Source organism: Zalophus californianus, chromosome 2, assembly GCF_009762305.2.
Source record: "Zalophus californianus isolate mZalCal1 chromosome 2, mZalCal1.pri.v2, whole genome shotgun sequence".
NCBI lineage: Eukaryota > Metazoa > Chordata > Mammalia > Carnivora > Otariidae > Zalophus > Zalophus californianus.
This window is the reverse complement of record NC_045596.1, coordinates 150,158,138-150,302,316: the sequence shown is the minus strand read 5'-3', so window position 1 is coordinate 150,302,316 and position 144,179 is coordinate 150,158,138. Positions and strand designations below refer to the sequence as shown.

The window sequence follows — 144,179 nt, the reverse complement described above, 5'->3', positions numbered from 1 at the left end:
TGACTTTCATCCTTCTGCTCTTCTTTTTTTTTTTTAAAAAAAAAATATATATTTTATTTATTTATTTGCTAGAGAGAGAGTGCATAGGCGAGAGACAGTGAGTGAGAGCACAAGCAGGGGGAGTGGGAGAGGGAGAAGCAGGCTCCCCGCCGAGCAGGGAGCCCGATGTGGGACTTGAGCCCAGGACCCCGGAATCATGACCTGAGCTGAAGGCAGACGCTTAACGACTGAGCCACCCAGGCGCCCCATCCTTCTGCTCTTCTACTTTTCTTTACCGTTTTCTTTCCCTCTGCCTGTGACATATTCAGGGCTGTGCCACTATTAGAAATAAAGTCCCCACGGTCTAAAAAAGAAAGGACATTCTGGGTGCCTGGGTGGCTCAGTCAGTTAAGTGTCTGCCTTTGGCTCAGGCCATGATCTCAGGGTCCTGGGATCGAGTCCCATGTTGGGCTCCCTGCTCAGCGGGAATCTGATTCTCCCTCTGCTCCCTCCACCCCCTCCACCCACCCCCTCCCCCCGGCTCGTGTGCTCACTCACGCTCTCTCTCTCTCTCTCTCTCTCTCAGAAATAAATAAATAAAATGTTTTAAAAAAGAAAAGACATTCTAGTAGACATTACAATGTAAACAAACTTTGAAAGCATTATGCCAAGTGAAAGAAGCTAGTTTCCAAAAGGACAACTACTTACATGAGGTTCCCGGAGTGGTCAGGTTCAGAGACACAGAAGGTAGAATGGGGGTCGCCAGGAGTTAGATAGAGCGGAGAATGGGAACTTAGTTTTAATGGGGATGGAGTTTCAGTTTGGAAAGATAAAGAGTTCTGTGATGGACAATGATGACAGTCACACAACAATGTGAATGTGCTTAGTGACAGTGAACTGTACAGTTAAAAATGATTTAAATGGTAAATTTTATCTTGTGTATATTTAACCACAGTAAATAAATAAAATAAAAACAAATACAGTAAAATTCCTATGGCCTGATTTACCATTTCTCTCCTTTTCTCCAAACTCCTAAAAGGAGTACCTGAAACTTACATTTCCTATCCTCAAGTCCTTGCTACTTCACGCCTTGGCAATCAGGTTTTTACCCACCCCTCTGCCGAGACCCCTTCCCTTTCAGAAGGTGGTCCACGAACCCTCATCCTCCCGCCACTGCTGGCAGGCCAGGCCCTGGGCATCAGCACCCTGTTGCTGGCCTCTGGGACACTGTCCTCCACGTTTCTGACCAGCCCTTCACCCCCTGGCTTCTGTGGGCTTCCTCTGAGCCTGCCTCCTGGCCCTCGACCCCTGCATCCTCCCTCCCAACGTGATCTCAGGCACCCCCCTTCCCACATCTGTAGCTCCCTCCCACAAACCTCTTGGCTTCAGATCAGGCTTTAATGCCATGTGAAGGCCAACTCTGTGGAGACATCCTGCCAGGAGCTACAGCTCGCGATCCGAGCAAAAGTCATTGTCTTAGTGCCGAATATCACCTGCTTCCTGCTTCTGTGAGTGGCTCCACCACGTCCCCGCCATCGGACTTACAGCCTCGGGTCCTCCTGGACCTCCTCAGCTCCGGTACTCTCGTCCAAGCAGACATCGTCCTTGGCCAGCCTTCCCAGAGGGTGTCTCCTTCTCATTTTCTTTCCTGGACTGTGTTGGTTTCCTTCCTTCCTTCCTTCCTTCCTTCCTTCCTTCCTTCCTTCCTTCCTTTCTTTTTTCTTTCAAGATTTTATTTATTTATTTGGCAGAGAGACACACAGAGAGAGAGGGAACACAAGCAGGAGGAGTGGGAGAGGAAGAAGCAGTCTTCCCGCGGATCAGGGAGCCTGATGGGGGGGCTCGATCCCAGGACCCTAGGATCATGACTGGAGCCAAAGGCAGACGCTCAACCACTGAGCCACCCACTGTTGACTTTCTAAGTCTGCTGCAACGACGTCCCACAGACTGGGTGGCTTAAACAACAGAAATCTTTTCCCTCAGAGTTCTGGAGGCTGGAAGTCTGAGATCAAGGTGTCCATGGCTGGTTCCTTTTGACGCCAATCTCCTTGGCTTGTGGATGACCACCTTCTCCCTACGTCCTCACACGGCCTTCCATCTGTATGTGTCTGTGTCCTAATGTCCTCTCCTTACAAGACACCAGTCAGATTGGATAGAGTCCACCCACATGACCTCATTTTAACTTAATGACCCCATAAAGACCCTATCTCCAAATATAGTCACACTCTGAGGCATGGGGGTTAGGACTTCAACATAGGAATTGGTGTCACAATTCGGGCCATAACACACACTCCTCTGGTGGCCTCCTGCCTTCTTTCCCCACCACCTTCCTCAAAGGCACCGGCCATGTCATGCTGCCTCTGCTATAGTCTTCCTGAAGCACCGTGGTGAGCACACTGCCCTGCCACTCAGCACCTCACAGAAATATTTCTGACCCCTTGGCTTGGCACTCAAGGCCCTCCTCACTGTGGCTCAAACAGCCTGTCTCTGTAGCTCCACCGCCACCAGCTCTGCTCTCCGAACAAGCCAGCGGCCATCATGGCGCGCACCGCCCTCCGGCCAAGCCAGCGGCCATCATGGCGTGGGCACGCTTGTGCTTCCCCGCCACTCGCCTTCCCGCAGCTGTGTTCTCCGTCAGGAATGCTCTCCCCTCATCTCTGCCTTCTCAAAACCTACCCAGTTTTCTGGGCCTGGCACAAATGCCACTGCCTTTCCCGAAACTCCATAATCCTTTATCTGTGCCACAAATAGCCCTTCTCCTCTTCTAACTTTTCACTGGGGACACATTTTGTCCTAGGGGTCTCCTGGGGGCCCCGAGCCAGGTGGGAAAGGTCACAGTATTCTTTCCTCACTTCCCCCTTGCAGGGTCACTGCAGGCTGGCTGAGTCCTTCAACCAGAAGCCCCCAGCTCTTGTCAGGCAGCCCTCTCCACACACTCCTGTCTGCCTCCAGGTTCTGGTAACCATTTCCTGCCCTGGCCCCTTTCAACTCAACAGACGGCAAGCAGGCCAGCTGGTACCAGACCCTGGGTCCCTCCTGGGGCCATATCTTTGCAAATAGTCCCTCCTTTAAACCCTCCTCAATTAGTCGAACCTGACTGTGCCATCTGTTTCCCCCTGGGATGTGGACTGATATGCCATATTCACCCAGGCTTAACAATTGCAAATCAACCTGCTTCTTTTCAAAAATCCACATTGAAATACTGACATGTGCCGTTCTTAAGGGGCCGAACATACCAGGAAAACACAGCATGGCCTCCATGAGGGCCACAGGCTGGTAGGGGAGGCTGGCGGTCATGTCCCCGGGGCAATGAGGTCTGTGTGGGATGACAATTATAGGGCGCAGTGGTGAAGGACCAAGTGCTGGATCAGAGTGACCAAATTTGACCCCTGACACTGCCACCTACCCACGGATGGGTCTTTGGCAAGTTTCTTAAGCCTCAGTTTCCTTCTCTGCAAAGTGGAGGTAATAATAGTAGTTACTTCATGGGATATAATGAGAATTATACCATAATTTCTCAGCACATCTTGGCACATAGCAAACACAACATAACTACTAACTGTTAGGTAAGCACGGGGTGCTATGGAACCAACGGGGAAGATGAGCTATTCTAGCAGACGAGGTTAGGATCCTGAGCCTCATTTCTTACCTGTCCTTTTTGCCTTATCTGCAGGACTAGGTACCTTGAAACTGTCAGCTCTGGCTTCTCCAGAAGAGGAACCCCACTGAAGAGAAGGACTTCACTGAGCATACCAGGACAGATTTTTCTCTTGCACTTTTCCAGAGCATCAAGTCTAGAAAGGATGATGTCTTTTATATAGGTGAGTCTCTTAAAAATTATTTACTCCATTTTATTAAGGGATTGTATTTTTTTAGAGCAGTTTTAGGTTCACAGCAAAATTAGTTAAAAGGTACAGAGATTTCCCATATACCCCCTGTCCTCACACATCCTCATTATCAACATCCCCACCAGAGTGGTACATTTGTTGCAGTTGATGAACCTGCATCGACATGCCATTATCACCCAAAGTCCATAGTTTACATCAGGGTTCACTTTTGGTCTATGGGTTTAGACAAATTTGTAATGACACGTATCTATCCTGAGAGTGTCATACAGAATACTTTCACTGCCCTAAACATCCTCTGTGCTCCACCTATTCATCCTTCCTTTCCCTCTAAGCTCTGGCAATCACTGATCTTAATATCTCTTTAGTTTTGCCTTTTCCAGGATGATACAGTTGGTATCATCCAGTATGTAGCCTTTTCAGATTGGCTTCTCCTACTCAGTAATATGCATTTAAGTTCCTCCATGTCCTCTCATGGCTCGACAGCTCATTTCTTTTTAGCACTGAATAATATTCCATCATACAGACAAACCACAGTTTATCCATTAACCTACTGAAGGACAACTTGGTTGCTTCTAAGTTTTGGCAATTATGAATAAAGCTGCTGCTCGAGGTAAATCCTGGTGGAATTAGCCAAGTGAAGAAGGGGGCCAGGGTGAGCAGGCAGGGGGAAGAGGCTGAGCAAAGGAGAGTGCATAGTCAGGGGGGACTGCCGAAGTCTGGGTGGTTGAGGCATCACCCAGAGCAGATCGGAGAGGAGAGTGGGTGCGCTTGGAGCCAGTGTGATGGCTGCTGTGCTGTCCTACCACGTCTTGGCAGGGCCAGAGCTCCCAGGGCCCTGAGAGCTTCCTGCGCATCGGTCAGCTCCTCTGTGTGCCTCCTCCACACTATGCTCTAGTTGAATTCCGACGGCCTGCTCTGCCCCACACTTCCTCCAAGGTGCAAAGTGGGCCGTGGCTTTCTACAAAGGGACACCACAGCAGGAGATGATGACTTGACCAGACAAAAAATGTGGAGAAAATTGCAGGAGACCCAACTTGGAAGCCAGAGGGCTACTGGCACTTTCTAGGTCCTTCTCTCCATTTGTCTTCCTGACGAGTTATCTTTTGTTCCTCCTCCTCCCGGTAGATGGTTTAGGATGTTTTTTCATGTTTTTAAGCTGATGGTGAATGTGGCTGAACTACCTCACAAGTGTTTGGAGGCTGTTATGGACTGAATTGTGTCCTCCCCCACCCACCCCCACCAAATTCATAGGTCAAAGCCTTCACCCACAATGTAACTGTATTTGGTGTGGGACCATTAGGGAGGTAATAAAGGTTAAGCTCTCTCTCTTCAGGCAGACACAGAGGAAAGGCCATATGAGGACAGAGCCAGAAGGAGCCATATCTGTAAGCCAGGAAGAGCTCCCTCATCAGGAACAGAATCATCCAGCATCTTGATCTGGGACTTCCAGTCTCCGGAACCGAGAACATGAATGTCTGCTGTTGAAGCCACCTCATCTGTGGTACTTCGCTATGGCAGCCTAAGCAGACTAATATAGGGGCTTTCCTAAAAAGAGTTCCTTGACACCTAGCTTTGTGGTGGTGTGGCCTCCGTGGCCCAGCCATCAGTGACTCTTCTTTGGGTCAGCACTGGCAGCCTGGCTGTGACTCCCCCTGATACCTGTCCCTCCAGAGGCAGACATAGAGCAATTCCTAAGGAGACCATCCTCACTGGCCAGTGACAGAGGGAGGAGCAGAACCCTTTTCCCCTGACCCAGGAGGCTGGTGTTGGTTGGGGAGTGCCAACAACTGTGAAGGGTGTGAGACCGCACCCTACTCACAAGGCTAACAAGTTAGCCGGCACAGTTTCATGTTTGCAGGCAGAGGATGCAAGACTTCGGGGTCAGAGACAAAGGATCGGATCCTGGTACTCACATCCACAGCAGTACCCAGAGTTTAAGCGTCTGTGCTCAGCTCCCCAGGCCCAGTTCCCACAGGTCCACGTGAGGAGGGCCAGGTGCTGCCTGCCCGGGCAGAGGGTGGCTTTAGTGGGAGGAACCCAGGCTTCATGAGCCTGTCTTCTATGATAGGCAATAAGCTTGTCTGAACATTGCTCTAGGGGAAGCACTGTCTTTCTCACATTAGACAGTAAACAGACCTGCCCTTCCCTGCAGAGGACTATACCCTGCTCTCTGCCAAGGCTGTTTGCCGTGCCAGCACCCCGGTGGCATATATAGTGAGGTACGGATTCTAGCAGCTTTGTTGCTCTGAGTGACCCCTGACAGGGATGAACCCCAAACCATTTTAATAAGTTGCACCACTTATTCCCCACTGTAAATGTTCCTCCCAGGTAACCAAAATTGTCTTGAAATCTACACTCGACTATAAATAGGTCTGATATCTTGCAATTTACCATATGTCTGTTTTTAAAATGTAGGTTTTATTATTGTTCAGGTATGGTAAAGCTAACAGATCAGAGAAGATTGCCATTGAAATGATCTTTTTTTTTTTTAACAATTCACATTTTTAAAAAGTTTGTTTGTTTTCAGTAATCTCTACACCCAACACAGGGTTCGAACTCACTGCCCGAAGTCAAGAGTCGCATGCTCTTCTGACTGAGCCAGGCAGGCGCCCCTGAAAGGATCTTTTGTTACTCACAGATCTGAAGAGGCGCGGGGGGGGGGGGGGGGGGCCCTGGGGGATCACCTGGAGAAGCATCAGGGTCAGTCAGGAGGCAGAAGGAATGGAGGAAAACGTGGTCAAAAGTCTTTATTGTGGTTTCCATGGGAAGGAGTGGGTAAAACAGGGGAAGCAGGCATAGGACTGGCTCGTCTGAATAATTTCAGTGGACTCTGGGGCAGAAGGGCTGTCCCTAGTTGTCTGGTACCTGTCCATGCGATGATCAGGGCGGGTGGGTAGTGGTCTAGAGAGTGAGAGCCTCATAAAGAAGGTGGTTGCGGGTGTGGGCTCTAGATTGGCTGGTTTGCATACGGAAGGCATGATTGTAGCCGAGCAGACTCCTTTACCACGTCTAACAACTGGCTAGCCCTGGGCGGGGTAGCTGCTCCAAGGTCAGCAAGGCCCAGAGGTCAAGGCCTCAGAATTAAAAGACACACTTAATACAGAGTCAAATAAAAACAATACTTCCTTGTGAAGGCCTAACTCCTGAAGAACGTGGAAACTAGGAGGTATATCAGTGAAAGGCACCTCTGGAATTAACAAGCGTATCATTATCTATCATTATCTATCTAGTCAATTCCACATGTCAACACTTGTACATTGAGTAGCTGCCATGAGTGAGGCACTGTGTTGGATGCTGGGGAGACAGGGATGAACCCAAAAGCCCTGGCCTTGCCTTGTGGAGCCCGGGGTGGAGCTGCCGAACCCACACAGGGACCAGCTAGGTGAGGTCTTGAGCAGTTGTCTGTGGAGCCTAATGGCCCCCTGAGAACATTCACTTGTCATCTGAAAATTGAAGGTGCATTTCCTCCAGGACACATTTGAGCCTGAAGGCATAGTATACCCCTAACCACTGTGGCATGCCAGGCAGGAAAAATGACCCTGCCTTTTGGAACTCCTTGTCCCCCCAGAGGCATTTCCAGAATTTCCTTGGCAGCCCAGATGACCCGTCTGAATCTTCCCATCTGGGCCTCTGTGTTATTTCTTTGTCAGAGTTGATGAACTATGTCTGCAGTTGGCACAGTCCATCACTGTGGTTCTCTGATGTGCTCTTTTGGGGGAAAAAAAATTTTTTTAAGTGTTTCTGTAGCTCAGAAGTTCATTTGTCTTAAATGTGTTTGGGCTGCTATAACAAAATACCACAGACTGGGTGGTTTATAAACAACAGAGATTTATTTCTCGCCATTCTGGAGGCTGGAAGTCCAAGCTCAGGGGGCCGGCAGATTCGGTGTCTGGTGAGAGCCTGCTCTGTGGTTTATAGACAGCTGTCTTCTCACTGTTTCCTCACATGGTGGAAGGGGAGAGAAAGCTCTTGGGGTCTCTTCTAGAAGGGCACTAATCCCGTTCATGACCTAATCACCTCCTAGAGGCCCTACTTCCAGACACCATCACATTGGGGGTTAGGATTTCAACATATGAATGCTGAGGGGACACAAACGTTCAGCGTAGATAGCAGCATCTTAATTTGGGGTTCTCCCCTCCACTGTTCATCTCCCTCCCACCCTCTTCCCCCTTCTCTGGTGGGAGGAATAGACTGTTTAAAGCAGGCCACTCATCATCATGCAAATATAAACTTCTGGTAAAATATACACCAGTACCCTAGTTTTAAACTTTCTAATGCAGTGAAATGTTTCATTTTGGATTTCTGGCAACTACTATCTTCATCTAAAGAGATGTATAAATACATGTAAATAAGATATTAACACCACAAGATTGTTTTAGACCATTTCCCCATCTGGTTTGGTCCTGTAGTTGTGTGGGAAGGAACAGTTCTTGGAATCTGGCCTGAGCATGAAAATACAGAACAGAACGATCACTTAAGGTTTGCAGTAGCCTGCAAGATGCTTACCTCTGAAAGCCAATTGCAAATTAAGTTATAACATCCTTGTAGTACTCATAACCATTAGGTCAACATTGCACTGCTGCTGGGGAGAAGGATTTCCAAACCTGGTTAATTATCAGAGCTTTCTGGAGAGCTTCTAAAAATTCACATCCTGGGCTCTGCTTATAGAGATTATGATAGTATAGGTATGCGGTGGGGGCTGGGAAGCTGTATTTTTCAGAAATTGCTCAGATAGATATCTGTGATGATAAGCTGATTTGAGACCCACAGCTTTATTCTGAGAGTTTTGCCCTCCTAAGTATGCTCCCTGACTGGCAGCTGCAGCATCCCCTAGGGGCTTGTTAGAAACACCCACTGCATTTTCACAGGAGGCAATTTACATAAAACTAAAGAAGCAATGGTGGAGGGGATCCCCAGGCGGGGAAGTCTTTGGGATACAAGGATGATTTCACGGTTAGTAAGTCAGGAAAGACGTTATGGGGAGGTTGGGCTGATAGGAGGTTAAAGAAGGCAGGGCAAACTTGCTTCTATTTGACCAACACAGAAGCGGAGGAAGTAGCAGAAAGGCAGAAAGGATGCCGGGGATGGGCGACCTAAGTTCTGTCCCCAGTCTTACGCAAAGATGAAATACAAACTTGATTTTGTTGGCAATTTTTTGCTGTGATATATTCTATAATACGAATTATTATTTACGTAGCGTGCTATCATAGGTACTCTTTGAGGATATTTGTGGAGCACAATAATACTTTTTTTTTTTTTTTTTTGGAGTTCTTACTCAGCTGAGGCTGCTTGATGCCAAAGAAAGCCTTGCAGAGATTGGACTGGAATGAGCACAGGGTCCAACCCTTTCGCTAACCCATTGTGCATCCTAGGAGAGTCACATGGTTTCCCCAGGTCCTGGGTTCCTCATCTGTAAAACATCTATAACTCCCAATCTCATCTGAGCCTGTTTGCTCCATTTTGAAATAAACTTTTGTAACATCCTCTTTGCAATTCTAAAATGAAAATCATAGGTATATAGATATATAACTAGTTACAGACATAATTTAAAAAAATACTTTGATGCTCTAAAAGTAATTCAAATGGGAAATTCAAGTGAACGAGTTATAACAAAATAATACATAATTTAGTACACAAAGGCTTGGGCAGTGTATTAACCATGTCTTTTATGGTCTGTATTATGATGCTTTGACACCTAGGGCCTTGCTCACCCTGGAGGGACTGCCTCTCTCAGGGCTAGTGAATTTCTAGAGCTTGTAAACAACCTGCCCAAGAGCAAGCTTCTAAAATGCAAACCAACCAGTCCAGAGCTTATAACCCGATCACCTCCTTTATGAGGCTCGCACACTCTGGGCCACTATCCACTTACCCTCATTACCTCAGGGCCAAGTACCAACAACTAGGGACAGCCCTTATGCCCCAGGGCCTACTGAAATTTTTCAGACTAGCCAATCCAAAGCCTGCTTCCCCTTCCTCACCTGTTCCTTCCCATGGAGACCATAATAAAGACCCTTATGCATATTTTCTCCTTGCTCCCCCTGCCTCCTGACCCACCCAGGGTGCTTCCCTGAGTGGGCCCCCATAGCACAATGTGCCCTCTCCTCTTGGGATCTGTGAGTAACAAACGATCATTTCAATAGTAGTCATCTCCTGGTCTGTCCGCTTCCTATACCTTGAATTTTCTATGAATACAAATACGTGGAAAACAGAACTCTACTGTGAGACGTTTGAAAATGGTTTATTGCTCCTCCTCATAATGACTAACCTTAGGTTTAACAAAAGTCAGAAGATCAGGAGCCATTTCCCAGAAAGACAGAGAAAAAGAAAGCAGAAGAATGGCTAGACAGAGAGAGAAAATTTCATGTTAAGTATTAACAGAGCTGAGTGATTTGGATATGATAGGAGAAAAAGGAAAAACCTTAAGTAGGGATAAGATGCCAAGAGAAGTTATAGACTGTAAAGGAAAATAAGGAAGTAGCTTATTTTTGCAAACCATCCAGGCTTCATTCATAAGTGCAGTGTCAAAACAATTCCTTGTGATGACACAGGATCTGGGAGTGACGAACTCTCACAGAAAAGACCTCCCAGAGCTTGAAATCTCATCACAGATCGGAGCAGACATTCTATCCCAGAATGGCTGGCAGGATATTGGGAAGTCTTACGGGACCTGGATAAATTCTTCTTGGCATCACCTGTCCTGGCGTGCCAGGACATCCAGAGTCCCTGCTACTGTATACTAGTAGCACCATCCAATCATTGTAACAACCCAAAGTTCCTCCATGGAAATTTTCACACTTATTGTGAAACTGCTAACTTGGATAACCCCCAAGTTCCTTCCAGAACTAGCTCACTTCAATTGCATGGTTCTAAGGTTGCTGGGGCTTCACGGATGAAGTACGTTGCTAATGTCCTTTAAAGTTTGAGAGTTACCGTTGCTAGACACCATCAGCCATCGCCATGAACTGGCCAGGACATGTTAAGACACAAAAGGAACAAAAACATAAGGAGAAAATAACAAAAAAAAAGCCACAATGGACTACTTTTGAGAGCAAAGTCCCAACCTTTAAATGAACATCAAAAAACTACTTTTAAATCTTACCACCACAGTTGTGCAAGTAACTAGAGTTCTGGAAGCACAGTTTGGGTGGGCACTCCTCCAGCCCCCAGGCTCTAAGATGCAGAGCTGTATTGTGTCCATAGTGCTTAAGAGCTTGGCTCCAGAGTGAGACAAAACTAGGTTCAAATCTGAGCTTTACCACTTGCTAGTTGTGTGGCTGTAGTCAATTTACTGGATGTCTTTGAGTTAGTTCTATAATCAGAAAAATTGGAATCAGGTGCCTAATTTACAGACAGTTGTACACACAAAGGGCTTAGCTCAAAGCATGGCACTTAATGAACAACCTAAGCTATCATTAATTTACTATGAATGTGACTGTATTTCTATTTCAAACTTTCTGTCCACCAGAGGGCGTCAAACACCATTCTGGAATTTGGAAAAGCTGTTGCCCAATCCCCCACCCCAAATTCTGTGTTGTGAAACATGCTCTAAAAATCCTGATCATTGATGTATGACAAAAAGAATTTAGCAACTTGCCATTTGCTTGCCCCTTCACCCTTGAGAGATCCTATACCTAAAATAAAACGCTCAAATTCAAGACTTGGTTTAAACGAAGACAGATGCATAACCTTGTGGCTTTGAGGCCACTTCTTAAACTAGTGGCAAACCAAGGACAGCACTGTGCGAGAAGTGTGCCTCTTGGGCAGGCAGTAAGGAAGGCATCGTTTGTAGAGAATCTAAAAACAAAAATACAACTGACTAAAAGTCAGTTAGTTTTTAGATCACTATGTACCAGAAATTTTGAATAATGTCAGTGATAAAATTCTCCACAAAAATATCTTTTGTTATTGGAAGTTCTAAACAATTTCTTTCTTTCTTTCTTTCTTTCTTTCTTTCTTTCTTTCTTTCTTTCTTTCTTTCTTTCTTTCTTTCTTTCTTTCTTTCTTTCTTTCTTTCTTTCTTTCTTTCTTTCTCTTTCTTTCTTTCTTTCTTTCTCTTTCTTTTTCTTTCTTTCTTTCTTTCTTTCTTTCTTTCTTTCTTTCTTTCTTTTTCTTTCTTTCTTTCTTTTTTCTTTCTTTCTTCTTTCTTCCTTTCAAGATTTTATTTATTTGTTTGAGAGAGAGAGAGAGAGAACGTGAGTGCGAAGGGGAATGGGAGGAGCAGAGGGGAGGGAGTGGGAGGGGGAAAGAATCCCAAGCAGATTCTCCACTGAGCACAGAGCCCCACGTGGGGCTCAGTCTCAGCACCCTGAGATCATGACTCCAGCCGAAACCAAGAGTCAGATGCTCAACCGATTGAGCTACCCAGCACCCCACTTTCCTTAAGATTTTATCTTCAAAGTTCTAAACAATTTCTGCAGACATGATTGCATTTTAGTAATATATACATAGGTTCAATTTGGCACATTTTCCTTTTTTTTCCCCAAGGTACAGGCATCTCTCTTGAGGTGAACCTATATCACGGTGCCCTGCCCTTCACAAAGAAATGAGAAAGATCTCAGAGCACCTGAAAAATACGAGCAAAGGTGGGCTGTGAGATAGAGGAAGTCCCATGTGTGCATCCCAGATGGAGGGACAAACTCAGGGAGGGGACCATTCATTGAAAGATGGGCAGTGAGTGTGTTCTGGCTAACAACTGCTCGGTGACATACGTACAATTGTTAAATCTAGACACCTGCTACAAGGATGCTAGAATTCACCCCCTCATCACCCCACCACCACATGGAACTTGGTGAGTTTTCAGCTGCAGAGAGAAACTCATAAGGTTCCTGTCCCTTCTCTTTTGCATTGTGGCAGTGTGTCTGCCCCCCAGGTTTGCTCTGTAACAAAGTTCCCCCTACCAGTTAGAAGGTGTCTGGGAAAAGGACCCTCCTTCAGGTCTGCAAAGCAGGTTATTAACAGACTAGTCAGCTTCATTCCCCAGAGGTTTCCAAGCTAATACCAGCTATTACTGTTCATTAAGGATAGGACTACATGTCCAACAATTGAATCTGCTTTCTTTCTAATTCTTGCCATAACTTCAGTTTATGGGTAAGGGGAGTGAAGCCCAGAGGAGTCAAGCAAAGTGTCTCAATGTCACCCAGCTAATGACAAGAAGAGCAAGCCCTCATGGAAGGTTCATGGAGTGCCAGGCACAGTATAGAATGAGCTCAGTAGGGGCGCTGGGGTGGCTCAGTCTGTTAAGCATCTGCCTTTGGCTCAGGTCATGATCTTGGGGTCCTGGGATCAAGCCTCAGGTCATGATCTCAGGGTCCTGGAATGGAGCCTCAGTTCCTGATCTTGGGGTCCTGGGATCAAGCCCCAGGTAGGGCTCTCTGCTCCACAGGGAGTCTGCTTCTCCCTCTTCCTCTGCCCCTCCCTCCCACTCATGCTCTCTCTCTCAAATAAATAAATAATATCTTTAAAAAAAAGAAAGAAATGAGCTCAGTATTCCTCCCCCAGATTTTTTTTAATTTTTTATAACTTCTTTTCATTTTATTTTTCATCATGATAAGTGTACTCTTTAATCCCCTTCCCCCATTTCCCCCACTCCCCACCCACCGCCCCTCTGGCAACCCTCAGTTTGTTCTCTGTAGTTAAGAGTCTGTTTCGTGGTTTGTCTCTCTCTCTTTTTTCCCCTTTGCTCATTTGTTTTGTTTCTTAAATTACACATATAAGTGAAATCATATGGTATTTGTCTTTCTCTGACTGCGTTTGCTTAGCATTTCACTCTCTAGCTCTATCTAAGTTTTTATAAATTATTTTTAATTGTGGTAAAATACACTAACATAAAATTTATCATCTTAGCCATTTTTAAGTGTACAGTTCTGCAGCATTAAGTACATCCCCATTGTTGTGCAACCAGCAGCACCATCCGTCTCCAGAACATTTTCATCTTGCCAAACTGGAACTCTGTCCCCATTAAACTCTAACTCCCCATTCTCCCCTCCCCTCCTCCACCAAATCTTGTAAGGCAGATACAATTATTATCACCATCCCCATTTTACAGATAAGGAAATTGAAGCCTGGAGAGATTCTGTAACTTTCCCAGATCACAGCTAGTAGGTGGCAGAGCTGTGATTCAAAGTCAGACAATCTGGCTCCAGAGGCAAGAGCTTAACAACTCTGGCTTCAGAGACATCGAACCAGGACTACGCTTTTCTTTCTTTCCGATATTGACGCTATCCACAAGACCAAGAAACGGAGCCTAGAAAGTTGGAACAAGTTGCAGGTAAGTCCTTGTAAATACAGAAGGTGGATTTGTGTTCAGACCCCTTGGATCCCAGGCTGGCTGGACCTCTGGCTTCCTGCACAGCCACTCATGAGAGTAGTGAGCCTATTGCCTTTGAGTTCCACTCTCTGCTTCCATCCATGTCCCAAGGGAGTTCTGAGGGTTGTCTCCCCTCCGTCCTGTGTGCAGTCATAGGCTCCAGTTTGCCTGTGATGAGGGAAGCGGACACCGGGCTTTGGACAACAAGTGGCAAGCTGGGCCCCAAATGGGATGTCCTGTCTTGACACCTTCTGTAGCTCAGGGGGATGCTGTCTATGCTGGAACAGCCTATGCTCCCCATCACTGCCGAGGAAACCCCTCTTCACCTGTCCAGGCCAGCACTGCTAAGGCAGGAAACTTACCTCCCTCCCCACTCTGGCACCTGTTTAATGCTGAATGGAAGATGCACTGGACCCTTACCTAGCATCTGCATTCGAGATGGTGGCATGACAGAGGTGGCATAATCCTGCACACACACTTCACGGTTTCATCCCTATTTATTTTTATTAGCTTTTTCTTCCTATTTCCAGCCCTTAAAAAGACCAGCCTTGAGGAAGAGCAGCTTTTCTACAAGACAAGTTGATAGGAGATTTCTCCAGTTGGACAATGTAAGTTTTATATTCTCCCTTAGAGAGGTAGAACTTTAAAACTCTGCATCTAATTCATCAGCACACTCTGAGCTTTACCTAGAATAAATCCCACCACTGACCTCTGCTTACTCCTCTATCAACACCACCCTAATGAAAGCCTCATGTCCCTTGCCTGAGTGAGCACTGAGACCCTGACACCTCCCAGACGCAAGCCACCAGAGTCAGCCTTTTAAAAGTCAATTAGATCCCCTAAGATCAGGAATAAAACCAGGATGCCTGCTTTCACCACTTCCATTCAAAATAGTACTGGAGTCCTAACCAGAGCAATTAAGCAAAAACAAACAAACAAACAAATAAATTGGCGTCCAAATCAGAAAGGAAAGAGAAAACTGTTTACCGATGACATGATCTTATATGCAGAAAATTTTAAAGATTCCACAAAAATCTTTTAGAACTAATAAACTAATTAAGTAAAATTGCAGTATACAGAATCAACATGCAAAAATCAGTTGCATTTCTGTATACTAACAATGAACAATCTGAAAAAGAAATTAATCAAAGGATACCATTTATAGTAGCATAAAAAGAATAAGTTACTTAGGAATAAACTTAGCCAAGGAGGTGAAAGACTTGCACACTGAAAACTATAAAACATTGCTGAAGGAACTTAAGACACAAATAAATGCATGCATTCATGGATTGGAAGGCTAAATATTATTAAAATGTCCATACTACCCAAAGCCATCTGCAAACACTATGCAACCTTTATCAAAATCCCAACAGTGATTTTTGCAGAAATAGAAAAATCCATCCTAAAACTCATGTGGAATCTTAAGGGGCTCTGAATAGCCGGAAGGGAATTTTGAGAAAGAAGAACAAAGCTGGAGGACTTTTACTTCCTGATTTCAAAACTTACTACAAAGCCACAGTAATCAAAATAGTGTGGTCCTGGCATATAGACTGAAGGAATAGAATAGAGAGTCCAGAAATGCCAAATGATCTGTGACAAAGGGCCAAGACCCCTCAATGGGGAAAGGACAGTCTTTTCAACAAATGATGAAGGGAAAACTGGATATTGACATGCAAAGCATGAAGTTGAGCCCTTTACACCACATATAAAATCAAAAAACAATTTAAAATGAATCAAAGACCTAAACACAAGAACTAAAACTATACAACTCTTAGAAGAAAACAGGGTGAAAGCTTCACGACATTAGATTTGGCACTGGTTTCTTGGGTATCATACCAAAAGCACAGGCAAGAAAAGAAAAAAATAGATAAATTGGGCTGTGTCAAAATTTAGACCTTCCATGCATTGAAGTATACAATCAACAAAATAGACAACCACAAAACGGGAGAAAGTATGTGCAAATCACATAGATATATAGATAAGGGGTTAATATCCAGAATATATAAAAAACTCCTACCACTCAATAACAACAAAACAAACAACCCAATTAAAAATGAGCAGAGGACTTGAACAGACATTTCTCCAAAGAAGACATACACATGACCAATAAGCGCGTGAAAAGATACTCAACATCACTAATCATTAGGGAAATGCAAATCAAAACCATAATGAGATATCACCTTACACCCATTAGGATGCTACTGTTAAAAAACACAGAAAATAACAGATGTTGAGGAGGATGTGAAGAAATTAGAATCCTTGTGTAGTACTATTGGGAATGTAAAATGGTGCAATAGGGAAGTTCCTCAAGTAATTAAACATGGAATTACCACATGATCCCACGTTCCCACTTCTGGGTATATATCCAAAAAAATTGAAAGCAGGACTCAAAAGATATTTGTACTCCTCTGTTCACAGCGGTGTTATTTACAGTAGCCAAAAAATGAAAGCAACCCAAGTGTCCATCAGGGATGAAGGGATAAAATGTGTTCTAGCGATACAATTGAACATTACACAGCTTTAAAAAGGCAAGAAATTCTGACACAGGCTACAATATGGGTGAACCTTGACGACATTATGGTAAGTGAAATAAGCAGGTCACAAAAGGAAATATACCATAGATTGCATTTATATGGGGTACCTAGGGTAGTGAAATTCATAGAGATGGAAAGTAGAATGGTGACTGCCAGGGACCTGCAGAGGAGAGAAAGGGGGATTATTGTTGAATGGGGATGGAGTTTTCATCTTTGGGAAGATGAAAAAGTTCTGAAGATGGATGGTGCTGATGGTAGACAACAATGTGAATGTGCTGAACTGTATATTTTAAAAAGGCTAAGATGCTAAGTTTTATGTGTATTTTACACACACACACACACGCATGCGCATGCACACACACACACACACACACACACACACACACATTGATCAGACAATGCTGCATGTCTTCTCTGAGACCCCTTGGTTTTCCACCTCACTCAGAATAAAATCCAAGTCTAAGAGTCCCACACTCCAGCCTTCAGACTCCACACGGACCCCTGCCTTCCCTGCACATGACCAGCACATTCTGTCTCAGGGACCTTGTACTTGCTCTTTGTTCTATCTGCATAGAAGGCTCTTCTCTCAGATAACTGCATGGCTCATTCCTTTACTTCATTCAGGACTCTGCACAAACATCACTTCCTCTCACCACATTTAGAAGAGCACGTCCCTCAAGCTCCATGTCTTAAAAATACTTTTTTTCCTTCTTATCTTACATCAGTACCTGGCATTATCTCAGCCATTAAAAAAAAGTGTTTATTTATTTAGAGAGACAGCATGCACACACACATGAGGGGGGCGGGGCAGGGGAAGAAAGAGAGAGAGAATCCTCAAGCAGACTCCCCGTTGAGCACTGAGCCCGATGCAGGGCTGGGTCCCAGGACCCTGAGATCATGACCTGAGCCGAAATCAAGAGCTGGACGCTTAACCGACTGAGCCACCCAAGAGCCCCTATCTTAGCCATTTATTAATCTCTTTATTGTTTGTCTCCATCACTAGGATGTGAACTCTACAAGGCCAGGGCCTTTGCCTGGCTCATTTCTGTGTCCCCACTACCTAGGGTATTGCTGACCTACAATAGATACTCAGTAAATATGAGCTGAATGAATTAATGAAGGAGGAATACCACATAACAGACATGTTGGTGAAACCAGTGGATGATGTAGAGCTGGGAGAGTGCTTTTCTGTTAGGTTGTTCTGTTGGGTTGTGTGTCTTTTCTGTTAAGTTATTCATAAACAGTTCTGCTCTGGACAGTCTTGGCCCATCGATTGTGGTAGATCCTATGCGTGTATCTTGATAGGATTCATCTTGAAGAGCTTCAGTTTTAAATAACCTGTCAGTTGTGCCATTCAAAAGTCTTATATTTGGGGGACACCCGGGTGGCTTAGTTGGTTAAGCGTCTGCCTTTGACTCAGGTCATGATCCCAGGGTCCTGGGATTGAGCCCCGCATCGGGCTCCCTGCTCAGCGGGGAGCCTGCTTCTCCCCTGCCTGCCATTCCCCCGCTTGTGCTCTCTCTCTCTGACAAATAAATAATTAAAATCTTAAAAAAAAAAAAAAGGTCTTGTATTTGGGACACAGAATTCATTTGCTCTCTGGTGAGGACTCAAAGGTCTACTCCCCGTGGAGTTACTGCAGTATCTGGGAGTAGACTCAACAAGAGTCCTTCCACTGGGATGTGAATGCTGTTTTTCTTTGGTGTCACCTCGTCTCTGGTTATGAAAAACTATGTCAGGTTGGTGGGAGCGGGGTAGAAGGAGTAGGTGGGAATTCTGTAAACCTAAAACTGCTGTAAAAAAATAAAGTCTTTTCATTAAAAAAGCAAACAGAAGAGAATAGTTAATTTATTAAGATAAAAGCAAGTTTTTTTGAAATATCCATTGTTGTGGCTGTGTTATTAACTAGCCTAATATATCTCATAATAACTACAACAGAATGTGCTATTACAAACATTAGGAATTTGTGTAAAGTCAGGAAGTATCCAAAAGCTGAACCCAAGTGTGTACAAACGTGAGCAGACTTTTCCAGAAGCCAGAGCACACCTCAGGGTTAGGCCACCTCTAGAGGCTCTGCGGCCGGCACAGAAGACAAGTCACTTGTTACCTGGGAGACCAAAGTACAAACTCGCAGCTGGGAGCTCACAGCCCTCTGGAGTATCACCCAGACGCCTATCATTCCTTCATTGTGATGAAGCTCCCAAGGATGTACCAGGCTTGTCATGGGCCCCGCCCGATCCTGCAAGGCCCCATGGCTAATCCAGTACAGGTGTAGACCCAATGGCCCATCACCTCTTACTTCCCAGAGCTTCTCCTTGCCTTGCCTGGAATGGCTTTGTGCACAAATAATGTTTAAATGCCAATGCTATTTAACCCTTTGAAGCTCTAATTTTATATACATAATTCATCTTATCAAGCATGTTATTAAGCAATGTTTATAATAGATCAGTTTTTACTATCTTCATCGAGTGTCATAAAGATATATGTGTTTACATGGACAAGAATACATAGGCCAAAACTACATGAGCGTGTACCTTATTTTCTCTTTATAAAATTGAAATTATTTCTTTGAAAAATTTCCAGATGCATAAAGATTACTCCCTAATTACCTCAGGTAGTAATTTAAAGGTCTGAGGCTAATTAAGAATCTTAGGGTTAGATTTAAAGAAAATATAATCACTGTTTTTATTAAAAATTTGTAAGAGAGACTGTCCTTTTTCCATTGGACATTCTTTCCTGCTTTGACGAAAATTAGTTGACCATGGAGTTGAGGGTCCATTTCTGGGCTCTCTATTCTGTTCCATGATCTATGTGTCTGTTTTTATGCCAGTACCATACTGTCTTGATAATGACAGCTTTGTAATAGAGTTTGAAATCCGGAATTGTGATGCCTCCAGCTTTGGTTTTCTTTTTCAATGTTCCTCTGGGAAAAAAAAAAAAAACTGTAAGAGGAATACAACACTTAAAACCTTATCCAGGCAGTAAAGATGGAGTGACTCCATAGGCTCATGTAATTGGCAGTGTCGTTCATGCCGCCATTAGCTGTTGTAACTCTTGTTAAATACACAAGCTTATGTTTATAGTCCTTTTCATTTATTTATTTTTTACTTATTATTGTTTTTATGTTAGATAAAGAGAGCATGTGTGCACGCACAAGTGGAGAGTAGAACGGCAAGGGGAGAGGGAGAGAGAGAACCTCAAGCAGGCTCCATGCCCAGCTTGGAGCCCGACTCGGGGCTCGATCTCACAACCCTGAGATCCTGACCTGAGCTGAAATCAAGAGTCGGACGCTCAACCGACTGAGCCACCCAGGCAACCCCCCCTTACATTTACAGTTTAAAATATTTCATGTAAGTAATAATAACCTGTCTGACAAGCATAAGGAATTTAGAATATTCTATTTGGTTAAGCTTGTGGTAAGATACCCAAAGTCTTGCATAAACTAAAATGTTATATTTAAATTATATTGCACACTGTCATTAAATCAGAGAGAAGATACATAACTCTTAAACCAAAATTCATAATTAAGGGTATTAAGCGAACTTGAAACATGGATCTTTATATTATTTTCATGTATTTATTTTTACTAAGTAATATTAAAACTCTTAAAATTTTACTTAAAATTTTAACACAGAATGGTTTTTGTAGATTCATTATTTGACTTTCAATTGTTGACATAATACTGATTGCCATTTCTTTATTCCTTGTATTTATTGACAGAAACCTCTTTGTTATTAAACTAAAGCTGCATTTTTCCTTTTTCTGATCCAGAACTTTTTAAAGAAAGAAATGGCTTAATATTAGAAAGCAAATATACTTTTTACGTTTCTATTAATGACTTATTTATACATCGTTTTAATTTTTAAAATTGTATACTAATTAGGGTAATATATAGCATTTGAAAGCTATCTTCATCACTTTAAGTGTACAGTTAGAGATACTAAATGTATTCAAATTGTTTTGAAAATATATACTTTCGGGGCACCTGGGTGGCTCAGTTGGTTAAACAACTGCCTTCGGCTCAGGTCATGATCTCAGGGTCCTGGGATCGAGCCCCGCGTCGGGCTCCCTGCTCCGCGGGAAGCCTGCTTCTCCCTCTCCCACTCCCCCTGCTTGTGTTCCCTCTCTCGCTGTCTCTCTCTCTCTGTCAAATAAATAAATAAAATCTTTAAAGAAAAAAAAGAAAATATATACTTTCAACCGATGTTTTAATAACCAAATCAACTTTTTAAAAGTCTTTTTTGGGTGGGGGAATCTTTCCCAACAAGGAAATTACTGGATGCTTCTAGAAGAATGATTTCTTTAAAGTATTTAAAATACAAGTACAGATGGTTACAGTATATAATTTACAGCTTGACTCTCTCAGGCAAATTGTACATTTTATTTCTTTCAGCTGGAGAGTTTTTCCTAAAGGGCCAACACATTTAAAGCATCAGGTCCTTGGCATTATTTCTAAAACTGCTTTGCACTCTGGGGCATCTTTGAGATTCTTTATCTTTGTAACTTCTAGAAACCATCAAAATCAGAACTGTATTGAATTTGAAAGATTTTCCAATTGCGTTTGCTGACTCTCTGGAGAGACAGGCTATCCTGGTGATTCTGTGTGCATTTCTGTCCATTCCGGAAGCTGTATTAAAGATGTAATTAACCTACACATCTGGTACAGCATGGGTTGGCTAGTATTGTAGGTGTTACAAATTAATAGAAACTTTTTTTAAAGACTCCTAATTAGGTTTAAAAATATCTCCCAACTTTGCTCATGACCAGGGCTTATATATTATAACTTGTTCTTTCACTAAAGCTGGGCTTCAGATGGGGAAGTGCAGATTGGGTGGGGAGAATTTCCTTCAGGTGGTGTCTTAGTCCTTTCGGGCTGCTATAACAAAATAGCACCATGGGGTGTCTTATAAACAACAGATGTTTACTGTTCACAGTTCTGGAAGCTGGAAGTCCAAGATTAGGGCGCCAGCTTGGTTGGGTGAAAGCGCTCTTCCTAGTTCACAGCTGGTGACTTTTCACTGTGTCCTCACATGGTGGAAGGAACTTGGGAGCTCTCTGGGGTCTCTCTCTCTTTTTTTTTAAGATTTTATCTATTTATTCATGAGAGACAGAGAGAGATTGAGAGAGAGGCAGAGGCAGGCTCCCCGCAGACCAGGGAGCCTGACGCAGGACTCAATCCCAGGACCCCAGGATCACGACCTGAGCCAAAGGTAGACATGTAATGGACTGAGCCACCCAGGTGCCCCTGGGGTCTCTTTTATAAGAGCACTAGTCTCATTCTTAATGGCTCCACCCTCATGACCTAATCACCTTCCAAAAGGCCCCACCTTCAAACACCATTGGGCTTTAGGATGCAACATGTGAATTTTGGGGAGCACATTCAGACCATTGCAGGTGACATGAAAAAGGAGAAACGGAGTAGGAGAAATTCCTAATGTGACTTAAGGTAACCACCGGACTTTTGAGCATTTAGATTTGAAAGCCTCTTGAAAATGAATTACTTTGGTTTTAATCAAATGATTCCTATGAAAGTCATAGCAAATGTGGGTTAATTAGTATACTAGTTCCATTTTTCTAGTTAGTTGTAAGAATCTTTCCCCTAAGGCATGAACGTATAAAATCAGGAGTTTCTTTGGTGAGAGATGTGTATCAGAACAGAACACCCCATAATTCAAACACACACAAACAGATTTAAAAATTCCATGGTCCCCTAGACATACGTTAATTGCTCAGTAGTTGCATGTGGCTAGTGGTTACCCTATTGGGCAGCATAGAATATTGCCATCCTCACTGAAATTTCTACTGTACAGTGCTGATTTAGAGCATGTTCTCTGAAACATGGCTTAATACAGGGTAAGGGTTAACCCTACATTAATTTGTATGTCTGGTCTTAGAGTTTCCCCCCTCCTTTTTTTTTTAAAGATTTATTTATTTATTTGAGAGAAAGAGTTGGGGGGGTAGAGGGAGAGAATCTTCAAGCTGACTCCCCACTGAGCACAGAGCCTAATACAGGACTCAATCCCAGCACCCTGAGATCATGACCTGAGCTGAAATTAAGAGTCAGATGCTTAACTGACTGAACCACCCAGGCTCCCCTCCCCTCTCCTTATCACAGTTTTGTTGAGATACAATTCACAGGCCATACACTTGGCCTATTTAAACTGTACAATTCAATGGTTTTTAGTATATTTACAGAGCTATGCAACCATCACCACAGTAAATTTTAGAACATTTTTATCACCTCAAAAAGAAATTCCATATCCTTTAGCTATCATTCCTTTATGCCCCCCATACCCTCCATCTCTGAGCAAACACCAACTTATTTCCTGTCTCTATATGTAGATTTGCCTATTCTAGACATTTCACGTAAATGGAATCATGTATGTGGTTTTTGTGATTGGCTTCTCTCATTTAGTATAATGTGTTCAAGGTCCATCCATGCTGTAGCATGTATCAGGAGTTCACTGTTTTTGCGGCTGAATAATACCCTATTGTATGGATATACCACATTTTGTTTATCCATTAATCACTTGATGGACATTTGGGTTTCCACCTTTTGGTTATTATGAATAATGCTGCTACAAACATTCTTGTGTAAGTTTTTGTGTAGAAATATTTTCATTTCTTTAGAAGTGGATTGTTGGGTCAAATGGTAAAACTATGTTTAGCTTTTTGAGGAACTGCCAGAATGTTTTCCAAGGTGACACACCATTTTACATCCTAACCAGAAATTTATAAAGATTCTAATTTTTCTACATCTTCACATTTATTACCTGCCTTTTTTTTCAGAGAGGGAGAAAAAGAGAGAGCATGAGCACAAGCAGGCAGGGAGGGGCAGAAAGAGAGGGAGAGAGAGAGTCTTAAGCAGGCTCCACATCCAGCATGGAGCCTGTCTCAGGACTCGATCTCACAACCCTGAGATCATGACCTGAGCCAAAATCAAGAATTGGACACAACCGACTGAGCCATCCACAGGCCCTTACCTGACTTTTTGATTTTACTCATCTTAAGGGGTATCTCCTTGTGGTTTTGATTTACACTTTTCTGATTTCAGGCATCTTTCATGTGCTTATTGGCCATTTCTATATCTTTTCTGGAGGTATGTCTATTCAGACCTCGCTCATTTTTAAATTGGATTATTTGTCTTTTTATTCTTAGTCATAAGAGTTTTTAAAAAATATATTCTAGATACAAGTCCCTTATCAAATATATATTTTGCAATATTTTCATCCATTCTGCAGGTTGTTTTTTAAATTTCTTGATAGTGTCCCCCTGAACCACAAAGTTTTCAATTTTGAGGAGGTCCAATTTATCCATTTTTTTCTTTTTTGCTCATTTTTTGATGAAATATCTAAGAATCTCTTTGCAAATCCAACATCATGAGGATTTGCCCCAATATTTTCTTCTAACAATGTTAGAGTTTTAATTCTTACATTCAGGTCTGATTCATTTTGAGTTAACTTTTGGTATATGGTGTGAGGTATGTGTCCAACTTCATTCTTTAACATTTGGCTATACAATTGTTCTGGCACCATTTGCTTAAAAGAATATTCTTCCCCATTGAATGGTCTTGGAACCCTTTTTGAAAATCAACTCACTGTAGACACATGGGTTTATTTCAGGACACTCTACTCCATTGATCTATGTGTCTATTCTTATGCCAACATCACACTATCTTGATTACCACTGCATTAACCTGAATTCAGGAAGTGTGAGTCTTCTGACTTTTTCTTTTTCAAGATTGTTTTTGTTATTTGGGGTCTCTTGCATTTCCATATGAATTTTATAAGCAATTTTATCAATTTCTACAAAGAAGGTAGCTGGGATTCTAATAAAGATTTTGTTGAATGTGTAGATCACTTTGGGGGAGTATCACCTTTTTAAAAATGTTAAGGTTCTCAATCCATGAACATGGGATACCTCTCCAAAATTTCACTAAGCAGTATTATGTAGCTTTCTGAATATAAATTTTGTACTTCTTTTGTTAAATTTATTCCTAAGTATTTTATTCTTTTTGATGTTATTGTAAATGGAATTGTTTACCAGATTGGTCATTGCAAGCATATAGAAATACAATAGATTTTTGTGTTGATCTTGCATTCTGCCACCCTGCTGAACTTGTTTATTAGTTCTAATAATTTCTTTTTAAGTGAATTCTGTAGGATTTCCTACATACAAGATTATGTTGACTGTGAATAGAGATAATTTTATTTCTTCCTTTCTAATGTGGATGCCTTTTATTTCATTTTATTGCCCAACTGCTTTACTAGAACCTTCAATATAATACTGAATAGAAGTGGCAAGACAACTTTGTCTCATTCCTGATCTTAGGGAACCGTTAAGTATAATGTTAATTGTGGGTTTCTCATAGATGTCTTTTATCAGGTTGAGGAAGTCACTTCGTATAGTTTGTTGAGTGTTTTTTTTTTTTCATCACAATAAGTGCCCTCTTTAATACCTATCACCCATCTGGCACATCCCCTACCCCCTCCCTCCAACCACCCTCCATTTGTTTTCTATCATTCAGAGTCACTTATGGCTTGTTTCCTCTCTCCTTTTTTTCTTTTCCCCCTTCCCATGTGTTCATCTGTTTTCTTTCTTAAATTCCACATATGAGTGAGATCATATGGTGTTTGTCTTTCTCTGACTGACTTATTTCACTTAGCATAACACACTCTAGCTCCATCCATGTTGTTGAAAATGACAAGATTTTTTTTGTGTTTTTTTTTTTTGATGGCTGAGTAATAGTACGTTATATATATATCACATCTTCTTTATCCATTCACCAATCGATGGACATTTGGCTCTCTCCACAGTTTGGTTACTGTTGATAATGCTACTATAAACATCGGGGTGCATGTACCCCTTCAAATCTGTATTTTTGTATCCTTTGGATAAATACCTAGTAGTGCAATTGCCGGATCATAGGGTAGTTCTATTTTTAACTTTTTGAGGAAACTCCATACTGTTTTCTGGAGTGGTTACACCAGTTTGCATTCCCACCAACAGCGCAAGAGGGTTACCCTTTCTCCACATCCTCACCAACCTGTTGTTTCTTGTGTTGTTAATTTTAGCCGTTCTGACAGGTGTGAGGTGATATCTCATTGTGATTTTGATTTGTATTTCCCTGGTGATGAGTGATGCTGAGCATCTTTTCATGTGTCTGTTAGCCATCTGATTGTCTTCTTTGGAAAAGTGTCTATTTGTGTCTTCTGCCCATTTCTTAACTGGATGATTTGTTTTTTGTGTGTTGAATTTGGTAAGTTCTTTATAGATTTTTGGATACTAACCTTTTATCAGATATGTTATTTGCAAATATCTTCTCGCATTCTGTAGGCTGCCTTTTAGTTTTGTTGATTGCTTTCTTCACTGTGCAGAAGTTTTTGTCTTGATAAAGTCCCAATAATCCATTTTTGCTTTTGTATCCCTTGCCTCCAGCAATGTGTCTAGTAAAAAGATGCTATGGCCCGGGTCAAAGACATTGTTGCCTGTGCTCTCCTCTAGGATTTTGATGGTTTCCTGTCTCACATTTGGGTCTTTCATCCATTTTCAATTTATTTTTGTATATGGTATAAGAAAGTGGTCCAGTTTAATTCTTCTGCTTCTTGCTGTCCAGTTTTCCCAACAGCATATTTGTCTTTTTTCCATTGGATATTCTTTCCTGCTTTGTCAAAGATTAATTGACCATACAGTTGTGAACCCATTTCTGGGTTCTCTATTCCATTCCATTGATCCGTGTGTCTGTTTTTGTGCCAATACCATACTGTGTTGATGATTACAGCTTTGTAATATGGCTTAAAATCTGGAATCATGATGCCTCCAGTTTTGTTTTTCCTTTTCAGAATTGCTTTGGCTCTCTGGAAAACAGAATGGAGGTTCCTCAAACAGTTGAAAATAGAGCTACCATATGATCCAGCAATTGCATTACTGGGTATTTACCACAAAGATACAAATGTAGGGATCCAAAGGGGTACGTGCACCCCGATGTTTATAGCAGCAATGTCCACAATAGCCAAACTGTGGAAAGAGCCAAGATGTCCATCGACAGATGAATGGATAAAGAAGAAGTGGTATATATACACAATGGAATATTATGCAGCCATAAAAAGGAATGAGATCTTGCCTTTTGCAACAACGTGGATGGAACTGGAGGGTGTTATGCTGAGTGAAATAAGTCAATCAGAGAAAGACATGTATCATATGACCTCACTGATATGAGGAATTCTTAATCTCAGGAAACAAACTGAGGGTTGCTGGAGTGGTGGGGGGTGGGAAGGATTGGGTGGCTGGGTGATATGAAATTGGGGAGGGTGTGTGCTATGGTGAGCGCTGTGATAGAAATTGGGGTGATAGAAATTGGGGAGGGTGTGTGCTATGGTGAGCGCTGTGAATTGTACAAGACTGATGAATCACAGATCTGTACTTCTGAAACAAATAATGCAATATATGTTAAAAAAAAAAAAGAAGAAGAAGATAGCAGGAGGGGAAGAATGAAGGGGAGTAAGTCGGAGGGGGAGATGAACCATGAGAGATGATGGACTCTGAAAAACAGAGGGTTCTAGAGGGGAGGGGGTGGGGGGATGGGTTAGCCTGGTGATGGGTATTAAAGAGGGCACATACTGCATGGAGCACTGGGTGTTATGCACAAACAATGAATCATGGAACACTACATCAAAAACTAATGATGTAATGTATGGTGATTAACATAACAATTAAAAAATTATAAAAAAAATAATTGCTTTGGCTATTTGAGGTTCTTTGTGGTTCCATACAAATTTTAGGATTGTTTGCTCTAGCTCTGTGAAAAAGGCTGGTGGTATTTTGATAGGTATTACTAGTATTTTGTTTCTTTTTTAATCAAGAAAGGGTATTGGATTTTGTCAAAGGCTTTTCCTGTGTCTATTGAGATAATTATGTGCATTTTGTTTTTGATTCTATTGATACAGTGTGTTACATTAATTGATTTTCAGACATTAAACTAACCTGTATTCCTGGGATAATACCCACTTGGTCATGTGTGTAATCCTTTTTATACTAGATTTGGTTTGCTAGACTTTTGTTAAGGATTTTTGCATCCATATTCATGAGAGATATTGGTCTATAGTTGTCTTGTGATGTCTTTGTCTGGTTTGGGTATCAGGTAATACTGGCCTCACAGAATGAGTTGAGAAGTATCTTCTCTATTTTTTGAAAGTTTGTAAAGAATTGGTATTAATTCTTCCTTAAATGTTTGGTAGAATTGGCCAGTGAATCCATCTGGGCTCGAGCTTTTTTGTAAGTTGTGTTTTTTTTCTTACTACCAATTTAATGTCTTTATTTGATTTGGTCTATTTAAATTTTCTATTTCACTTTGAGTTGTTTTCAATAGTTTGTGTCTTTCTAGGAACTTGTCCATTTCATGTAAGTTATCTATATATTGGCATACAATTGTGCATAGTATTGCTTTATAATCCTTTTTGTTTGTGTAAGGTTGGTAGTAATGGCCCCTCTTTCAGTCTGGTTCTAGTAATTTGAGTCTTCTTTCCTTTATTCTTGGTCAGTTTTTGTTGATCTTTTAAAATGACCTACTTTTGGTTTCATTGGTTTTCTCTATTTTGTATTCTCTATTTCATTAATTTCTGTTCTAAATCTATTATTTCCTTCCTTCTGTTTGCCTTAGGTTTAGTTTCTCTTTCTCCAGTGTCTTAGGATGGAAGGTTCGGTTATTGATTTGAAATCTTTTCTTTTTTCATGTAGACATTTACAGCTATGTTTTCCTCCAGGCACTGCCTTAGCTGTGTAAGTTTTGGTATATTGTATCTTCATTTTCATTCATCTTGAAATATTTTTTGATTTCCATTTTTATTTATACTTTGATCTATTGGTTATTTAGGATTGTGTTGTTTAGTTTTCAAATATTTATGAGTTTTCCAAATTACTTTCTGCTATTGATTTCTAATGTAATTCCACTGTGGTCAGAGAACATACTTGTATTATTTCAATAATTTTAAATTTATTAATGTTTGTTTTATGGTCTGACATATAGTCTATCTGGAGAATACTCCATGTGCATTTGAGAAGAATGTACGTTTTGATGTTGTTGAGAGGAGTGTTCTACAGCAGATTCTATTTTTAAAGTCATTATGGAAAATTTCAAATGAATACAAAAGTAAAGACAGCTTATGATGAGCTCTTCATGTACTCACCACTCAGTTTCAACAATCTCATGGCAACTTTTAGGAGTTTTGACAGATAATACCTCAGTGGTTCCCAATCACTGCAACAACTTGGATTCTCTGGTCAGTGATGGCTTCTCAAAATGAGGTCAAGAGGTACACAGACCTTTTGGCATACTGCCAAAATGTCCCCTGCCCAAAAGTTGAGGGGCAAGTTCTGAGTAGTAGGTGATCTGTTGGACCTCCAAAAATGTTAAAGACAAAGGGAAAACAGAATTGAGCCTTGTCAAAATTTTATGGTATGTATAGTAGACAGTCAAATAACAGATTCCCTGAGGATCTTGGAGGAAATATTTTTAATGCAAAGCTAGGTTTTACATCAGGCTGTTTGCTAAAGTAATTGCTTGTAAAGTGTTAGCTTGTCTAAACATTTGTTAAAACTTTATGGCCATATATTAGCATATCTTTGTAGAGTGTTGAGCAGATACTTTGTGGTTTTTGTTTGGGTACTATCGGTTAAGTACGGATCATGGCAGGTCTCAGTTACTACTTGTTCTTATTTGTTCCAAGGTCATACTTCTAACACCTCTTTTATTTCAATAAACATATTACAATATTTATTTTGCTTTATTTTCTAACATCTTCAGTCTTTTGTGAATGTTTCTATAGCTTCTTTTTTCTCCTGACTTCTGCTCAAGTGACTTGTTTCCTCGTGTGTCTTATAATTTATCGTGAGATTGTATTCCACAGACCCTATCTGTAATAGTTCTTTGACTTGGGTTTAAGATATAATCCTCAAGTGAATATGTACATTTGCTTTTACAGGCACCTGATATATTAGCAATGCAGGATGTCCTTAAAGTAAATTATTAGTTTTGTGCTTCCAGGATTCTCAGATGGTGTACCTTCTGATTCTAAACCTGTGTGAGGGTCAAATGCAAATTCTTAAACATATTTTTCTCCTCTTCACTCAGAGGAAAGGTCAAGAGAGACAAGTTCCCTTAATAACTCAAGAGAGAAAGGATGTTTTTCCCCTGGATTACCCAATTAGCTGTGGCTTTCAGGATCTCAGCCTTCTAAACAAAGGTCTCCAGGTAGACTTCTCACCTGTGTGGTTGCTAGACTTTGCCTCCCTTTCCCCTCAACCAAACTACTTAAATGGAAACTCTGGCCCCCGGATAGGGGTTTATATTTTGTCATATTGCTAAGAATGGGAAACAATAGTCTTGGTTTTTTTACATTTAGAATTTTATTTCAGCTATGGGATGCCTGGGTGGCTCAGTTGGTTAAGCGTCTGCCTTTGGCTCAGGTCATGATCCCAGGGTCCTGGGATTGAGTCCCATATTGGGCTCCTTACTCAGTGGGGAGTCTGCTTCATCCTCTGCCTACCACACCCCCTGCTTGTGCACTCTCTCTCTCTCTCTGAAGAATAAATAAATAAATAACATCTTTAAATAAGTGAATTTTATTTCAACTAGAACTTATTTCTGTGATTAGTTTGAGGTAGGGCTAAATTGCACTTTTGTAGACTTAAACAGCATAAAAGGAAAGGTACAATAGAAAATTGGCACTGAATGAGGATTTGTTAGGAACTTTGATGAGCTCACCTTTAGGGACAAATGATACAGCAAATATCAGGTAATACACAGATTGCCTTCATTCCTTTGACTACTGTCTGCTACCCACCCTAGTCCTCGTTCCTTTTGATGCAAAAGGTTGAAATGACAGTTATTCTTTTTTTGTAGTGCTTTGCTCACTGCATTTCCTGTTCTCATACCCTAGCTTTTTCCTGATGAGCTGTCCTTTAAGAAAAGCTTCTATTTGCTCTTCATTGTTTTACACCCCTAATTCCTCCAGGAAGGTGGGACCTGAATAAAAATGGGCAATTAGGATGGTGGAGAGATCCAAAAATTTTAGACTGAGTTTGGGTCCATGTAAAACTAATATGAGGCTGCTGATAAAAGAGTAAGTATTGAATATTCAAGCCCATCTAAATACAGAAACTTAGAACCCAAGATAAATCCCATTACAATTAACTTTGAAGAACCATTCTAATTGTTTAATATATCAAATATGTAATAAATAAATAAGCCATTGACTAGAGTGTAAAGGTGGTTTTGTTCTAGAGAGATTTCAGTTACAATGCACAGCCTTTTGGAACCAAGAGAACACGAAAATGGAGACTATCTTCTGTTTAAAGATTAAAATACCCAACTTTGGTTCCCTTCCTACTCTTTGATTGGAATAGAAAAGTTTGCTCTCTTTCCTTTTTGAAGACACTGAATTTTATTACAACCTAAATATTATAATTAAATCGCATCTTTGTGATGGAAGTTCTAATATTCTATTTTTACCTTTTCCTGCAGTGAAGTCTAGATATCCCTTTTCTTATATTCTGCCTCTCTACTCAGAATGTTCCCTGTTTACTTATCTCCACCTGGCTGGTCATCAGATAGCATTTGTCATTGTGTTTTCATAGTCCTAACTTAAGACATTCCAAGAACTACATACTCCTGATAGTTCTTACAGTCACTATTACAATAATTCTTCACTCTCCCTCCATGTCCCATATATGTGCTTGGCTGAGCACTCCAGAATCATAGCAACTTCAGAGACGTTATCTAATAAGAAGTTGGCTTTCCTACCCCAGCTTTACGGAGTCATCAATGACATATAACATACGTAAGTTTAAGGTGTACAATGCAATGACCTGATACAAGTATATATTGTAAAATGAGGACTGTAGTAAGGTTAGTTAACCCCTCCCGGGTATGCCTTTTTAAGTTTGTCTTTGAGATCTAACCTAGATGTTTTTCCTACATAATCTTTTTTACATAAATTGTGCAGAACTACAGTGAAGCCTCTAAAAACAAGTGGCTGCTCTCATCTCAAGAATCGGCCTAGAGGGATGTTTGGCAATCATCTATGTCTTCTCAAGGTGTTCCAAGAATTTGGAAAGAACCCGACTTACCTCTGTCTATAGCCTGTCTTCCAATAACCCACTCAAATTCAGAAGCTGGACTTCTCACCTGCATCTGGGAAAGAAACTGAGAATGGCATCATGTTGGGACATTTTAAAGGCCATCTCAGACATCTGAAAGACTGATAGGCTGTCACTGGTAGGATTCCTTTGGCAGGCCTTATAGTTCAATCTGATGCAGAGCAAGGATCACAGGTCTTAAAACCAGATGGTCTTGGGTGCAAATCCTAATCCCTCTACCAGCTGTGTCGTTTGCTACAAGTCATTTTAACCTTTTTGAATCTCAATTCCCTCTTCTGAAAAAAATGGAGTTAATGCTACCTGCCTCATAATATTGTTTTGAGGATTAAAAAATAATGTTTGTGAATGATGACCCCCAAAGTATCCAGGTCCTAATCCCTGGAACCTGTGAATGTTACCTTATATGGCAAAATAAAGACTTGGCACATGTGATTATTGGAGGAAGTCCTTGGGAGGATGTGACCTCATCAGCTGGACCCAGACAATCAGAGGCTCCTCACTCTCCCCTGTGCTCGGAATATACATTCTGCCCCCATTTCCACAGAGGGAGCCATTTTCAAGGATGCAGCCTTGAGAGAATAATGTGTTTTTGAGGCCGTCTGGATAGTGTATGTGATCAAACCCAGTTAAGGACTCTGTATAAACCTTTTTTTTAAGATTCTGCTAGGCAAGTATGGAGATCTACTCAGCTTGCAGCTGCCTGAGACAAGTCTTGTAGGAAGTTCCCTTGTTTATTACAACTGTCATCTACCAATCTGGAGCAGTCTGCCTCTTTCTTTGGTCTCTCCTTGCCCTCCACATATGGGGACCAATTTGCAAACCAATAGTAATTAAGTCAAAGATCTTAAAATGGGGAGATTGTCCTGGATTATGTGGGTGGGCCCTAAATTCAATCATAAGTATCCTTATAAGAGAGAGGCCAAGAGAGAGTTGACTACAGAGGAAGACAATGTGCCTACTGAAGCAAGATGCTTTGCAGATGGAGGCAGGAGCCACAAGCCAGGGAATGGAGCTCTAGAAGTTTAAAAAAGGCAAGGAAACTATTCTCCTCTAGAACCTTTGGGAGAGTGTGGCTTTGCCCATAAATACCTTGATTTTAGCTTAGTGAAAAGGATTTCAGACTTCTGACTTCCAGACTCTTAGAGAATAAATGTATGTTGTTTTAAGCCACTATGTTTGTGGCAATATGTTACAGCATCTGTAGGAAACATATACAGCATATTACGTCCTGGGACATAGTAAATGTTTAATAACTATTGTTGCCTCCTCACCTTCCCTGTTACATTCATATGCTAGCCACCATTAGTTGAACACTCACTGCATCAAGGTGACAGCACCTGCAGCTTCAGAATCACCTGAGGAGCTTCTGGAACAAGCGTAAGTTCCCAGAGGTTCTGATTCTGTAGGTTTGGGGAAGAGCCTGGGAATCTGCATGTTCCCCTATGATGCCCCCCTCCTCTGAAATTCTGATGCAAATGTTTTGTACCCCAGAGTTTAAGAAACATTGCCTATGGCCAAAAATGATCTGCAGTCACTGCCAAGGTTACCCCAAGGCCATGAAGACAAGCAGGAGGAGGCTCTCACACAAAGGCAGGTTAAGAGAAAAGCTGTAGAAATCTGTCCTCATTAGGGGCATCCTCCTATATACCAGACCTGCCTTTCTAGAGGATCTGTACAGGACCCTCCTAGGAGTGAGGCAGACTATCAAAATGTCTTTTCCTGGAATCTATAAAAATGGTCACTGGCAAAGCGTTGGCAATCCTCCTAAGAACAGATGGAATTCTACATTTCTTTCAATCACAAACAGTTCAAATATACACGAACAGTCTTGGAGTCAAAGAGAAGGTGCCTAACTGAACTGCAAACAACAATGCCCTGTTTTCAACTTTATGACTTTATTCCTACTTGAGATTAGTTATACGGGGTGCTAAGGACATAGCCTGTACTGGGCACTTTATGTACTTTAAATAATTATATAATTTCATTTAATCTTCTTGACAGCTGGGAGGTTGGTTATTTTTCATTTTATAGGTAGGAAAACTGAAGCTCAGAGAGGTTCAGCAAATTGCTTGAGGTCACACAGTTGATAAGTGCTGAAGGAGGGCTCCACATTCTATGAATGGAAGAATTCTGGATCACCACAGGGTACAACCTGACCCACACAGCAGCATTGCTCTGCCAGGGTCAACTGGTGTCCCTGTAGGAGTGAGGGACACCAGAGCCATCTGTGTTTGTCAATTATTTCATAATCTTTGGTGTTATATAGTTTCTGTTTTCAAATAAAAAGATGACCATCTGTATTAGTTTGCTAGGGCTGCCATAACGAAATACCAGAGTGGGGGACTTAAGTTTATTTTCTCATAGTTCTGGAGGCTGGAAGTCCAAGATCAAGGGGTTAGCAGAGTTGGTTTCTGCTAAGACCTCTCTCCTTGGCTTGTAGATGGCCACCTTCTACCTGTGTCCTCACATGGTCTTCCTTCTGAGTGTGTCTGTGTCCTAACGGCCTTTTCCTATAAAGACATTAGTTATATGGGATTAGAGCCCACCTAATGACCTCACTTAACTTTAATTACCTCTTAAAAGACCCTATGTCCAAATACAGTCATATGCTGAGGCACTGGGCTTAGAAATTCAACATACGAATTTGGGGAGGACACAATTCAGCTTTTACCTGCCTTTGGTCCTATTCAAGCTTCCTCCCTCCCCCACCAGCCATTTCTCCTCCTTATTCCCCCATTCTCCCTTTGAAATGCCCAGTCACCTCTGAACGAACTGAACTTGAACTCCATTCACTGTGGACCCTTCCCTACTGCAATAGTGTATTGTTGATTACAATCTGTCCTGACCGTTTTAATTCACGTCTGGCTTTTTTAATCTTTGACACTGATGATGACAAAATGTCCTCTTAAGTCTTAGGGTAGGGGATGTTCTCAAATTGAAAGTCGTGAAAGATAGGTTTTCATTGCTCCTTAGAAACAAAATTCTGAGGGATACATACACAGACACACACAGACACACACAGACACAGATACACACACACACACACACACACACACACACACACACACACACACACACAGAAACCAAGGAGAAAAAGTGAAAGTGAATCAAGGGACCAGAGACTTTCCACTAGGGAGGAACTGATTAAAAATGCAGCAGAAAACCAGCAGAGGAGGGAACTACCCCATCTTTCCTGGTGTCTAGTCACATCTACCTCCATGCCCCCGGGGATGAGCAGGTGGAGGAAGTGGAGAGCAGAGGCCAGACCAAGAGACATGCCCTGGGCCATTAGCTGGTATTTGTAGACAAACTGGCTTTTTATTCTTTCCCTGTTCCCCATCCATCCTATCTCAAAAATTAAAAACTAAACTAGACTTAACAAATGATGGGGAAGGAAGCATTGGCAGTAGAAAGATCTCTGATCAGAAAGTGACAAGGAAATGGGTTTTCCTTCCCGGTCTGCCACTCACCAGCCATGTGATTTTAGGTAAGTTGTTTTGCATCTGAGCCTCAGTTTCCTCATCTGTAAAATGAGAGGGTTGGATTAGATGATTCCATTTCATTCAGATGTATTTATCAAATATTTATTATGTACCCATCACAGTGCTCAACTCTGGGGCTACAAAGATCAGTAGAACCCAGTTCTTGCCTTCATGCAGGTGAGGGAGTGAGTGCTAGAGAGTGTCATGGAAGCTACTGATCAGTGCATGGGGCCTGAGCACAGAGGAATATGAGTTAAAGAAGGCTAGAAGGGACTCAGAGTCTACCTAAGCAGGGCAGGGTTAGCGTACATGAAGGTCAGGTAAAGGATATTGGTCAGAAGGGGGAATTTGGGGATTTGCAAATTTCAGGTGTAGAGAAATTCTGGCTGGTGACAAGATTACATTGCATGGACTTTAAATTTTGAATGTATGATTTAGCTACTCATATTTGAGCTCCTACCAGTAACCCCTTATGATAAAACAAAGTTCACAGCAGTAGTCACTGGTGGCCAGTCTTTCGGTGGTCTTTGATGATCTGTCAGAATCTAGACTCTCTCAGAAGGGTCTGCAGTTTTGCTTCTCTGTGTCAGGGCTGCATTAACATTGAATTGCCCATCTAGGCCACTCTAGACTACATATGATGCTAAGCCACAGCTCCATGTCTGCTGTTGTGTTTAGCTGCCAAAACTTGCATCGATGACCATCATACTGTTGCAGGTCTTTTTTATTTTGATTCTTTCAATCCCAATTTTGAAAAAATATTCAAATATAGAAAAGCTGGATGATTGGTGCACTACATATCCTTAAACACTTCACCCAAATTAACCAATTATCAATAATTTGCCACTTTCATGATGTTTGTGTGTATTGTCTATGTATATGTGTATTCAATGTGTGTACATATATATGTGTGTGTGTATATACACACATATATAATCAGTATATATTTTTCTGAAACATTTGAAAGCTGCAGACATTGTGACACTTCATCTTTAAATCTTTCAGCATGCATCTCTTGAGAAAAAACATTTCCTCCTACACAACCACATTATTATCCCATCTGAAAAAATTAACATTAACTCAATAATGTCATCTAGTATGCAATCCATGTTCACACCTCCCCCAAAATGTCTTTCATAGCATTTTTTTTTCCTGATCAAGGATTTAATCAAGTTTCTTGACTCGCGTTTGGTTATTACATCACTTTAGTTTCTTCGAATCTGGAATGGTCCTCTTGCCTTTTGCTTCTGTTTTGGTTTTCCATGGCACTGACTTTGTAAGGGAGTCCAAGCCAATTGCCTTGTAGAGTATCCCATTCTGTGGATGTGTCTGATGGATTCCTTATGTTAAGCACGTCTGGCTAGTGCACACCCCAGGTGATGTTGCATATCTGTTATTGACTCACATCAGGAAGCACAGAATATCTGGATGTTACTCTGATGATCACTTGGTTATAGGGATGATCACCAAATCTCATCCATTGTAAAGATATGCTTTTCTTTCTGTAATTGCTCAGTCATCTGCAGGGTGACACTTGTGGATCTGTCTTTTCAGGTGGTCGTCTCTGAGAGAAACGGATGGGGAGTGAGAAGAGCAGAATAGGATGGGAAAGGAAAGGATGGTGGAGGAAAGCCAAAGGAAGAAAACCAAGGGGAGACACAGGAGGGGAAATTGGAACAGTTTTCATAGTCTTGAGCAAATTAAAGGATTGAAAACAAAACTATTATGTCACGTTTAAAATTATATGTAAAGGCTTCCTGTAAATAGTGTGGGGAAAGAAAAAAATGGAAGCTGTGAATAAAAGAGCTGAGGGCAGACTGAGGTTGCTTCCCTACTTTATTGGACACTGACCCTGACTTAGGTTCAGTGACGATAAAATAAACTGCAACAGTAATCACTGAATTAGGATTGTTGACATTCCCACCTAGTAAATTTTCCTACTTCTTAATTATGCCTTTATTTTAGATGTGACTCTTTATTTTAATTATATCCAATTATATGTAATTGCATATTCTTAGCTCATTTCATTATGGCTATGAGCAGAGAAGCACTTTGCCAAAAAGAATGTGTTGACTTTCTGAATATTCTCTTTATTCCTCTTTCCAGCTGCCAGTGTGTGCAGAGGTGGTTGAGTTCATACATATATGTTTCCCACTATCAAATGCATCACTGTGGCATATATTCTTTGACATTGCTCCTATTGAGAGGTGGGGTCTATGTCCTCTCCCCTTGAAACTGAGTAGGTTTAAAATCAAGAGAGTGCAGTGGAAGTGACATTATGTGACATCCAAGTATAGGTCATAAAAGTTGATGCAGCTTCTGCTTTGCCCTTGGGAATATTCACTCTTGACACCTCCAGCTGCTTTGTATGCAGCCTGACAACCCTGAGGCCACCATACTAGCAGGAATATCAAATCAACTCCCGAGGAGACCATGGGAGAGGCCCTGAGATTGCCGAGAGGGGTGCCTAGGTGCCTAGGTGCCTTTGATGATCACTTGGTTATAGGGATGATCACCAAATCTCATCCATTGTAAAGATATGCTTTTCTTTCTGTAATTGCTCAGTCATCTGCAGGGTGACACTTGTGCATCTGTCCTTTTCAGGTGGTCGTCTCTGAGAGAAACGGATGGGGAGTGAGAAGAGCAGAATAGGATGGGAAAGGAAAGGATGGTGGAGGAAATGCCTCAGATGCTTCAGCCTCTCCCCTCCTACTACTCCAGCTCTAGCTACCAACTGCTGGATGTTGCTTTAAGCAATTATGCTTGGGCTGATTTATTGTATGTGCAATAGCAACAGTCCCTTGTCTTTCCAGTTTGTCACCTTCTAAAGTGCTAGATTGCTGTTCTGATTGGTTTCAAAAGCTAAAGTGACCTAGTGAACCAGACCTAGGGAATGTGGCTATTAGGATGTATCCTAATACAGGTCCATTGATCAAATCATTGTCCCCAGAGCTCTCCTTTTGTTGTGGTTGTGTCTTGAAACTTTGGCCCCCCTTTGCTTACTTAGCAGTGACTGTCTTCTCCTAACACCCACAGGTCAGAATCTGAACAGACAAGAACAATGCAGAGTAAGTCTAATTTAAATTAGCGTGATGGCAAGGGCCTGAATTTTGGACTCAGAAGTGTTGCCTTTGGGGTCTCTGCCTCTCTGCTTGGTTTTGCCATTGGAAGGACATCACCATCCCTTGAGCCTCAGTTCTTCCTCTCTGAGCTGGGAACAATACCTCTCCTACCTATTTCACCAGGTCATTGAGAAAGGCATATGTGATATCGTATTTGAAAATATTTTGTGAATTGTAACATAGTGACTAAATGTAAGAGATGATCATCATTGCTGACAAGTTATTCATCAGCTTTAATTTCTTCAGCTGCAAGGTGGGAAAAACAGCACCACATTCCTCCTACTCTCATCAGAACGCTGCTACAAACAAACATCTGCAATAAAGAAGATGTAGTTCGGGGCTCCTGGGTGGCTCAGTTGGTTAGTTATCTGCCCTCGGCTCGGGTCATGATCTCAGGGTCCTGGGATCAAGACCCCCATCGGAGTACCTGCTCAGCGGGGAGTCTGCTTCTCCCTCTCCTCCCTGCTTGTGCTCTCTCTCCCTATCTCTGTCTTTCTCCCAAATAAACAAATAAAAAATCTTTAAAAAAAAAAAGATGTGGTTCATATATACAATGGAATATTACTCAGCCATCAGAAAGGATGAATACCCACTATTTGCATTGACATGGTTGGAACTGGAGGGGATTATGCTAAGTGAAATAGGTCAATCAGAGAAAGACAATTATATGGTTTCATTCATATGTGGATGGAGGACATTAGGGGAAGGAAGGGAAAACCAGAGGGGGAGACGAACCATGAGAGACTATGGACTCTGGGAAACAATCTGAGGGTTTCAGAGGGGAGGGGGTGGGAGGATAGGGTAAGCCTGGTGATGGGTACTAAGGAGGGCATGTGTTGTAATGAGCACTGGGTGTTATATGCAAATAAGGAACCATAGAACACTACATCAAAAATTAATGATGTACTGTATGCTGGCTAACTGAACATAATAAAAAAATACCTAAAGTCAGTTGTGATTGGGGTGGTGGGAGGAGAGGCCAGGGTGAAATGTGTTCAGTAAAATACAGGGTGTCTTTCAACAAATGTACATTGAGTAGCTACTATGTCTAGGCACTAAGCTGGATTCTGAGCATACAATCAAGAAATGGTCCTTACTCTCAAGGAGGTTATTGTCTAGTGGAATGTTATGACACATAAGGAGTCTATTTCAATATAGTTTATTAAGAGGTAAGATTAGAGAGAGCAACCAAGGTGGGCTCAGTTCTCATGGGTGGCAATGTAGCATGGTGGTGAAGAGCTCAGAGTCTGCACCCAACTGTTTGGGTCTGAATCCTGCTTCTACCACTTATTGCTCTCTGACCTTGGAAAAGCTATTAAGATCCCTGTGCCTCAGTTTTCTCATTGGTAAAAGGAGAATACTAACTAATCTCAGAGAATTGCGCAAGAGCTACATGGGCCAATGCATGAAAAGCATTTAGCACAATGTCCGGAACACAGAATAAACACTCAAAAGTGTGATGTATTATTATTTTTTAAAGATTTTATTTACTTGAGAGAGAGAGCAGGAGGAGGAGCAGAGGCAGAGGGACAAGCAGACTCTGTGCTGAGCTCGGAGCATGACATGGGGCCCCATCCTAGGACCCTGAGATCATGACCTGAGCTGAAATCAAGAGTTGGTCGCTTAACTGACAGAGCACCCAGGCATCCCAAAACTATTATTATTATTACATAGTGCTGTGGAGCCTATACAATGTGGAGCCCATGAGGTGTGGAATCAGGAGAGGCTTCCTAGAGGCAGTGACATCTCAGAGGAGATCTGAAGGATGATAGGAATTAGCAGGTCAAGGGGCAAGGTATTGGGAGTGAGGGAGAGGCAGAAAGAACAACCAGATTCTTTAAAACACTGCTTTCTCAAACTTTCATGTGCAGAAAAGTCTTCTAGGAATCTTGTTTAAGTGCAGACTCTGATTCAGTTGCTCTGGAGTGAAACATTTCTAACAAAGTTCCCAGGGAATGCTAATGATGCTGGTCCCTGTTCTATGCTTCCACTCAGTAGCAAGGTTCTAACTGGGTGAAAAATCTTAAAAGGAAACTGTAAGCTATTTAGGGAGAGCTGGTGTGCAAACTGCTGGAAATGGGGGTTGGGAGCTGTGGTGCCAGGTAGAGAGAGAGAGATCAGGAGAGATATCTGTATTACTGATCACCGCCTAAGGGGCTAGATCACAAAGGGACTTACAAGAAAAGAAAAACGAAATTTAGAACAGTATAAAGGGCTTTAGCTGCCAAATGGAAAAAAGAGTCTGGAGGGAAACTCCACTGGAAGAAATGAGACCAACTGAGGCTTTCCCCCTTAAGTACAGTGAGAGATGGTGGTGGCCTGAACTATGGCAATGGCCTTGGGGATGGGGAAGAGTGGGGGATTCAAGAACTATCAGAAGATCAGATCAACAACTTGGTGATTGATTTGATTGGAGGGTAAAGGGATGGAGAACACAAGGAAGACAGGCATGAGGTTATTAAGTTCGATGCAGCCACTAACAGTCAAGCCCATGGAGAACAACTGCTCACCAGTGGCACATATGGGCAATGTGTTCTCCATCTTAGATGCTCTTGCTACTTTTGGCAATTGTTGACCTGCTGTCTTCAAACTACCTTAAACTCTCAATTTCTACTAACTACTAGTAGAGAAACACAGAGCCAGGGAAGTAAATCTGTACTTCAAAATTTAGCACTTACTCTCTTATTTTTTGTTCATTAGTTGTGTAGGGTGTGTTGGCCTTCCCAAAGTAGCTATTACTTTTTGAGGGCAAGGGCTGTGTCAGATCTATTGTTTCTCTTCTCCAGAGTGCTGATGACCAAGTAGGCACTTAATACATGCTAGGTGACTATTTGATAGAATAAGATGATTACACATTAATACCATTTATTATCTCATAAAATGATTAAAATAATAATGCCTGTAAGGTGTTGAGTGTTTTACTTGCATTATAAATGCCATCATTGGGACACCTGGGTAGCTCAGTCGGTTGGGTGGGCAGCTCGTGATTTTGGCTCAGGTCATGATCTCAGGGGTCCTGGGATCGAGCCTTGGGCCTCACAATGGGCCCCACGCTCAGTGGGGAGTCTACTTGAGGATTCTCTCTCTTCCCCTCCCTCCTGTTTGCGCTCTCTAAAATAAATAAATACATCTTTATAAAGAAATAAATGCCATCATCTTCTTTTATTTATCTGAATCATCTGAGACCCTTGCATCCAGGCAGTTTGGATAATAAACTTGTTTGACTTGGGCTGCCTGGGTGGCTCAGTTGGTTAAACGACTGCCTTCGGCTCAGATCATGATCCTGGAGTCTCCGGATCCAGTCCCACATCGGGCTCCCTGCTCGGCCGGGCGTCTGCTTCTCCCTCTGACCCTCCACGCTCTCATGCTCTCTCTCTCTCTAATAAATAAATAAAAATCTTAAAAAAAAAACAAAACTTGTTTGACTACAGCCTCATTGAATTAATGTTAATAGAATGGAAGCCTACCCTATTACTGTCGATCTCTACTGCCATCTATTGTTCATGTACTTACTAAGTTCACATAATCGGCATCCCCTCTATTCTTTGCTATTGTATATTTGTTTTCTGCGGATCTCAGGGGCTTTCTTTGCTTTGAGCTTAAACCCAGAGTAGATGCAATTTTCTAAGAGTTTCCAGTGTTTCCTTATAGCAATCCAGCATGATACTGACAACTTTCTCTTGTGGGCAAAAAGTTTACGCCTTTATGGAATATTAAACACTTTTAAATGTAATGACACAATGGTTTTTTCATAGGCTTTTTTGTTTTTTGTTTTCAGTTAAACTAAAAGAAAAGGTCATGGAATTTTTGGAGAATTTTTCCCTACCTCTAGTAGACATCATTAAATTAAGAGAAGACATATTGGCTACATTCCATTCAGGGTGTAAATCTTACTCATCCTTCAAGGTCATTGTTTCAAATGATACCTTCTCCATAAAACTTTCCCTGATTGTTTATTCTGGAAGTAAATTCTTAATTGGTAATTGTTATAATGAGCCACAAAGTGGAAGGACAACAAAAATCCCAATTAAAAAAATAGCTTTATAAACCAATTCCCTCATTCTCCCTTTTCTGTTGGTTCCTTTTTTCTTTTGCAGACAAATAAAGCTGGCCTCTCAGCTGTAACAATTTTATAAAGTGTTTTTGTTTTAATAAGATTTTAGGAAGGGCAAGGGCACATGCAAGGACACTGTTGGTGGTTGATCTGGTGAGATTTTAGGCAATTAACTTTGTCTTTGATTGCTGTGCGACTTTAGCCTACTAGCTGTCCTTAGGTACTAGATGGTGGGGATTTCAAAGGTTAATGGACTGACAGCAGACCAGGACTCAAACCCTTGCATATTTCCCCTCTAATTCTCTATTTTATAATGAAAATAGTTTGGGGGAGGGCCTAAACAAAGAGAACTTATTTAAGTAAATTTCCGGCATAATTTAGGTATCTGGGAGTAGTTCGGTGGCACTGTATCTAACGGGGAGGCTGTGTGGTGGTGTCAAAGCCCCAGTACCTTGATTTCATAGATCTAGACCGAAGTCCAGTCTCTGCTACAGATTAACTGTTTTAGCAAGTCACTTGAGTTTCCTCACTGGATAGGATTAATCTTTTCCTCTTCTGTGCATTGTATGTTATTTCTACCAAGGTCGCTCTCATAGGTGTTTGCATGCTTTTCCTTTTCCTTGCTCAAGGTCACAGAACCTTGGCGCGGCGCTCTCTGGGAGTCTGCCGCGCCCGGCGCTGGGTTTCTCCCTTACACCTGGAGGATTCTCTACCGTCACAATCACTCATTCGATCCCACACTTGTCATCTCACGGCGAATGGACGAAAATCATCACAATTAACGACAGCCCAACGCTATGAAGAGCGCTTGGAGGAGGGATTACTACTCAAGTGCAGGGAGGCAGACAAGGACCTCTTCTCGTCGTTCCATCTTCCCCGGCCTTTTCTGATATGTAATATCTAGAGGGATGCGAGGTACCGCGGTAGACATGAACGTAAAGAGCTTTTTCCTGGTAGGAACACAAATCTTGGAGGTCTGTGTTCCCGGAAGCACCCTGTTGGGGAGGGGACTGACTTCCGGCTCTGACTTCCCTGTCTTCCGAGTTTCGAGCTCCACCGCTTCCGCCCGGAGTTACCCTAGGCTCCGGCTCCCAGCAGCTACTTCCGCCAGGAGTCCCTAGCAGCTCGGTGTTGAAAACTCGCTCCAAAGCGGCCTCCTCTTTCTCCCTTCAGCCTGCCCCGCAGAGGCCGGGTCCCCAGGTGGCGGCGGCGGCTGCTGGGCCTGTCGCGGAGCGTTCTCTTCGCCCGAGACCTGGGCCGGCGGGCACCAGGAGTGCGAGAGGGACGCCCGGGCCTGGCCCAGCCCCAGCCCTCGTCTTCCCGCGGCCAGTGACGGTGACCGCAGGCCTCGCCGCGCCCACCCGAGCCTGGGGCGGGGCCCGGCCTCCCCGCCCCGTCCCCGCCCCTCGGGCCTGCCCCGAGCCGGGTCATTCTCCTCCCCAGCCCTGCGGCGGTGTCTGCACCTCGGACCTCCGGGCCTCGGCAGTCCCGTGGCCCCGGCCGCGGGGGAACATGGAGTTTGCGGAGCTGATTAAGACCCCACGGGTGGACAATGTGGTGCTGCACCGGCCTTTCTATCCCGCCGTCGAAGGGACCTTGTGTCTGACTGGTCACCACCTGATCCTGTCCTCCCGGCAGGACAACACGGAGGAGCTGTGGCTCCTCCATTCAAACATCGACGCCATCGACAAGCGGTGAGTGCCTCTTCCACCCCCTTTACGTAGGGAGCCTGGTGGATGTCTGCGGCCACGCGTCCCAGTGTTTTCCTTGCGCCCCATCGCCTAACCCGCCAGCAAAATGAGCCTTCTCCGGCCTAGATTGAGGATATGAATTTTAGAAAGCAGAAAACCATCCCAGTGAGATGCCTGATTTCCATTACATCTGAATGGAATTCCCAGGGTTATCATATGGTTGTTATCAGCTTGATGATCACTTTTGGTACATAACATCATTTGGGTGGATTTTTAACCTTTTTTAAAAAACATTTCTTCTTGCAGCATCATATTCCTTGGATTATTAACTGTCCGCCACAGTTCCATGAAGTGGTTGAATGTGATTTAGGTAAAGTCTTTACTTGCCTCTTTTGAGGACAACTCAAAGAACTTAGTATGTAGTGTCTAAATTCCACAAAACTTTTTTTTCTTTCCTTCAAAAATGGTTAGTTTATCATATTTCTCACCTTCCTTGTCATCAATTGAATACTTCCTGCTATGGGAGATTATAATATCTTTTATTTATCCTTACTAAGTTCTGCTTTTGGGAAAAAAACAAAACAAAACAGAATTGGCTCTTAAGTAAAGGTATTAATTAGTTAACCTCTTTTTTTTTTGCACCCCAGACTCTGTCTTTCCAATGGGGTAGTGTCTCAGAGTCGTAAAGTTATACTTCTGTCTGTAGTCAAAATTCTTATTTTCCCAATGGCTCTGTGTACTTAACTCTAGCTAGGAGAAGGTGAATTGATTATCCAGTTTACACTAAAGTATAAATGAATGACAACAGCTTTTTTAATTATCTTTCAGGAGAATTTGGATATTAAGTAGATTCCTAGAGAGGTTATGCCTTAAAAGATGGTAATTTCCAGTGATAGAATTGAAAACGGTAGGGGTGAATTGTTGACAGATATATTTATTTTTTCACGCAGAGGACTCCTACTAGACTCCTCAGATCACCTTCTCCCGTGTAAAAGTTTTCAATGGTCTCTCCTGGCCTGCAGAATATAAACCTTCTACTCTGTCATTTGTGGTAGTCCATGTCTGGCCCTAACTTACTTTTCCCACCTCATGAACCCTTTTTTTTTTTTAAGATTTTATTTTATTTATTTTAAAGAGAGCACAAGCGGGGTGGGGGGGCAAAGGGAGAGGCAGTCTCCCTGCTGAGCAAGGACCCTGATGCTGGGCTCCTTCCCAGGACCCTGGGATCATGACCTGAGCCCAAGGCAGCTGCTTAACTGACTGAGCCCCCCAGGCGCCCCTCATGAACCCTTTCTATTAGCCAGTCCTCACTCTTTTATTTTTGCTCACTGTGTCCTGCATTCTCATGTCTGTATCTTACTGCTGCTCCTCCTTCTGCCTGGAATGCCTTGTTCCTCCCAAGTTTGTTAAAGATTTATTTAATGTCTTTATGTTCTCGGCATTTTGTGAGGCATGAAGAACACCAAGATGAATAAAGTATAGTTCTTATCTTTCAGGAGTTCATAGTCTATCATCCAATCAGTACTCATTTAATCAATGTGTAGTATAACCCTTTTAACTGCCCCCTCTTTTTTAGTTTCTTCTGTTAATTTCCGCAACTAGAAGTAATTCTCCTCACCTTGAAATCTTTTAACTCTTTAATTATGCCTCTTTAATAAGTATGTATTAAAATTTGTATTTTGGTATTTACACATATGTTAGATCCTTGAAGCCAGGACTTATATTTGGTTAATTTTTCTCTCTTTCAAAACTCCTAACTTGGGCAGATAGGCACACAGGGAGTATGATCGGTGATGCCACAGAATACAAATTAGAATTTCTCCTTACCACCAGCTCCCTTTTCTTTTTTTCTTATTTTATGGTTGCTTTTCAGGCTTTCATTTCATGTTTACCCAGCATCTACTACATGCTAGGCCTGGTAGAGCTTAAAAAATATATGTAAGACATGACCTTTTAATCTGTTAGGGGAGAAATGACAAACTGTATATACATTTATCTTTTTCCCAGAAGCAGCCTTTTGTGATGGAAAGAGCATGAGCTAGGCGGTCAGATTAGAGTTTAATTATTGCTCTCAAGAAATACTTCCATGTGTCTTCTGTGTGCTGGGCACCATCTGGGCTCTGCAGGTACAGTGGTGACTAAGAGGGTTGAAGAGCTTGTGTAGTAGTAGAGGAGATAGACATTCAAATAAATCAGAAAATAAGTAAATAACAGTGTCAGGTAATAAGTGCCAGGAGGGAAAATAGAGGAAGATGGGAGGATAGAGAATGCCAGGAGGCAGTGTTCTTTGAAGGAATTTCAGAAAAGACAACTGACATTTAAATGAATGACATCGCCTGGGTGGCTGAGTCGGTTAAGTGTCTGCCTTCTGCTCAGGTCATGATCCCAGAGTCCTGGGATAGGGCCCCTGCTTGGCGGGGAGCCTGCTTCGCCCTCTGCCTGCCTCTCCCCCTGCTTGTGCTCTCTCTTGTTCACTGTCTGTCAAATAAATAAACACTTTAAAAATAAATGAATGAATGACATCTGATGGAAGAGAGGAAGCTAGCAATGTGACTATCAGAAGAAAGGGCATTCCAGCCAGAGGGAACAGCCAATGCAAAGACAGGAACTGGCCTGGCATGTAGTGGGAAGAACAAAGAGGCCAGTGTGGCTGGAGGGCAGTGAGCAAGGGTAGAGGCTAGGGGTGTAGCAGAAACTGGTCTGAGAGATAAGCAGGGGGCAGGTGGTGTAGGGCTTTATTTACCATTGTGATGGTTTTCAAAGGAAGCCCTTTGGAGAGTTGAAAGCAAGGAAGTAAGAGCCGATAGACTTTAAGAAGCTGGTTCTGGCCACTGGCAGAAGACAGATTGCCGAGGGGCACCAGTGGAAACAGCAGGCCCTGTTAAGAGACTGTTGAGCAGTTCAGGGAGAGGGCGACGGTGACTTAAGAGTGGAAACGGTAGAAGTCAGCTCAGAAGCGGTCAGGTTTGGGATGTATTTTGAAGGCTGAGCTGCCATGCTTTGTTAATGAATCGTAAGTGAGATGTGAGAGGAAGCACAGTATTGAGGATGACTCCTTTAGTGCTACCTCTTCCTGCACAGGTGTCCTTGGGCAAGCCACTTAACCTCTCTAAACGTCTCAGTTCTATCATGTAGAGGACAACAGCCCTTCTCATATCTAGTCATAACTTATATTTGAGTGATGCTTTAGAAGCTCATCAAATGCTGTTACGTGCACTGCATATACAATTTTATTAGATCTTTCCGCACACAAGGTTTTACATAAGTTTTACAATTATATATTTTTCTTTTCATGGACCCCAGATGTAGAAAGTTGAGTTGATCCTACTCAATTGAGAACTGGTCATTTTCATGATTGATTCATTGCAAGGTTTTCTTGGTTTTTTACATTTTATTCTTCTTCAGGCCCTAATTTTCACCCCTATTTACCACCTCATCCTCAATCCCTGCAGGCAAGTATGTTAAGTGTTGCTATTTGTCCTTTGATATATGTATATCCCTATAAAATATACAGTACCATCATGTGTGAGTTTAATTTCCCCTGGTAGGATTATGTTGCAGATCTTATTCTGTTTCTCAACATAGTAACTCAGTACTCTTCATACTGCTGTGTGTACATCCATTTCACTGCTTCTGACTGCAGCATAGAATTCCAAATTGTCTACAACATTTTTCTTACCTGACCCTCTAGATAGCTTCCAACTCCCTGCTATCACAACCTACTGAAAAACACACTTGTTTGGGTCCACTTACCTTATACAAGAATTTCTCTGAGATTGTGTCCAGGGTGGGATGGAGGCAGAAAGCAGATAGATAAAATTAATTCACTTCACCAAGTAATGCTAAGAACTCTCCAAAATGATTAGTCCCTTTGCCCTTCCCACCATGGTCCCTATTTCCACCACGTTATTACCAACGTTTGTTATTTTTTTTAAGTTTTGCTAGTCTGATGACTATGAATAGTATCTCTTTATTTTAATTTGTATTTCTCTGATTACTGAGGAGTCTGAGTATCTCTGTATAGACTTATTAGCAATTCAATTAATTTTTTTTCCTTTCTATGAATTTCTTGACCCACTTTTAAAAATTGGGTTTTGTTGTCTTTCTAGCATTGATTTGCACCAGTTTCTTGTATACTCTCTAGGTTTTAATTCTTTACTTAGACATTGCAGATGTCTTCTCTTAGTCTCTCACCCATTTGTTGACTTTTCTGTGGTGGTCTTTGTTGAACAGAAGGCCTTAATTTTAATTCAGAATTCATCAGTTTTTTACTTTATTGTTTGTGCCTTTTTTACTTTATTGTTTGTCCTTCCTTATCCCAAGATCATTAGGATGAATTCTACATTTTCTTCCATATTAGCTTTATAGTTTTACCCTTCACTTTTAGGTCTTTAATTCATTTGGATTCTACCTTTGTTTCAGGTGTTTTTCTCCAGGTAGCAAGCCAGTTTTCCCAATACCATTATTTAGTAACCCATTCTTGACTGATCCATCATATATCAATTGGTTTCGTATATGTATAGCTTTCTCTCTGTCCCATAGGTTTTGTAATGTGTTTGTTTCCATTTGTCTCAGTTTTCTAATTTACCATGTGATTTCTTCTTTGATCACTTGGTTGTTTAAAAGTGCATTGTTAATTTCCATAATTTTGTGAATTTTTCAGTTTTCCTTTTGTTGTAGATTTCTAACTTCATCCCATTGGGTTCAGAGAAGATACTTTGTAAGATAGCTGTCTTTTTAAATCTACTGAGACTTTGATTGTGGCCTAACATACAGTCTGTCCTGGAGCACTTGAGAAGAATGTATATTCTGTTGTTGGGTTGCTAGTGTGTATGTCTGGTATATCTAGTTAGTTTATTGTGTTAAGTGTTTCCTTAATTATCTTCAGTCTGATTGTTCTAGCCATTATCATGAATGGGGTATTAAAATCTCCAACTGTTATTGTAGAACTATTTTTTCCTTCAGTTCTGTCAGTTTTTGCTTCATATATTTTGATTTCCTGTAGTTAAGTGTGTAATTATCTGTAATTGTTATATCTGCTTGCTGTGTTGAATCTATATAATGTCCTTCCTTGTCTCTTGTAACCATTTTTGTTGTAAAGTCTATTTTGTCTGATATTAGTATAACCTCACCTGCTGTCTTTTGGTTACTGTTTGCATGGAATTTTTTTTTCTGTCTTTTCACTTTTAACTCATTTGTGTCTTTGGATCTTGAGTCTCTTGTAAAACAGCATATAGTTGGATCGTATGTTTTTATTCATTCTGCCGATCTCTGTCTTTTGATTGGACGGTTTTTTTAATCCATTTGCATTTAAAGTAATTATTGTTAAGGAGGGACTTCTGTTACTGTGCTATTTGTTTTCTCTATGCCTTACAGCTTTTTTGTCCTTTAATGTTCTGTTTTGTATGTAGTTGATTTTTTTTGTAGTGAAATGTCTAAATTCCTTTCTCATTTACCTTTATGTATATCCTATACCTATTTTCTTTGTGATTTACCGTGGGGATTACATTTAACATCCTAAAGTTATAACACTCTAATTTGAATTTATACCAGTTTAACTTCAATAACATACAAAAAGTTTGCTCCTTTATAGCTCTGTCCCTACTGCTTTTCATTGTTAATGTCACAAAATTATATCTTAATACATTGTATGCCCCCAAACATAAACGAATAATTCTTGTAAATGCATTAGTCTCTTAAATTATGTAGTAAACAAAATTTGGAGTTATAAACAAAAGCTACAGTAATAATAGCTTTAATACTAATAATATTTTTTCTTTGAATATATTTGTTAAATCATGTAGAAAACAAAAAGTACAGTTACAAACCATTGTTACAATAATACTAGCTTTTATAACCACCCATGTATTTACCTTTATTGAGATCTTTATTTCTTAACATAGCTTCAAATTACTGCCTAGTGTCTTTTCATTTAACGTTGTGGGACTCCCTTGAGCATTTCTTATAGGGCAGTTTTAGTGGTCATAAGTCCCTCAACTTTTGTTTATCTAGGAATGTCTTAATTTCTCCCTTACTTTTGAAGGACACTTTTGCTGGATATAGGATTCTTAGTTGACAGCTTTTTCTTTTAGCACTTTGAATGTATCAGCGCACTGTTTTCTGGCCTCTAAAGTTTCTGATGTGAAATCTGTTCATTATTTTATTGTGGTTTCCTTGTTGTATGTGACAATTCGCTTCCCTCTTGCTGCTTTCAAGATTTTCTCTTTGTCTTTCGAAAGTTTGATTAAAATGTGTTTTGGTGTGGTTCTCTGAGTTTATCTTACCTGGAGTTTGTTGAGCTTCTTGGATGTTTATATTCATGTCTTTCATCAAATTGGGGAATTTTTCCACCATTATTTCTTCAAATATTCTCTCTGTCCCTTTTTCTTCTCTTTCTGGGACTCTTGCAATGTGTATGTTGGTTCTCTTGTTGGTATCCCATAGGTCCTTAGGTTCTATTCACTTTTTTTCAATCTTTTCTCTTTCTGTTCCTCAGACCCAATAATGTCCATTTTATCTTCAAGTTCACTGATTTTTCTTCTGCCTGCTCTCTTCTGCCTGCTCACATCTGCCTTTGAATCCCTCTAGTGAATTTTTCATTTCAGTTATTGTACTTTTCAGCCCCCGCATTTTTTTTCTTTGAGGTTTTCTCTCTTTATTGATATTTCTATTCTGTTCACACATCACATCCTTGACTTTCTCCACATCTTCCTTTAGTTCTTTGAGCATCTTTAAGACCATTGTTTTAAAATCATTGTTGAGTATATCTGCCATCAGGTCTTTTTCAGGGAAAGTTTCTGTTGATGTATTTTTTTCCTTTGAATGGCCCATACTTTCCTGTTTGTTTGTATGCCTTGTGATTTGTTGTTGTTGAACACTGGACATTTGATCTGATAATGTGGTGACTGACTCTGGAAATCAGATGCTTCCCCTTCCCCAGGGTTTGCTGTTTTAGTTTTTTTTTTTTTAATAATTGTTATTTGCTTATTATAATAATTATTATTGTTGTTATTGTTGTAAGTTTTCTGTATTCCAGAGATTAGCCTGAAGTGTAAATTTAAGGTCATATAATAGCTCTTTTCTGAACTTTTCCTGGGCATTTGCAGTCCTAATTTTCCTCATATATGTAATTGTTTTGAATGTCCTAGTCTTTAATGTCTGTCTCCTGAAAGGAGAAAAGTGAAAAATGAAATGAGGATAGGGAGGGGTAAGGGGACTGGCCTTTAAATTCCCTGGATATCACTTGTGGGAGAGGGACTTGCAACAATGGGGAGAGCTGCAACAACAGTGGCTGCTGGCCTTCACACTTCTGTGATCAGAAGCAGCAGGCAGTGATCAGAGCACAGATCCTTGATATTTGGAAGACAGGATCTTTTTTCTGATACTTGGAGGACAGTGCCTTTGCCTAACTTGGGCTGTGCATAAGCTCCAGGAACATGTGCATAGCTGCCCATCACATGGCTAGGATATGTAGCTGCTATTTTGCTAAGAGCTGAATTTATCCAACATTTATCATTCAAGTCTTCCCCCTGGAAGTTGCAAGCCTTAATAATCTCTAGAGTTACAAAATTATCACATCAAACAGATCATGCCAGTGAAATTGTTGTCTAGTTGGGGAGAAAGATTCCTGGTGCTTCCTACTCCACCATCTTCCAAGATCCTTTCCTTTATGGAGTTTTGAGCATTTTTTAAAAAAATATATTCTAGATACAAGTCTTTTATTAAATAAGATTTGCAAATAGTTTCTCTCAGTCTATGGTTTGTCCTTTCATCCTCTTTAACAGTGTCTTTCAAAGACCAAATGATTTAAATTTTGAAGAAGCCCAGTTTATCTGTTCTTTTATAGATTGAGGTTTTGGTGTCTTATCTCAGAAATCTTTGCCTAACCCAAGGTCACAAGGATTTTTACTCATGTTTTCTTCTGGGAGTTTTATAGCTCTAGGTTTTATTTTCAGGTATATGATCCATTTTGAGTTAGTTTTTATATATGGTTTATGGTGTACATATATGTGTGTATATTGCATATGGATATCTGATTGTTTTGCTCCTTCTTCAATGAATTGTCTTTGCACCTTTGTCCATATATAAGTAGAACTATTTCTAGACTCTCTTTTCTGTCCCAGTGATCTGTTTATCTTGATGCTGTTACATTACCACAGTCTTAATTACAGTAGCTTTTTAAAAAAAGATTTATTTATTTTAAAGAAAGAGAGAGAGCATGTGAATGCGGGGTGGCGGGGGGGCGGCAGGGAGAGGGAGAGGGAGAGAAGCAGACTCCCCGCTGAGCACAGAGCCTGACTTGGGGTTCGATTTCACAAACCTGAGATCATGACCTGAGCTGAAATTAAGAGTCAGGCGCTTAGGGCGCCTGGGTGGCTCAGTTGGTTAAGTGACTGCCTTCGGCTCAGGTCATGATCCTGGAGTCCCGGGATCGAGTCCCACGTCGGGCTCCCTGCTCAGCAGGGAGTCTGCTTCTCCCTCTGACCCTCTGACCCTCTGACCCTCTTCCCTCTCATGCTCTCTATCTCTCATTCTCTCTCTCAAATAAATAAATAAAATCTTTAAAAAAAAAAAAAAAAGAGTCAGGCGCTTAACTAACTGAGCCACCAGGTACCCTTACAGTAGCTTCATATTAAGTTGAAATTATGTAGTGTTAGCTATGCAGGTTTGTTCTTATTGAAAGTTGTTCTGTCTACTTAAGGTCATTTGCATTTCCATATGAATTTTAGAATCAGCTTGTTAATTTCTAAAAAAAAAAAAAGCCTATGTGATTTTGATTGGAATTGTGTTGAATCTGTTGATAAATGAATTTGGTGAGAGTTGATATCTGATATCTTAATATTAAATCTTCTGTCCCATGAACAAAGTATATCTCTCCATTCATTTTATTTAGGTCTTTAATTTCTTTAAATAATGTGTTATAGTTTTCACTTATAGATCTCAGACATCTTTTGCAGGTTTCCCCCATTTATTACACATTTTTGGATGCTCTTTTCAAATGGTATTTTTAAAATTTCAATTTCACATTGCTTTTGTCTTAGTCATGTTTTTTACTTTCTATATTTTTGATACATTGATGTCTTCAGGCCTTGCAGACCTGGAGAAGGGACTGCCCCCTCTCAGGGTTAGCTATTTACTAGAAATAGTGGGGAAACTTGCCTGCAAGCACACCTTTGATATGCACATCAACCAATCTTAAGTCCATACCCTTATCTGCTTCCTCTCCTCAGGCTTCTGCAGTCAGGACTACTCTTCTCCTCTCCTAAATTATTCCAGGGCCAGGTATAGACAAGTAGGAATCACCTGTATAACCCAGAGCCTGACAAAATTATTCAAACAATCTAATCCTAAACTTGCTCAGCTCACCTACCCTGTCTTTCCCATTCCTTTCTGTGAAACCTCACAGTAAAAATTCTGGCCCATGCTTTCCTCTTGCACTATCTGCCTCCTGACTGACCTGATCCTTCCCCATGTGGCCCTGCATGACATAGTGTGCACCCCCCCCTTTTGAGAACTGTGAGTCACAAACTGTCTTTTCAATGACAGTCATCTCCTGATCTATCAGGCTTACCATCCTGAATAAAAACGAAGTCCTGAGTATTTTAAACAATTGTTGCAATAGTATATAGACTACTATTGATTTTTGTGTATTGAATTTATATCCAGCAGTCTTACTAACCTCACTTTTTAATTCTAATAGTTTCTTTGTATTTTTCATTAGCTTTTCTAAATAGGCAATCATGTCATCTGCCACTAAAGACAGTTTTATTTCTTCTTTTCCAATCTGGATGCCATTTATCTTTTGACTCATTGCACTGGCTATTAACTGTCAGTACAGTGGTGAATAGAAGGGGTGAAAGCGGACATCTCTGTTATTCCTAATATTAGTGAAAAAGTATTTAGTCTTTCACCATTAAGTCTGTGATTAGTGGTAGGTTTGTTTTGTTGGTTTTGGTTTTGCTTTCTTTTGGTAAATGCTGTTATCAGGTTGAAGATGTTTCCTTCTGTTCCTGGTTTGTTGAGAGTGGGGTTTTCTTTGTTTTTGTTTTTTAAGATCAGGAATAGATGTTGAATTTTGCCAAATGTTTTTTCTGTATCTATTGCGATGATCATATATATGGTTTTACTTTTTCAGTTTGGCAATATGATGAATTGCTTTGATTTTCAAATGATAAACCCTAACTGTTCATGATATATTATCCTTTTTATAAATTGTTGGATTTAATTTGCTAATATTTTGTTTAGAAATTTTGCACCTGGGTTCATGAGGGATATTGGTCTATAGTTTTCTTATCATGTCTTTGGTTTTTGCATTAGGGTGATGCTGGCCCCATGGAATGAGTTGATAAATGCCTCTTCAACTTTCTGGGTTTGTCTTGAATTGATAGTATATTTTCCTTAAATGCTTAATGGAATTCATCAGTGAAGCCACCTAGGCCTGGAGGGTTTTTTGGTGGGGAAGATTTTCATGAAAATTTTGGTTTATTTAATAGCTGTAGAACTAATAATGTTCTTCTTGAGTTTGTGTCTTCTGAGGAATTGGTCTGTATCATTTACCCTGTTGAATTTATTGGCATAAAGTTATTCGTAGTATTTCCTTATCTTTTTTTTTTTTAAAGATTTTATTTATTTATTTATTTGACAGAGAGACACAATGAGAGAGGGAACACAAGCAGGTGGAGTGGGAGAGGGAGGAGCAGGCTTCCCACCGAGCAGGGAGCCTGATGCAGGGCTGGATCCCAGGACCCTGGATTCATGACCTGAGCTGAAGTCAGACACTTAACGACTGAGCCACCCAGGCGCCCCTTCTTATTTTTTTAATGCCATGTGATTCTCATTTCCCTCATTTCTGATATTGGTAAATTGAGACTGACTTTCTTTTTTCCTGATCACTTTGGCTAGTGCTTTATTGCTTTTATTATTTTCAAGCAATCATCATTGCTTTTATTATTCCTTATTATTTCCTTTTTTCTATTTCATTCATTTTGGTTCTGATCTTTATTTAATTTCTTCTGCTTTGAATTTGACTTGCTCTTCTTTTTTCAGCATAGAAGTCACTAATATGAAACTTCCTTTTTTAATATAGATGCTCTCCTCAGACTATAAGCCCCACCCAAGTTCCCTCTCCTGAAGCCTGTAAACTCTCAAAACTATAAACTGGGGTAATTGTAAGATTCACCTGTTTCCCTCTCCCAGATATCTCTGTTCTTTGTTGCTTGATGTCCAGTGTCTTGAAAACAGTTCTTTCTTATATTTTGTCCAGTTATTTTGGTTGTTTCAGGTGGGAGGGTAAATATGGTCCCTGTTATTCTACCTTTGCCAGAAGTAGAAGTGCCAAGAGTGTGAGTTTTCCAAATAAATTTTATAAGAGACATTCCAGTGTGTTGATAGGTTGTGGATGTCTGGTAGAATTATCTTTTGTAGGATTTGGCCCGTGCTGATAATGTTTGCCTGTCCACATTAACAGTGCAGTGATGTGAGGCATAGGGATGCTTAACAATTGAGATGGAGCTCAGGAAGAGTAGCTGTAGGAGTTGTCTTTCTAAACTGGGCAAAGTGTAAGTAAAATGAATAGCATTTGGTCAGTCTAAGAATTCCTAGTTTGGGGAATACTCAGAAGTCTTAATGGAAAAGAAAGGAGCCAACCAGTGGCAAAGCAAAAGAAAACTCAGAGCTGTCAGCAAGTATAGACAAAACAGTAATAAAAGGAAGACAAAGTTCCAATTAAGGTAAAATTACATTTGTACAAAATTTACCGATACAAAACTTTGTTATGAGTAGTTATGGCATTGATTTAGAATCGATATTGTAAGTTAATAGTTTTTAAAGACTGAAAAAGAGATATTTATATTTAAAATCAACCACTACAAGCTTAGAAGTAAGTAAAATCTGAAATGAAGTATTTTCCTATGCTATATAAACACTGAACACATTAATTACAGATTTTTTTTCTCTATTCTTTGAAGTAAGGCCCCAGATAATCTTCATTAAAAGAGTTGGCCTAGTACGAATTACTTTATGAATTTGAAAAATTTTAAGTATATGTATTTAATATAATTTATGGCTCACATTTTAATAACACAGTCTTGAGTCTTCCTTAATTAGACTAATTTGGGAGAAGAAAGTTGAATATAGATGGTAATTACAATTACATTCTCTTTTCATGGAAATAATCGTATGTTTAAAGATAGAAATATATATGTTCCTAAGCATAATTTATAATTTTTTACAGGTTTGTGGGACCACTGGGTACCATCATCATAAAATGTAAAGATTTTCGAATAATTCAGTTGGATATTCCTGGAATGGAAGAATGTTTGAATATAGCCAGTTCCATTGAGGTAAATATTTCAGAAGCAAAATCTGATGAAAATAAATAGTAATAAGGAAGAACCTTATATTCTGACTCAGTATAGCTCATATGTTTTTCTAGTAGATAGTTGGTCATGTTCTGTGACTCACATATTGAAAATTGACAGGAAAAGCCTCACCCTGGTTCACTGTTATAGGAATGTAATAGGATTTTGTTGACTTATAACAGTTTTTAGTGTTACTTATTCCTCCAGCCTCACTTGTTGTAGCATTTGACAGGATTTCCTTCTCTTTTAAGACTCAATAATAGTCCATTGTATGTATATATGGTAAGGCTTTTCTAAAAAGTTATTTCTTTTATAAAAGTCAGTGATTATTACCAATGATTATGGTCTTTTGTTTGCCTTTAGTAAGTCTGAATTTTCCATACATCAGGTTTGATTAAGACAGGGTGTGTTTGTTTTATATCTGTATCAACAATATTGAGTATCTGTTCAGATTCCAAATGATAGACATTTTACTTGGATAATTTAATATTTAAATGGAGGTGCTCACACCATTTTCTTCCCCATTCAAACCAACTATTTTGGTTTACACTCAAATTTTAAATTGCGTTGTTTTAAATCATTGCCACTAAATTAGAGCAATTAACTTTATGTTTATAGTATTTTCTAGATAATTACAAATACATTGATTTTTTTTTCCTTTGGTCTTGGAGTGACTAATCTGGTCTTTGTATCCAAAACAAATGCTATTGGCTTAACTATTAAAAGGAGGCAGAAAGGTTTAAAAATCTTAATTAGGATCTTGTTTGGTTTTTAAACATGAATAGAGAAATAAAACAACTGTTGTGCTGAGAAAAATGGCATGGAAGTGGTTTACTTTCTGCCTTTGCTAAATTTTACTTAGAGGAAATGAGAAGATTAGCTGAACTATTTGTTTTACGTACTTGTCATTCGGAAGTGATGTAGTAATGTTGATTTGGCCAAATTTGTTAACATGGGTAAGAAACGCACTGTGGTTTCTTGGCTGTTAAATTGAAACACTGTCCTGCTGTTTGGGCAGGGGAAGGCTACTGACCCATTTCATTTGAGCATGTTTTTGTTTTTGTTTTTTTCACTTGTGGGTTTGGATTTTCACTGACCAGTCTACATGTTTCTTCTTATTCCTTTTATAATTTACGAGATAGCTGGTTGGTGGGTGTTAGTGAAGTTGCATACGGTAAAGGATAACGGTAAAGGAAATATAGGGCAAAGCCTGTTACCCACTTTCTGGTTGCATTTACTTAGTTTCATTAACATCTGACACTAATCAGTTGTTTAATTGGCTGTATATAGTACCTAAAGTACTTTAGAAACTGAATATATAGAAACCCTTGACCTCAGGAAGTGAATGTTCTATTGATTGTTTTACAACATAGTCAGTATACATCGTGAACTTGGTCTCTTGCCTTTTCCTGGTATCCAATTCCTTCCCCACCTCCCCTGTACATCTTGACATGACTTGGGAGTAATAGTGAATTTCTTATATAAAAGAGCTATTCTTTCTAATCAAGAATCCATGTACCCTAATATAGTCTGCTGCCACAAATAGAATCCCATTGGAAGAATAACTGGCAATTGCTCAGTTTTCTAAAATGTAGCAGGAAGTCTGATGAAGCTTCTATGTAGTTTCCACTGTCTTTTGGAATTGAAATGTTTTCAGTTCTTTCAGCATTAATGTGTTTAAAGGAAAAGTCCTGTCTCTGATGACATAGTATGGGATCACAAGTCAGAATATGAATGCTTAGTGCCTGCTAAAGTGCCTGCTGACTTGCATTTAAAATTGTGGTTGTGGGTGCCTGGGTGGCTCAGTTGCCAAGCATCTGCCTTCGGCCTCAGGTCATGATCCCAGGGTCCTGGGATGGAGTCCCGCATTGGGCTCCCTGCTCTGCGGGAAGCCTGCTTTTCCCTCTCCCCCTCCCTCTGCTTGTGTTCCTTCTCTCGCTGTGTCTCTCTCTGTCAAATAAATAACTAAAATCTTTAAAAAATAAAAATAAAATCATGGTTGTACCAGCCACTATGGAAAACAGTATGGAGGTTCCTCAAGAAATTAAAAATGGATCTACCATGTGACCCGGCAGTCCCACTTCTGGATATATGTCCAAAGAAAACAAAATAATCTCAAAGAGCTGTCTTTACTTCCATGATCACTGCAGCATTATTCATAATAGCCAAAATATGGAAATAGCCTCAGTATCTGTCAACAGATGAATGGATAAAGAAAATGTGATGTTTATCTGTACATACGATGGAATATTATTCAGCCTTAAAAAAATAGTAATCCTGATATTTGTGACAACAGGGGTGAAACTGGAGGGCATTATGCTAAGTGAAATAAACCAGACAGAGAGACAGATATTGCATGTTACTACTTATATGTGGAATCCTAAAAACCAGAAACAAAACTTAGAGAAACCGAGAGTGGATAAGTGGTTGGTAGGGTCTAAGGGAGATAGGGAAGAGGTTGGTAAAAGTTACAAACTTGCAGTTATAAGATGAATAAAGTCTTAGGATCTAATGTAAAACATGGTTACTATAGTTGATAACACTGTATTACTGTATAATAGAAATTTTCTAAGAGAGTAGAACTTAAATGTTTTTAACAAAAGGTAAATATGGGAGGTGATGGATGTGTTAAGTAACTCCATGGGGGAGTCCTTTCACAGTGTATCAAATTATCACTTTAAATATCTTAGTTTTGTCGGTTTTACCTCAGTAAAGATGAGAAAAAAATGTTTAAATATTGCAAAGAATATCTTAAAAATAAACCAATTTAAAAAAGTGAACCAGTTAAGTAAAATAATGTTTGTACTGAACGATGACAGCTCAGGCCTAGGTTGGTTGTGGACATTGGCCATTCTGCTTCTGTTTAGTGTGATTGGCAGCCAAAGACTAGATAGAAGTGGATAATGGATTATACAGCCATGTTTCTCCATATTTTCTGTTTCATGGGCTCTGGGGGGAAGGTGTCATGATTTATGGACAGACAGAAGAATAACTTTGGATGAAGATGTTTTTGTTAAACTGCTGAACTGCATGTCTAATCTGTTTTTTAATAAGTCTTGGGCCCATTCTTTTGTAAGCCTGGTCCTTCTGTGACCTAGAGGGAGGTAGCTTTATTCTGAGAGTTTTGGGGAACAAGCATGATGTTGGGCTCCTGCCCTCCTCCAGGTGAGTGTCTCCATAATTACTGGAATTTGAATTATGCTAATTGATTTTGGTACCTTTTCTCCTAGTCATAGAAGTGCTTTTTATAACTCCCCTGTCAGAAGGTGATGGAGGATGTTCCATCGGTCTGTTCCTCCCATTTAGTCAGGTTTTCCTGGTGGTGTTATCCAGAATTCAAGTGTTCCAGATGATTTGGGGACCACAGAGTTATTGTCCCAGCTTGAGAATGGGTCATGGTAGCATAGAGGTAATATGATACATGGCCACCAAGCTGTAACCTTATTTATGGTTACTAATAGACACTGATTTTAAATAATGTACATATGTTGATACAGTCAATAACTGAATTTTGAGCCAAGGCCTTGCTTTCTAACCAAAACCTGTTTGTTTTCTGATTTCCAGAAATATTTGGACCTTTATATTAGGCTTTTGTTAAGTGGTGTCAAAGGAGTTAATTTTTCTTCTAGAATAGGTGTGCACACTTTTTTTGTTCTTTTGTTCATTCAGCAAGGGTTAACTGAGTGTATGCTATGTGCCAGGTACCTTGTTAGATGCTAAAAGCATGGAAATTAGCTTCAGTAAGCTATAATTGTATCTAGTGGTAAATACAATGTTAGAAAAATATATTGGGTGTGCATCATTATTAGACCATATTTGTTTAATACCAATTTGGTAATTAGAAAGTGTTTCAAATTGCCGTATGTTCCTTTTTCTTTCTTTTGTTTCCTTCTTTATGCCCTAGGCATTGTCTACCCTGGACTCTATCACTCTGATGTACCCTTTCTTTTACCGGCCCATGTTTGAAGTGATAGAAGATGGTTGGCATTCTTTCCTTCCTGAGCAAGAGTTTGAACTCTACTCTTCAGCTGTGAGTAACGTTTGAGACAACTATGTGTAATGAGAAATAATCCAATACCTTACTTGTGAAATGATCCCTTCCTTTTGATGACTAATAAAGTGTTGTTGGCTTACCCATGCCTGAAAGAAATTTTGTTAGCGGTTAGTACTGCAGCTTCTGCCATTCAGAGATTTGTACAATTTGTTTTCAGTGCTGCAGCTCAAGGGATTTTTCTTCTAGTGGATTTCAGATGTTACTTTTTTCTTCAGTGTATTCCAGATGTTACTTTTTTTAATTTTGAAAATGACATTGGTAAAACATTAAGATCTTCATAAAGATAGTCCTGACATGTTTTGAGTTCATTGTTGATTGTTTTAAAAGCGTCTCCATAGAAACAACTTTATGTGTAGTAATTAGGTTCTGAGCCATCCCAAAAAAGTCTGTTGAACCTGCTGTGTGCTTAAGATAGCATTAGAGAAACATAGACCATATTTGTTTCTGAGGGATAATTTTTGTGTTTTTATAATTTGGGTTATTAAAACCCAAGTCACTAGAACCAGATTTTCTTATTCTTCACAATTTTACTTCTTTATTCTTCCATCACACCTATGTAAATGGGCCCTGGTTGGGGGGGTTGTCAAGAAGTAGGGACCAGGGTCTGTGTAATTTAAAGAATAATGATGTCCATGTCAGCAAAGTGATATATGAACAGGAAGTTCACATTCTTATTGTATGGGGCATTTTTATATAGTTCGTGGATAACTACCTGTATTTACACTTAAATTTAGTGTTTTTATTGCATTAAAAACTGCATAGTAAACATTCTTAAATGCATGATACTTTATGCAGTTAAGTACTATTATCAGTACTGTTATAAGCTACCACCAATGGTTACCTTAGAGGAATTATTTCCTAGGTGGAAAATGGCAGTCATGTGGTGATCAGGAAGGGAGATGTCTGGGTGATTTGTTTGGGTACCCAAAACTGTCTGTATAAATGACCTGCCCATGATTTATCTTGGAGTTAGGTGCCATTAGTGAACCAGTCTAAGTCTGCATTCTACAGGTCAACATTCAAATCAGTCTCCTATTCTGTGCAGAAATCCCCTGTGCTAAAAACATCCATGATCATGATGTGGTCGTTTAGCCTCTGCTTGAAATCTTAGTGTGGGAGAATTTGCAAAAACACAATGGTGTGCCATTGGGGGCAGCTCTAATTCTGAGCTGACCTCTGTTTCCCTGTACATAGAGCCAATGTTTCTGATGTTACCTTGTGTTATTCAACTTATCTTATTCCTCTACCATGAAGTCTTCTTCAAATTAGGAACTCTTATGTCCCCATTAAGTTTTCATTTCTGCAGATTAAATATCAGTATTTACTTCAACTTTTTCTAATAACGATGACCTCAGGGCCACACACTGTCCTAGTTGCTCTTCCCAGCAGGGCCTTTAGTTTGTCATTTATTCTCTTAAAATATGGTACCCATACCACTTGGCATAGATTGGAACTTATTACTGAGATTTTAAGGCAGCTTAAAGGTGCATTAGCTTTTTTGAGAATTAAGTTACTAATGAAATAAACTAAAATTTATACATCTCATATGTGTTACCAAGGGCTCTGCCCTGTGTTTTTGTTATTGTATTTACTTACTAATTTTTATTTAGATTCAATACTTTTCCTAGTAGGCATTTTCTTTTTGGTTTAGCTAATTATTTAAGCAGTTTGTATATTTGAAGTTCTAGTATTTTCCTGCAAATTTTGTAATCCACAGATTTAATGAGAAATCTTTAATGCCTTGTTTGAGGTATTTAGGTGCTATTACTAGATGATGGAAATTTAAGATGAGCAAAGCATGGTTCCTTCCTTCCACTTGTTCTCACAGTTCTAACTAAGTCTAACAGTTATTTAAGTAATCAAGTACAGTGAAATAAGTGCTGACGAAAGTACCCACAAGGCACAGGGAAAATGACATTATTAGATTTGTGTTATAGAAAATCAATTCTGATGCAAAATGCTAAGAAACTGCTTGAAGAAACTACTGGAATAATATAAAGAAGATGGTTGGATATAGTGCAGAAAGATTCAGAAAGTAGAATTGGCATTGGTGACCCACTCACTGGATGTGAAGGGTAAAACAGGCAGTGGTATCTAGGATGATACCATTGAGATGGGAAAAATAGAAAGAGAAAGGTGTTTAAAGGGAATGAGTTAAGTTCAGTTTGGGGGATGGCAATTCAAAGGGCCTGTATGGTACATGTCATTGAATATCTACAAGAGATAGTCTAGAGCTTATTTGAGAGGTCTGTGTTAAAAATGAAAAAACTGAGGATATATACTGTGGAAACCATGAGGAGAGACCGAGATTGCCTAAAGAAAGCATCTGAAGTAAAAAGGATGCCAAGGATTGAACTGTTTAAGAGGTGAATGGAGGAAAAATCCAAGAGTGAGTTTCAAGTAGGAGGGAGTCAACAGTGTGCAAAACTTCTTATTCATTGTTGTCTCTTTCCTGGGCTAGAATGTAAGCTGCTAGATACAAACTTTACAAGGGCGGGAACCATGTCATTCTTGTTTCCTGCTGTATTTCTAACACATGATAGGCAAACGGTAAGTATTTGTTGAGTGAATGAATGTAGGCGTGTATTTACTCAGGACAGGGCAAAAGGGTGGTAAGGTCTTCTATATATGATTAGAAATCCTCTGCCAGGTTACACCTCTGTCACTTAATCAGTATTCTTTGAGTAAGGTGTGTTTTTTTTTTTTTAACCATCTGAAAAACTTTATTTATTTATTTATTTATTTATTTATTTATTTATTACCTTTAAATTTTTTATTGTTATGTTAATCACCATACATTACATCATTAGTTTTGGATGTAGTGTTCAATGATTCATTGTTTCTACATAACACCCAGTGCTCCACGCAGAATGTGCCCTCTTTAATACCCATCACCAGGCAAACCCATCCCCCCACCCCCTCTGAAAAACTTTTTAATTATAATATTAGCCAGTCCCCACTTCATTATTATGTCCAAAAGAGATGTGTGGTATTGAAAGGACAGTACTAAAACTAGCTATCAAGATATCTTGTGTTGCATCCCTGATACGTTATTGACTGCTTGACTTTTTGGGACTCAAGTTTCCATGTCTACAAAATGAAAGTGTTGAACAAAACTGATCTTTAGAGTTTCTCCTACTTTAAGCATGCTTTTATTCTAGGATATCATGAAAGATTATTTCAGGTACCTTGTTGAAATAGATATATATATATAATATATATATATCTGCACTCCCTCAATCTACCACTTTTGAAATTATATATAAAAAAGGTGATAAGGTTCTGCTTATGATTGAGTAGCTCCTATCTGAGAAGACCTCCTGCAGAGATTAGTGACAAACTATAAATAAAACACAAAAAAACTACCACTTGAAAGCCTTGGTAATTGAACAGAAAACAGCATATTTTGGAGGGTGTCAAAATGTAGAGAAAGTTAATGGCAGAATGAAATTCCTATTTGGGGGGCTTTGTCCTGAGGTCATCATAGTTGTGGCATTGATAATGTGGAAACGCTAACATTCCAACTGAAAGCTCACTTTCTGTCTGGTGGGAGGAACCAGGTGAAAGTTTTGGGACAACCAGAGAGCTAGAGAAGGGGAACCTTGATTTTGTGGTATACAACCTTGAACCTCTAGCTGATCGTGAGTGGTGCTTGCATGAAGCCGACTGAGATCAGTCAGAATCAAGAGCTGAGCTGCGTTGCACCACATGTGTTAACAGAGTTTGCAATCTAAATCTAACAAAGTTAATTGTCTACTAAAACAAAAAACATTAACTCTCTTCAAAGGAGTATAATGGAATGTAGAGCTTCCACAGCATAACATTTGCAATGTCCAGGATACAGTCTAAAATTGAGCTAAGATATTGTGACCCATTCTGAAGGAAAAAGTTGGCAAGTACTGACCCCAGGGTGACTCAGATGTTTAAATTATCACACAAGGATTTTTTTTTTAATATTTTATTTATTTGAGATAGAGAGCATGTGCAAGGGAGTGTGGGGTGGGGCTGGGCAGGGGGAGCAGAGGGAGAGGGAGAAACAGAAGCAGACTCCCCACTGAGCAGGGAGCCTGACATCAGGGCTCAATCCCAGGACCCTAGGATCATGACCTGAGCCAAAGGCAGACACCCAACCGACTGAGCCACCCAGGCACCCATCACACAAGGACTTTAACCAAAGAAAAGATAGGAAATACCAACAGAGAAATAGAAAATCAGAAAGAACCAAATAGAACTCTTAGAACTTTTTGAAAATTATATCTGAAATTAAAAATTCACTGCATGAGTTAAAAAGCAGAAGAGGTGACAGAAAACAGAACCAATAAACTTGACATTAGAGCAATAGAAATTATTTTGTAGAAAGAAGGGGGAGGGGATAAGTTTTAGTAAAATAAGCAGAGCCTCAGGGACCTGTGGAACATACCAGAATGTCTAGCATATGTGTAATTGGAGAACGAGAAGGAGAGACTAGAGAGAATAAGGTAGAAAGTATATTTTAAAAAAGAATGTTCAAAAACTTTCCAAATTTGAGGAATGATACAAATTCAAAAAGTTCAACAAGCCCCAGACAGGATAAATGTGAAGAAAACCCTGCATAGGCACATCATAGTTAAACTGTCAAAGAGCAACAGTAAAGAGATCTTGAAAGCTGCCAGGTAAAAGCCAAACATTACATACACAGAGACAACAATCAAATGAGTGCGGACTGTTCATCAGAAATCCTGGCAACCAGAAGAGAAAACTATAAAGTGCTGAAAGGAACAAAAGCTGCCAACCTTGAGTTTTTTATGTGGTGAAAATATCTTTCAAGAAGGAAGGTGAGACAGCGTTTTCAGATAAAAGGAAACTAAGAATTTATTGCCAAGAGGACTTTACTATAAGAAATGTTAAAGGAAGCTTTTCAGACTGAAGGGAAATAATAGCAGAGGGAAACTTGAATATTTAGAATTATTGAAGAATATTGGCAATGCTAAATACCTAGGTAAATATAACAGGCTATTTTTTTTCCTTTTTAATATCTTTAAAATATACATGGCAATTTAAAGACTACAGCATTGCCTTTGTGGTGTTTATAGTGTATGTGTACATATTAAATATGGAAACTATAATGTTAAAGGTGACTGGGTGTGGGGGGGGCTGACTGGATAAATATACTTGTACAGTTATATTCTTTGTTGAGAAAATCTGCCCTGTGCATTGTGGGACATTTGAAAGCAGCATCTTTCGCACCACTAGATGCCAGTAGAATTCTCCTCCCCCCCACCTATGGTTGTCTCCACACGTTGACAGATGTTACCGCTATGCAAAATCATCCCTGGTTGAGAACCACTGTCCTAGAGCAATCCCTTTTTTAAAAATGGGAAGAGGTATAATTTAAAAAGTTAATATGTACATTAAAATGCAATTCTAAAAAGTATTTAAATAATCTAACAGAAGGTGGGAAAGAAAAAATAGCAATAAAAACTGAAGGGATAAACAGAAAATAAATGTTAAACTCTATTTCAGCAATATCAACAACTATTTTAGTATCAATGAGCTAAACACTCCTGTTGAAAGACAAAGATTGTCAGACTGATATAAAGAAAAAAAAAAGGCAAGATCCAAATACAAGCTGTGTACAAGAGATGCATTTTGAATATGAAGACATAGGTTGAAAATAAATAAATAAATAAATGGGAAAATACGCCGTGGATAAAAAAACAGAAGTAACTGCATTAATTCAAGATTTAAAAAAAAAAGATTTCAAGACACAAAATATCAAATAAAAAGGGTCATTTCATAATAACAAAATTTTAGGAAGATATAACTGTGTATATATATATATATGCCTAATAACAAAAATTGATAGAAAGTAGGAAGAAATAAGTAATTCTTGATCGTGGTATGAGGTTGTTAACACAGCAATTAATAGAACAACCAGACTAAAAACAACAACTAGACAACAACAAAACAAGACATGGAAGATTTGAACAACACTGGTATTTATAGAAGCTAGTCACAACTTCTGTATAATATATAGTATTCAAGAGCACATGGTGTGTTCCCCAGGAGAGACTGAATGCAAGGCTATTAAATAAATTTCAATATTAAAAAGATTGAAAGCATACAAAGTATAATCTCTAGGCACAAAGAAGTTAAATTAGAAATCAGTAAACTAAGGTAATTAGTTTTTTTAGTAGAATATTCTAAATTAAACAAAATACTTGTAAATAATCTAGGAGTCAAAAATGAAATCATAAAGGAGATGAGAAAATATTTTGAACTGAATAATAAAAACGCAACATCAAAATATGTGGGATACAGCTAAAGCAATGTTTAAAGAGAAACCTACAGCTTTAAAATGCTTAGATTAAAAAAGGAGGAAAGGTCCAAAATCACCAACTTAAGCTATGAAAAAAAAGAACAAAGTAACTGGAAAGAATGAAATAGTAAAAATAAGAGTAGAAATCAATAAAATACTTACAACTCATAAGCAAGTTTAGCAAGTTGTTCGATATAAATATACCAAAACTAATTGTATTGGCAACAAGCAGTCTGAAAATGAATAAAATACTTGGGAATAAATTTAACAAAAGAAGTGCAGATTCTGTGCACTGGAAAACACAAAACATTGCAGAGAGAAGTTAAAGATATCTAAATAAATGGAGAGATATACCATGTTTGTGGATTAGAAGACGGTATGGTTAAGATCAGTAGTGGGCTGACTTATGTAGTGGACAACAAAGTAAATATTTTAGGCTTTGTGAGTCATGCAGTCTCTGTTACAACTATACCACTCTGCTGTTGTAGCATGAAAACAGCAATAGGTAACACATCAATGAATTGGTAGTGCTATGTTATACCAGTAAAACTTTATTTATAGAAATGGGCAGTAGGCTGGATTTGGCTTGCAGATTATTGTTTGCTGACTTCTCATTAAAATGACAATTGTCTCTGGAGCGCCTGTGTGGCTCAGTCAGTTAAGCGTCTGCCTTCGGCTCAGGTCATGATCCCTGGGGTCCTGGGATCGAGTCCCATGTTGCACTCTGCTCAGCGGGGAGCCTGCTTCTCCCTCTTCCTCTGCCACTCCTCTCCCCCCCACCGCTTGTGCTCTCTCTTTCAAATAAATAAATAAAATTTTTTTAAAAAGATGACAGTTGTCTCCAAATTGATTTATAGATTCAATGCAGATCCTCTCAAAATTCCAATAGCTGTTTTTTTAAATGGACAAAGCTATCCTAAAGTGTATGTGAATATGCAAAGTTACTAGAATAGCCAAAACAACTTCAAAAAAATAAATGATTTACTTGCGTTGATTTTAAAACTTAATATAAAGCTACAATAATCAAGAGACTGTGGTATTGGTATAAGGAAGACCTATACATGGATGAAATAAGAGCTAATACCCTATTGGATGAAATAAGAGCTATACCCTATTGGTATAAGCGTAGACCTATATATGGATGAAATAAGAGCTAAAACTGTAAAACTTCTTGAAGACAACCCAGGAGAAACCTTTATGACCTTGGATTAGGCAAAGGTTTTTTAGATAAACACCAAAAGTGACTGAAAGCAGATTAATTATATCCTAGTTTGGGATGTGGAGGGGAAGATATAGATTACAAAAATACACGTGGGATTTTGTGGGAGATGACTGAAATGTTTGTTATTTTGATTGTGGTGGGGTGGTTTCATGGGTGTATACAACTGTCAAAGACTCAGGAAATCATGTACTCTAAATGGATCTAGTTTATTTTTCATACAAATAATCTCAAAGTTGATTAAAAAGAAGAGAAAAAACTTAATGTAAAGTTAAGTAGCTGATTAGAAACAAAGAGAATCAATGATCTGGAATATAGATTTGAAGTAATTGCTCAGAGTACAGAGCAGAGAAACGAGGAAGATGGGGAAAATGATAGAGAATTTAGATACATGCATGGATGGATGATAAAGGGAGGAGATCCAACAATGTTTATTAAATGGGAGTTCAGGAAGAAGATAATAGAGAAAATGGAAGAGAGGCACTATTCAATCAAATAGGTAATGGTCTAGAGTTCTCCAGAATCCATGAAAGTCACAAGCTCCTAGATTAAAGTGTCTCGGCAAACACCATGCAAGACAATAAAAAAGAAATCTTTACTTAATGTGTTGTAGTACAGCTATTAAATAGTAAGACAAAGAGAATATCACAATGTGTTGTAGTACAGCTATTAAATAGTAAGGCAAAGAGAATATCACAGAATTAGAGAGGAGAGACAAATTACATAAATGGTTTAATAAAATTAAAATAGAAAAAAACAATAGGATAGAACTAAACATCTATTCTTGATAAAAGCTCTTGGCAGAATTGGATTTGAAGTGAATTTATGTAATCTGAGAAGTGCTACCTGGTAAATCTGATAAAGCTACCCAAAACAAAAACATACAAAACATATTATTCCCTTAAGTTCAAGAGTGAGACAAGATGCCCACCAACCATTACTCCTTGCTTGTTCAGTAAGACAAGAAGGAAAAATAAGTTTAAGGGTTGGAATGAAAGAAGCAAGACTGTCATTGTTGCTTATATGTTTGTGTATGCAGGAAGCTGAAAGAATCTTGAGATTGTAAGCATCTCTCTACACCAACCACAATTTTGAAAACAACTAAAATGCAACAAAAATATAAGGTTTCTATGAATATATCAAAGAAAAGATAGGCAAGGCTTTTACTGAGAGAATTATACAACTTTATTGAAAAAATTAAGAAAGCTTTAAAAAGGTAGGAGACGCTGTGCTCAGGGACAAGGAGACTGAATATTTTAAAGATGTAATTGTCTTCAAATGAATCTGTAGAGTCAGTGCGGTCTTGTTAAAACTGCTGTGGGTTTTTACATGAAATTTGACAAAAGTTGCACAGAGGAGCAAAGGACTGAGTGGAGCCCAGGTACTCTTGAAGAGCAAAAAAAAGGCGGGGGGGGAGGAGGATTCTTAGCCTACTAAATATCAAGTCTATGCTAAAAGCTATGGGACTTACTACAAATAAACCAGTGGGGACAGAATAGAGAGCCCTCTGTGTATGGAAACTTATTATATGCCAGAAAGTGGTATTGCAGGTCAGTGGACGATCATACCATTCTCCAGAGTAGGAAATCAGTAAGTAATGCCTAATCGTGAAATTCAAGAACTAATAGTATAGTCATATTATTTAGAAATTTGGAGGTAAACGCCAGAGTTAAAGCTAAAAGAGTTGAAAATGGTTGCCGCTGGGGAAAGGGAATTATGAGATGGAGGTGAGCAGGAAACAGGTAAATTCCTTTTTTTAAATAATAAATCTTTTAGAAACTCTCTTTAAAATTGGTAAAGAGAAGAACTGAAAAGTGAAAATGGTTTAATATAAAAATATATGGTATCATGTAAAAGGGTGTTTTTAAAAAAAATCTTCTTTTTCTACAGTATGCTGAACATACTTCGATTTTATCTTCTTGGTACTGCAACCCATGACCAGCATGTTAGGCCAACTCTGATTTATTGGAATGTATCAAAATGTGCATATACATAATTTTATTTTTTTAACTGTAAAAAGCTTTTACAGTCTTCAAGTGGTTTTTATTTTTGATGTTTGAAGTAAGTTGTCATTGGATAATTTTATGTTGTATACTTTTAGTCCTTACTGAGTGAGTTAGAAATTATTTCATTGATTCCTAAATATAACTTTTTTTTTAGTATTAAGTCATTATTATTTTAAGAAAGATATTACCAGTCTTTCTACATTTCCTTTTTTTCAAATAACAGAAGAGAACAAGGGATTTAATGTATGTAGTAGCTCTATTCTCATCTGTTCCGGTTAAGCATTATCTAGAGTATTATACTCTTCCTGTTGCTATACTGAGGAGTACCAAAACAAAAAAAAAAAAAGTAAATGATACCCAAAAAGATGAATGGGATGATGTCAGCTAATAGGATGCCATGTGAAATAGGAATTTGTGCTGAAATCACAGTAAAAACAATAGAGGAAGTTACAGTAGCCACATTTTGCTTAATATCAGGAAGCACTTTCTAGGAACAGAGGATTCCTAGCATAGCAAGAAGCTGATTCTGAAGAACAGAACTCTGTCAAGTATGGGTTAGGTATCCTTATATTAAATTCCTGAGAGATGGCTTCTTCATTGTATGAAAGTTGATCTCTAAGGTCCTTTTAAAATTTTCAAATTATTTCGTGACATTGAGATACTTGCTTAGCTTTGAAGTATTTTGTGTTTTTCAGACCAGTGAATGGAGGTTAAGCTATGTCAATAAGGAATTTGCTGTCTGCCCTTCTTACCCGCCAATTGTCATAGTTCCCAAATACATTGATGATGAAGCTCTTCGAAAGGTAGCTATGTTTCGACATGGAGGACGCTTCCCAGTACTCAGTTATTATCATAAAAAAAATGGAATGGTAAGTAAGTGTATGGTACTGCTGCTTGATCCACTGAAAGTCTTAGTTTACGGATCTTTTCTTAGAAATACTCCCTTTTCTGTGTACTTGTTCATGGATGTGATTAGTCTCTCCCGCTACGACTTCCTTCTTTTAAACTTTAGGGAATCAGGAGTAGTATGTTTTGTGATTAGGATAGGATTTTGAATTCTTTACATGATGCTACTCAAAATTAGAAAGGCCAGATAGGCTTATCTTCAGGACTCAGTACAAAGGAAACTAATGTTCATTTGACACTTTAAATAATACTGTTAGGTAGAAAAATAAATTTCTCCAACCAGAATAATGGTAAGATACTTTGTTTTAATTATCTTTACTAAATTTCCCTGTAAAAGGTAAATTGAGCAGACATTTTTATTTTCAAAATGGAGAAGAGTGACACATGTTATTGTTACAACTTTAGTACAGGAGTCAGTAATTGAATAGGCAAGCACTTGCTGTGTGTTTCCAAAATATTTTCTTTCTTTTTCTTTTTCATTTTGAGAGAGAGTGCACGAGTTGAGGGTGAGGGTAGGGTAGAGCAGAGGGAGAGAGAATCCTAAGCAGGAGCATGGAGCCTGACGTGGGGCTCGATCCTGTGACCCTAAGATCATGACCTGAGCCGAAATCAAGAGTTGGAGGCCTGACTGAGCCACCCAGCCGCCCCCTAAATATTTTCTAAATCTATTTCTGTTCTCTTATTTTCTCTCAGTCAATAACTCTGTTTCTCATTTTGAAACCAGTTGTAAATTAGTGGATAAGTTATAGTCATATTCCATTTCCCTTTTTTCCCTGGATAGTAAGTATGGATATTTAGAATAAAAAGATTTCTAAAAATTTGCTATTTTGACATCAGGTCTTCTATCCTGTTTGCTCAGTAGTATTTCTGTTAATCAGTGTTCATTACAAAGCATTTTAAAAAATACTAAATATACTATGTGTCTATTTACATGGTTAGCGCAGACTGGGAGTTAACTGTTGTCATCTTCTGGATGACCTTTCTTCATCATGTTAAATTTCAAGGCAGTTAAGATAACAGCATATATATTATGGGATGAAATGGAAATAACTCTAAACTATTCACCAGGGAAGAGACCAGTATAATACTGATTTCTTGAGAAAAGTTTCAAAATCAGACTTTCAAAATATATAGTTGATAGTCTTTGGAAACAAGTTTCTAGGTCTTGAAATACTGAAAAGGATGAAAGAGGGCCATAGGATAATAGATAGTAGACAGCTTTCAGGATATTAAAAATTATTCCCACAAGAAGAATAGTACATAAGCTTTTTTATCTTGGCATTGGTGCCTTTTCTCTTTATAATTCTTTTCCTTTTTAAAAAGATTTATTTATTTGGGGGGGGCAGAGGGAGAGAATTTCAAGCAGACTCCCCACTGAGTGCAGAGCCTGACATGAGCCTCGATCTCAAGACCCTGAGATCATGACCTGAGCTGAAACCAAAAGTTGGACGCTTAACCGACTGAACCACCCAGGCGGCCCTTTACAATTCTTTTAAAGATATTTATTTATTTGTCAGAGAGAGAGAGCACAAGCAGAGGGAGAAGCAGTCTCCCCAATGAGCAAGGAGCCCAATGTGGGACTCGATTCCAGGACCATCATGACCTGAGCCGAAGGCGGACGCTTAACCAACTGAACCACCCAGGCATCCCTATAATTCTTGATAAAACCTGCCAACCCTGTTTATATAGTTGAAACAGAAGTTTACCAGCACGTAGGCCATTATTCTTGTATTACAAAGCTGTGTCCAGTAAAGAATTTACTGACTAAATGAATTATAATGTTTGATCTCTTTAGCAATTATAATGTATTATTTGGAAATATTTTGAGATATTAGGAAGAAAAACTGTTAAAAGTGCAGGGCTTATTTTTGTTTTACAGTTATTAATTATTGCAAATATATAGAACTATTTCTTTGTTTCAGGATCAAATTCATTTCAAAGTGTCACACAATTGTTTTTGAGATACTCTTAATCTAGGTAATTCATTTCTGTTTTCAGAAACTTTCAAAGCAACTAGTCTTCAATTTTAAACTGCATTGTGCTTCTAGGTAATCATGCGAAGTGGTCAGCCACTCACTGGCACAAATGGGAGAAGGTGCAAAGAAGATGAAAAGCTGATAAATGCTACCCTCAGGGCAGGAAAACGAGGCTACATCATTGACACCCGATCTTTAAATGTAGCTCAGCAAGCTAGAGCCAAAGGTGGCGGATTTGAACAAGAAGCTCATTATCCCCAGTGGAGGCGGATTCATAAGTCCATTGAGAGGTAAAAGACTCTGGAGACAGTAATGGACTTTTATTAGAAGCAAATTAGAGTGAGTGAGCCCTTAGCTGTTCAAAGGTCACAAGTTCTCAAACGAACCTACCCATTAACTTAAAGTCAGAAATTGGCTGGATATCCTGTCGTGTTTTATAAGATGAGCGGGAAACTTAATCTTGGACTTGCCCAAAAGCATGCTTTCTCTAAGTGAACTCTTCAGTTTCATCACTGCAAGGTCTGTTCCTCTATTAGTAGATCACTGGTCACCACACTTAGTGAACAGATATGCTACAGATAAGTATATTTTTCTAAGTCAGAATTCTGACTAGAGACTTCCTTTCCCCCACACCCACCTAATCTCACATGGTATTTCCTCCACCAGTATCTTTTATGTTTGCAGTTAGAGGTTTATAAGGGCTTCTGGAATGGGTGGGTGGGGGTTGGAGCTAATAAAACGATGGGGTCTGAGCTGGCCTCGGCCATCCCTGCTGAAGGAACCAGGTGTCTAGCGTTGGATTTGTGGGAACAGGATGGCAGATGTCAGTGGTGTGGCCTCGTGACTTGTCACAAAATGCAGTGTTCTGTCCTGTTCCCTAGTCAGATAATTCCGCTGTGTGAACTGGTTTAATCTGTTCATCTGAGGAATGACAGGCGTGTTAAGCTTCCTTGCAACCATGTTTAAATATTAGTTTTTCAGTGTTTAATTATCAAGTTATTGTATAGCAAGGTAAATATTTTTATACTATTTTGAGCTACTTTGCCTCTTGGGTTATAGTGGAGGTTGGGGTTTTGGTTTGGTTTCTCCTTCATCATTGTATTTTCTATTTTCTTTTTTACTTTTTCTTGTTTTTTAAAGGTATCACATTCTTCAGGAGAGCTTAATCAAACTCGTGGAAGCTTGTAATGACCAAACACATAACATGGACCGATGGCTCGGTAGATTGGAGGCTTCGAACTGGCTGACTCACATCAAAGAGATTCTTACAACTGCTTGTCTAGCAGCTCAGTGCATCGACAGGTAAAGTGTATTTCAGTGTTCCAGAATGGGACACGTACTGCTAACTAGACCTTGCTTTTATCCAGACTACGTTTATATATTGTGTTAAAGTTTGCACCTGTCTATACCTTATGTTCAGATCATTGTATAAATTACTACATAAGATAGTCATTGCCATTCAGTTATCGATGAGGTATGTGCATAGAGTCTGGTATGTAATTGATGATTAATGAACCACATACATACACACATCTTCAATGATAAAACTTTTTTTTTAAGTACTAAAGGAACTATTTTTTTTCTATAAAATCCTTGAATTGTGAATCTACCATTTTTCCTTTTCTTAAACCATGAAAAAGAATGAAAAGAAGTTTCCTTATTTGCTCTCAGAGGGCCAAACCTGCCTTCTTACTTTTGAAATATCAGTGAAAAAAAACATGTAATTCTGTTACACGGTAAAATGACTCTAATTTCTCAGGTACCTTATTAACAAACTACTTGATATGTGTAGTTATATCAGGATCTCAAGTTGAGCAAACCTGAGGGCAGTGATGTGAAGTATATGAAGTAATTTTATTCACTCAGTTGAAGGTTGCTAATCCGTGAGACTTGAGGCAGAAGACTTGAACACAGAGGCAGAAGGATTGGTATAAGTTGTTGCAGAAGCTTAGAATGCCCTTTTTAAGAAGGGGATTCCTCTGAAACAATAGGTAGGTATAAGAATCACCACCACATAGTTGGATGGCACTTTTCCTTGAGACTGTAATTTGTTTTATTGATGCTTCCAAACTAAGGAAATACACATGTAATATTTTTACGGTTAGTGAGAAATTGATCATAGAACAGGTTGCTTAAGATTATGTGGTGAGTTAATGACAAAACCAGTAATGGGTAGAGATTCTTGGTGTTGGGATTCGCAGGCTGTCATTGTTCTTTGTCTTAGGCTTTACGGGTTAAAGAAGAGGTTCTGAGGCAGAGAAATCAATATTACGGAATGATGAGACATTAATTTGAAGGGTTTCGTTTCTTTTTAACCTAAGTTAAAAAGATATCCCCTTGCATGGTGAATACAGAGGCTTCCGGTTTCTTATGAACTGTAAATGACAATGAACATTTATCACCATGTTGTCTGAGATTGCAGCCATGATAATGGGATGCTACAGGTCAAGGCAACCCGAGGTGCAGAACAGTAATTTAACTCCACCTTTGTTTAGACTCAGCTGGCCGCCAGAAACAAACGGACTTCCACGTTCTCATAAGCATTGAAGGTTTTGGTTTATTTTGCCATGTTTGGGTTCCCTGTTCTGATATATACTAGCTTATTACTTATACCTCCATAAAAATCTGCCTTTGTAATTAATTGCTCAAAATGTAAGAATAGACCTTGAATGAATTGAGTTAAATTGAGAATATACCACAGATAACTAAGATATAGCGATTCAATGTATACATCAGAAGCTTTAAAATACTTGCTCATACCCTGCTCCTAGTCACAAGATTTCATCCTAAGAATGAGGTTGTTAACCTAACCTTGGGTGAATGACAGGGAGTCTTATTTTCAAATTAAGAACTCTCAAATAATTTCACAGAAGACAAAAAGCTAAGTACAGTGTAACAAAAATTAGCAATGACCTAAATAACTCCTAAGACATTTAAGTAAATTTTAGTTGATCAACTAAGAATATTATATAACCATTGATACAGTACTTCTAAAGGTGATATGAAAACATGGGAAAATGTTTATAATAAAAGTGGAAATAATAAGCAATTACCTTTTGTTATAGCTACATAAAGGATATAAGTACAAGAATTAATAGCAGTAACCAAACTTGAAATTCTTGTGGGAAAGTGGTGAGGTTATTTTCCTTTTTCTTAATATTTTCTTCACTGTCATTTCAATATGAGAGTTGGAAGACGGGGAGGGGAGATGTACTTAATTTAGTTTTTGGTGTTTTCTCCTACTGTCCTTAGAATAATGGGGTCCCAGACTCCTTCTAAGTATTGTGGTATGGTAATATCATTGCCACTGACTTTCTAGATTGACAGTTTTATGCTTGTTTGTTTTTTTGTTAGTTCTTTGTTTGTTTGTTTTTTAACTGTTTCTTCTTGGGGTGCCTGGATGGCTCAGTCGATAGGCATCTGTCTTCAGGTCAGGTCATGATCCCAGCGTCCTGGGATCGGGCCCCGCATCAGGCTCTCCACTCTGCGGGAGGCCGGCTTCTCCCTCTCCCACTCCCCCTGCTTGTGTTCTCTCTCTCGCTGTGTCTCTCTCTGTCAAATAGGTAAATAAAATCTTAAAAAAATAAAATAAATGTTTCTTCTTGTTTTCATGTTTCTGAAAGTGTGGTTCGGGTCTTGTTTCCTAGATCCATTAGATTACAGTTTATGAAGGCGTCCTTATAGTCAGCTGATGGTGAAAAGGTAGAATCAGGGTCAGAGAGATACAGAAAAATAATTTCAAGTGTATGTTTCTAGGTTTGATGAGAAGGGCTTTAATCAACTATTAAGGCAGAAAACATAAGCACCTATTGTGGTGATAAGGACTGCTTTGGGGTTTTGTTAAAGGAGAAAAAATTCAACTAAAATGTTTTGTGAAGGTTGTTATAACTTAAAGAGGTTCTTGCCATGTGAAATTTGGAACCCATAGTTTTTCTTTCCTAAGAGAAGCTCTCTTCCTGTGCCTTAGTTCAACTCTAAACCCTACTGGACAGAGCAGAATGCATGAGTTGGAAATACTGTACTCAATAAATGTTTGTTATTAACAGAGTTGATTGACCGTGTTGGGAGTATCCCATTTGTACTCTGGATTTTCCTATCAGGGAAGGGGCATCCATATTGATTCATGGAACAGAAGGAACTGATTCCACACTTCAGGTTACCTCCCTGGCCCAGATCATCTTGGAACCAAGAAGCAGGACCATCCGTGGTTTTGAGGCCCTGATAGAAAGAGAGTGGCTGCAGGTGAGAAAAGCTGCTTGGTGTGCACAGGAACTGCTAATAATTGATGGGATCCCAGTTTGCAGGAGTGGAGAGAATGTATGACATTTTGATTGATTAAAATGCTTAAATTGTATGTTTACTTTTCTGGGAGCAGTTAATCTCTCTTCCTCTCAGTAAACGTTTATAATCTTTACTGCCTTTCAATTTTTGTGCCTCTCTCTGCTTATTTTGCTCATTTAGCGTTTCATTCCCTCAACAAACTCTCACTAATTGTACTTTGTTACCTACAGGGGAAATAACAAAGAATGTAAAATAGTCTAAAGATAAACATAAACAAGGCAGGAAGCGGGTGTGAGGACTTGTACCTATAAGGAACGGGCTCTAGCACTTTCTGCCTTTTGCTTTTGGGGCTCCACTCTGTCCTCTTGCCCCGCCAGGTGAAATCCTTCTCATGCTTTAGGATCCAGCTACATGTCGCTACTCCCATGAAGTCTTTGGGACCTTAACCTTCTTTACAGCTAAAAATCAATCCATTGTCTTCATGACTTGTTCCCTAAACTAGACCCAAATAAAGTGACTTCTCTGAGGTCAGGGAACCATGCCATTTCTCTTTTATCCCTAGGATATAACGCAGTGTTATTACATATGCTGAATGACAACTGAAATAAAGGCCTCATAAAATAGATTGAAATCCTCCCAAGTCAGAGGTTAACTTATAAATGTATATACACTGTGTAACTTAGTAAATAATCTGTGATTAAGAAAAGTGTTTAGATATATTTTGAAAGTAGAATTATCTCTGGAGAAAAATCATTTCTGGCCCTTCTAGTTAAAATTCAGATTTATTATGTGTTAATGCTGTTATGTATGCCATGTCTGTCTACCCTGCCTGACGACTAATGTGTATCTCTGTTCAAGTCAGACCATCCCAAATATTTGGTAAAAATCTCTTCAGCAACATTCCTCATGATGCATAGCAAACAAATAAATGAATGTGATTTACTTACTTAAATATTATCATATTAATGGGTATCAAAATACCATTAGCCACTGGAAAATGTTCATAACATTTTCTTTGTCAGATGAGGTAGTATAAGGACTAAAGGTAAAGCAAGTGTGTGAAATACCTAGAAGGGTGTGATTTGGGATAAGATCAGTAATCAGTTTCTGGGTGGGCCAGAGATCCAAATGATTCTTAATTTCCTTTAGTCAGTAGAGGTCAGACTCTTCCAGTTCTTTTCAAGAGAAGAGGGGAACTAGGGACAATTTTATCTCTAATACAAAAGTATTCATAAAGATTTCTTCAATATAATAACTTTTTTCCACATGTAATTAAAAATTTAATATCAGGAGTGACCTTATAAAATTTGTGTGTGAGAGCTCCATATTTATTTCCATTTAGTGGTGAGGCTTATGTAGTTTACAATAATCTGTAACGCTTTGGAGAGAGAAAAGGTGATAGCTGTCTTTTGTTTGGTACCTAAAGACCTTATATTCTTTGACTTTGCTACAAATTATAGAGACCTAGAAAATTTTACTTTATAGAGTTCACCAAGGATAATTGCAGTTCTTAGGGTTATGCCTTAACTGCACAGCCTTGTTAAATATTTGGAAGTCGTGTTTTTTTCCTCAGCTGCTGAAAATTGTTTTAAACCAAGAAATCATTAATCTAAATAGCAGCCATCCAAATTATATGGTGTTCCATTTAATAAGAGTTTCGTTGCAACTGTGTGAAATAATGTTAATGGAATGTGCTGTAAATAATAAATGTGCTCTCACTAGGCTATGACTGTCACATTTCCATCTTCTGTCTTAGGCTGGCCACCCATTCCAACAGCGCTGTGCACAGTCAGCCTATTGTAATAGTAAGCAGAAGTGGGAGTCACCTGTATTTCTCCTCTTCTTGGACTGTGTGTGGCAGATACTTCGTCAGTTTCCTTGTTCTTTTGAATTTAATGAGAATTTCCTCATCATGCTCTTTGAGCATGCATATGCCTCACAGTTTGGAACATTCCTGGGCAACAATGAAAGTGAAAGGTGGGTATACTGCTTACATGGGATGGGGGCCATTTTGTTTGTAGCTGTTTTGGTCACTTCCTAGAAGAGACCAGGATTTGGTTCTACATTACTGTTATTTATCAGATGGTAGAGGTTACAGTTAGTATAAATTAAATTACATGAAGTGTGTTCTTATGAGCCTATCACATGCTAGGTGAGAGCATGTCCTAGACTTTGTTCTTCTAGATTAAAATTAGTCCATACACTGATTTAAAACCTTTGAGTAAATTGGGCAACCATTTTAAATGTTAATTTCCTTATATAAGATCATAGTAATCTTACATCTGGAAGAAGCCTTAACATATACTCCAACTCTACCCTCCATCCAGTTTTACAGATTGGGAGGGGAATACCCAGAAAGTTAAATGACTTGACCAGGGACACACAGCCGGTTGGTCACCAGTAGTAGGGCTATAATACAGGTCTTCCTACTCCTGCTCCAGACTTTGTCTATTACCCCTGGAAACTGTCCTCAGGCCTCCTTTCACAGTCCAGACGCCATCAAGTTTATAGGTTTATTTAGAAGATTCCTATCAAAATGATCTTTAAAGGTGCTTAACTGGTAATCTCAATTGGGTACAGTCAAAAGGCTTCCTCTTCTCTTTTTTCCTTTGTCATCCTAGCTAAAGGACAGTTTTGTTGGTCTTTTCAGAGAACCAACTTTTGGTTTCACTGATGCTCTCTGTTGTCTATTTTCTATTTCATCTATCTCCTCTCTCCTCATTTTTTCCTTCTTTCTGCTAGTACTGGTTTACTTTGCCCTTCTTTTTCCAGTTCCTTAAGGTATAAAGTTACTGATTTAAAAGTTATTGATGTGAGATCTTTGTTCTTTTTTTTTTTTTTAAGATTTTATTTATTTGAGAGAGAGAGACAGTGAGAGAGAGCACAAACGGGGTGGGGCAGGGGGGTTGAGGGCCAGAGGCAGAGGGAGAAGCAGACCCACATCTGATCAGGGAGCCCGATGCAGGGCTTGATCCCAGGACCCTGGGATCATGACCTGACCCAAAGGCAAACACTTAATCGACTGAGCCACTGAGGCTCCCCGATCTTTCTTCTTTTTTTAATGTAGGTTTTTACTGCTATAAATTTCCATCTGAGCACTGTTTTCACTGAATCCCCATATGTTATATTAGCATGTTGTGTTTTTGTTTTCATTCATCTGTGTTTTTTCTTCTGTTACTGATTTCTAACTGTATGCTGTTGTAGTTGGAGAAGATATTTGTGTGACTTCAGTCTTTTAAAATGTATTGAGATTTGTTTTGTGGCCTAACCTGTGATATATCCTGAAGAATGTTTCATGTACACTTGAGAAGAATGTGTACTCTGATGTCATTGAGCAGAGTATTCTAGATTTGTCTTACATTTGTTCAAGTCATGTATTTCTTTACTGGTCTTCTGTCTAGTTCAATACATTATCAAAAGTGGGATATTGCAGTCCTCAACTATATTGGAGAATTGTCTATTTCTCTATTTCGTTATGTTGATTTTTGCTTCCTGCATTTTGTGGCTCTGCTGCAAGGTACATATATGTTTATAATTATTATATCTTCTTGATGGATTGACTCTTTTTCAGTTTAAAATATCCTTCTTTGTCTCTTGTAAGAGTTTTTGTCCTAAAGTTTATTTCATCTGATGTAATATATCCATTCCAGCTCTCTCTTGGTGTGGAATGAATATTTGTGTGGAAAATCTTTTTTCATCCTTTTATTTTCAATCTGTTTGCATCTTTGAATCAGAAGTGAATCTTTTGTAGACAGTATATAGTTGGATCATATTTTAGTCCATTCTGCCAATCTCTGCATTTTGTTTGGAGAGTTTACTTCATTTATATTTATAGTGATTACTGAAAAGGAATGGCTTATTTCTGCCAGTTTGAGATTTATGTTGTTTGTCTTATACCTCTTTTGTTCTTCATCTCCTCCATTACTTGCCTTCCTATATGTTTGATACTTTATATCATGTGTACTATCATGATTCCCTTCTTATTTTGTGTATATTAATTTTTTTTTTTTTTACTGGTTACCAGGTGGATTTCAACTAATATCCTGGATGTAGAGTTCTTGGTAGGTAGTTTTTTGGTTTTGGTTTTGTTTTTTTTCCTTTTAGCACTTGAGAAATGTCATTGCTGTCCCTTCTGGCCTCCATAGTTTCTGATAAGAAATCTGTTGTAGAAGGATCATGTAGGATCCCTCTACATGAGGAGTTGCTTCTCTCCTGCTGCTTTCAAGATTCTCTCTCTCTCTGGCTTTTGTCAATTTGATTATAATGTGTCTTAGTTTGGGTCTCTTTGCCTTTATCCTTCTTGGAGCCTGTTGAACTTTTAAATGTGTAGATTCATGTCTTTTATCAAGTTTGGGGAGTTTTCAGCCCTTAATAATTTTGTGTGTGTGGTTCTTTTTGTGTTCAGTTTTTTCTATTTGTATTGAGGTATAATTGACCAATTGGCCATTAATTCTTTATATATTCTTTTGTTCCTTTGCTTTCTCTCTTCTCTTTCTGGGATTCCTATTATGCATATGTTGGTGCCCACAAGCTGCTTAGGCTCTGTTCATTTTTCTTTATTCTTTTTTTGTTCCTCTCAGAATGGGGAAGTTAAGTTGACCCATCTTCAGATTTGCTTACTCTTGTGCCTGCTCAGATCTGTTATTAAAACCATCTAGTTAGTTGTTTTGTTTTGTTTTTTTCAGATATTGTACTTTTCAGTTCCAGAATTTCTGTTTGGTACTGTTTTATAATTTTGTCTGTTTATTGATATAGTCTAGGTTTTGAGACTTGTTCTCCTGGTTTCCTTTAGTTCTTTGTCCTTAGTTTTTGGCTTTTTTTGTTTTGTTTTGTTTTGTTTTGTTGGTTTTTTTTTTTTAGCTCTTTGAGCATATTTAAGACTGTTGATTTAAAGTCTTCATCTCATAAAAGCAAAGTCAGTGCTTTCTTAGGGACAATTTCTGTTAATTTTTTTTCTATGACTGGGCTATACTTTCTAGGGGTCTTTTTTGCATTTGTAATTTTAAATCTGGACATTTAAAATATTACAACATAGCTCTCTGGAAATTAGATTCTTCCCACTCCTTGGAGTTTGTATTTATTGCTTGCCATAAGCTGTAACTATTTATTTAGACCTTTGCTAAACTGTTTTGTGAGGTGTATTTTTTTCTCATGTGTAGTTTCTGAAGTATCTGTTCTTTAGTTTGTGTTCAGCTATTGTTTGACAGTGATTTCCTTGGTTTTTTTTTTAAGTTTTTTTTTTAAAGATTTTTTATTTATTTATTTGAGAGGGAGAGAGAATGAGAGATAGAAAGCACGAGAGGGAAGAGGGTCAGAGGGAGAAGCAGACTCCCCGCTGAGCAGGAAGCCCGATGGGGGACACATTGAATACCTGGAGCCAAAAGAGAGAGAGAGGAAAAGGGGGAGGGAAAAGTGAAAGGAAAACCCACTCCAGACAAAGGAAAAAAATCCTTTTGCAGTCTTTACAGATGGGCTTTATGCTGGAATATTCCTTCAGTGCTTTGTCAGGCCTCAGCCTTCACTTCTGGCCCTCACTGAGCCTAGAGATCAGTCAAAACCAAAATCTTGGGACCTTCTTGGGCCTTTTTGGAGCATGTTTCCTGCCTTAGGCATGCATATGGCTTTCTTAATTCCTTACTATACATGGGCAACTGTGAATACACTGCTTTTCCAAATAATCTTTTTCCTTGGGCTTTTGGTGCTCTGTTGTACCCCTCAACCATAATCTTTTCCCCCAGATGGCTGCAGGTTGTCCGTTCACCTTATGTGTTCTAGGAATGCCCACCGCTTTTCTGCCCATGGTGATTTCCAAGTTAGGTATAACAAAGACAGGTGCTTCAGGTAGCCCTTGGACAAGTTAGAACAGAGAGACACAATTCTTTGTGAATAAGGACTGCTTTATTCCCTCTGAAGCCAGGGACCAGGGTCCCATGCTAAGAGCATGGGCTGCCATCTTCAAGACCTCCATGAGCTAGGGTAAGGGTAGGACAAGAGCAAATAAAAATATCATTAAGCTTTTTTATTGTTTTTCAAGTTTCCTTTTCCTTGATTCTTCATTTGCTTGTGTGCTGTAAACTTCTCTTTCCCAGAAATCTGACAAAGTAGGTGCTAACAGTGTCTACTTGTGTCTTCAATGTTTCTCTGGAGGGATGGGCATTTGGAACTGCCTACTCTGCCATTTTTGGTGACATCAGTCTTCTTCATTTTTGAAGCATAGTTTTGCTGGTATAGACATCTTGGTCTGTAGTCTTTTTTTTTTTTTTTTTTTAAGATTATTTATCTTAGAGAGAGAGTGTGTGGAGGGTTAAGGGCAGAGGCATAGGGAAAGAGAGAATCTTAAGCAGACTCGCACTGAGCACAGAGCCCAAAGCAGGGCTCAATCTCATGACCTGGAGATCACTACCTGAGATGAACCAAGAGTTGGACCACAACCAACTGTGTCACCCAGGTGCCCTGAATATGTCATACCACTGCTTTCTGGCCTCATGGTTTCTGATAAGTGAGCCATTACTTTCATTGAGGGTCCTCTGTATGTAATGGGTCATTTTTCTCTTACTGGTTTTACAATTCTCTTTTTCTTTGGCTTTTGACACTGATGTGTCTTAGTGTGGACGCTTTGAATTTATCCTCCTTGGAGTTCCTTGATCTTCCAGGGTGTGTAGAATCACATTTGAGAAGTTTTCAGACATTATTTTTCAGACATTTGTTCTGCCCTTTTTTCTTCTCCTTCTGGAACTCCCATTGTGCATGTTGGTATTCCATAGGTTTGGAGGTATTCCATAAGTTTGGAGATTCTTTTCAATTTTCTTCAACTTTTCTTTCTTTTCTTCAGAAATTAATAATCTCAATTGACCTATCTTCAAATTCACTGATTCTTCTGCCAGCTTAAGTCTACTGTTGAGCTCCTGTGGTCATTTTTTCATTTCAGTTATACTTTCAAATCAGGATTTCTCTTTGGTTCTTTTTAAAATTTTTACCTCTTTACTGACATTGTCCATTTGGTATAGCATTGTTATCATACTTTCCTTTAATTTTTCAGGCATTTTTCTTTAGCTCTTCGAACTCATTTATGAAAGCTAATTTAAAGTCTTTGTCTAGTGGGGTGCCTGGGTGGCTTAGTCGGTTAAGCATCTGCCTTCAGCTCAGGTCATGATCCCAGGTCCTGGGTTCGACCCCTAGTGGTGCTCCCTGCTCAGCGGGGAGTCTGCTTCTCCCTCTCCTTCTGCTCCTCCCCCTACTCATGCTCACCCTCTCTCTTGCTCGCTCCCAAATAAATAAATAAAAATCTTAAATAAAATAAAGTCTTTGTCTAGTAAGTTCAATATGTCCTCCCTCTCCAAGGGACAATTTCTTTTGACTGCTTTTTTTTCCCCGAGTATGGACCACACATTCCTGTTGCTTTGTATGTGTTGTAATTTGCTTTTTTTGAAAATTGATGTTTTAGATAATATGGCAAATCTGGAAATTAGATCCTCTACCTTCTGAATGAATAACTTTTTCCTCCTTTGCTCAGGGACCTTATGTGTGTTATTAGGCATGACTTCAACACTCAGGTAGTTCACAGCTCTGTTTTAGCCTTCAGCTTATACAGGGCCTCAGGTTCAGCCAGAGGAGAAAGAATTGGGGCTATCTCAAGCATTTCCTAGGCATGTGCATACCCTTTTGAATTTGCAGGAATATGTCAGAGCTTTACAAAGCCCCCATCTCACCCCCTGCTCCCCAGGGACATCTCATTCCCCACATCTTTTATTTTTCCTAGGCTCTTATTTGCCTCAACTGGCATGACAGCCTCAGGCAACTGTGCTGTTAGATAGTTTCCTCTCATTGTTTTTGACAAATACCCTGGGGAATAGGGCTTTTCCCTCTGAGAACCTCAAACTGTGAGTCCTGTCAAATAACTACAAGACTCTACCAAGGAGGCTTTATGAGGAAGCTGCAAGAAACATCAAATCGTGACAGTGCTCTGGGGGTGGTACTTTTTGAGGAGCTCCAAAGCTGGTCTGCCCCTCCAGTGGCGACAAGGCTGCTGGTTTGCAGTGATAGTGCGGAGCCGGGGAAAGGGTGTTGGCATTGGCCAAGTTAAAATGCTCCGAATCCTGTTCTTTCAGAGGTTCATTAGTTTTTCTTGAATGAGTGTTCCTCAGATTGTCACAAGCCTTTTGTTAATTTCGAGTCGTGAAAGTATTTATTTTGACTGTTTTTGCCACTGTTTTCATTACTTTTTGGAGAAGATACACAGAGGTCCTTACCCTACCATTCCAGAAGTCCCACACCTACGTGGAACATTTTAAACTATGCTCTGAGAAACTTGGGCTACCTTCCTTTTTACTGTCATCAGCTCCTTCCTCATTCTCTCCAATGTACTTTCATGGAAAATATTCAAGACTTGAAATTAGAAGATTTGAGTTTGAATCTCTACTATTGCCACTTACTAGCCATACGACTTCTCTGAATCTAGTTCTGCTCATGTTAAAGGCAAAAATAATCTCTGCCACACTGGGTTATAGTGAGGATCAAATGACGCACATGTGAAAACTAGCATAATACCTGTCACATAATAGGCATTTTAAAAATGTAAGTTCATTCATTCATTCTTCCTTGAATCTTCTATCACCTGCTTAGCCACAAGCCTGGAACTTAACCACTGATGGCATTTTGACACAGAACCCCACGGTATTACTCTGGCTGGCACATTGATTCTACTGAATGTGACAGCAAGTCCTTGATGTTCTATGTCATCTGATGCTTTAAAAAAGGAAAGATAATTGGTAACCTTTAGCAGTTGGGAGTCAGCATGTGAAATGAAGCGTATTTACAGTTTCTTTGATAGAGACTAATACCAAGCAGTGTTAAAAGGTATTACACCAATGGTTAGATATGCTTTTAAAATGCTGAACAAAAAACAAAGTTGTATATGTCAACAAGGCTTTGCTGTTATATTTTGGTTTTGGGTTTTTTTGTTTTTTAGAAGATTAAAGATTATATATGGTGATATGAGCACTGGGGATTATATGCAACTGATGAATTATTGAACACTACATCTGAAACTAATGATACACTATATGTTGGCTAATTGAATCTAAATTTAAAAAAAGATCACATACAAATAATCATCACAAAGGCAATGCTTCGTGGCACTTAAATGTGTTAGAAATCTAGTTCTTGTCCTGCCATTTCTTTTCTTTCTTTCTTTTTTTTTTTTTAGAGAAAATTGGGGGTCGTGCATGCGCGCGCGCGCGCACACACACACACACACACACACACACACACACACACACACACACACACACACGGGAGCTGGGGGGGAGAGGCAGAGGGAGAGGAGGAGAGAGAAACTTAAGCAGGCTCTGCACCTAGCATAGAGCCTGATGTGGATTTTGATCTCATGACCCTGAGATCATACCTGAGCTGAAATCGAAAGTTGGATGCTTAACCGACTGAGCCACCCAAGCACCCCGAATCCTGCCATTTCTTAAAGCATGTTCAACTTAACCCCTAGACTATACTCTTATGGGGGAGGGGGAGAATTGGTGATTTACCTTGGTTAAATTTGGGTAATGTGGTATAATGTAGCCCTCCCTCAAAAAGTCACAAAGTAATTGTTAAGGACCTTAAGACACTCTTCAATAAAGCAACATATATAACTTTATTTCGGCATTTAAATAATACATTTGACTATGGACTTCTTACTAATATCTCCCAGAACTAGCCTTAATAAAGGGATCACAAATGCATTTTATCTCCCATTCTGATTGCCATTTGGTAGATCCTATGAGTAGGGCTGATTGAGAAGGATTCTGAAGCTGTATGGGTTGGGCTCCAGTAGAAAAAAGTTCAGTGACTGGCTAGCCATAGGTTTGGGGGGCAGGGCCAAACCACTTACTGCAGGAGCGGTGGGTACAGTGGTTTCCTATCCTCGCCATGCCTGGTTCCTGGGGACATAGTATAGGACTTGCTATCCTAGCAATTAAATTGCAGTACTACATGGGAGTTCTGTGATTATGTGGATTCTTTTTATTGCTAGCATAAAAAAGATGCTGTACATAATTGACTAATAAGTAGTTTCAGAGACAAAACCAATTTTATAGCAAAACTTCAACTTGAGTAGAAGCCTATGAAAATTGAATATATTATCTCTTTGGTTAATGTAAGGCCTACCACAAATTATCTTTAAGTTCTTGTTAAAATTTATTTTTTCCAAAATGTATCAGTTCACGTTCTATCCCTGTGAGTTTATTCTATGATAAAAGAGTGTTACAGAATTTCAGGGTTATTGTGAAGGCTGCTCATTGTATATAAATGTAGATTGAATCTGTATTTACATCAAGATATTCATTTTTAATCTTTGACAGCCCATCTGCATTTTATGTACATGTAATTTATTTGTCCTAAAAGCTAAGTCTCTAAAAAATTTTAGGCTTTGCGATTTGACTCAACCTCTATTTTTAATATGTCTGTAATCTTTGTTCTTTGCATTCTAGACTTTTCCAAAACAAAAAAGAAAGTTATTTTTATATTTAGCTATTTTAAATTAAAATACAGTGCTGGGGCACCTGGGTGGCTCAGTCAGTTAAGTGTCTGCCTTCAGCTCAGGTCGTGATCCCAGAGTCCTGGGATCCAGACCCACGTCAAGCTCCCTGCTCAGCAGGGAATCTGCTTCTCCCTCTTCCTCTGCCACTCCCCATGCTTGTGTTCACACGCTCTCTCTCTCTCTATCAAATAAATAAATAAAATCTTTAAAAAATAAGATAAAATACAATGCCAGATACAGTAAAGGATTTTGCATATAGTAATGTTCTGTTCTCTGGGTTAATGTTTAACACCATACCTAATATGACCAGATTCTGATTTTATTCTTCTGGTTGGCCTTGAAAACCTATGAAATAGTTTTGCTGTTATTGAGTTACAATGCTGGTTGAATTTTCTGACGAATATTTTTATTTTACACTATTTTATTTGTCTGTTAAAAGTTTTGTGTTCTGCCTTCTAACATACAGAGAAAAGAGACTGTCCCCTTGGGAGGAGCATTTAATAGTAGTTGTTATCATTTAATTGCTTTAATGGCAGTTTTCTTCCTTAATCAGATGTAAGTTGAAGTTGCAGCAGAAAACGATGTCTCTGTGGTCCTGGGTCAATCGGCCCAGTGAACTGAGGAAGTTCACCAATCCTCTCTTTGAAGCCAACAATCTCGTCATCTGGCCTTCAGTTGCTCCACAGAGTCTTCAGCTATGGGAAGGTAAGCTCTGCATCTTTTGCAGACTTTTTATCAGTAGTCAAGGACCCTCTCTGAACTGCCTCTTGAGTACTTGCTGTTGTTGGTATTTGAAGCTGGTGAGTGGACCTGACCCTCAGACCTGTGTGTAACTGCTGCTTTTTTCGCAGCGCGGGCATGGTTCTCTCCTTCACATCCATTATCTAGTCGCATTTCTTTTGTTCAGTCCCCATTTCAGAAATGAACAGTGATTATTCAGTGGATACTGCTGTTTATATTGGATATTTTCGCTCAGTGGGAAGATACATTACTATTTTTAATCGTGATTACAACTTTACCAACTTAACCAAATGTTTAGGTATACAGTTCATTCTTGTCGAGTATATTCCTATTGTTGCAAAACAGGTCTCCAGAACTTTTCTTCTTGCAAATCTGACTGTATACTTAACTAAACAACTTCCCATTGCCCCTGGTAACTACCATTCTGCTTTCTGTGTCTATGAGTTCGACAACTCTAGATACCTCATGTGAGTGGGATCATACAGTATTTGTCTTTTTGTGAATGACTTCTTTCACTTAACATAATGTCCTCAAGATTCATCCATATCGTAGCCTGTGTCAGAATGTCTGAGGTTGAATAGTTTTCCATCGTATGTGCTTACCACATTTTGTTTACCCTTTCATACACTGATGGCCACTTGGGTTGCTTCCACCTTTTGGCACACAGATGCACAGATATCTCTTCAAGACACTGCTTTTGATTCTTTTGGGTATATACCCAGAAGTGGAATAGCTGGATCATATGATAATTCTGTTTAATTTTTGAGGAAGTACCATACCATTTTCCGTAACAGTTGCACCATTTTACAGTTCCACCAACAGTGCACAAGGGTTCCAATTTCTCCACATCCTTGCCAACACTTGTTATTTTCGGATTTTTCCCCCCTTTGGTAGTGGCCATTCTAATGGGTATGAGGGAAAATACATTACTTTTTGTGTAAGAAAGTTGGTAGGTAGTTGGGACAGGAATAAATCGTAAGCTCCAAGGAAATGGTTTCTGTTTCCTTTATTAAGCAGCCGTTGGGAAAGGTTCCTCTGTTAAATGCTATTGAAGGGTTAATGAACTAGTCATTCTAGTAAGGTTCTATAAACATACATAATGCTATCAGTGCAGTGAGGCACATATCTCATTGTTCATGTGGAACAATAATCCATACTTAATTTTCCAATTCATTCTAAAGAAGGTATTTAACCTACATAAATTTTTCAGACTCCTGAAATTTATCTCCATAAATACCAAAGCTTGTCTTTAAAAAGCTGACCAAAACCTATCTAAACTATATTAGCCATCCCTTAAACAAAGACTACAAAATGCCATTCCTTTTTAATCATTTTGAAGGTATTAAGTACATCTTTATTCATTTTTGTATTTTTTTTAATATTTATTTATTTATTTGAGAGAGAGAGAGCATGGGGGGTGGCAGAGGGAGAGGGAGAGAGAGAATCTCAAGCCGACTTTTGCATTGAGCCCAATGAGGCTCTTGATCTCATGACCCCAAGATCATGATCTGAGCCTAAACCAAGAGTCGGACACTTAACTGACTGAGCCACCCAGGCGCCCCTCATCTTTCTATGAGGCGGCACAAAGCCTACAAGGTGCTAGCTGTTTGGTAATTGAACTGAATTACCATAAATGTCAGTTGTTACACCACATTTTAATATGTTATGCCCACAAGGGCAGTTCATGTGTGGGAAACTGTTTGCCCTTTATCTGTAAAAGGGCCTCAGATTGCTTTGCTCTCTCAGTTTGAGACTAAGTCTGTTTCTGTCACTTCTCTGGATGTCAGCTCTCACGTCTCATTCCTCTTGGCATATCTGTCATTAGCTGCTTCCTTCCTCCTCAGTTTATGCTTCTAATCTTATCTGTTTAGGTGTCCCCAGGTTAGAATTGTGGGAAAGTGGCCTCAGATAGTCTCCAGGTTCTCGGGGTCTGAGCTTTAGTGCATTGGGAATTTTTGGCTGCTCAGAACTTCTCTTTGCTTACTTTCTTCATTGTTGTAGTCACTGGTACAGGATAAGTGATCTCTTAAATGAGAGATTACAGCCAAACTTTTTGTTAAAGATTTCTGGGACAGTTTACCTAGAAGCCACTGTCATGTTGCTTGGGAGAAAAGCCAGATTTGGAGTTGGATGGCCTGAGGGACGATTTAACTAGTTTTTTACCAAACCTCATTGAGAGTTTAGAGATGAACTGATTGGAGGAGATCTTCTTGTTACATGAATGAATTCCTACCATTCCATTAAGAACAGAGTTTCCATATGTGGTTAGTGCCCCAACTTAGAAATGGAAGAAATTCTGTGTGAGGTAAAATCTTCTCATAGTGGGTATATGGGTTGTATAATGAGCTTAAAATGTCTCTCTTCTTGTTATATTTACATCATAGTTAGCCATTAGTATTAAGTAATTCCTGAATTGAAGAACAGGATTTTAAATACAAGCTCATATAATGGAAAAATCAACAAAGTCCAGTCTTTAAGCTATGTTTCTGTTTTCCCTTTCTGATAGAGAGTAGCTTTAGGGTTCTGGAAGTTTGGTTTATAGAAAGTGTTTTAAAGAATTATAAAACCTTTGTGAACTTATCAGCTACTGACAATATTGCTGCCTGGAAAGTTTTTGTAGCTCTTTATTTGAATGTCTTTAAGCCATGATGTTGGGATGATAAGGCTAATGTAGATCTATGCAGATGAGGAAATGTTTCCTGTTAGTCTATAATAAAAGGATAATTATTAGGAAAAGAAGGACATGCCTGTAGAATTGTAAGACCACCTCTTAAGAGACAGGGAGAGAGCGCACTGAAGTTTAGGCTTTCTGTTATTTTCCTTAATTGAAGTGTAGTTGACATATATTAGTTTCAGGTGTACAGCATAGTGATTCAACATTTGCATACATTACAAAGTGATCACCATAGTAAGTCTAGCTACAGCCTGTCACCGTACAAAGTTGTTACACTGTTATTAACTATGTTCCCTAAGCTATACGTTGCATCCCCATGTCTTATTTATAAGTAGAAGTTTGTGCCTTTTAATCCCCTTCCCCTCTTTTGTCCCATCACCCCATCTCCCTCCCCTGTAGCAACCGTCAGATTGTTCTCTGTATCTGTGTTTCTGTTTTCTTTTGTTTGTTTTGTTTTGCTTTTGTTTTTTAGATTCCACATCTAAGTGAAATTATGTGGTATTTATCATTCTCCACCTGACTTATTTCACTTGGCATAATACCCTCTGGGCCCATCTATATTGTTGCAAATAGGAAGATGTCATTCTTTTTTATGGCTGGGTAGTATTCCACTGTGGTGTATCTATACCACATCTTCTTTATCCATTCATCTTTTGATGGACACTTAGGTTGCTTCCATACCTTGGCTATCATAAATAATGCTGCAGTTAACATAGGGATGCATATGTCTTTTTGAATTTGTGTGTTCATTTTCTTTGGATAAATACAAGAGAGTGGAAATGCTAGATCATATAGTAGTCTATTTTTAATATTCTGAGGAACCTCCATACTGTTTTCTGTAGTGGCTACGCAATTTTGCATTCCCACCTACAATGCATGAGGGTTCCCTTTTCTCTGCATCCTTGCCAATGGCTGTTATTTCTTGTCTTTTTGATAACTAGTCATTCTGACAGGTGTGAGCTAATACCTCATTGTGGTTTTGATTTGCATTTTACCCTGATGATTTGTGATGTTGAGCATCTTTTTATGTGTCTCTTGGCCAGCTATATGTCTTCTTTGGAGAAATGTCATTTTTTAATTGGATTGGTTTTTTTTGATAGTGAGTTATGTGATTCTTTTATATTTTTTATATTAACCCTTTATCAGTTATATCATTTCAAAATATCTTCTCCCATTCAGTAGGTTGCCTTTTGTTGATGGTTTCCTTCATTGTGCAAAAGCTTTCTAGTCTGATGTGGCCCCATTTGTTCATTTTTGCTTTTGTTAGCCTTTGCCTGACAAGACATATCCAAAAAATTACTGCTAAAACTGATGTCAAAGAGCTACTGCCTATGCTTTCTTCTAGGTGTTTTATCGTTTCTGTTCTTGCATTTAAATCTTTAATCCATTTTGAGTTTACTTTTGTATATGATGTAAGAAAGTGGTCCAGTACATTGTTTTGCATGTAGCTGTCCAGTTTTCCCAGCATCCCTTATTGAAGAGACTATCTTTTCCCCACTATATATTCTTGCCTTCTTTGTTGAAGATTAATTGACTGTCTTAAGTGTGGGTTTATTTCTGGACTCTATTCTGTTTTGTTGGTCTGTGTGTCTGTTTTTGTGCTGTTAACATAGTGTTTTGGTCACTGTAGCTTTGTAGTATATCTTGAAATCAGGGAAGGTGATACCTCCAGCTTTGTTCTTTTCTCAAGATTGCTTTAGCTATTTGGGGTCTTTTGTGGTTTCATACAGATTTTAGGATTATTTGTTCTATTTCTGTGAAAAATGTCTTTTGATAGGGATTGCATTGAATCTGTAGATGCTTTGGATAGTATGGGCATTTTACAGTATTCTTCCAGTCCATGAGTGTGGTATATCTTCCCATTTATTTGTGCTGTTTCAGTTTCTTTTATCAATGTCTTATAGTTTTCAGAGTACAGGTCTTATACTTCTTTAGTGAAAGATCTTCCTCCTATCCCTGGGTATTTTTTATGCAGTTATAAATGGAATTGTTTTTCTTAATTTCTCTGATAGTTCATTATTAGTATATAAAAATGTGAATATATGTGTATTAATTTTGTATTCTTCAAACCTTACTGAATTTATTAGTTTCAAAAGTTTTTTGGTGGAGTCTTCAGGATTTCTTGTATATAGTATTATGTCATCTGCAGATAGTGGCAGTGTTGCTTCTTTTCCTATTTGGGAGCCTTTTATTTCTTTTTCTTGTCTGATTTCTGGGCTAGGATCTCTGATACTGTGTTGAGTAAAAGTAGTAGTAAGAGTAGGCCTCCTTGTCTTGTTTGTGATCTAGAGGAAAAGCTTTCAGCTTTTCACCGTTGTGTATGTTAGCTGTTGGTTTGTCATATATGGCCTCTATACTTAGTTTGTTGTGAGTTTTTAATCATAAATGAGTGTTGAATTTTATCATATGCTTTGTCTGCATCTGTTGAGACGATCACATGAGTTTATCCTTCTTTTTGTTAATGTGGCATGTTGTGTTGATTGACTTGTGGGTATTGAACCATCCTGGCATCCCTAGAATGAATCCTGCTTGATCATGGTATGTGATGCTTTTCATGTATTGAATTCACTTTGCTGATATTTTACTCAGGATTTTTGCATCTGTGTTTATCAGGGCTGTTAGCCTATAATTTTCTTGCTTTGTGTGTGTGTGTTTGGTTTTGGTATCAGGGTAATGCTGGCATCATGGAATGAGTTTGGAAACATTCCTTCCTCTTCACCTTTTTTGGAATAGTTTGAGAAGAATAAGTATTAACTCTTCTCTAAATGTTCGGTAGAATTCACCTGTGAAGCCATCTGGTCCTAAGCTTTTGTTTGTTGGGAAGTTTAGGGTTTTAAATAACAATATGTATGGTTCAGCAGTTGCTCTAACTCTCACTTTTCTAGTGAAAGTGATTTTACACATGTATGAGGTCCTACGGGTCTGAGGAAAGTTCTGTAATTGAAATTCTGTAATTCACTGTATTGTGAAACTGGAAAATTTATGGCGTTTTAAGTTACCAGCTTATTTATAATCCTGGATATATCAGAGAATAGTGTTCTAATCCATTTCATAATTTTGTGGGGGGGAGGTTGAAGAATGAATGATTATGTACATAGAAATAGTGATGTTTTTAGTGTATTTTGTTACACTTTCAGTACTTCAGGATTCCTGCTTCTTCCAGAGTATAATAAAACATAGGTGTGAATTGTAGGAAAAAGAAAAAAGAATGTATAATGATGGAATAATGTTAATCCATTGTATGTATCTTTTTGCCTTCTGTCTTCCTTTCCTGGATTCAATAGGTATTTTCCTACGTTGGAACAGATCCTCCAAGTATTTGGATGAAGCCTATGAAGAAATGGTTAACATCATTGAATATAACAAGGAATTACAAGCAAAAGTAAATGTACTCAGGAGGCAGTTGGCGGAACTGGAAACTGAGGATGGGACGCAGGAGAGTCCCTGAAAAATCTCCCACAACCGACATAAATAAGGACCTTCCTGGACCTGAGTCCCATCCCTCTCTCCTTTGGCCCTTCAGTTCACTTTTACACAGTAGCCTTGAACCTAAGGCTTTAGATGTGAGAACCCTCTAATGTAGTGGATTTCTCAGTACTTTATGAATGAAAGTTACTGTAATTACTCATGTTTCATGTGGCCTGTTAGGCCTCTTTACTTTGGGAGCAGAAAGGAGGTGCTAGTCATTTTATTTTATGTGAAACAGGTGACCTATTTAATGCCATTTGTGTTATATGCCATTTAATCTAAATTTTTTTCTGTGTCTACTTTCCAAAACAGTGCTCCAGACCAGTCAAGGATATGATTAATCTCTTTAGGGAATATGTGTTAGTTTTAAAAAAGATCAGACATAAACACTCCAAATACAGAAATATTTTTCAAAACTGAAATGGTTGTTAAACCAAGAATTTTGTGATTAACATGCTGTTTCCAATACCTTTGCCCTTCTCTTTAAAGTAGCTTTGGATTAACAGAGCTGAATTCATTCTCATTCTGGTTTGTTAAGAAAGGAAAATCTGAATATTTATTCAAGGTAAATATTTTTACAAAGGTTATAGGTATAATCCTTTGATATTTAGATTAAGAAGTAAATTTTAACAGTAGACAGTAAAAGTATGTGCAATATAGAAATAAAGTAGGAATTTGTTACTGATACGGTATTGTTACTGTTGAATTGGTTTTTAAGGTTTTTGACCATACATATTAAATGCATATCAAATGCTGGATATCCCATTAAACCATCATTTAGGATAGATGTTTGTTATAATTAAGCTACAAATATGGTTTCCTTAAACCAGAAATGCACTGCCCTTGTCTGAAGTTCTTACTGCACTGTTTCATGTATGTATGTGTGTTCAGTTTTATTATGTTTGTTTTATTTTTAAGTATTCTGAGAGTTTACTAATCCTAAGCTTAAACCTTTCACGTTGGCTTGAACCTTTTGAAAATTTATCCTGACTGCTGATTTGTTCATTATATGTTGGGCAAATCTAATTGAAGTGGAGATGAAAGTTGATGAACATGACACAGCTGTGTTTTAAACTGCAGAAACAGATTGAAATGTGTCAATGTTATGCCTGTATTTATGCTATGCTTGTTTAGTCCTGCAACTCTACAAGTTTGTGGTTCAGTGCTTTCTATATACATTTCTGTTTTGTGGCACTGTTCATTTTAATAAATACTGTCAATTCTAGTTTTCCATTAAAAGGATAGTGGAAGAGTAAATGATTAATAACCATTTCCACCCCCTCTGTATATAACCATTTCAGTGTAAAGCACACCAAAACTGAACCCTGCTTTAGAGCTATGTATTGAGCTAAAAATAAAATTTTAAAAATATCTAGTCTAGCATAATCAATGGCCACATTCAGACACCTTAGAAAACAGCAAATACTTTCTATCTCCAGTTTCCCAAACTTTATCTTTTTTCTGTTTCCTTGAACTGGTAGCAAAAGGCTTGGAGAACAGCAACACATATCAGAATTCTCCTTTGGTATATTTGCCTGCCTTCTTCTCTAAGCTCAGATTTATTCTCGACTTATTTTCTTGGCTATAGTCATGAGTCTTCAGGCATTAGAGCCATCACAAAGGGGCGCCTGGGTGGCTCAGTCATTAAGCGTCTGCCTTCGGCTCAGGTCATGATCCCAGGGTCCTGGGATCAAGCCCCACATCGGGATCCCTGCTCGTCAGGAAGCCTGCTTCTCCCTCTCCCACTGCCCCTGCTTGTGTTCCCTCTCTCGCTGTGTCTCTCTCTGTCAAATACATAAGTAAAATCTTTAAAGAAAAAAAAAAGCCATCACAAAAAGGCTACAGCAAGGAGCAAAGGAGATCTTGCTGTCGATACCTCCATGTTGTGTGAAATGTTTATATTAATCTTTTAAAAGAGGAAATACTCCAGCTTTTTTATTACCCCTTAAAATTACTTGCTGTATTTGTTCATGCAACTGATCTTTTTATTTGCTCCTATTTTTGTCTCAAGAGTAGATCTGAAGGAGCTCTTTTCTTCTCACTTAACGGACCCATAAGGAAAACCATTTGGAGTTTTGTTTTGTTTTTGTTTTTAGTGATTCTTTAGAAGTGACTCCCACTGGTGACACTGATTAGCCATAGGGCTTCTGTAGGTGGGAGCTTCTATTAGGCTCGGTCATGGAGAAAGTGTATGCCATCAATTTATACCTGTCTTCCTGATGAACGTTTTTATGTGTGAGACATAGTCCAATAATAGCATAGTGTTTCTTTTTCTTTCTTTTTTTATTGTTATGTTAATCACCATCTTTTTCTTTCTTTTATCGAGGCAGCGATCTTAAGCTATTTGGACAAGTTTGCATTTTAGTATTAATTTATAATTAGGGATTGTGCAAACCTCAGTTCTGTTTAAAGGTCATAAAAACAAACTTTGATATCAGTGTATTTTCAAAGGGAACATCAAATAATGCAAATATCAGGGTTTTTCCCAAACTCAAGAACTGTGTCAGACGTGCATTATCAATGTAACTTAAAGAGGGATTTTAGTAATATTATGAAGTTACCCATTCCTTGGATAAGAAGAATACATACAGTGGATATACTCATGAGAAGATACTTGTTAAACATTAAGTTTGGAGAATTAGCTTTGATAAATGTGGCTTTAAAAACTTGAATGAAGGGAGTGGTGGCAGAATTAGTGAGCAAGCGAATTACCCCATAGGAGCCAATAATAACCAAGTGAGAGAAAATCAAATTTATATATATTAAGCATCGTATGTATTCATTTATAGTAAAGGCTGGTTTATATTTTGGGGATGCAAAAGTAGGTCCTACAGAGAATAATCTAAAAATACAAAAGATTGCTACAGTCTTCTATCGGCAGTACAAGGATCCTTAGATTTTAAATTAACAATTTTTTTTTTTTTTTAGAAACCACAAGAACATAGTTGGTTGAGTTTATTAAGATTTTGGGGAAACTTTTTGGGTGGTTAAGACTTTTTCAGTAATTGGTCAAAATTTTTCATTCTGGTTTTATTAAATGGGAAGAAAACAGCAGAAAGTTAATAAAATCTAATAGAATTAAAACAACCTATAAATATATTTTGTTTCTGAGAAAAATTAGGCCTTTGAAACAAGATTTTAAAGTGATTTTTGGGAAACTTTGGAAGACAATAGTCATTTCAGATCCCATATGGGTAATTTAAAAGCTTTTCTTTGAACTCTGAGGCCTGACTTACAGAGGTGATATGTCATTACTTTTCATTTTAAAGGATGAAATTTAGTGATATTTTAGCTTTTGAGTATTTATATTAACTTAAAAAATCAGTATCATGGGAAAGATCTGATCAGTAGTTTGTCTCTTGAAGTGAAAAATAGAAGGAATGTTTTGCTGTACTTAAAAAAAAAAAAATCTGCAGGGTGCCTGGGTGGCTCAGGTCATGATCTCAGGCTCCTGGGATCGAGCCCCATGTCGGGCTCCCTGCTCAGCGGGGAGCCTGCTTTTCCCTCTCCCTGCTGCTCATGCTATCTCTCTCTCCCATAAATAAATAAATAAATAAATAAATAAATAAATAAATAAATAAATAAATAAATAAAAGTAAATAATTTTTAAAAATTTAAAATCTGCTTAGTAGAGATGTAACTCTTGTGGTTAATCTGGTTTCGGAATTAGCTATTTTAATTGTCAGTCTTAACCAGTTCATCAGGTTCACTTACTGTCAGACCCCAACCTGAGGCAAAATTTTGGTAACTACAAGAGGTTATCATGAGCACCTTTTATCAGACGGTTATTTCCTGGACCAAAAAAAGGGCAAATTTTAGAATTTGCCCCTGTTCTGGCAGCTTTGAAATTTCCCAGAGAATGAAATCATTCAGTACATCTGGTACAGGTTTATTATACCTCAAGACAACATAGATTACTTATTATTCTTTAATGTGGGTTAGATCTTTTCCCCCTCCAGCGCTGATATCCTGTTATTACCAGATAGTATTTTTATGTAATTCACCATCTTAACAAAAAACATTTAAAGACTGATTTCTCCATTAATATTTATTCTCAGATGATACGAAGTGCTAATTTTCTTATCGTATCAGTTTTCTGATTTTTTGTCTTAAGTAAACTATTTCTCCCATCACTCAGTCTTTATATCGTGTCCACAGCATCTTCTTCCTTTAAACCAGTAGCTCAGATGAGACCCTATGAAACTGTAGGATGAGGTTTTGGAAGGTGTGAACTTCTTATCTAAATTCCCCTTAAGAAAGTCCTATTTTTGAACTCGTTGTGGAACTGTAGTTTGTGCTTAATTCAGTGAAAGATAGTGGGGCTCACTGTAGACACTACATTGTCCTAAAAAATAATTCCTGATGAGAGCTTCCTGATGCTTAGAACCATTCTGTTTTAACTACCTGTGAGTATACAGATTAAGTGTATTGGTAATTTGTAATAAAAACAACTTGTGCAACACTGCCCGTGTCTCTGCCCAAGACATTTTCCATTTTCTTCACTTTTAAAATGCACATATCTTTGGAGACGTGGATTATTCTACACAAGTACACTGAGTTGTGTTGCTTAGAATCCTTATAGATTATTACCATCTACACTAAAAATGTACTTGCACAGTGTAGTTATATAAAAAAAAGAATATGTATTTCTTCAGTAGCCGGGTATTTGGATTGTATTCTTGATATATTTGAATGTGACTCTTGGATTTAAGTGCACTATTATTCATGTCTTACACAATAAAATTGCACTGTATGGCAAATATGTCTATAATGTATGCTTTGCTAAAACCTCAGAGTGCTGTAATGGACAGGTTTCTGTTATGTGAACCTGCCTATATAAAGTCTTAGGGAAGAATTCTAAACTTTTTTAAAGTCTTTGTAACATTTTAATATTATTTTAATGTTCCCTATGTGATCAGTTCACTTATGTACTAAAACTGGAATCATTCATCATGAGTCAGCTGCTTTGTCAAGCTTGGTTTACTTAATCATCAAACAGTCTTGTCGAACATGGTACTGTTATCTTGGTATGTAAGATTTGTGTGTGTGTGCTCTTTGCCTCAGAGGACTGTTGCACAGATGCTAGTGTTAAATGTCTACAGACAGTGGTAATAAAATTTGAATATATTCAAATGCTGGTAAATTTAAAACTATAGGCTGACTTTAATTTTTTTTCAAATATCTGTGAAAGTTTTGGCAGTGTGTCTCAAAACTGCTGTATATAGGCCTTATATTTTGAAAGAAGCCAGATCCACAAAAAAGTTGCAAAACAGTACAATGATCTTCCATATACTGTTCAGTTAGATTGAATAATTAACATTTGTCACATTTGACTTGACACTCCTGATTGTGTGTGTATTATTGCTGTTATTTTGCTGAAGCATTCGAGGATAAGCTACAGACATCATAACCTTTCTACATAAATATTTCAAAGATATCTCTCAAGATTTAGGCGTATGTAGGGTGCCTGGGTGGCTCAGATGGTTAAGCATCTGCCTTCGGCTCAGGTCATGATCCCAGAGTCCTGGGATTGAGTCCCGCATCAGGCTCCTTGCTCCTTGGGAGCCTGCTTCTCCCTCTGCCTCTCTCTCTCTCTCTCTCTCTGTCTCTCATGAATAAATAAAATCTTAAAAAAAAAGATTTAGGCGTATGTATTATACATTCTGTGTACTCAGTTTGTATCGCCATGAATAAATCCATGGAGGAAAAGGGAAGGCTCTCTGTTAGAATAATAGCGACCTATGAAACAGGAAGAATGACAAAATTAGAAAGTCACTATTTGGCAGACACTGCAGTAATAATTGATCTAGGCAGTTATCATCTGTGGGTGCTAAAACTGGCAGGTGAGTTTGTAAGGGAAAGCGTATAATCTCAAAGTATCTTTACATAAAATAAAATACTAGTTAGAAAGGAGGAAAACAGTAACTTTACAGTGAAGGAACCAGGTAGGTATCACCTTATCCATGCACAATTAGCATTACTAGTAATGGGACATACCACTATCATGGATCATAACTACTAAGAGCAAAGCATCACCTTTGTGGCATTCTTGGGTTTTTTTTTTTAAAGATGATTCATTTTTTAGAGCGAGCAGGGGTGGGGAGAGGAGGGAGGTAAGCAGACTCCACGCTGAGCACACAGCCCGACGTGGGCTTGATCCCAGAACCCTGAGACCACAACCTGAGCTGAAATCAAGAGTCAAATACTCAACCGACTGAGCCACCTTCAGTGGCCCCCCTTTTGTGCCATTTTTGTAAAAACAAACTCAAAAAGCACAACCTGGATCTAATTATAAGGAAGCATCAGGCCAATTTAAATTGAGGGACCTACAACATAACTGGTCGTATGAAGTTTATGGAAGAAAAGGAAAGACAAACCTTTTGTAAGTTTGAACTTCAAAAGTTTTAAGAATTCAAAGTGAACAGAAAACAGTTGACATTCATACAAAGCTATAAAATTAAAAAGAAAACATTTCGGCTGATGAAAATTAATACCCAAAATGAAACTGAACAAAAGAAAACTGACACTTTCCAAAAGGAATAAATACCTTTGGGAAACTTGGCAGATGTGAGAAAACACCTCAGTGATAAAATACAAAACCTAGAACAGAAGTAGACCGAAAACAAGAGTTGAATCAACTCAGAATCTGAGGAATAAAGATAAAGTCATCTTGGAGATTACAAGGTCTTTGAGGGAGAACAAGTTCAACTGAAAGTGTATGAAAAATAAAGGTATGAAAGGCCAGAGTGAAAATTTTTAAAATGAGTGAAAAGGATCACAGAGAAAGAGTTCAACGTAGAGGCCACACAAAGAAGAGCCAATGTATGAATAATTGGAAGTCCCTGAAGAAGAAAAATAATGGAACAGAACTAATATTTAAACCTATAATTCAAGAAGAGTTTCCAGAAATGAAGAATGTCTGAGTGGAAGTGGATCTAGATTTGTCAATTCCACGACATATCTTAGTAAAAGCATTAGGCTTTAAATATAAAGAGGAAAACAAAATCCCCCAGGGCATCTAGACAAAAAGAGTCAAATCAGGTTGTTGGAATTCTCAACAACATGCTAAGATAAATGAGAATATTTTCAAGATATGCAAAAGTATGAGCCAGGATTTTATATTCAGCCAGCCTGTACTTTTACTTTAGGAGTCAAAGCAAAGTTCTTAAGTATGCAGGAACCCTAGATAATGCTATAATCAAGAGTGCTTCCTGAGAAATCTGTGAATGAATTCGTCCAATTAAGCGATGACTGGGAAAACTGTAAATTAGAGTGCTAAATATACTGTAACTTGTAGATCCAAGAATAATACAAGGGGTAGAAGAATATTGGGTAGAAATGATATGTTTTGACAGAAATAATGAAATTTTTAAAATAAGAGGAAAAAAGGGACAAAGTAAAAGAAACTCCTTGACTGTCTTTTAAGTAATAGGAGTTAAAGGTATCATAAACCTGGCAAATCAAACTGTAGAATGTAAAGTTAGGACAAAGGTGTCTATGGCCAGCTCTATATATAGTATTATAAATGTACCTCTAGAAAAACTTCATTTTTTTCTATCCAAGGAAATAAAAACTACAAAGGAACAACAAAGAAATACAGTAAACATATGATATACACAGTAAAAATAAGAAAACAAATGACAATTGAACCCAAACATCAGACTTAACCGAAGAATGTGAATGGCCTTGATTCATCTATTTAAAGAAAAAGATCTCCAGATTGGCTTATAAAGTAAAATGCAACTCTGTGCCGTATAACCAGACAGAATTAAAGTGACTCAAAAGCTTAAAATCATGTACTAGTCATGGCTTAATGTATTACAGAGCTACAATAATCAAAACAGCATTGTACTTGCATAAACACAAAGATCAGTGGAATAGAATGGAGAGCCAAGAAATAAACCCTCATGTATGTGGGCAGATGATCTTCAATAAGGGTGCCATGACTATATGATAGGGAAAGGACAATCTCTTCAAAAAACATTGCCAGGAAAACAATACCCACATGCAAAAGAATTTTTTTAGTTACTTTATACCATATACAAAAATTAACTCAATGGATTAAAGATGTAAACATAATACTTAAAACTAGAAGAAAATATAGGGGAAAAGCTTCATGACATTGGATTTGGCAATGACTTCTTAGATATGACACCAAAAGCACAGGCAACAAAAGCAGAAATAGACTACATTAAACTTAAAAACTTTTGCACATCAAAGGAAACAACAGAATGAGATGTCAATGTACATAATGGGAAAAAATACTTGCCAGTCATGTCTGATGAGGGCTTAATACCCAGAATTTATAGAGAATTCCCACAACTCAACAAAATAATCAGATTTAAAAATGGACAAAGGACTTAAGTAGACATTTCACCAAAGAAGATGTACAAATGGCTAACAAGCCTATGAAAGACATTCAACATCACTAATCGTTGGAGAAATGCAAATCAAAACCGCAGTAAGATATCTCACATCCATTAGGATGACCACCATCAGAAAAACAATACATAACAAGTGTTGAGTATGTGGAGAACCTGTAATCCTTGTGTACTATTTGGTGGGAAGGTCAAATGGCGCAGCCACTATGGAAAACAGGATAGCAGTTCCTCAAAAAAAATGAAAAATAGAACTAATATGATACAACAATCCTACTTCTGTTATATATCCAAAAGAATCTAAAGAAGTATTTGGACACCCATGATCATTGTAGCAATATTCACAATAGCTAAATAACTCAAATATTCATCAATGGATAAAGAAAATGTGGTATATACAAAAGTGGAATATTATTCAGTATTTATTTTTTTAAAAGATTTATTTACTTGAGAGAGAGAGCATGAGCAGAGGGAAGGGGAAGAGGCATAGGAAGAGAGAGAAGCAGGCTCCCCACTGAGTAGGGAGCCCGATGCAGGGCTCCATCCCAGGACCCTGCGATCATGACCTGAGCCAAAGGCAGTATTAGTATTGTTAAGTATATTCTGGGAAATACTTAAAATATATTCACAATATACTTAACAATACTGAACTGTACATTAAAATGGTTAAGATGGTAAATTATGTTTTTCATTGTTATTTAAAAAATTTATAATGAAATAACATGAGCTTAATATACCTACTTTCCAATTTACAAATATTTAATTAGTGCAACTTCAGAATAAAGTAAGTCCTTTAAAACACATATACCGTGATATTAAGAAATTGATGGAGTATTCTAGAGGGGAGGGGGGTGGGAGGATGGGTTAGCCTGGTGATGGGTATTAAAGAGGGCACGTTCTGCATGGAGCACTGGGTGTTATGCACAAACAATGAATCATGGAACACTACATCAAAAACTAATGTAATGTGTGCTGATTAACATAACAATAAAAAATTTTTAAAAAAATTGATGGAGTAGGCAGATCTAACCTTGTATTCCCACACAGAAATGTCAAAAAACAAATTTCAGATCCAAGTTTGTCAGAACTCTGGAAGAGTCCAAGTTTTTCAGTAACAAAGCAAATGCTGAATGAATTCAAAGGTGACTTGAAAATTGTAGGAAAAATTTGTGGCATTTTTTTTTTTAACCTGCCATTGTCCCATCCCTGCCCAGCACAGTCTTGAAACAGTGCCAGCCTGTGTTATCATTATGGGCTCCTGTTGTCTCGTTGTGAAAAGAGAAGAGCAGACTTTGACCAAATACACTGCTTAAATCTGTCATAACCTGTCTAGAGGATACCTGAAGGACTGACAGAACATGTTCATCTCTCTTCTACCTAACTCAGGACTCAGACTGGAAGGCAGTGGGGCTTTGACCCAAAATACTGTAAGGAGAACTAACAACCTGCAAACACCTGGGCAAAATATAGTCAAGATATATAACAGTCAAGATACTTAAGGCCTGGGAGGAAAATTTGGGGAAGATTCTTTGGGAAATCAAGACATTCAAAGGAACTCGTATGTATGGAGCAATTTAGAAGTACACATACATGCCTGAATTAAGATGCATGTTGAGAAAAGTGTTAAGAAGATCCTAAGTTTTCACTCACAAGTGATCCCTAGGCTCAGTGCAAGACTAGTGTTGAAGGAAGGCCACAACACAGAACCAATCTGCAAAGATTGAAAGAAGTAATTTTTGTTTGCTTGCTTTTGAGGGTTTTTTTTTTACAATTTTATTTATTTATTTGAGAGAGAGAGAGCATGTGAGTGACGGGAAGGGGCAGAGGGAGAGGGAGAAGCAGACTTCCCGCTAAGTAGGGAGCCCAATGTGGGCTCCATCCCAGGACCCCGAGATCATGATCTGAGCTGAAGGCAGACACTTAACTGACTGAGCCCCCTAAGCGCCTTTGTTTTCAGTTATTTTTTTAAGCTCCTGGCATTCCAAGAAAACTCTGAAACATTAAGTTAATAAGAGCTAAAGGAACAGAGATCTCCGTGACCATACATGAAAAGGAATACAGTCTTTGCAAAACTAGTTCGGAAAAGCAACTAAACTAGTAGACTATTACAACCTTAAATAATAATAAAACAAAAAGTCCCCAGCAAACCCTGTGAAAGGATAAGAATTTAATGTCCAGTGTTACCACATTATAATAGTCAAATGTCTAATTTTTAAAAACAAAAAAATCACAAGCACAAAACAAAAACAAAACCCAAAAACCCAGTAAAGTATGACCCATTCAAAATAACAAATTTTACAAAATTTAACAAAATAAATAGAAAGTATCCTTGAGAAATTTTAGACATTGGAGTAACTAGAAAAAGACTTTAAAATAACTGCCTTAAATAGACGTAAAGAGCTAATGGAAAGCATAGACAAAGAACTAAAGGAAATCAGGAAAGTGTACAAACATAATGCAAATATCAATAAAAAGATAGAAATTGTAAAAAGGAACCAAATTCTTGAGCTGAAAGTACAAGTGAGATGAAAAGTCCACTAGAAGGGTTCAACGAATTATTTGATCAGGCAGAAGAAAGAATCAGCAAACTTGAAAATCAGTAAACTGAAATGATCAAGTCTGAGGAGCAGGAAGAAAACGAATGAAGAAAGGGGATAGGCCTAAGAGACCAATGGGACACCATCAAATGGAGCAACATATAGGAGCTGGAGAAAGAGAAAAGAGATAAAAGAGCAGAAAAATTATTTGAAGAATTAAGGGATGAAAACTTTCAAATTTGAAAAAAATGTGAATTTACAAATACAAGGAACTCAATGACTTCCAAGTTGTGTAAATTCAAAGAGACCCACACTAAAACACATAATCAAACTACTAAGTCACAGAGGAAATCTTGAAAGCAGTGAAAGAATCAGAACATATAAAGGATCTTCAATGATATTATCAAATGATCTTTCATCAGAATCCATGGAGGCTGGAAGACAGCTAGATGATACCTTTAAAATATTAAAAGAAAAAAAATCTTGTCAACTGAGAACTCTATACCCAGAAAAATGTTCAAAAACAATGGAGAAATTGAGATATTCCCAGATTAACAAAAGCTCAGGGAGCTTATTACCACTAGACCTGGGCTACGAGAACTAGTAACAGAGGTCATTCAAGGTGAAATGAAAGAACACTAGTCAATAACAGACACCCATATCAAGAAATAAATATCTCCAGCAAATGTAAAATGTAGGCAAATATAAAAACCAATATTATTGTAATTTTGGATGGTATCTCCACTTTAATTCTCTACAGGATTTAAAAGACAAAGACATAGAAAGTAATTATAAATCTATGTTAATTCGGCACACAATATATAATGATGTAATTTGTGATATTAATAACAAAGAATGGGAGACAGAGCTATATAAGAGCAGAGGTTTTGTCAGCTATTAATGTTAAGTTGATAGGGGCCTCTGGGTGGTTCAGTCAGCTAAATGTCCGACTCTTGATTTTGACTCAGGTCATGATCTCAAGGTCATGAGATCAAGCCCTATGTCAGGCTCTGTGTTCAGCATGGAGTCTGCTTAAGATTCTTTCTACCCCACCCTCTGCCCCAGCTCACACTCTCACTCTCTAAAAAAAAAAATGATAAAATAAAAATAAAAAGGCCTCTTTCCCTTTAAAATAAAGTTGTTATCAGTTCAAATTAGATTGTTATAACTTTAGGTTGCTATATGTGATGCTCATAGTAACCATAAAGATAATATCTATGGAGGAGGAAGTGAGGAAAAATGAGAAAATCTAAAGTCACTACAAATAATAAACACAAAAGATAGCAGTAATGGAGGAAATGAGGGACAAAAGAGCTATAAGACATACAGAAAACAAAGAGCAAAATGGCAGAAGTAAATTCTTCTTTATCAGTAATTATTTTAAATGTAAGTAGAATACAAATTATAATAAAAGGCAGAAAAGGGAAGAATAAATTTGAAAAACACCATGATCTCCTGGGTGTGCAAGTTTGGTTCAACATTCAAAAATTAATTGATGTAATCCATCACATCACAGGCAAAACAAGAAAAAAATCACATGATCCAATTAATAGATTTAGAAAAAGCATTTGACCAATAGCAACTCCAATTCATTATAAAAACTCAAAGCAGACTAAGAATAGAGAAGAACTTCCTCAGCTTGATAAAGAACATCTACAAAAAGCCTACAGCTAACATCATACTTATTGGTAAAAAAAAAAAAAAAAAACAAAACTTTCCCACTAAGATCAGGAACAAAGCAAGGGTATCGCCTCTCATCACTACTTTTTTAACATGGTACTGGAAATCCCAGCTAATGCAATAAGAAAGAAAATGAAATTAAATGTATACATATTGAAAAGAAAGATATAAAACTGTCTTTGCAGCTGAGATAATTATGCAGAAAATCGGGAAGAATAGGCCAAAAAAATTTGGAACTTATAAGTGATAATAGCCAGGTTGCGGGTTACAAGGTTAATATATAAAAGTCAATCATTTTCTTATATACCAGCAATGAACAAGTAGAATATGAAATTCAAAACACAAAACCATTTACGTTAGCAAAAATGAAATACATAGGTATAAATCTAACAAAATATGTAAAAGATCTCTAGGAATAAACTAAAAGATCTGACTAAAGAAATCAAAGAAGAGGGGCACCTGGGTGGCTCAGTCGTTAAGCATCTGCCTTCGGCTCAGGTCATGATCCCAGGGTCCTGGGATGGAGCCCTGCATCGGGCTCCCTGCTTGGCGGGGAGCCTTCTTCTCCCTCTCCCACTCCCCCTGCTTGTGTTCCCTCTCTTGTTGTATCTCTCTCTGTCAAATAAATAAAATCTTAAAAAAAAAAATCAAAGAAGAACTAGATCGAATCCATGTTAACGATAAGAAGATTCAATATTGTCAGGATGTCAGTTCTTCCCAAAATGATCTATAGATTCACTGCAATCCGAAGGAAAATCCCAGCAAGTTATCTTGTAGTTATCGACAAAATGATTCTAAAGTTTATATGGAGAGGCCAAAGAAGCAGAATACCCAACATAATATTGAAGGAGAAGACCAAAATCAGAAGACTGATGCTACCCAACTTCAATACTTACTATAAAGCTACAGTAATCAGGATGGTGTAGTACTGGTAAAAACAAAACAAAACAAAACAAAAAAAAAACAAAAAAAAAACCAGACAAGTAAATCAATGGAACAGAATACAGACCCCAGAAATAGACTTACACAAATATAGGCAAGTAATCTTTGATAAAGGAGCACATGGTTATTTACTGCTGTTTTATTCATAACTGAGAAAGCTTGGAAGCAACCAAGATGTCCTTCAGTAGGTGAATGGTTAAATAAATTGTGGTATATCCAGATAATGGAATATTATTTAGAGTTATGAAAACACATGGAGGAAATTTTAAATGCATATTACTATCTAAAAGACATCAACGTGAAAAGGCTACACACTATGATTTCAGCTATATGGCATTTTGGAAAAGGCAAAACTATGGAGACTATGATGGTTAATGTTCTATGTCAGCTTGGTGGGGCCATAGGGTGCCATGATTAAATATGATTTTGGGGTGTCTTTGAGGATGTTTCTGGATGAGATTAGCATTTGAATCAGTGGATGCAGTAGACTGCCCTACTAAGGCTAATACTAAGTTGGTATCATCCAATACATTGAGGGACTGAATAGAACAAAATGCAGAGGGGCACCTGAGTGGCTCAGTGGGTTATGCCTGCCTTCCACTTGGGTCATGATCTCAGGGTCCTGGGATCAAGCCCTGCCTGGGGCTCCCTGCTCAGCGGGGAGTCTGCTTCTCCCTCTCCCTCTGCCCCCCCACCCTACTCCTGCTCCCTCTCTCTCTCTCAAATAAAATCTTTAAAAATAAATAAACAAAAAGAACAAAATGCAGAGGAAGGGAGAATGTGTTCCCTGCAGCAATTATTGCTGTGGTGTTCTTATGGGGGATTTCTTTGTCCCTCATTTCTTCCACATTTACTACCTGGAATTCTTCTGTAAGAAAGAGTTGTCCTTTCCACCTCATTTATATTCATTTTTTATATCAATATAGACTAGAGGATATTTATATTATTTTTTACTATTTGGGTTTGTGATCTGAGAGCCAAAATCTCAACCCTGAAAATGGAGGGAAAGTCTGAATATTATCAGAATCTAAGTTAGGGTAACAGAAACCTACTTTGATGACTTAATCCAAAGGGTAGGAGGAAGACACAGACTTGGCAAAGCTGAAGGACTAGCCTGGAAAGGGGCAGGAACCCAAGGCAGTCCCAGAGTCAGGAAACCCGCAGGCAGTGGGCCCCCAAAGAGGTCCTAGGCTGGTGGGGACCAGTCCTGCTGTTTTCAGCCTCTCCCTCACTCTGACCGGGATTCAAATCCAGTGGAAGTGCCTGTCCCTTGACTGGAAGAGGAAGGGGGCTGATGATATTAATACCAAACTTCTTCCCTGAGAAAGAGAGAAAATGGATCGTAGGTAGCCAGAAACCACTCACCTTAAAATCCCTTGTAAATCAACCCTTCTTCATGCTGGGTCCCCAGAAACAAAGGTTTAGGCCACGCCTCTCTCCCCCCCAAGTCCCCTCCCCTATCCAGACCAGCAGCAATGCCAGTGGGTTGCTCCACTCAGCCACAGCCCTCCCTGCAAGCTCAGGATCTCTGACGTCATCACAAGTTCTGGGGAAAACAACAACAACAACAACAACAAAAGTAACTCTTCATGCTTTGATGTAGTGTATTAGAAAGGGCAGTGCCCCAGTGCCTGGGTCAGCATTCTGGTCCCTTGGCTTTGAGCTAATGTCTTCACTTCTCTGGAAGGGGCATCGCCTCTTCCACTGTGAAGTGGGTATAATCTCTAAGGTTTCCTGAGAGGCTAAGAAGTCTGTAAGATTTTAGAGTTCAAGTGCACTAGAGAAAGACCCATAATGAGGATCATGTCGTATGAGAAAATGTTGAAGAAATGGGCCTTCTAAGGGCCTGTAAAACAGAAAATTCGACGTATTGTATAGCATCATAGATTCTTAATGTTGGAAGAGACCTTTCTTAGAGCCGTTTTCCAAAATCCTGATGTGCTTGAGAATCGCTTGGGGATCTTTTAAAATGCGGACTGTGATTCAGTAGATGGGGTGGGGACTGCTTTGTACCAAGCTTTGACAGCACATTGGGATCACTTGGGCTTTAAGCTAATACTTAAGGCTGGGCTCCTCCCCCTCCAAACCCCGCCAAACGAGATTCTGATTCATTCGGCCCTGAAACTCCCAGGTGAGTCTAACAGGCCGCGAAGTCTGAGAACCCCGGCCTTAGACCCGCGCTTCTCCAACTTCAGCGCGCATGAGCATCACCTGGAGGGCTTGTTAAGACACAGCTCGCGGGGCCCCGCCCCCAGAGAGCCTGACTCTGCAGGTCCGGGATGCTCGGGCCCCAGATTTTCACGTCTAACAGGTTCTCAGGTGATGCTGACTCTGCTGGTCGTGGCCTTGGGGGTTATCTCATTTGATGCTAATGTTTCCCATGTGGGAAGCCAAGAAGAAATGACTCTACCAGATCTCCTGACTCGGGGTCCCGGGCGATTTCCTCAGCCAACCCTTCCAACTTCCTCTCCTGCGTCCCCAGGTCCCCCGCGGAGCCCCTCAACGCCAGCCCGAGCCGGTTCTCGGGGGGCTACAGAGGGGCCGCTTTCCGAGTAAGGGAAGGCCCTTGCGGAGCGGCGCGCACCTGGACGCGGCCCACGCGAAGACGCGGAGGCTGGCCCCGCCACTGCGGGAGACGCTGCGCTCGCGGGACTCTCACGCGCCCCTGGCCGTTCCTTAACTCTCCACTTTGTCGGTCAGAGGAGGAGGCCTAGACCTGCGGGGAAAGGGTTGCCGAGGCAACCGGGGCCCTCCCTCCCCGGACCCCTCCCGCACCCGGCCCCCTAGTGACCCGGAGCCTCCGGCGGGGCCCCGGCCGAAGGAAGGGATTGGTGCGCGGAGGGGCGGGTTCGGGTGCAGAGAGGATAAAGGCGCCGCTCACCGGGCGCTGGGGCTCAGGTTTCCACTGGCGGCGCTGGGATCCCGGGCCGCCTGCTGCTCCAGCTCTCGTTCCCGCGCCGTAGCGCAGCATGTCTGCGCGCCTCAGTCGGAAGGTCAGTGCGAAGCCGGCGGGACGTTACCCCGGCTGCTGTCCCCGGGAGCACATCCCCCTTTCGGAGCGGAGGCCGATGTCGCGGGCCCCCCTGACCCCGGCTGGCCCGATCGGTGTGGTCCCGGCGTGAGCGCCCTCTCCAGCGGTCGCCGCAGAGCTGGGGAGGCTGGGGGCGCGGGGCCGGGAGCGCTGCTGGGGTCGACAGGGCGCGACACCCGGCCCCTTCCACTTTGCTGGGACACCCTCCGCCAAGGAATAAGGAGAGGCGCGGCCGTTCTCATAAAACTGGTTTATCCAGTCATCTCCCGGGGAGGATGGGACCCCCACACCCTTTCCACCGAGAGCCGGCCTGACGCCCGGCGTCTTCTTGGGTTCCCTCTCCCGGGCGTCCTCCTCCCGCTCTGCAGAGCCAGACCTCTGCGACCCTCTGTACCTCCAGCTTAGAGCTCTGGAGTTTTTTCTAGACTGTTTCTAAGTCCGGACTTTACCAGCTCGTTGGTGGAGTCTTCACATTGAGCAGTTTGCTAAGTGCTCTTCATAGATTGCCCTATTCAATGTTCTCAACAATCTAGTGTGGCGGTCCTATCATTGTCCCCTAAGATTGAAACTTGAGGTTTGGTAAAGGAGTGTACGCAGGCTCACGCGGCGAGAGAGTGGCGGCGTCCTGAACCCCTCGGCTGGTCGGGTGCCCTCATGGGAGAGGCCGGGAGGAACCGCTCTGGAGGGGGGTGTGGGGACGGGCCCATCAGCGCGACCACCGGGATGCTTCCGGTTTGTCTTCTTGGGTACCTGATCGCATCTTTTGGGGGAGAAGTGTGGGGGTTGTGGAAGGAGGATTTGAGACTCAACGAATCGGATTTCCTATCCCCTCTTGGTGATTTATTCGCCTGACCTTGGGCAAGTCAGTTCACCCCGCAAAGTGGAGAAAAGATCTCAGCTTCAGGGATACGGTGAGGGTTAAGTAAGAGTTCAGGAAAGCAGGCGTTTCATCCGTGCTCTGATTTAGGAGGTGCCTGAGTTTTCCTTGGGTCAGTTCTGTTAAGAGTACACATTTATTATTATTTAATGGACCGGAAGATGTAAAGGAGAGACTGCCTTGCAAATGTGTTTTATAAGCCTGATTGGTCCTTAAAGCCGACTAAGAGGTGGGAGAACCCGCCGGGGCGGGGGTGGTACTGGAATGAAGGTGGGCGTGGTCGGCAGCTAAGTGCCGGAGGGTTTGACGCAAGGAAATCGTCAACTAGGCGAATGGCACCTCTTGTGAAATAAGTTTCAGAGTGCGGGGTAGGGAGTGAAGGTTGGGAGCAACCGACCACTCCTGAGACTCCTGAGACCAGGAGAAAAGATGAACAAGAATAGGTTTCAGCAGGTTTGTAAGGGTGGGGGGAGAACAGGTGGGGGAGTTAAGTGGGACAAGGGCTTGGGATTTTGAATGAGACTGGGGTTTAGTAGGCATCAACTGAACTGTTAGGTCTCTGGAGGCAGTACTGATCTCTACTGGGTGAATTTTCTAGCTCCTCAGCAATATATGGATGTGCAGACCATTCGCGGGGGCTGGAGACTTAAAAAAAAAAAAGAATTTTAAATGTTTTATTTTAAATTGTAGTTGCAATCACATAATGTAAAATTTCCATGTTCACCACTTTTAAGTGTACCCTTCAGGAGTGTTCAGTATGTTCATGTTACTGTGCAATAGATCTGTAGATCTGTGGAACCGAAGCTATATGTCAATGAATGAAACACTAATATTCCTTCCTTCCTTATCCCCCACCTCTTGGCAACTACCTTTCTACTTCCTTTTTCTATGATTTTCATTACTTTAGATACCTTGTATAATTCATAAGAGTGGAGTCATATGGTGTTTGGCCTTTGGTTACTGGCTTATTTCACTTGGCATAATGTTCTGGAGGCTTATCCATGTTGTAGCCTGTAGCAGGATCTCCTTCAAGGTTGAATAATATACTGTTGTGTGTATATACCACATTTTTTTTTAAAGATTTTATTTATTTATTCATGAGAGACAGAGAGAGAGAGAGAGAGAGGCAGAGGGAGAAGCAGGCTCCCAAGGAGCAGGGAGCCCGATGCAGGACTCGATCCCAGGACCCTGGGATCATGACCTGAGCCGAAGGCAGACGCTTAACCATCGGAGCCACCCAGGCGCCCTATACCACATTTTTTTAGCCATTTATCTGTCAATGGCTGGAAACTTTTACTTTCATGCTTTAATGCCGGAGATATTACTTATTTACTATCTTCGTGACGAAGAATAAATAGAGCTGGAATTTGGGGAGATAACAAGATAGTGAGAACATTAAGGGAAATTGATGGTGCACCTTCAAGGAAAGGCCTATTTTGTTGGTCTTAAATATTTCAAATTGGAGTTTCTTTTAATATTCCTGAAACAGAATTATCTATCTTCAGAGCAATCACAGCTGAAATAAGTTTTTCCCCTGAGAAAACAAAGTTAATTTTTTTCTGCGAACAGAGGCATTCTATTTTTTTTTGAAGATTTTATTTATTTATTTGACAGAGAGAGACAGAGCAGGAACACAAGCAGGGGGAGTGGGAGAGGGAGAAGCAGGCTTCCCCCTGAGCAGGGAGCCCGATGCGGGGCTCGATCCCAGGACCCTGGGATCGTGACCTGAGCCAAAGGCAGACGCTTAACGACTGAGCCACCCAGGCGCCCGGCATTCTATTTTTTATTTTTATTTATTTATTTTTTGTGTGTGGTGTAGACAAACCCTTGATATTTCCTGTTTTCTCCTTCTGGTCTGTCTGTTCCACACCGTGTTTGGTGAGTACTGACATGTATCACGTACTGCTAGGAATTGCTCATTAGAGCTCACAACTTCATGAGAGAGACAGCCATATTGTCTCCTGGCACCTAAGACCAAGTGTCCAAAACCAAACTCTTGTCTTCTCATCTGACCTGCTTCCCCAGGGAACCCATTCTTAACAGCAGCACACGTTAGAGACCTCAGTATTCTCCTTGATTCCTTATCTAGCCCCATCATATCCATACAATGACCAAATCCACTTGAGCTCTGAGTCTTCCTCTCCATCAGCCCCACCCTCTTCACAATGTCACTGCTGTCTCAGAGTTCTGTGGTTCACGCAGAGAGGGTAAATGCCAGGAGATGGGAGAATTGGTATAATAACCACCCTGGAGAGGCCTGGGTCGGAGGAGGCACTCCATTATTTCTGGAGTCTGTTGACCTGTTTCTTTTTCATCCCTTTGCAGTTAAAGTAAACAAGGTGCTTGGGAGAGGAAGTCTGTGGACTATAATCTTTAAAGAGGGACTGAGAATCTTTGATGATTTCCCTATATATAAATTTAATAACTAGGTTGGCAAAGCAAATTTTACTTTAGGACAGCTCTTCTCAAAGTTTGATCTGGGGAATCCTGGGCTTCCCTGAGACATTTTGTAGGGTCCATGAGGTCAAACTATTTTAAAAATAAGACTAAGGCGAGCGAGGGGGATCGGGAGCTGGGGCGCCAGAGCTAGAGACAGCGGGCGGGCGAGGAGCTGGCAGAGGCGCGGGGCAAGCGGGCCGGCCGGGGCGACGGGCGGGCGAAGCCCGGGGGCCGCGGGGCTCGGGTGAGGCCCTGCGGGGCGGGCGGAGCTTCTGGCGCGGCGCTAGGGGTCTTGGAGAGTTTCCTGCGCCCAGGCACCAGGACGGAGAATTTCTCTACCAGCCCCTACGGAGGTGCCACTGTTCCCAGCGGCGTTTTTTACGAAGGGCATTTTGAAAACCGAGCATTACCCGCAGAATCCGCGGCAAGCCTGTTGAAGGAGCCCCCAAGTGTACTTTACAGCACGCTGGGTGGAAACTGGATGTGAAAATGAAGCCAGACCGAGAGACACAGCGAGAGAGGGACACAAGCAGGGGGAGTGGGAGAGGGAGAAGCAGGCTTTCCGTGGAGCAGGGAGCCCGATGAGGGGCTTGATCCCAGGACCCCGGAATCATGACCTGAGCCGAAGGCAGACGCTTAATGACTGAGCCACCCAGGCACCCCTGGTTTTTATTTTTTAATGCAAAAAGTAAAAAATAGTATCTTTCTGGCATTTTATAATAGGTAAATTTTTTTAAATAAACTTTCTTTTTTTTTGAAAAAAAATAAAAAAAAATAAAAATAAGACTAAGATGTCATTTGCCTTTTTCATTCTTTCTCTTATAAGTGTACAGTGGCTTTTTCCAGGGTCTCCGTGACTTGGGATGAACTTTTCCTCTGATGGTTAATGAAATGTGTGCTTGTGTATTCTAGCAGCTTGTGTTTCTAGAACCTTCTAAGGGTAAGCTTGGAGTATAAATATGTGTTTTCAGAGATGAATTCAATTCTTAGTACTTCTATTGCACACTTACTAGCTGTCTTTAGTTATACCTGTTATTTCTGTGACTTCGTTTCCTTTTATAAGTCATCACTTTGAAATCCCTAAGTTTTCCTTGTGCCTATATGGAAGAAAAAACAACAAAAAGTAAGTTATACTTCGTAGTCTTGATTAGAAAACTTTTCTAAATTTTTAAATGATATAAAATTATTCTAAAATGAAAGGATATTTATATATTTTTATATTTAAGGATAGATTGTTGGCTAAACGGGGATACTAGAAAACTTGATTCATCTACTCAGAGCTATACCATCCATGTCTATAAATGCTGAAAAAAATGAAATGATCTATCGAAGTTCCCTCAATAATGGAAGGGAGGAATTTACTCCAGAGAAGTGGACAGAACTAAATAAAACCTAAAAATGTGACAGATTTCATCAGTTTTACAGTGGCTAGAAATTTACATTATGTGTCTTATGCTGTAGAACCTTTTTGAATAATATTACGGTGACAGTAGCATTCTGAGATCAACCATTCAGAGTCCTCTAAAGAAAAATGAATTGAATGACTTAAATGTAGATATAATGAGCTCTTAAAAAGCCAAAAATGATTTGTTACAGCTTTCCAAACTAGCAATGAAAAAGCTATTGAAGCATCTAGCAGGATAGGTTATCAAATTGCAGTGGCTGGAGAAACACAGTAAAACCTTGTTTGGATGAAAAAGCATTGAAAGAAATCCTAGCACTGTCACTTTCTAATAATAGAGAAAGTTGTCAAAGATTTAACTGCAAACATAAAGACTAAGTTAGTATCTTTTTTTTTTTTAAGATTTCATTTATTTGTGAGAGAGAGAGAGAGTATGCAGCAGGTAGAGGGAGAAGCAGACTCCCCGCTGAGCAAGGTGCCTGATGTAGGACTCGATTCCAGGACCCTGGGATCATGACCTGAGCTGAAGGCAGATGCTTAACCAACTGAGCCATCCAGGCGTCCCTGAGTTAGTATCTTAACAGAAGTGTATTCTGCCTTACAAATGGAAGAATTTGCATTCATGGCTGGATTTGTCATTTTGTTTGTATTCATCTGGTATCAGCACCAAACCAACCATCAGAGAGTATCTTTTTGGTGAATGCTTGGCAGCGAACGCAAATAGTGCAAAGTATTTGGTGTAGGATAGCTTTTTTGAAAATTTTGCCAGACTTACTTAAAAATGCCTTTTATATGACAGTAAAAATGTTAAGTTTTATTAAATCTTGACCCTTGAGGACCTATCTTTTTAGTATGCCATGTATTAAAGGGATGCACTTGTTCTGTGTTGAGGTGTGATGGCTCTCCTGAGGTAAAGCACTTGTATGATTGAATGGTGAGCTGAACTGGCCACTTTTTTTTTTTTCATAAAAAATCATTTTTGCTTCAAGGAATGACTGAAAAACTAGGGTTATTTATACTTGGATGATTGGAATACATTTTCTAAAAAATTGAACCAAGTGAGTTTGTCATTTCAAGGAAAGAACAAATGGCATTGTTGCCAATTAACTTGTCCCTGCCACTGTGAGTTTGATAGCTTCTTAGTATTTAGAAACTTCCCGAAGAGATCAGTATGACCTTTTGATATTCTCTAGTGAGGTGTGTTAACATCTGGAAGCCCTACATAACTTGCTGAACCAACATTTTCCAAAAGACCAGTGCATGAAGTTACAAAATCATTCAGGGGTAAAAAATCCATTCAAAGCACTAGATAGACCAGTGGCTTTTAAGGTACAGAATCCAAAAGGTTCACTGATGATGGCTTCAGATTCTACCTTGCAACTAACCTTTAAGAAACTACCATGTGGGGCGCTTGGGTGGCTCAATCAGTTAAGCATCTGCCTTTGGCTCAGGTCATGGTCCCAGGGTCCTGGGACTGAGTGCTGCATTGAGCTCCCTGCTCAGCAGGGAGTCTGCTTCTTTCTACCCCGCCCCTGAGCGTGATATCTCTCTCTCTCAAAAAAAAAAAAAAAAAAAAAAAAACCCTACCACGTGTTGAGTTTTGGATAGTGAAGATGAGTATCCAGAATTACCGGAAAAGACTTTTTTTTAATTTTTTTTTAAAGATTTTGTTTATTTATTTAACAGCAAGAGAGACAGCGGGAGAGGGAACACAAGCAGGGGGAGTGGGAGAGGGAGAAGCAAGCTTCCCATGGAGCAGGGAGCCTGATGTGGAGCTCAATCCCAGGACCCTGGGACCATGACCTGAGCCGAAGGCAGACGCTTAACCAACTGAGCCACCCAGGCGCCCCTGAAAAGACTTTTAAAATACTGCTCCCTTTCCCCACTATTTCACTGAGTCTGGATTTTTTCTACATTCTTCAATTTAAGTAACAGATTGGGTACAACACAGATGTGAGAATCCAGCTGTTTGCCTTTAAGGCAGACAACAAAGATGTACAAACAGCACTCTTCTCATTTTTTAAAAAATATAGTTATTTTCATAAAAATATGTTTATTGGCTTTAAATGAATTAATATATTAAACATTTCTCAGTTTTGCTTTCTAACACAACAAACGTTCGACGTAAACCACATACAAAGAAGCTCTTTGTAGTCCTCAATATTTAAGAATGGGAAGGAGTCCTGGGACCAGAAGACTTGAGAACTGCTGCCTTAAGACCATTCCATTGAACTTGGTGGTAGCAAGGTGATAATCTTGACTTGGAAAAGCTATTTGCTACAGATGGTTGGCAGTTCTTTTGTTGTTGTTTTTAATGTCCATGCCTTGTTAATCAGAGCAATCCTATGATGAGGACAGTAGTGCTGCTTGGTAGTGAAGAGCTGCTTCACTCACTGACCTGGGTGTATAGTGAGAGAGTGAGCATCAAATGTTAGTTATTAATAGTAGTGAAATAAGAAGAACCAACTCAATTAAGAATTGTCCACATTGTTAACCTAAAATGCTTTATATTCATTTAAGAATGTGAGTCTCGGGGTGCCTGGGTGGCTCAGGCGGTTGAGTGTGAGACTCTTGATTTTGGCTCAGGTCACGATCTCAGGTCGTGGGATCCAGCCCCTCATCCGTCTCTGCTCAGAGTATGGAGCCTGCTTGGGATTCTCTCTCTCCCTCTTCCCCCTCACCACTCTCTCTCTAAAACAAAACCAAAACAAGCAATGGGAACTGTAACGAGGTCTCTCTGGACAGAACCTCACAGAAGCAGGGTTACTGACACGATCAATGGAGTGAATGCTGATGTTCACCGCCCAGTTGACGGCCCGGAATTTCTGACAACGATGGCAAGAGAAATGAAAGGCACAGTGAGGAAGAAATTGGAGAGCAGTCCGTGTGTTTGATAAAGAGGCAACAGCTGTATGAGTGCAGGGCTTCACCGTGTGATGACAAACCTGGGAGAGAAGTGAGCAGATGCTGAGGTTGAAATGGACAGGGAAGAAGATATTTATGGGGCGCCTGGGTGGCTCAGTTGGTTAAGCGACTCCCTTCGGCTCAGGTCATGATCCTGGAGTCCCGGGATCGAGTCCCGCATCGGGCTCCCTGCTCGGCAGGGGGTCTGCTTCTCCCTCTGACCCTCTTCCCTCTCGTGCTCTCTATCTCTCATTCTCTCTCTCTCTCTCAAATAAATAAATAAAATCTTTAAAAAAAAAAAAAGATATTTATGGTAATGGGCATGTGAACTATGAAGAGTTTGTACTCACGATGACAGCGATGTGCAGACTTTGTACAGAATGTGTTCAATTTCTTGTACCAAATTATTTATCTGCCTCTTCCTTATAACTTATCTGTAAAAGGTTTCCCCCTGCTGTCCAAAAACACGCACATATGGTGATTAGGACCTCATCCCTCCCTGTTTTCTTCCCTACTGTCATTGTCCTGAAAACTTCCTTGAGAAAATCGATCCAGTCACATTGTGCACGTGGCTTCCTCTGGATAAATCTAAGACCTTCTGCACACCTCGACATAGATGGAGTTGGTCAAATGAGGGAAGATCTGGGTTGTGCCTTTTTTTTTTTTTAAGCAGTTTTTGTTAGGAAGCGTCAGCTTGTAGAAGCTGGAGCCATAACTCTTATGTGGAGTATGGACAGTCAGCAATATGTAGTTCAGAGTTGCACTATTGCAAAATGGGTGTATGATCCACATACTCACACATTATTTTTTTTGTACTGCTGGTTCTGTACTAGAAACATTTTCTTTTATTGTTACTTGCTTTTTAAACTGTGTTTAGCCATTTAAAGAAAATTTGCTTATGGCACAATTGTCCTCAGATCCATTCCAAGTTATGCATGTTTTCCAATAAAAAATTACAATTTATTCTATCCCCCCACCCCACCCCCAAAAGAGTCAGAATTCTTACCTGGTCTTGGGTGACAACAATGACTGAAAGGATGATTTCTCCAAAGGTCTTCTGAGGGACGCTTGGGCCTTTCCTATAATGTGGTCCAGAGTGGGGGCCCCTGGTCCAGTCCTGATCCCCCATAGCAAGCCAGAGACGGTCCAGCAGAAGGCTCTCTTCTGCTTGTTTGGCAAAGTTAGCTGGGATGAAGGGTCCCAAGGGCTTTGAAGGGCTGTGTATTAGTGTTCTATCCTCAAGGCATGGAGTTGAATGTGGGAGCAGGCTAAGTTCAGATCTTAAAGGGTCTCATCTGTAGTTGACAAACATAAGATGATTAGATCTGGTGAGCTCGTTGGAAGGGGGTCAATCCCCAGAGTCAGCTCTGAAGGTTCACCTGCCATCTCTGTTGGAAATTTTTTTTTTTAAGATTTTATTTATTTATTTGACAGAGACACAGCGAGAGAGGGAACACAAGCAGAGGCAGTGGGAGAGGGAGAAGCAGGCTTCTCGCATAGCAGGGAGCCCGGTGCGGGGCTCGATCCCAGGACCCTGGGATGATGACCCTAGACAAAGGCAGATACCGAGCGACTGAGCCACCCAGGCGCCCCACTCTGTTGGAAATCTTACTGTGGAAGCCACAGGGCCGTGTGCAGAGTGCAGGAGGCCTGACTTTAGAGCAGGGGAAGCCGCAGAGCTTGATGTGTGGCTCTGATTTACTCTTGGGACACGCTTGCTGGGGGGTGAGGGTGGGGTGAAAGGCCTGCATGTACCTCCAGTCACAAGCCTTGTGTGATTGGACCGTCTTGACCTCTTAAGGCCGGAACTGATTTCATGGTCAGTGAGCAATAAAACTGGTGAGGAAGAGGAGGAAGACTAAAATGTTTGTGATCTGGAGGGAAAGGAAAACCAATTGATCCTTTCGAAAGGAGAGGGCAGTAAAACAAAGTAGTCACAGCTTACCGAATATCACTGAGGGCCTTTTTATCTTAACCATCTGCTTTTCTGGTCTGCTTCATTCTAAGGATAACGACTGAGTACACAAGATTTACAGGGCACTAGGTTATTTAATCTGGGATCCGTGTGTGCCTTCCGATGGTGCGTGGACAGACGGCTAGCAGCTGTGAGGATTTGAAGGCTTCGCTAGGATGCACTGACTTGATGTTTCCAGCTCTATGCATGGTCCCCTCCACCGTGATCATTAGATGTAGTCAATGTCAGCATTGTGTGGTGTCAGTTCTAAATCTCTGCCCGGCTTTTGTCTGCCTGCCGGATTTGATCCCCTTTTCACAGAGCCCAACTCGCGGTAGGCTCTTGACGGGCTTCCTGTTGGCCCACTCAGCAGTCTCCTTAGTTCGGTTTGGGAGTCCAGTTCTCTTTTTGCCTGTGAGCTGACGATCTTAGCGAGTTTGTGTTTGGAGGTGTCGGGAGCATAAAAGGTTGTGTAATGAACTCTGCTCCTTTTTTATGGCAGGGTACTTGCGGAGAAATGCCGGTTGCTAGGCTGCTGTGGCAGGTCGCGGGCCAGATGCTGGGGAGCCCACCCTGTGGCTGCTGGATAGCTACCCCGCCACTCCGGTTTCTGGGCACCTCCCCTCGGCAGATTCCAGCAGACGCCAACTTCCACTCTGCCCTTTTCTCTGAAACAGACCAGCCACGCGTCCTAATTACAGGTTCGGTTTTTGTTTTTGTTTTTGTTTTCTTTTTCTTTTTCCACATTTGCAACTTGATTCTTCATCGTCGTCCTCTTTTTTTTTTTTTCTATGCTGTTTCTGGATGGTTTTGGAACGGCTACCATGCCACCAGCAAACATATATTCAGAAATGACCTTTTCCACGATTGGCTTCCTCCAGAATATGGCAAGCCTGAAATCCTCATTGTGTCACTGTTGCCAGTGCTTTGTTTGCATGTTGTAATTTTTTATTGTCTGAAGGTTGGATATAGGAAACAGGGCGGGGTGGGGGTTGTGAAGGAAGCTGCCGAGGAGCTGCAATTGCCTGGAGGTGAGGACTCATGGGAGCCATTGTGCAGGGACTAGGGCAGTGCATCAGTTCCATCTTTTCTTGGCCGAACTCCTCAACCCAAACTGCACATCATCCATGCCCAGCAGCTGTTGCACGTTTGTGTGTGGGAGACAGAGGAGATACGTCAGGGCCTGCCCGAGGAACCTGTCCCCACCGTCTTAGAATGTCGTTGATCTCAGTGTCCCCAGACTTGCCCCCTGTGCTCCTTACCTCCTGTCCACCCAGCCCCTGAGGCCGTACCCTCCTCGCTCTGAGCCTCTCCGGGCACTCCAAGTCCTTCCAGCCAACCCAAGCCCACCTCTGATGTGATGGACACACTTTATTTCCTTCTTCCCACCAGATTGTCTTCCCCTTGGCTTCTTATGTGCCTCGCAGTGTGTGTGTGTGTGTGTGTGTGTGTGTGTGTGTGTGTGTGTTTCTTTGACTGCCTCCTCGTCTCTGACTGGAAATGGACTTGAGGTGGAGTCATTTCCCCTCGCACCGTTCCTCCCTGGTTCACCCCACTTGTCTGGTGGTGGTTTACTCCCTCCTGCCTCCACCAACAGAGCATCTTCTAGGACCCAGTGGTAGTGTCAGTGGGCCCCGGTTCTAGTCCCATGGTAACAAGCGCTTACAGGAAATCCCACTTTCTGGATCTCCCACCTCATTTACTTCTCCCAGATGAAATTGGCAGTTGCATTCCCCCAGCTGTACTCACAGCCCCCAGCTTACCCACTTGAATCAGTGGCATTTTTTAAAAATTTACTTATTTGTCAGAGCGAGATCATGCAAGCAGGGGGAGGGACAGACAGAGAGGGAGAAGCAGACTCCCCGCTGAGCCGGAAGCCCCGGCCTTGATCCCAGGACCCCAGAATCATCACCTGAGCCAAAGGCAGACACTTAACCGACTGAGCCACCTGGACGTCCCTCTTCTCAGTGGCATTTTTAAGCCTCTAAATTAGGAATCTCTAATCCTTGTTTTTAATTTTCTTCATGGCTCCTTGTTGATTCAGTTGTCTGCCCTTTTCTCAGCTGACTTCCTGGTTTGTCCCCTCTTTCCCCTCTCGCACCCCAGCCCAGTTTTAATGGGTAATGGGCTTCTGGATAATCCTACCAGAGGCTAGTCTCAGACTGTTCTATTTGGCTTTGACTGTTCCGGCACCTGTTGCGTTCAAGCTTCAGAGCCCATCAAATAATGAGGGCAGGTCTGAGAGGGAATTCCTGGCTCAAGGAGCTAGGAGGTTCTCCAACTTTCTTGTGATTTTTCCTCCTCCTGCACCCTTGCTTCCTGTCAGCCACTGCATGCTAGAAAGAGTTTTGTCTCTGCAGCTAATGTTACCTGCATTGATCTCTGTCCTAGCTTGGAGGACGTAACTTAGTTCTTTCAGGTCAGACTGGGGCTTTCCCTCATTAGCTAAGATTGCTATTATATATGTCTTATTCTGCTACTATGTTCTGGGAATAATTGAATTGGTTAGATTTGGATTAAAGTTCTACTTTTTTCTTCATCTAGGGGGTCTTGGCCAGCTTGGAGTGGGGCTTGCTAACCTTTTGAGGTAAGAGCCCAAAAAGCTGAAATTGAAAATCTGAGTTCTTCAGTATGTGTGGTTTGTCTTTGGCAACATGTAATCATTTTATTTTGCTCTTAATATCATAGACTTATAGCAGGTCCATGGGTCATCATCTCCCACACTGGTCCTTTGCCCTGTTTTAAAAGAGCATTTTCATTGGACCAGTTATATCCTAGATGTACCAACTCACGTGTTTTGATTTTCCCTTCAGGAAACGATTTGGGAAGGACAATGTGATTTTGTCTGACATAAGGAAACCCCCTGATCACATCTTCCACAGCGGTAAGAGATCAAGATGCCTTGCTTTTGTTTTACCTTTGATTTTCAAAATGCAGTTAGAGAGGCGGCTCATGCAGTCAGTGTGTGCAACAGCTCATAACCAGGCTTATGATGAAAAGAAAGGCATTATTGAGGCCCAGCTGTGCAATTTCTTAAAAATGTCCTATTTTGGGGTGCCGGATTTCAGCTCAGGTCACGATCTCAGGGTTGTGAGATTGAGCCCCGCGTCTGGCTCCATCCTGGGTGTGGAGCCCACTTGGGATTCTCTCTCTCCCTCTCCTTCTATACCCCACACCCCCATTCACTCTCTCTTAAAAAAAAATCTCCTATTTTGTCCCTCATAATTCTGTGAAATGTCTACAGTAATGCTGCTGGTTGTTCAAGAGTTACAAGAACAGGAGAACTCTCTGAACTTGAAGTAAAGTTTGGGAATGATATCTTTGGATGTTATTTGGGATAGGATTTTTGGAATAAAAACTTTGATTCCTGCCTTTCTGAGTTTTTAGTTAACTTCTTCGCTCAGAGGGAAAAGAAAAATCAAGTCCTATAATGAGGAAAAGGAACTTTAAAAATTTGAAGAAATTAATCCTCCTATTTCAACATAGACTTGCTTTTTTAAAAAAAGAAAAGATTTATTTATTTTAGTGAGAGGGAGAGAGAGAGAATCCCAACAGAGTCAGACTGCTAAATGCAGAGCCCAACACGGGGCTCGATCTCATGACCCTGAGATCAAGACCTGAGGTGAAATCAAGAGTCAGGTGCTGAACCAACGGAGCCATCCTGGCACCCCAACATAGACTTGCTCTTAAACTGCTGTGCACACACACACACACACTTCAAACTCCCCAAGTTTTCTCCTACCTTAGAAACATGTTTATAACATCTTCTGGTCCATCCTGGTCCCATGTCAGCCTTTGGCTTACCGGTACTTTGCTGTAAGTGGGGGAAGTTGCCCCTGAAACAGACTGACTCTCCCTAGGTCATGCCTGTGGTTCTTCTATACCAAGCTGTATGTTCTTTTAAAAATCCACCTCTAGGGATGCCTGCGTAGGTTAGTCAGTTGGGCATCTGCCTTCCGGTCAGGTCATGATCCCAGAGTGCTGGGATCAAGTCCCGCATCGTGCTTCTCCCTCTCCCTCTCCCTGCCGCTTCCCCTGCTTGTGCTCACTTGCACTCTCTCTTCTCTCTCTCTCTCTGACAAATAAATAAATAAAATCTTAAAAATAAAAATCCACCTCTATATCCTTTTTAAAATACTTAACTTTTCAGCAGAGTGAAATCACCGTGTGCATGTAGGGGTGGTATTAACAGCGCCAACTCTGGAGCCAGCTGCCTGGTTGTGACCCCCGGTCTCCAACTTTCTCTCCAATCCTGGCTTCTCTGTGCCTGTTTCCTTCCTGGTAAAATATATCTCCCTCAAAGTCTGTAGGAGAGCTAAATATACAGAAAGGCCTTAGGACAATGCCTGGCAAGTGTAAGTCCTTTATAAGCGCTAGCTATTATTACCTGGGGGGTGGTTGGGGTTTGTTCATAAGCAAAATGCTACATAAGGTCCAAGTGGTTTAGTCACCAAGTTGATCCTAATGGAATTCACGAGTCAACAGAGGTGGGGGAGAAGGTCCACTTAGCTTTTTAAACCCCAAACTTGCAAAAAGAAAAAAAAAAAAAACCAAACTTGCACATTTGTGGTTTTGCTGTGTTCCTCATAGGCCCGTTTATTTATTCCGACATTCTGGATTACAAAAATCTTCGGGAGATCGTGGTAAACAACCGCATCACCTGGTTGTTTCATTATAGCGCTTTGCTCAGTGCGGTTGGGGAAGCAAACGTATCCTTGGCCAGAGCCGTAAATATCACCGGTAAGTTTCTGGGTCTTGCCCAAAACGGTTGATTTGCCAGTTTTTCCAATTCTTCGGTAGGACATTTTTCAGACAGTGGTTATGTCCGTTTGTTTCAGGATTACATAACATCCTAGATGTTGCAACAGAGCACAATTTGCGATTGTTTGTGCCTAGCACAATCGGAGCTTTTGGACCTACTTCTCCCCGGAATCCAACTCCCGATCTCTGTGTTCAGAGGCCCAGGACCATCTACGGGGTGTCCAAGGTCCACGCCGAGCTCATGGGAGAAGTAAGCCTTGCTTGGCAAGATGACTCAGCGTTGCCTTTTCTATTCTTTCTGCCTTGTACACTTGCTGATTCATCCTTGGAGGGGACATTTCCCTCCACCCCCAGCCCAGCCCCCAGAAGTGCTCCCAGGCTGATTGTGTTTGCTAAGTGGCAGATACGGATAGCTCCGGATAGCTCCGGAAGAACTCCTTAGCCCTTGGCCTTGTGATAACACGCAGCCCTTCCCAGAGGCCCCTCGATGACATTCTCTTCTTCATTTGCTGCTTGTCTTACGGGTTCTGCTCCATGCTGTCAGGCTTCCACTATTGGCAGTAATGGGAGGTGATTTTCAAACTTTGTGTTTATGGAGAACGTCAAATGACTTTTGGTTCTATTTTTTTAAATACTCTTTGTCTTTAAAATTCTATGCTAAGGGGCGCCTAGGTGGCTCAGTCAGTTAAACATCTGCTTTTGGATCAGGTCATGATCCCAGGGTCCTGGGATTGAGTCCCACATCAGGATCCCTGCTCAGCAGGGAGTCGGCTTCTCCCTCTGCCCCTCCCCCTGCTCATGCTCTCTCTCCCTCTCATTTTCTCTCTCTCTCTCTCAAATAAATAAAGTAAAAAATCTTAAAAAAAAATAAACAACTCTACAGCAAATGTGAGTTGGTGTCTGCTCCTTTACCTGACATATCAGGCATTGCCCTCCTCCTGTGCGGTCCTCCCCAGGGCTCTGTGCAATGCCACACTGCAGGAACACGCTTCTGGAGGATTGTGAGCTCCTGGAGGATTGCTTGGGGTCTTCCAAAGAAAGGTTGGAAACCAGCACAGGCTAATTTATTATTGACCGTGTTGGTATGTCACCGGAGTGATTTTTTTGAAGATAAAAACTTAAGGGCTATTTATTAAAGTGAGTGGCTCTTAGAAATTCTACAGTCTCGTTTCCTTTAGGAATATTTTAATAGAACTGCATGGAAAGATACTCCTCTCTGCCCTCCCCCCACCCCCAAAAAGAGCTGTTCTTTGCATTGCTCTGTCCGGTTTAAAGGATGTGTTTTAAAGTCATTTTTCTCTTTCACGTAGTATTATCATCACCGGTACGGGTTAGATTTCCGGTGCTTGAGATATCCTGGAATCATTTCAGCAGACTCACAGCCTGGAGGAGGAACAACTGGTAAGTGCTGTTCTCTGTCTCTGCCCTACGGAAGACGGGCTTGCTCAGTGTCCTGAAGAGTGGCAAGGGACCAGCAGTCTATTCAGCTGTGTACTGACCCAAGTTTCGGCACCCCCTCTGGCAAGTGCATCTGAGAAGCTCATGGAATCCCATTGGCTTGAACTTGTGAAGGGCAGCTCATGCTGGTGTTGCAAATCCAGGTCGGGACTGGCCATCCTCAGTGCTGGAATCAGAGAATATTCAAGAACAAGTTTGTCATCCGCAATGTAGGAAGACACCAAATGGGAAATAGCCTCTTTCTTTGAATCCAGCCTTTGTTTCTTAATGCAGAGAGCTTTGTGAAAATGGACTATATGTATGCATTGCATGTTTTTAAGGGAGCATGAGTGGTGGTGGTGGTGGTGGTATTATTATTAATTTGGACTCAAGCATGCATTATATTCAATAACTCCCATATTAGAAATCCTTCCCATATGAGGGGTCCTGAGATACAATATAAAAGCTAAGTCTTGACAATCTGAGAGATATTAAATTTTTTTTAATTTTATTTATTTACTTATTATTTATTAGAGAGAGCACAAGCAGGGGGAGCGGCAGGCAGAGGGAGAAGCAGGCTCTGCTGAGCAAGGAACCCGATGCAGGGCTCGATCCCAGGACCCTGGGATCATGACCTGAGCCAAAGGTAGACACGCTTAACTGACTGAGCCACCCAGGCACCCCCAAATCTGAGGGATTTTAAAGGAGATTTTTGTTTGGGTTACTTTTTAAAAAGCTTTTTGCCTTAATACAAGGCCTCTTCAAGTATTCACTCGGAATCCCTCAGGATCCTTCGTTTTTTTCAAGGGGTCCAAGAGGTCAAAACTCTTTCCATATCAGGATTAAGATATTACTTGCTTTCTTTTCACTCTCCTTACGAATGCACTGTGGAGTTTTCCAGAGGCCGTGTGATGTATGGCAGTGCAGTGGGCTGAACACACCAGCACACAGGAGACTCCAGCTGTCTGCTACTAAGCCAGGCAGACAAGAGATGGTCAAAACGTAAAACACGCCGTTCTTCTCACTAAATGTTCCTTGGCTTGAAAAATACGTTCTTCATATACAATATCATACACATGACTGTGTGATGGGTTTATTATGATCATTTTAAGATGTAGTAGTATTTTTTTAAATGCTCTGTTAATTTCTGGTCTAGTAGATATTGATGTAACCCACACTCCTAAGACCTCCTTGGAGGTCCTCGGTGGTGGTGAGGAGCATAAAGAGGTTTGGAGCCTAAGGCGTTTGAGAACCACTACCCTAACACAAGAGGCTCATTCATCATTTTGTTGTAAGATGACCCACAGACAGGATTCTCTTTCAGACTATGCGGTCCAGATCTTCCACAACGCCCTGAAGAATGGCAAATTTGAGTGCAACCTGAAACCCAGCACGAGGCTCCCAATGATGTATATTGATGACTGCCTCAGGGCCACCCTGGAAGTCATGGAGGCCCTACCAGAGTCCCTCTCCATGAGGACCTACAACATCAATGCCATGAGCTTCACCCCTGAGGATCTGGCCCAGGAGGTTCTCAAGCATGTACCAGAATTCCAGATCACGTACAACGTGGATTCTGTTAGACAGGCCATAGGTGGGTACATCATTGCAAACCCCCCTCAAAACCCAAGTGAAGCTCCAGTCTATACTGTGAGTTCCATGAGGACACAAAGCATGGCAGATAAGGAGGGTCTGGACACATTCTGGAGAAAGAGTTGTTGAGCCAACAGATGCTGCAGTTTAGGGCACTGATATCTAAAGGGGGTGGAGGGACGCCTGGGTGGCTCAGTCGTTAGGCATCTGCCTTGGGCTCAGGTCATGATCCCAGGGTCCTGGGATTGAGCCCCACGTCGGGCTCCCTGCTCCGCGGAGGCCTGCTTCTCCCTCTCCCACTCCCCCTGCTTGTGTTCCCTCTCTTGCTGTGTCTCTGTCAAGTAAATAAATAAAATCTTAAAAAGAAAAAGATAAACAAATGCTTTTAAAAAAAATAAAGGGGGTGGAATTGTTCTATTCCAAATAAATAACTTGTCAGCATTTTACTGTTTTATCGTTGAAACATAAAACCAGCCAACAGCATAAGAAAACGTCCCTGGGTTTTCTGATGCCACTGTGGCCTTGAGTACTGTCGGAGTAGAAGAGTCCTGCCCTACAACTCTGTGGGATATTTTAATAGTGCGTCACAATTCCCAGGGCCTGACCATGGATGTGTAATAGAATCTTCTAATCTGGGAGGGTGGCTACGTGTGCACATAATGGCCACTCCGGTCTGCTCAGAGGAGGAATTTCAGAGAGTGAATTTCTTTTGTGGTATCTTGGATGATAGACCTGTATATAAAGTGTTCTGGACCTTTTTGCAAATCTAGAGCGTGAGTAACTTAAGCTTCTATTCCGTGTCTTTTCCTAGCGGATAGTTGGCCAATGAACTTTGATGACAGCAATGCTCGGAAGGACTGGGGGTGGAAACACGACTTTGATCTTCCAGAGTTGGTGACGACGATGTTGAACTTCCATGGTTCTGATACTAGAGTTGCCCAGGCTAACTGAGGGAATCGGAAGGGAGAGCTCATGTGTCCTGGACCACTGTCAAGGGAAAAGCGTAACGACCCTGAGGAACCTCAATTATCTGGAATGGAAGGATGAATTGGATGAAATTTTGGCAGCTCATACTGAACTGCCAGGTTGGAGAATCATGTTGGCTTTTGCATTTTCAAAATGCTGTAGGTTTGGTGGTAGGACTTCTAAACCTTTGCTGTTTGCCTAAACTTGCCCAAACACACATATCACAGAATGGACTTCAGTCAGAAAAGTTGCCATTTCCTTAATTCAGATGAATTAACCATTTTGGGGAAGGTGGACGTATGTGTTGTTTGTTGTGAATTAAATTTAATTTAAATATCACTCGTAAGACTCCATGTTCTCTTGCCTAGAGACCAAAGATTACATTTTAAAGACTATCAAAGATTATCTCCTAATTTAAACACTATCCCATCAGGACATAAATGTTTGCTATATAATCCCATGTTCATAATGTTCAAGAAATCTTAACACTCCCTCAAAAATTATCACCTCTAATTTACTTTTCTGTAAAAAGATGTATCTGTAGGAAATGAAGAATATCAAAGATGATATAACTAGTAATGGGGAGCACCTCCAATTTTGATTAACTTCCTGAGTATTGATTATCAGGATTGTAATTCTCTTACCTGGCCATGTCAGTCTCCCGGTGTAAATATACAGGTGTCTGGGCTCCTCCCTTTCAGGTTGACTCAACAAATGGGGATGAGAATCTCCAAGTGCCACCTGGTTATTCTGTTCCTCCTACGGCCCACAGGACCAGGTCCACACAGTTTTCTAAAGAGAACTTTTCTTGTGACAGCCTTTTTTTATATATACTCTTAGATTGAGCTTTCAGGAGAGCTGCTCTAAACCCTTCTGGAGCAATTCCTATATAAATATATACGGATTTACTTTCTTCTAGCCACCTCCGGATACCTGTGAAATCACCAGAGAGTAGAACTGCTCACGGGCATATTGGACAAAGCTGTCATGGACTAAAGGGTATTTCTATTACGTGCTTAATGACAGGGTTCTGTATTTGGAATTTTTAACTGCAGGGTAGAAACGCTAACTTTTTTGGAGGCATAACTGGATTTAAAATCTATTTAACTTTTGGGGCACCTGGGTGGCTCAGTCGGTTAAGAGTCCAAGTCTTAATTTCAGGATTGTTATAAGTTCAAACCCCACATCGGGCTCCATGCTGGGTGTGGTGCCTAAGTTAAAAAAAATAATATTGAACTTTTAACTGGAGAACTTCTAAATTATTGAATGATTTAATTGTTTTTTTTTTCCTACTTAATGAAGCATACATTTGTGTATGTTATTTTCTAAAACCAAACAGTAATGAGGTTTTTGGGGTTTTTTTTTACAACTTCACTGAGATTTATTTCACATACTGTTCACTCAGTTTTGTTTGTTTTAGGTTTTTTTTTTCCCCAGTTTTATTGAGAAATCATTGATGTACATCACTGCAAAAGTTCAAGGTGTATTGCATGATGGTTGTGAAATGATTGGCACAGTAGGTTTAGCTAATATCCCTCATTTCCTAGAGATACAATAAAAAGAAAAGAAAGAAAAAAAGAATAAAGGAAAAAATATGTTCTCTTTGTGATGAGAGCTCTTAAGATTTACTCACCTAACAGTTGTCCTGTAGATCATCCAGCAGTGGTAACTAGTCATCATGCTGGACATCACGTCCCTAGTACTTATGTATCTTATCACTGGAAGTTTGTACCTTTTGACCACTTTCCTCCAATTCCTCCTTTCCCCATCCTCCAATACCTCCTTTCCCCATCCTCCTCCACCTCAAAGAAATTCTGACTGATCTCTTTTCTATGAGGTTGGGCTTTCTGTTTTTTTTTTCCCCCTCATGTCAGTGAAATCAGACAGTATTTGTCTCTCTTGGTCTGACTTATTTCACTTAGCATAATGCCTTCAAGGTCCATCCATGTTGTTGCAAATGGTAGGATTCTTCATCTTTTCGTGGCTTAGTAATATTCCATTGTGAATATATACCATAACTTTATTCATTTGTTCTTTAGTGGACACTTAAATTGTTTCCATGTCTTGCCTCTTATAAATAATGCTGTGAACACGGGGGTGCAAATGTCTTTTCAAGTTAGTGTTTTTGGTTTTCTTGAATACACTCCCAGAAGTGGAATTGCCGGATCATAGGGTAGTTGTATTTTTAATTTTGTGAGGATCCTCCATACTGTTTTCCACAGTGGCTGTACCAGTTTACTATCTCGCCAACAGTGTACGAGGGCTCTGTACCCTCCACACCCTTGCCAGCATTTATTCTCTCTTGTCTTTCTTTTTAAAGAGGCATCTATTTATTTTAGAGTGAGAGACAGTGCACAAACTGGTGAGGGGTGCAGAGGGGAAGTGGACTCCCCGCTGAGCATGGAGCCTGATGTGGGGCTCCATCTCACAGCCCTGAGATCATGACCTGAGCTGAAACCAAGAGTCAGTTGCTTAACTGACAGTCATCCCCTCTCTTGTCTTTTTGATGATGGCCATTCTAACAGGTATGAGGTAATACTTCATTGTGGTTTTAATTTGCATTTCCCTAATGATTAGTGATTGAGCATCTTTTCTAGTATGTATTGGCCATCTATAGGTCTTTGGAGAGTTGTCTGCTTAGGTCTTCTGCCCATTTTTGATTTGGGTTATTTAGTTTTTTGCTATTGAGTTGTATGAGTTCCTTATATATTTTTTTAGACATTAACCCCTCATCAGATGTGTGGTTTGCAAATATTTTTTCCCAGCCTGTAGGTTGTCTTTTCACTTTGTTGATGATTTCTTTTGCTGTACAGAAGCTTTTAGTTTGATGTTTTTTATCTTGTTGCTTGAGCTTGATGTGTCATATCAAAGAAAAAATCATTATCAAGATACAAGTCAAGGCTCTTCAGTTGGGAGGGGCCATGAGCAATCCTCAGACTTGGCCTTGAACTAATCCCCCTGCCTGTGTGTAGCATAGGAACTCTCCCTGACCAGCACTGACTTTGCTCTGAGGGCAATGAGCTCTGTCCACCTGCCTCTCGCTTCAGTGGCCACACAGCTTCCAGAAGTTGTGGCCAGCTCTTCTGGTCCGATAGGACTGCAAGACACTCTCCACAGTGGGTGGGGCTGTGATTCAACTCCTTGCCCAGGTCTGGGCAAGCCAGGCTCTAAGGCTGGCAAAATTTCTTGTTTGAGGATCTAGATCAGGCAGATCTATACCCTGGCAAGGTCCTTAGAGAGCATCCTCAACTTGGGTCTGCAGGTGAGTAGTGCCGCTGCTTGAGATTACTAATTGGGTACTACAGGTATGCACTCGGGCTGCCAAGATCTGTGTGGTGTACCCGTGTGTTGCCCCTTCAGCGTTCTGTCACAAACAGATTCCCAGTGGCTGAGCCCTGCAGATTCCCCTGCAATCCCCGTGGTGCAGGATCAGAGCAGAGGTTCCTGTGACGTGACCCACAGTGGTCGTCACCCTTCGGTTCTCTTCCTGCTGCAAGAATTGGAGGCTCAGGAGAGGCCTCTCCGTGTGGTGCTGCACTGGCCTGGGGGAGCGACAGCACATGCAACGTGTTGCTGTTCCTCTTACCTTCTAACGCAGCGTGTCTTGGTCTCTATGGCGTGGGGTAGAGGGGAGGTGTGCTTCAGCTTCACCCCTGTGTTCTAGGGTTCTCTCTATGACGTCTTGTTCTAGAATCGTTGTTAGTCATTGTAATGAGGGAGAGCAAAGTCAGGAAGAACCTATGTTGGCATCTTGGTGACATCATCCATTTAAGTTTCTAGTTAAGTGATTTTTTTTTTCAGTATGTTAGCAGAGTTGTGCAACCGTCACTGTAATTGTAGGCCGTTTCAACATCCCGCAAAGAGATGGTCTGTAAGCCCTCTCCACCTTGGGCAAAAACTAATTTACTCTCTTAATTTAGCATAAAATTTTTTAAAGTTCATGCCATAGCATGTATCACTACATTCCTTTCATCGCTAATATACCACATTTTGTTTCCATCAGTTGGGAGACATTTAGCTTGTTTGCACTTTTTAGTTATTTGGAGCTCATTTATTGTTCACAGTTCGAAAAACAATTCTTAAGCTCTCTTCATTTATTCCCCATTATCGTAAAGGAACAGACATTAACTCTTTCCATGAGAAGGGAAGAAGCAACTGACCTGACTGGCCCTCTGGCCCTTAGACCTTAGTCTTTCAGTGTTTCGACCAGATTCCTTGGATGACCTCATCACTAGGGCCCTTTGGAGGGATTTATTCAAGAAAATGCCTTCCTTAATAAATCTTTCTAAAGCTATACACCCACCTCCAGGAGAAACCTGAAAGAAGTGTAAAAGAACAATGAATACTTCAAAATATATGAATTCTTATTCACTGGCATTTTTGCACTTCAATTAGGACTAAAATTAAGAGTTGCCCTTTCATTTACACACTCAATATTTGGGGCACATCTTGGGGTCCCAGGAGATGACTCAATGTCGTGCTATAAAAAGCTTTCCTTTCTGTTGGGAGAAGAGGTTTTTTTTATGGTTAATTTGGAAATGATCTCAATAGCTGCTTAGAAGACAAAAGTGGGGGTTTAACAATAAAAATAGGTTTTAATTTTAAATGAGAAAAGGAGGACTATAAAGGTTGACTTTGCTCAGATGTCTTACATCTTAAAGATTTCCACAGACTACTGATGTGGCTGCCATCGGGAAAACTGTTCAAAATTGAGAAACAGGCTCTGGGCAAATGAATATTATTGCACTGTTTTGGATATTTCCTGTAAAAGGGGTTGGATGCTAATATTATTTTTTAACTCATGTAGGCCAGGTTTGCCAATTTGTTACTGTATTTCATGGCAAGGGCATGAGTCGTCAAAAAGCCTTTTAAATCTTTTCACTTAAAAATATTAAGGATTCAGGGGAGCCTGGGTGTCTCAGGTGGCTAAGGGTCTGCCTTTAGTTCAAGTCATGATCTCAGGGTCCTGGGATCGAGTCCTGAGTCCGGCTCCCTACTCAGTAGGGAGTCAGCTTCTCCCTCTCCTTCTGCCCATCCCCGCTGCTCGTGCTCTCTTTCTCTTCTCTCAAGTGAATGAATAAAATCTTTTAAAAATAAAATTAAGAATTCAGGGGCACCTGGGTGGCTCAGTTGGTTAAGCGTCTGCCTTTGGCTCAGATCATGATCCCAGGGTCCTGGGATCGAGCCCCACGTCAGGCTCCCTGCTCAGAGGGAAGCCTGCTTCTCCCTCTCCCTCTGGTGCTCCCCCCCACTCATGCTCTCTCTCACTGTCTCTCCCTCTCTCCAATAAATAAAATCTTTAAAAAAAATCAATAATTTAAACAAGATATGAAAAAAAGTTGTCTTCTCTTCTAAACCGAATCAGTAAGTGATGTTAACAGTATAATGCATGTCTATGTTTTCCCTCATGCTTATATGGTATAGTATCAGATGGTCAAACATTTTTTTCCTTTTCAACTGTAAAAGTAGTGCTAAGACAACATTGCCAAAAGTTTTGGAAAAGAATCACTGGCAGTTTTCGCCACCTAATACACTAGCTGATTTTTAACATTTCCATCCACTCTTTTCATATGCGTTACAAGTAACTTAAATATAGTTTTAATATTTACCATTTAAAAATAGCTGCATAATAATTCATTGAATAGAATATCATAATTATGTAACAATTCCACATTTTAATTGCTTTTCTTAGAAACCTGAAAGTACCAAAAAAAAAAAACCTGAAAATACAGTTACTAGGCCAAAGTATATAAACCACTTTATTTACCTCTTAATTTTATGTAGTCAAATTGCTAATTGAGAAAGAGTTGAATTAACTTATGAAATTAGTCAGAAATTCTGCTCTACCATCAACATCACTTCTCTTGGTACATATTATTTACCAAGATATGGTTTGCATTTCTTTAAACATTTTATTTTTTAAAAGGTTTGGGTAATATAAACAATTTTTTGCTGGAGAATCATCCTAATTGAAAGATTTGAACTAATATGATAAAAATACTAGGTCTTGGTAGAAGAAATATTTCCCCTATGTTGAGACACATGTAATATATTCTCTATTGAGGGGGGCGAAGCAAGATGGCAGAGGAGTAGGAGACCTGGATTTCATCTGGTCCCAGGAATTAAGCTGGATAGGGATCAAACCATTCTGAACACTTACGAACTCAACAGGAGATCGAAGAAAAGAATAGCAACAACTCTCTGAACAGAAAAGCGACCACTTTCTGGAAGGTAGGACGTGCAGGGAAGTGAATCCGAGGCGAGATTCGGGAAGATAGATGGTGGGGAAGGGGGCTTCTGGCAAGTGATAGAGCCACGGAGCACAAAATCGGAACTTTTAGAAGTCGGCTTCACTGAGGGTCCTAGCTCCAGTGGCTAAGCGGGGGGTGGAAACCTCACGGGACAGTGTGGACTCAGGACCCTCGGGGTCACAGAAAGACCAGGGGTGCCTGAGTGCGGCAGAGCTCCCAGGTACCGGAGCGGGGAAGCCGGCTGCAGAGACGGAGCTGAGGCGCGGGCTCTCAGCTCGGGGTTGCCATAGACCGCGATCCGTGGCCCAGTCGGGCCACTGCCCCTCCAGCAGGGACCCAACAAGCAACAGATCTGGGGAGACTCCCCTTCCTCCCCCGGGAGTAGCGGCACGGGAGCACACCACAGGGATCTACTGGGTTTGGAGACTCCACACGGGGTCGGGTGCCAGAGATAGAAACGCATGGTCACAGGCCGGGTGAGCACGGAGTGCGGCTGGAGACTGGGGAGATGGGAGTGATCCACTGCTTTTCTCTGGGAGCCCACCGAGGACTGGGGCCCCAAGTTCGCGGCTCCTCTGGGGCGGAGATTGGGAGGCTGCCATTTTCACTCTCCTCCTCCAAAGCTGCACGGAAAGCTTGCAGGGAACAAAAGCTCCCGAGAGCAAACCCGAGCAGATTACTTAGCAGGACCCGGCAAGGGTGGGGCAATTCCACTTCCGGCAAAGACATTTGGGAACCGCAGCAACAGGCCCCTCCCCCAGAAGATCAGCAAGAACAGCCAGCCAAGACCAAGTTCATCGATCAATGAGAATGGCAGAACTACAGAGCTAGGGGAATACTGCACATAGAATCCATGGCTTTTTTACCAAGATTCCTTAGTCTTTCAAGGTTTTATTTTTAACTGTCTTTTTTTGTGTGTGAACTTTTCTTTTTCCCTTTTTCAACCAACATCTTATCAATCCCTTTATTAAAAAACATTTTTATTTTTCATTTTTAGAGTCATATTCTATTCCTTCATAGTAGTTACCCTCATTTTTGGCATATATATATATGTTATTCTCTCTTTAAAATTTTGAGATACAGTTTCTTCTAACAGGTCAAAATATGCCCTAAATCTCTAGTGTATGGCTTTGTTCTAGTCTCCTGCCTGATCACATTCCCCCCCCCTTTTTTTTTAAATCCTCCTCTTTCTTTTTTCAAACAACTTCGTATCTTATCAATTCCTTTTATACGATTTTGTATAATTTTCATCTTCACAGTCGTATTCCATCCGTATCAACCCTTATTTTTGTACATATATAAGTTTTTCTTTCTTTAAAATTTTGGGAGGCACTTTCTTCTAACAGACCAAAATACACCCAAAATCTAGTGTGTGGCACTGATCTGTGCACCAGCCTGATCATATTTGATCATATACTGTTGTTTTGTTCTGTTTTTGCTTGTTTTTATCTTTTTCTTTTTTCTTTCTTTCCCTTTCTTTCCCCCCGGTTTCAGGTCTTTTCTGATTTGTTTAGAGTATATTTTCTGGGGACGTTCTTACCCTGTTAGCATTTTGTTCTCTCATTCATGTATTCTCCTCTGCACAAAATGACAAAATGGAAAAAATCACCTCAACAAAAAGAACAAGAGGTAGTACCGACTGCCAGGGACCTACTCAATACGGATATTAGTACGATGTCGGACCTAGAGTTCAGAATCAGGATTTTAAAGATACTAGCTGGGCTTGAAAAAAGCGTGGAAGTTATTAGAGAAACCCTTTCTGGAGAAATGAACTAAAATCTAACCAAGTCGAAATCAGAAAGGCTATTAATGAGCTGCAATAAAAAATGAGGGCGCTAACTGCCAGGATAAATGAGGCAGAAGAGAGAATCAGTGATATAGAAGACCAAATGATGGAAAATAAAGAAGCTGAGAAAAAGAGAGATAAACAACTACTGGATCACGAGGGCAGAATTCGAGAGATAAGTGATACCATAAGACAAAACAACATTAGAATAATTGGGATCCCAGAAGAAGAAGAAAGAGAGAGAGCGGCAGAAGGTATATTGGAGCAAATTATAGCAGAGAACTTCCCTAATTTGGGGAAGGAAACAGGCATCAAAATCCAGGAGGCACAGAGAACCCATCTCAAAATCAATAAAAATGGGTCAAAACCCCGACATCTAATAGTAAAACTTAGGAGTCTCAGAGACAAAGAGAAAATCCTGAAAGCTGCTCGGGAGAAAAGATATGTAACCTACAATGGTAGAAACATTAGATTGGCAACAGACCTATCCACAGAGACCTGGCAGGCCAGAAAGGACTGGCATGATATATTCAGAGCACTAAACGAGAAAAATATGCAACCAAGAATACTATATCCAACTAGGCTGTCATTGAAAATAGAAGGAGAGATAAAATCTTCTAGGACAAACAAAAACTAAAGGAATTTGCAAACACAAAACCAGCCCTACAAGAAATATTGAATGGGGTCCTCTAAGCAAAGAAAGAGCCTAAAAACAACATAGACCAGAAAGTAACACAGACAATATACACTAACAGTCACCTCACAGGCAATACAATGGCACTAAATTCATATCTTTCAATAGTTACCCTGAATGTAAATGGGCTAAATGCCCCAATCAAAAGACACAGGCTATCAGATTGGATTAAAGAACAAGACCCATCGATATGCTGTCTGCAAGAGACTCATTTTAGACCCAAAGTCACCCCCACATTGAAAGTGAGGGGGTGGAAAACCATTTACCATGCTAATGGACACCAAAAGAAAGCTGGGGTGGCAATTCTTATATCGGACAACTTAGATTTTAAACCAAAGACTGTAATAAGAGATGAGGAAGGACACTCTATCCTACTTAAAGGGTCTATCCAACAAGAAGATCTAACAATTGTAAATATCTATGCCCCTAACATGGGAGCAGCCAATTATATAAGGCAATTAATAACAAAAGCAAAGAAACACATTGACAACAAAGCAATAATAGTGGGGGACTTTAACACCCCCCTCACTGAAACGGACAGATCATCTAAGCAAAAGATTAACAAAGAAATAAAGACTTTAAATGAGAAAAAGAGAGATAAACAACTACTGGATCACGAGGGCAGAATTTGAGAGATAAGTGATACCATAAGACAAAACAACATTAGAATAATTGGGATCCCAGAAGAAGAAGAAGGAGACCTGGACCAAATGGACTTCACAGACATATTCAGAACATTCATTCCCAAAGCAACGGAATACACATTCTTCTCTAGTGCCCATGGGACAGTCTCCAGAATAGATCACATCCTAGGTCACAAATCAGGTCTCAACCGGTACCAAAAGATTGGGATTATTCCCTGCATACTTTCAGACCACAATGCTTTGAAACTAGAACTCAATCACAAGAGCAAAGTCAGAAAGAACTCAAATACATGGAGACTAAAGAGCATCCTACTAATCGAGTCCCACATCGGGCTCCCTGCTCAGCAGGGAGTCTGCTTCTCCCTCTGACCCTCTTCCCTCTCATGCTCTCTATCTCTCATTCTCTCTCTCAAATAAATAAATAAAATCTTAAAAAAAAAAAAGCATCCTACTAAAGAATGAATGAGTGAACCAGGAAATTAAAGAAGAGTTTAAAAAACTCATTGAAACCAATGAAAACGAAAACACAACTGTTCAAAATCTTTGGGATGCAGTAAAGGCGATCCTAAGAGGAAAGTATATAGCAATACAAGCCTTTCTAAAGAAACAAGAAAGGTCTCAAATACACAACCTAACCCTACACTTAAAGGAGCTAGAGAAAAAACAGCAAATAAAGCCTAAACCCAGCAGGAGAAGAGAAATAATAAAGATCAGAGCAGAAATCAATGAAATTGAAACCAAAAGAACAGTAGAACAGATCAAGGAAACTAGGAGCTGGTTCTTTGAAAGAATTAACAAGATTGATAAACCCCTGGCCAGACTTATCAAAAAGAAAAGAGAAATGACCCAAATCCACAAAATCATGAATGAAAGAGGAGAGATCACAACCAACACCAAAGAAATACAAATACTTACAAGAACATATTATGAGCAACTATATACCAGTAAATTAGATAACCTGGAAGAAATGGATGGATTCCTAGAGATGTATCAACTACCAAAACTGAACCAGGAAGAAATAGAAAAGCTGAACAGACCTATAACCACTAAGGAAATTGAAGCAGTCATCAAAAATCTCCCAACAAACAAAAGCCCAGGGCCAGATGGCTTCCCAGGGGAATTCTACCAAACATTTAAAGAAGAATGAATACCTATTCTTCTGAAACTGTTCCAAAAAACAGAAATGGAAGGAAAACTTCCAAACTCGTTTTATGAGGCCACCATTACCTTGATCCCCAAACCAGACAAAGACCCTATCAAAAAGAATTACAGACCAATATCCTTGATGAACATGGATGCAAAAATTCTCACCAAAATACTAGCCAATAGGATCCAACAGTACATTAAAAGGATTATTCACCACGACCAAGTGGGATTTATCCCTGGGCTGCAAGGTTGGTTCAACATCCGCAAATCAATCAACGTGATACAATACATTAACAAAAGAAAGAACAAGAATCATATGATCCTCTCCATAGATGCAGAAAAAGCATTTGACAAAGTACAGCATCCTTTCTTGATCAAAACTCTTCAGAGTATAGGGATAGAGGGTACATACCTCAATATCCTAAAAGCCATCTATTAAAAACCTACAGCGAATATCATTCTCAATGGGGACAAAATAAGAGCTTTCCCCCGGAGGTCAGGAACGCGGCAGGGATGTCCACTATCACCACAGCTATTCAACATAGTATTAGAAGTCCTAGCCACAGCAATCAGACAACAAAAAGAAATCAAAGGCATCCAAATCGGCAAAGAAGAAGTCAAACTCTCACTGTTTGCAGATGATATGATACTCTACGCCAAAACTGCTAGAACTCATACAGGAATTCAGTAAAGTGGCAGGGTATAAAATCAATGCACAGAAATCAGTGGCATTCCTATACACCAACAACAAGACAGAAGAGAGAGAAATTAAGGAGTCGATCCCATTTACAATTGCACCTAAAATCATAAGATAACTAGGAATAAACCTAACCAAAGAGGCAAAGGATCTGTACTCAGAAAAGTATAAAATACTCATGAAAGAAATTGAGGAAGACACAAAGAAATGGAAAAACATTCCATGCTCATGGATTGGAAGAACAAATATTGTGAAGATGTCAACGCTACCTAGAGCAATCTACACATTCAATGCAATTCCCTTCAAAATACCATCCACTTTTTTCAAAGAAATGGAACAAATAATCCTAAAATTTTTATGGAACGAGAAAAGACCCTGAATAGCCAGAGGAATGTTGAAAAAGAAAAGCAAAGCTGGCGGCATCACAATTCCAGACTTCCAGCTCTATTACAAAGCTGTCATCATCAAAACAGTATGGTACTGGCACAAAAACAGACACATAGATCAATGGAACAGAATCAATGGTCCAGAAATGGACCCTCAACTCTATGGTCAACTTATCTTTGACAAAGCAGGAAAGAATGTCCAATGGCAAAAAGACAGTCTCTTCAACAAATGGTGTTGGGAAAATTGGACAGCCACATGCAGAATGAAACTGGACCATTTCCTTACACCACACACAAAAATAGACTCAAAATGGTTGAGAGACCTAAATGTGAGACAAGAGTCCATCAACATCCTAAAGGAGAACACAGGCAGCAACCTCTTTGACCGCAGCCGCAGCAACTTCTTCCTAGAAACTTCGCCAAAGGCAAGGAAAGCAAGGGCAAAAATGAACTATTGGGACTTCATCAAGATAAAAAGCTTTTGCACAGCAAAAGAAACAGTCCACAAAACCAAAAGACAACTGACAGAATGGGAGAAGATATTTGCAAATGACATATCAGATAAAGGGCTAGCATCCAAAATCTATAAAGAACTTATCAAACTCAACACCCAAAGAACAAATAATCCAATGAAGAAATGGGCAGAAGACATGAACAGACATTTTTCCAAAGACATCCAAATGGCCAATAGACACATAAAAAAGTGCTCCACATTGCTCGGCATCAGGGAAATCCAAATCAAAACCTCAATGAGATACCACCGTACACCAGTCAGAATGGCTAAAATTAACAAGTCAGGAATACGACAGATGTTGGCGGGGATGTGGAGAAAGGGGAACCCTCCTACACTGTTGGTGGGAATGCAAGCTGGTGCAACCACTCTGGAAAACAGTATGGAGGTTCCTCAAAAAGTTGAAAATAGAGTTACCATACAATCCAGCAATTGCACTACTGGGTATTTACCACAAAGATACAAATGTAGGGATCCGAAGGGGTACATGCACCCCGATGTTTATAGCAGCAATGTCCACAATAACCAAACTGTGGAAAGAGCCTAGATGTCCATCGACAGATGAATGGATAAAGAAGATCTGGTATATATACATAATGGAATATTATGCAGCCATCAAAAGGAATGAGATCTTGCCATTTGCAACGATGTGGATGGAACTGGAGGGTCTTATGCTGAGTGAAATAAGTCAATCAGAGAAAGACATGTATCATATGACCTCACTGATATGAGGAATTCTTAATCTCAGGAAACAAACTGAGGGTTGCTGGAGTGGTGGGGGGTGGGAGGGTTGAGGTGGCTGGGTGATAGACACTGGGGAGGGTATGTGCTATGGTGAGCTCTGTGAATTGTGCAGGACTGTTGAATCACAGATCTGTACCTCTGAAACAAATAATGCAATATATGTTAAGGAAAAAAAAAAGAAGATAGCAGGAGGAGAAGAGTGAAGGGGGGGAAATCGGACGGGGAGATGAGCCATGAGAGATGATGGACTCTGAAAAACAAACTGAGGGTTCTAGAGGGGAGGAGGGTGGGGGGATGGGTTAGCCTGGTGATGGGTATTAAAGAGGGCACATTCTGCGTGGAGCACTGGTTGTTATGCACAACAATGAATCATGGAACACTACATGAAAAACTAATGATGTAATGTATGGTGATTAACATAACAATAAAAATTTAAAAAATATATATTCTCTATTGATATATTTGTTCGAAGTCCTTAAGGAAAAAAGATTTAAGGAACTAATTAACAAGAGACAATTAAAAATTTTTATTTTGACCAGTTCTTTTAAATTCTCATGTGACTTCAGGAATCTAAAATATATAGATTATTGAGAAAAGTTTAAAGATAATTTCTAGTGTGCAAGAATTGACCAGAGTAAGCCCCTCTCCCACAAGGATTGTGCTTTCCCAATTTTTTCACACTCAAGGCACTGATAAACTACATCATTAAAAGCGTAATTTTAAAATGTCATAAAACATGTCATTTTTTGTAACACACCATTTTCATGTTCCATTAAGAAAGAAAATGTTTTTCCATTTAAGCAGGCTTTTACATACTTGGAATTAATATTTTATATCTTACTGGAGAACTCCTTTCAACTTTACCAGACATAGATTTTTTTATCACTCGTTCATACATAAAAGGAGAAATAGTCAAATGAATATTTGGTATACCTAAGATTTCGGGTCTGACTTTTCTGAATCACTGTTGACTTGAATGTCTGCTTTTTTATCCCCAGTGTTATTCTCTGTGCCAATAAGAGGGCACTTCTTAAAAGAATTCATAAACACCAAAAATTGTCGGTGCTGTAAATCAGCTTTATAATATCAAGTTAGTGTCCTTGTGACGCTTCTTCAGGGTTGTAGCTACGTGTATCTGATTCACCTACAACTGGCGCCCAAGAGCTTGAAAACTGGCACCCATCCTGCAGGTTTCTCTGCCGAGCTTTTCAAGGTGCCTGTGGAGGCCATGCCAACACTATGAAAATTGCCACCCGCTCAACAGCAGTTATAAGAAACAGCCTGGGGCGCCTGGGTGGCTCAGTCGTTAAGCATCTGCCTTCGGCTTAGAATGATCCCAGGGTCCTGGGATTGAGCCCCACATGGGGCTCTCTGCTCCGCGGGAAGCCTGCTTCTCCCTCTCCCTCTCCCACTCCCAGTTGTGCTCTCTTTCTCTCTGGCAAATAAATAAATAGAACCTTAAAAAAAAAAGATACAGCCTGATTTCAAAGACATTAAAGCATGGAAGAAAATGTGAGTCTCAGCCATAAAAAAAAAAAAAAAAAAGAAAAAGAAATCTTGCCATTTGCAACAACGTGGATGGAACTAGAGGGTATAATGCTAAGCTATATATGTCAGTCAGAGAAACACAAATACCATGTGATTTCACTCATATGTGGAATTTAAGAAACTAAACAGGGCCATAGGGGAAGGGAAGGAAAAATAAATCAAGATGAAATCAGAGAGGGAGACAAC

General features: G+C 40.1%; 2 protein-coding genes across 2 annotated transcripts; both read left to right on the top strand.

Moving 5' to 3' along the window:
* Window positions 1–43,279: 43,279 nt before the first annotated feature.
* Window positions 43,280–98,199, top strand: MTMR9 (myotubularin related protein 9). The gene is made up of 10 exons (XM_027599490.2): window positions 43,280–44,175; window positions 56,405–56,513; window positions 60,436–60,561; window positions 70,804–70,977; window positions 73,063–73,280; window positions 74,131–74,292; window positions 77,091–77,232; window positions 79,028–79,248; window positions 88,356–88,507; window positions 94,502–98,199. Exons 1-10 carry the CDS (start codon window positions 43,994–43,996, stop codon window positions 94,663–94,665), a joined length of 1,650 nt encoding a protein of 549 aa, XP_027455291.1. The 5' UTR covers window positions 43,280–43,993; the 3' UTR covers window positions 94,666–98,199.
* Window positions 98,200–110,961: 12,762 nt separating this feature from the next.
* LOC113925110 (L-threonine 3-dehydrogenase, mitochondrial) lies at window positions 110,962–129,849 on the top strand. Its single transcript, XM_027599644.2, has 9 exons — window positions 110,962–111,215; window positions 121,332–121,530; window positions 123,374–123,416; window positions 123,643–123,713; window positions 125,420–125,569; window positions 125,668–125,840; window positions 126,901–126,991; window positions 128,352–128,621; window positions 129,432–129,849. The coding sequence occupies exons 1-9, from the start codon at window positions 111,192–111,194 to the stop codon at window positions 129,569–129,571; spliced, it is 1,161 nt and encodes a 386-aa protein (XP_027455445.2). The 5' UTR covers window positions 110,962–111,191; the 3' UTR covers window positions 129,572–129,849.
* Window positions 129,850–144,179: the final 14,330 nt, after the last annotated feature.

Excerpts from the sequence above, each read along its gene's own strand:
- MTMR9 (XM_027599490.2), top strand. The coding sequence starts at position 43,994 with ATGGAGTTTGCGGAGCTGATTAAGACCCCACGGGTGGACAATGTGGTG. Across the intron at positions 70,978-73,062 it reads ATCATAAAAAAAATGGAATG|GTAATCATGCGAAGTGGTCA; the intron begins GTAAGTAAGTGT and ends TTGTGCTTCTAG. Across the intron at positions 79,249-88,355 it reads GGCAACAATGAAAGTGAAAG|ATGTAAGTTGAAGTTGCAGC; the intron begins GTGGGTATACTG and ends TTCCTTAATCAG.
- LOC113925110 (XM_027599644.2), top strand. The coding sequence starts at position 111,192 with ATGTCTGCGCGCCTCAGTCGGAAG. Across the intron at positions 123,714-125,419 it reads TGATCACATCTTCCACAGCG|GCCCGTTTATTTATTCCGAC; the intron begins GTAAGAGATCAA and ends TGTTCCTCATAG. Across the intron at positions 126,992-128,351 it reads GCCTGGAGGAGGAACAACTG|ACTATGCGGTCCAGATCTTC; the intron begins GTAAGTGCTGTT and ends ATTCTCTTTCAG.